Source organism: Condylostylus longicornis, unplaced genomic scaffold, assembly GCF_029603195.1.
Source record: "Condylostylus longicornis isolate FDR11 unplaced genomic scaffold, ASM2960319v2 ptg000016l, whole genome shotgun sequence".
In the NCBI taxonomy this organism is placed as follows: Eukaryota; Metazoa; Arthropoda; class Insecta; order Diptera; family Dolichopodidae; genus Condylostylus; species Condylostylus longicornis.
Window position 1 is genome coordinate 4119506 of NW_026577985.1, and position 144179 is coordinate 4263684.

At 27.7% G+C, this 144179-nt stretch overlaps 3 protein-coding genes and 1 long non-coding RNA gene across 9 annotated transcripts; 2 read left to right on the top strand and 2 right to left on the bottom strand.

Annotated features, from left to right (window-relative positions):
* Positions 1-9900: 9900 nt before the first annotated feature.
* On the bottom strand, positions 9901-12497 carry LOC129605946 (uncharacterized). The gene is made up of 3 exons (XR_008696744.1): positions 12382-12497; positions 11636-11759; positions 9901-11025 (listed from the first exon to the last, which is right to left on the bottom strand). It is a non-coding gene; the product is annotated as an uncharacterized LOC129605946 (long non-coding RNA).
* A 916-nt stretch (positions 12498-13413) lies between these two features.
* LOC129605901 (serine/threonine-protein kinase pelle) lies at positions 13414-15897 on the top strand. Of its 2 annotated transcripts, none has more exons than XM_055515906.1 (4): positions 13414-14279; positions 14337-14443; positions 14543-15211; positions 15267-15897. In XM_055515906.1, the coding sequence occupies exons 1-4, from the start codon at positions 14088-14090 to the stop codon at positions 15784-15786; spliced, it is 1488 nt and encodes a 495-aa protein (XP_055371881.1). In that variant the 5' UTR covers positions 13414-14087; the 3' UTR covers positions 15787-15897. The 2 variants fall into 2 exon arrangements, with proteins under 2 accessions (XP_055371881.1, XP_055371882.1); XM_055515907.1 differs by having other exon boundaries at positions 14079-14279; positions 14341-14443.
* Positions 15838-17162, bottom strand: LOC129605902 (structure-specific endonuclease subunit SLX1 homolog). Of its 2 annotated transcripts, XM_055515909.1 has the most exons (4): positions 17026-17160; positions 16711-16922; positions 16418-16612; positions 15838-16361 (listed from the first exon to the last, which is right to left on the bottom strand). In XM_055515909.1, exons 2-4 carry the CDS (start codon positions 16756-16758, stop codon positions 15933-15935), a joined length of 672 nt encoding a protein of 223 aa, XP_055371884.1. In that variant the 5' UTR covers positions 16759-16922; positions 17026-17160; the 3' UTR covers positions 15838-15932. The 2 variants fall into 2 exon arrangements, with proteins under 2 accessions (XP_055371884.1, XP_055371883.1); XM_055515908.1 differs by having other exon boundaries at positions 16711-17162.
* A 15404-nt stretch (positions 17163-32566) lies between these two features.
* Positions 32567-83945, top strand: LOC129605865 (cytoglobin-1). Of its 4 annotated transcripts, none has more exons than XR_008696742.1 (5): positions 79798-80088; positions 80502-80666; positions 80851-82513; positions 83300-83486; positions 83571-83945. XR_008696742.1 is itself a non-coding variant. In XM_055515859.1 (4 exons), the coding sequence occupies exons 2-4, from the start codon at positions 82346-82348 to the stop codon at positions 83691-83693; spliced, it is 456 nt and encodes a 151-aa protein (XP_055371834.1). In that variant the 5' UTR covers positions 32567-32745; positions 82325-82345; the 3' UTR covers positions 83694-83945. The 4 variants fall into 4 exon arrangements, 2 of the variants coding, with proteins under 2 accessions (XP_055371834.1, XP_055371833.1); XR_008696741.1 differs by having other exon boundaries at positions 83322-83486; XM_055515859.1 differs by lacking the exons at positions 79798-80088; positions 80502-80666 and adding an exon at positions 32567-32745 and having other exon boundaries at positions 82325-82513; positions 83322-83486.
* The last annotated feature ends 60234 nt before the right edge of the window (positions 83946-144179 follow it).

Here is a 144179-nt window from a genome sequence, read left to right on the forward strand (position 1 = left end):
ATTTGTGTTCACTATTTATTTTCACTACCTTCCGGTCAACTAAAATAAATTTTACACAATAAGAAAATTTTTTTTTTTTTTTTTTTACCGAGAGGAAGGGTGAAAAATCTCGAAAGACACTGCCAGACGAAAAGCAGTAGTGTGGAACTTTAATCCACTAAAAAACATACATATATCAAAACTTTGTTGTATATCGTCAATTTAGAACGCCTCCCCAAAAGCCATTCAAACTTTCTGTATTCCTCCTCTAGTTGAGATCTCTTTTTCTTTATGTGCTCCTTCCATCTGAGCTTCGCGTCCAACGTCATTCCCAAATACTTCGCCGTGTTTGTGGACGGAATCAATACGCCATTTATTTGAACCGAAAATGAATTGTCAATTTTCCTATTAGTGAAATTTACATGTACTGATTTCACCTCGTTAAGTTTTATATTCCACTTTCTAGTCCATTTTGAGATCTCATCACTGGCCCTTTGCAATTTTTGTGTAGAATCATTTTCATTTCGTCCAATTGCGATAACTGCTGTATCATCAGCAAATGTAGCTGTTGTCACTCCTTCCGATGCAGGAATATCACACGTGTATAGCAAGTATAATATCGGGCCCAATATACTCCCCTGTGGTACCCCCGACTTGATATCCCTAAGCGAAGAGTACTCCTCTTCCTGTTTAACTCGAAATACCCTATTAGTCAGGTAAGATTCGAGCAGGTCAACATACTGCCTTGGTAGCAATCGCCTGAGTTTTTTTATTAATCCACAATGCCAAACCTTATCGAAGGCCTGGGCTACGTCCAAAAATATGATAGAACATACTGCTTTTTCTTCCAGTGAATTTTCAATTAGGTCAGTTATTATATGAATCTGATCTATGGTTGAGTGGTTGCGGCGAAAACCAAATTGATGATTCGGGATTAACCTTTTACTTTCAATTATAGGCTGGAGTCTTCTCAATAAAAGTTTCTCTAGTAGTTTTGAAATCATTGGCAACAAAGAGATTGGTCTATAAGAAGTCGCCGTGTCTATAGGTTTGCCAGGTTTGTGCAGCATGATTATCTCTGCAACTTTCCAAATTTCAGGCACGTAATTGAACCTTATACACGCATTTATTAGGCGCGTAAGCATCGTTATACCCCTTTTGGGTAATTTTTTCAAAATATCGGCCGTTATTAGGTCAAATCCTGGGGCTTTCCTAGGTTTAAAAGCCCTAATTTATTCTATAACACCTCTTTCCCTGACAAAACAGATTCCTCATTTTCATACACGCTCCGGCTGTCATGCGGGCAGAATATATCGGCCAAATGATCCGCAAACGCATTTGCCTTGTCCTTGTCAGTTTTTGCCCACGTTCCATCTTTGTTTTTAATAGGAGCGAGATGTTTGATAGGTTGCTTCATTTTCTTTGTTGCCCTCCACAGTGAGTAATTGGTTTTCTCACACGCCGTCAAATTTTGAACATAATCAGCAACCGAATCCTCTTTGTATTTTCTAATACAGCGTCTTAGTTGCTGTGATTCCTGATTATATCTGGTTTTATCAGCAGGATCACGCGTTTGCTGCCACTTTTTTCTCGCCCGTCTGCTTCGTTTTACTTTTGCTAGTATATGTGGGGGATAATTAATGCCCCCCCTCCTAATAACGCTAATTTTGGAACTACTCCAAGCCGCATTTTGAATAATTTTAGTAAAGTTTTCGGCCTCCTCATCTATGTGCTGTGTCGTTCTTATTCTTTTCCTTAGATCTATTTGACGTTCAATCTCTAAGCGAAATCTTGACCAATCTGTAGTTCCATTTGTCAGCGCAGGTTTCGCTCTTTTCATAACTATATTTTCCTTAAGTACAAGAATAACCACCGAATGATCGGAGTCAAGATCGTAGTTATCATGTACCTCGATGAAATTTTTCGCAATCCGTTTCGTTATGAAGAAATCTATTAAATCTGGACACTTATTAACATCGGTTGGCCAATACGTTGGCTTCGCAGTAGAGTGAAAAAGGCACCCCGTGCCGCCAATTGCTGTCCTAAGTTCTCTTCCTCTAGTTTAAGTATGCCTTGAACCCCAATCAGTGTGCTTGGCGTTAAAGTCACCCCCCAATATAAATCTATCGCCCAGGTCTGTCAGAATGCATTGAAACATTTCTGCCGTAATTTTAAATCTAGGGTGACAATATAATGCAGCCACTCTAAATTTCTGCTTAGTTGAAGTGATCTGAACCGTTGTCTTTTGCATTCCCTCGGTTTGCATCTGGTGCAGATCGCAATGCACCACATTTTCTTTTATTATTATCGCCGTTCCGCCCTTTGCTATATTTCCAGGATGGTTCGAGTTGTAAATTCTATAACCTGGAAACCGAATCCTGCTTCTTAAGGTCATATGTGTTTCAGTTACGAGGCACACGTCTATATTCTGTGTATGCAGAAAAATTTGAAGCATGTCCTTTTTATTTGCAATACCATTGCAATTCCATGTCGCTATTTTAAAATTACCTCGTGCCATCATTTACCAGGTCTTTTGGTATTCGATTTTTTCCCTTCGCTCTCTAAAATACTCAATCTCTGAGAGATTTTGTCCATCATATCTTGCATGTTCTGCATCATATTTTGGATTTTATACAAAACATTCACGTCACTGGCTCTTGTTTTATTGCTCGTGCCACCGTCATCAGTTTTCGTTTGGAGAACGTCCCTGTATTGGTAAATTCTTAAACGTCAAATTATACAAAATCTGAGTTGTCTAAGTTTACGAATACTCTACTGCGTTTTTACTTTCAGTCAAAGTTTAAATTCTTAAACGTTTAAAAAAAGTCAATTAAGCGTCAAAATTGTAGATTTTTTTTTTTACATGCAGACAGTCTGACGTAGTAATTCAGTAAATAAATTTGACGTATTGAGTGACTATCATTACGTTAAAAATAATATAAAAAATATTTTTTTTGTTAGTTTTTAATATGTAAGCATAAAATTATTTTAAATCTAAAAAAATTTTTTTTTTTGTCTTGACGTTTACGGATGATCAAAATTCAAAGTCAATTACGGGTAAAAAGCTTACTACATTTCTGTCCGTAAATGTTTTATACGTCAGACAGTTTGCAGACTGAAAACAAAATTTTGACGTTAAAGAATTTGCGGTATGTTACATCTTTTGAGACTATTCTCGAGGTGAATTTCCTCGGTGGCCGTTCGGAATTCTTCAGGTTGTTGTTGCTGTTAAATTTCTGTTTTTGCAGTTCCTTAGCTACAAGGCATCCCCTATAGTTTGCTGGGTGGGCCTCCAAGCAATTGGAACACTTTGCTGCAGTACTCTTTGGCTTACTGCAATCTGATGTTAAGTGCCTGCCTGCACATTTAACACAATTCGGTTCTCTCTGGCAAAATTTTTGTGTATGCCCATACCTTTGACACCTTTTACACTGCGGAATGGTCCTGTCCTTTCGAAGTGCCTCTATCCTAACTTTCATCCTGTTTATGTAATCGACTTCATAAATTTTTTTCATCTCTTCTTCATTTGAGAATGTTAACATAAACAGCGGTAGAAGCACCATAATGCTTTTCCCATTTTCTTTTATTTTTTTAATTTTATTGGTTACATCTAAGATCTTGTAACCCCTAGAGCTTAGGTCTTCCTTTATATCTTCCGGTTTACAACTGGGGTGAAGACCTCTTACCATGACTTTTATTGGTCTGGCCTGCTTGTTTTCATAGGTATGCCATTCTAGTCCAGATCCATTCATGGCTCTGGTAAGATTCCTGTAGACCATTTCGGAATTTACAATAAGCTTAAATTGATTGTTGTTCATCATTTTAACCTTATAATTGATGTCCTTATTTTTTAATGTTGACTCTATTTTATTATAGTCAACCACATTACTTCTGACTACTGGAGGCGGCCTAAAGTTTTTCGTGACATTGCCTCGACTTTTAGAATCAGGAACATCCGCTTTCTCAGCGTTGATTGTCACCTGAACCACTTCCGGAGACGATTCCGCTTTTCTTTTTTTACTGGACCGCTTTTGTTTTAGGATCCAATCCGTTTCTCTGGCGAGTTCCTCCTCATCTGTTGAGTAGGCGTCTAAGATTGACCTCACCTGCTTTGCTCGTGGTGCAGCGTCTTTTTCTTTATGACTGCCCACATTAGACTTATTGTTTGTAATTTGCGTATGCTTCTCTTTCTTTAGCTTCTCATTTTCAGCCCTCAGTTGAAGAACCTCGCTTTTCAAAGCCACACAGAGCTGTTCCAGTTGGCTAATACTTTTGTGTATGTCAGCATTCTGATCATCACTTTCTTTGTCTTGAGCTTTACTCATGTTTATACCCTTATTGGTCTGTGGAGCTTGAATGTTCGGTAGTCCATCTTCTATATTTCTATTCTTTTCTAAAATCCGCACATCAGATGTAGGTGGTGAACGCCGGGTTTTCGCGTTCCTCCTGAACGGATCAATCAAATGCAATAAATAGCTCTCCCCAGAATCCCTAGAGCCGACCTCCGAAGAGGGTGGATTCTCCAACGTAGTTGAATTACCACCTGGGGTACTAAATCCTTTGGTTTTGTCCATTGCACAGATGATTAAATTCTGCATTTTATACCTACTGCCAGGATTCAAAAACTGCCGTCCCTCAGGGATCAGACGCAGACCAGGGAGCCGCCTATTCTAGGTCAGACGCTTCTGGATTTACCGCCCGCGCGCTTCCTAACCAACGAAACCCGGATTAAGCGCCGAGTACTCGCTTTCACCCGCTCTCGTCAGCCTTACTAAGTAAGTTGCACAGGAGACACCCGGCAGATAACTATGTTACCTACCTTCTAGGAGGTGAGAGTCGGATTTGTTGGCAGAGCTGATGTTTTCAGAGGGCATTTCCTAGCATTTTCAGCCTCACATGTTAGGAAAATGTGAGACTGACTAGGGCCCATGCCAACTTTTGTCCCCCTAATAAGAAAATGTCAATCTTTTGTATACACTGATGAGTTTTTTAATCATTATAAAAAATGCGTGATCCCAAGTTGCTCCTTACATAAAAACGAACATAACGCAAATATTATAAAGAAGCTTGTATAAGCTTTTAAAGTTCCTGATACGGTGGTTTAAATAAATCAGCGAATTAGACTTACTAACAATGTTAATAGACATATTTCCTAAAATAACTAAAGTTGCATATAGACTTTCAATATAAAGAAATACACAGATGTAATAATTTTTATGTATTGTGAGAGGCATGTTATACGTAATTAGCAAATTTGCTGATATCAAATGTACACTTCCACAAGTTTGAAAAAAGACACAAAAATCAACTTAATACTTGATCAAACTAAAAGAATTGCACATCTTTGAATTGCAAGAATTGCGAAGCATTTATTGAAATTTTAAGAAATAAACAGAGCCTGGAAGTTTTTTTTCAAATCAATATTTTAATGCTTTAATACCACAAAACTTTAAGAGTGTAAGCACTAGTAAGGTTTAAAAAGATTGAATTTTATCTTTTTCTAATTAAAAATTTGCAAATGATGTAGGCAGTATTCGATTAGAGTAGATGATATCCAGTTACATCAAAGCAGCCTCTGCCATACTAACGCCATTTCTCATGTTACCGTGGACTACCCTGTTAAACTGAGCAAGGAACTGAATGAAAGATGTGGTACTCAACCCATGTGGTGTAGTTTTGGTCATTGAGCAAGTGAATGGCGAAGTCAATTGAGGTATCTTAAAATGGTCAAGTTCACTAGGCTGAAAAATCCAGGACTCGTCTGTACCCAGAATGGGCGGCGTTTTGGTTGGTCGGTGCTGCAAGCTAGGAGCGACCAAATATAAAAAAGTAGAGGAGTTACTTCATCAAACCAATATTAAAAAAAATGCAGTGTATAAAACTAAAAAGAATAATACCTCAGATGGTAATTCTTTTATAATGAAAAATCCATCCATTATATTGCAGGTTTTTTTATCCATCAGCACAAGTGGTAGTGTTCCAGGCGCAGGTAGTAAATAAAGCTACTGGACAAAAAAATTAATTAAGCAGTTCTTTCATGGTCTTGAACAAAACAAGACAGTAACCATCTCGTAGTACATCATTAATAAATCTAAACGAACCAGATAATGATAAAACGTTGAGCGTACATCAACAAAGGATAATGCAACTCATGATGCCAGATAATAATTCTCAGTCATTGAAAATTAAAAAAGTATCACCGGAAGGAAATTTACCTAAATTACAAGAGGTTGCTAGCTATGAGAAAATAGAATACAAATCCTTGAAAAATAAGTTAAACGAGGTTAATAAAAGAATATCAGAACTACAAGATATTGTTTTGGCTCTACAATCAGAAAAGATACTGACAAAAAAAATAGAATGAATTCAAACTACCGACACAAAGCCAATAGAAACAGACTGGATGTTAACAAAATATAACAAACAAGCAATACACGTTTAAAATAATAAAAAGGATATAGGTTTTCCGTCACCGTCAATTTTAAAAAATAAAAATATAGTCACAATGCTTAGTTACAAAAATAAGGAGAACGTTAAAAACCAGAACAAATATACTTGCTTTCACCAAGTATACTATCGTATATAGACTCGAATCCGAATCAAATATCGGTACACCTGCACAGAACAATAAAAACGTAATTGAAAGCCCAGGAACAAAAAGAGATCATAAGCCATCAGTAATATTTAGTAAGGTAAAAAGTTACGCTGCTCTTAACAGGGATTTGAAAAATAAAAACATAAAGTATAAACATTGCTAAGATGAAATGCCAGAAGAGACAAGCAGAACAGACATATAAGGGTAATGATCAGGCACCTTCATCCATCATGCGATCCAGATGATATTAAAAAGGAATAGCTGAAACTATAGAGGACGTAGATTAGCAAAAGAACTGCAAAAGAGAAGAAACATGAACAAGAATATAAAAAATGGTACGAGCACACGGAAAGTTGTAAAAGAGATAAAATATGCGAAGGCATTAAAAAAATCCAAACACAAAAGAAAATGATTTCAATGAAGTTCTGAACAGTATTAACAATTCAATCAGTAAGCTAAGATCGAAAATTACCCACCTGGTACAACAAAACTGCAAAATAAAAATGATTAATAAACCATTATGAATCGCCATCTGGAACGCCAACGTTATAAAAAGCAAAATATTGAAAATAATGAAGTATTTCTTATAACGCACAACCTAGATATTTGTTTACTTTCGGAAACTCACCTGACGGATCAAATGTACCCGAAAATAAAAAAATACAATACTCACCCAAATCGACATCCATATAATGAATCAAATTCCATAATAATAAAAGATAATTTAAACTACAATGTCCAAAATAGCATACAAAAGATAAATGCCAACTAACGTCAATTGAAATAAAAACAGAAAAACGGAAACTCGTTTGTTGTTGCAATATACTTACCCCCCAAATTCAACTTAAAAAAGGATGATTATATCAAAATTCTACAGGAACTAAGAGAAACATTCATATTAGGTAGGGAGATTAATGCCAAACATGTCTCATGGGGATCTAGATTGTCTACATCAAAAGAAAAGGAATTGAAAGCAGCAGCAAATTGTGACGGTTGTCATATCCACTCGACTGGTAAGCCAAAATAATCGCTCACTGACGTAAATAGAATGCAAGATGTATTGGACATATTTATAATAAAACAAAATAGTCACAAATTGCGTAAGTTTGGAAGATAGTTGTGACCTGAACTTTGACCATTCTGCTGTCATCTTAAACCGGAATGCAAAAGCGAACGGATTGGGAGAAACAGATATTGAAAATTCAATTGAACTAAGATGTACTCGTATTATAAACATTAGACAACAACTGGAAGGAAAAAGAGAGAAAAATAAAACAAGAAGCAACATGGCAAAATACGAAAAAATATATACAAAAAACAAATAACAACACATACCCTAAGGAAATAAAAGAATTACTTAGTGCAAAGAGAAAAAGTGAAAAAAGTGGCAGTTGACGAGAGGGTCTCTCAACTGATAGCAGAGGCAGATAAAATTATATTACCTGCCTCTCAAAAGAGACAGATAAAAATATATTAAATAGAAACTTACATCAAAAAATAACACCAGATGAAAAAATTTATTATTCACTGTGGAAGATTACAGAAAAACTTAAGAAACATATGCAGATTCCAATTATAAAAACAACAAACAATATTTGGGCAAAAACAAATGAAAAAAAGCACATACATTTGTAAAGTATTTGGAAGAATTATTTAAACAACATATAGTAACAAGTAATAACATACAAAATGAAGATCTACGTGCTGAAGTAAATATTTATTTTATTTATTTATTTATTTATTTATACTTTATTTTCTATATTTTTACAAAATTTGCTTAAACTAAGAGAATAAGAAATATAGCATTATTATTTAACAATAAAATAGTGTAAATGCCACAATAGTTTAATTAACAGTGTTGTTATTTAAATCTGCAATTACTTAATGCTTTAATTACTAGAAAAATTTTTTTTTTATTTTCCACAATTATTTGTTTCAATTTACCTTTACTAAACTAAAAAATAATTAACTTAAAGAATTTTTTAAATCTTATATTTTACTTATATTATACATATTTATTCAATATACTTATATTATACTTATAATATCAAACTATATTATTTAACAAATTATCTACCTCACCATGCTCAAAATTTAAAAGCCATTTTTTTTACATTTTTCACAAAATTGTTTAAATTCCTAATAGCACGTATGTACATGTTCAGGAAGTTTATTAAACAAGCGAACAGAAGTTATGTCAAAAAAGTTTCGGTAATTTGTAGTTCTAAAAACTGGAAAATTAACTAGAAATCTCTGATTAATACGTAAACCATAACGATTTGAACATATTTTTGCAAAATCAATTTTATTTTTATAAGTACCACCCCAACAGCTTATGCCATATTGTAACTTAGAGTGAAAAATGCCATAATAAAACATCAGTAGAATTTTTTGCGAACAAATTTTATTCAAGCTATAAAAGTTACGCAAAGTAGAGCGCAAATAAGATTTTAGAGCGTTTGTGTGCGCAGACCAATTCAACATACTATCAATAAATACACCTAAATATTTGAATTGATTGACTACTTCTACTGAGAAACACTCGGAGTTACAATAGGCAGAATGTGTATTTCTATCATTATGATCAGTACAGCTATTCATAAAAACATTTTTGCAACTAGATGAATGAAAAACAAGATTGATATCAACAAGTTCCTTCTGTGTAAGATTAAAAAACATCAATTTAGTTTTATCACTTACAATCAGCCAATGTCGAAATAACCAATATCTTAATAAACTAAGATCTTTGTTGATCGCACACGTTAAATTAAGTGGACTATTGACAGAATAAGAAATAGCAAGATCATCAGCAAAAGCTGTTAAATTACCATCAAATTCCAAATCAAACAGTGAATTTATATATATAAGAAATAGTATAGGTTGCATAACTGATCCTTGTGGAACTCCCAACCTAATATACTGAATACTACTTAGTTGGCTACCAATTTTGACTCTTTGTGTTCTACATTCCAAGTAAGACTTAAGCCAATCAAACGTAAAACCACGAAAACCTAGCGCAAATAATTTATTTAAAAGATTTTTATGATTCACCATGTCAAAAGCCTTAGTAACCTCAACAAACAGACCTGCACAATTTCGCTTGTTATCTAGGCCTTCATTTATAAACGAGCAAAAATTTAATAACGCATCTTCAGTTGATACACCTTTTTTAAAGCCAAACTGTTTCGAACTAAAAAAGTTCAATTCATTTAAGTATTTTAAAATTCTTACTTTTATAGCTTTTTCAAAAATTTTAGAAATTGTAGGAAGTAAGGAAATAGCCCTGTAATTATTTGTGACAGATTTATCGCCTTTTTTGAAGAGTGGAACTGGTCAGGAAATAAGCCCGAAAGAACACTAAAATTGAAAATATAAGCTAGAACATCTATAATATTAAAAGCAATTTCCTTCAACAATTTATTGGAAATATTATCAATCCCTACAGAGTTTGAATTACTTAGAGACCGAATAATTTGGAGAAGCTCAAGAACGGAAAAGCCATCAAAAACAAAGCTATTACGCACACTATTTACTTCCATTGTACTGTAATCATAATTAGAACCCAGACCAGAAGACAATTTTACAGCAACTGAAGAAAAATGCTTATTGAACTCATTAGCAATTAGAAACTCATCTGTTATCAATAGTCCATTATTCATCAATTCCAATTTCTTATTATTACTCGAGTTCTTGTTGAGCGAGTTATTAACTAGCCTCCACTCGTTCTTTATGTTACCATTACATCTGATAAATTCATTATGATAAAATCTATCACGGCATTACGCAATATCTTTTTTATTACCTTACTAACAGCTTATTATAACGCTTTTTCAATTTCCATAAGAATGGTGCTTATATAACTTGACTCTTAATTTGTTTTTCATTTTCACTTTTCTCAACAAGACATCATTCATCCACAGTTTTAACTTTTTATTTTTCACACTTGGTCTAACGCTAAATGTACATTGGGAAATATAGCTGCTAAAAATTTCAATGAATTTATTTTATGCCGAACTAGCATTTGATTCATTGTAAACAGCATCCCAAAATTCATACAGAAGCATGTTATTTAGTCTATTATAATCTATTTTTGTAATGGAAGCAGTAATAGGTGTATTATTTGTTTTCTCAACCTTTAAAGACTTAACAAGTAGTCCAGTCATGCAGTTATCTGTAAATTAAACACACCTTTTTCATCTCCAAAGGAATAACACCAAAACGAGCATGAATATGTTCTAAACAAGACCCAGAACTAATTCTAGTACATAGGTTCATTAACAAAAGAAAACAGTCCGTTATCGACTAAAATTGAAAGATAATAATCAATATTTTCTGTATTGCTTAAAGAGTCTAAATTAAAGTCACCAACAATTATCAAATTATAAGAATTTATATTTAAAAGCAAATTATTGAATTCATTAAGAAATATATTAACTGAACAACTGTGTAGCCTGTAAACACACATAAAAGAAAGAGAAATATCATTAATTTTACAATCAATTTTTAAAATATTAGCAGATTCAAGACTATAATTTGTAATATTTGTAATATTTTTAATGTGAAAAATTATTGAATTCATTAAGAAATATATTAACTGAACAACTGTGTAGCCTGTAAACACACATAAAAGAAAGAGAAATATCATTAATTTTACAATCAATTTTTAAAATATTAGCAGATTCAAGACTATAATTTGTAATATTTGAATACGAATAAGTATTTTTTACGAATACACCCACCCCACCAGCAGCATACGATTTGCAAAAGTATTCATTAGTATTTGCAAAAAAAGAACAATTAGGAATGTTATACTCAACTAATTCATTTTCAAATATCCAAATTTCAGAAACAAAAATTAAGTCCGGCTTATTAACAAAAGTTTCTAAATGCACTAGCAATAAATCGAAATTTTGTCTTAAACTTCTTATATTTTGATGTACAATAAAAAACATGTTATCATCAGAGGAAGTTTCGGAAACACTATTACAATTTAAGACGGAATTATCACTATAACTAATATCAAAATCTAAATCTAAGTTATTTTGTTCAAAAATCATTTACCTAGAGGTTTCATATAATTGTACAACGCCAGTCTTGCTCTTTGTAGATGCTCTCTGTACTTACTAGTCATGTGGCTTCTGTATGTCTTCAAATCATTAGCTACTTCCTTTTGAGAGATACCAATCTGTTTAGCAGGCGAAAATAAATAATCATATTATTTGCAGGTGTCATATTATTTGAAGTAGAACTTGATAAAGGTTTCGTCACTTCGTTGTTTTCATTTGTTAACAAAATTTGGTAGGTTCAAAAGTTTTATATATACAAGTCTGCAGATTCCGCAAGTATTACTAAGGCAAGATAAAGATAAAATCGAAAAAGGCTTCAAAAGAAAAAAAGCTTCAGTGCCCGATTTGATCACTGCCGAAATACTGATACAGCTGCCAAGGATAGGTATATTATTTTTAAGAAGAAATAAAACAATTTGCTGTTAAGCATTATGAAAGGTTAGCAATACGCGCTAACATCGAAGCGTCAAACAACCTGATCGCGTATCTCGTTTTTTTTCTCACAAAAAGTGAGTTAATAAAAAATTCACTTTCAAATCAGAATTCTCAGTATTTTCTAATGGATATTTTACTTTTTAAATAAGATTGCTCATTTTTTCAATTCGATTTTTGCATTTTTTCTCAAATTATCGATTTAACGTTTCACTTTCAAAAACAAAGTGAAAAAATTTTGTAAGCATTTTATAAAGTAATTCTTCTCACTCAAAAATTACCTTATATTGGTAAATTATAGTTACTCACTTTCTTCTCACTTTCCTAGTAAAATAGCGAGATAGACGACGTTTGAAGTTGGCCTTAATTCCAATAAAAAAAAAAATGTTATTTTTTGCTAGCCAAAAATTGAAAAATAAGAAAAATAACCTGCCTTCATTGTGTGTTTTTACTTTATTCTGCAGAAAAAAAATGTTGATTATAGTCACGGCTGACAGAAATACAGGCCTGGACCGTAAGAGAGAGTGATAGTTCACTGCTGACGAATTTACACGTATTCTTATGGAATCTGTAGAGGCTTCTTTTTAACATCATAAATCTCCAACAAGATCAATTTTTTCAAACTTTTAATTAGAAAAAGTTAAAATTCAATCTTTTTCTACTTTACTAGTGCTTACATTCTTAAAGTTTTGTGTTATTAAAACATTAAAAATTGATTTAAAAAAAACCTTCCAAGAAAAAAAATTTTTTTTCTTTCGAAGTATTTAGCTCATTTTGGTGTATTTTTTCAAATTTGAGAAAATATACATTTGAAATTAACAAGTTTGCTAATTTTGCATGATATGTCTCCCAAATTCCATACTTCTTACATAATAAACATATATGTATATTATATAACTTTCATGTATTTACTTCATTGATTAAATTTATATGCTTCATAATTCAAAAAAATTATTGTGCTTGTGAATTCTTTTTATATTAAAAGTCCATATAATTCTTTTATATATAGGTATATATTATATTGTATGTATGTGATTTTAATTTCATTAGGAAATATTTTCACATTGTTAATAATATTGCATTAGTAGCTTTAAAACTTATACAAAATTTCTTTAATACATATTTTTATGATGTTTGTTTTTATATAGGGGACAACTTGAAACGATGCATTTTTTATAATGATTATAAAACATTAAAAGCACTATCATAATTATAAAACTTAAAATCAAATAATTACAAACTAATAAAATTTTAATAAAATCTAATAAAATTTTTATTAACTTTACTTTAAGTCATGCATTCTACACTAGAAAATATAGCACCAAATTTTTTCATTCACTGTACTAACATTTTTACTCTCAATTCTCTCAGATATGTGGTCTGACATGGCGGTGCAAAAAAAATGTGGAGAGAATTCGAAAATATATTTAATCAAAATTATAGTTAAAATTTTGAATTGAAATTTGAATTTTTGATATGTTGTTCAGAAAAATCCAAATTCCATGTAAGTATAAAAATTTTTAGGTTTTAGTCAACTTTTCGTATAGAAAACTCGAAATGAAGATAAGCAAAAATCATAATTTTTCTAAAAAAACAACAAAAAAAAAATGGTTCTTCAGAAATGTCATTTCGACAAAAATACATATACAATTTTCACAAAAAATGCAGAGTCCAGGTCTTGATCTTTTGTAATGTCAAGATTATAGCATAATTTTAAAACTTACATGTCAGTACATAAGGTATGGTAATGCTTGAGAAACCTGTTGATCAACTTTGACAACCCAACCGAAAAGATTTCAATCGCAAATAGAAAACATTAAGATTGAAGAACTAGGAAAGGAGAAGCAACTCGTTTAAGTTATTTTTGGTGTTACGTTTCATATAAAGTTATTAAAAAAAGAAAAGTGTAATTTCATATTTTATGTTCATATGTACACATATGCATAATAAAGATTGTATATTTTAATTTGTGTGATCGTTTTGTGTATAATTTCAAAATTGCAAGATCAAAAAGAATGAGCTCATCAATTCCACTGAATTCACAAAAGTCAACAGCCGAAACAGCTACTGTTGTCAGTAAAAGCGAGATATATTTGTATGATATGCCTGCTATTGAGCGACATAGATTATGTTCAATATTGGATGAGTCTGATGTATGGCAAACACTAGCTGTTCAATATATGGGCTATGGAAATGCGGACTTACTTGTTTGTTTTAAAAATTATATGTATTTCAAAATCTCCTATTATATAAAATTGTTTCAGATAGCCAAACGATTAGCTCAAGCAGGAAACTCACCATCAGATGAATTACTGAATATGTGGGGTGAACATAATCATACAATAACAGAACTATATATTTTATTGTACAGGTTGTTACATTTTGTTAATTTCGAAGCAATAAAAATTATATATCGCTTATTAAAAGTGAATTATTTTCAATTTTTGCATTAAATCTTCTATTCTTCTAGAATGAAACATCATGCGGCCATGAATTCAATACGCAATCTTGTAGAAAAAAAATATCAAGATTTAATACCATCGTCATATTTCGAACAACTAACATCTGAACAACCAGATTGGAAGCAAATACTACCAAATAGCGATGATAAAAAACAATGGCAGAACCAAGTTTCAAACTCTAATAATGAATCAGAAATAACCAGTACAACAGGTAATTCCGCAAGCATATATGGTGCAGAAAATTTCATAAAACAAAGAGACGTTAGTAGATATGCTGGTGCAATACCACAAATTAATTATTTTGAACTATCCGACGCCACAGGAGGCTGGGATGATAGATGCATATTGGGTAAAGGGGGTTTTGGTACTGTATATAAAGGTAATTGGAAATTAACACCAGTTGCTATTAAGCGTATACAGTATAATGACAGACATAGCAATCAGACAGCTATTAATAAAATACAAATTGAACAAAGTTTAAATGAAATGAAACATTTAAATTCATATAGACATGACAATATTTTAACGTTGTATGGTTACTGTATTACAAATAATGAACAATGTCTCGTATATCAGCTAATGGCAGGAGGTTCGTTAGAACAAAGACTAAACCCCTTTAGTAAATATCCGCCGTTATCTTGGAAGCAAAGACTAAATATTGCCCAAGGAACGGCAAGGTTAGTATATGTAAAAAATTTAAAGATTTGAAATATTAAAATTTCTTTTTTCCAGAGGTTTGCAATTTTTACATACTTTACATGAAAAGCCTTTGATTCATGGAGATATAAAACCAGCGAATATTCTTTTAGATCCTTGTTGCATTCCAAAGATAGGCGATTTTGGTTTAGCCAGAGAAGGTCCAAATGCACTAAATTCATCCATCGAGGTATCAAAAGTATATGGTACCAAGCCGTATTTGCCATTGGAATTTCTGACTGCACGTTCATTAAGCACTAAAATTGATGTATATAGTTTTGGAGTTGTATTACTGGAGTTATCTTCTGGGTTAAGAGCTTATGATAAAAAACGGGTGCATAAATTCTTGACGAAGCATATTTTAACAAAACTATTAGAAAATGAGCCTATTCAAGCATTCATGGACAACAACTTGCCATTTGACAGCAATGGTATCAACGTATCCAAAGCTTTCATTGGCTTGGGGCAAAATTGTATAGCCGAAAAACCTGAAAATAGGCCAGAGATGGTCACCGTGTTGGAACATCTTTTGGGAGTATGTGTTACTGAGCATTAAACTATAATAACCTTAGTGGTATTTTGATAATTTTTAATATTTTACATTCCATTATATTGAATTACGACTTTATTTTGTATGTATAAATCAAAATCACAAAAATATTTGGCACAAAAATGTCGATGCTATTTCAATGAATTTTATCACTAATATGTACTAAAGTCGCTGTCGCTATCTGTATGATCTAGATTGATGCTGTCAGATCCTTCACTGTCAGATGTAATTTGAGAATCAACATATTCCAAATCACTGCATCCATTTTTCTTCCTTATTAAATCGCCCCAAATAAAAGAAATTTCACAGATTGGGCAGATTCCTTCAATAGGTACATATTGCCCAGGTTCCAAGCACTGACTCGCAAGACAAGTTATATGACAGGTTAAAACACATTTAGGATTTATACAAGTTATTTTAGATCTACTACAGTTTTCTATTATTTTCATGCACATATGACACTCAATTAAACGGCTTTTATATGGAGTTAAGTTTTCAGATTCACTTACCCTTGATCTTTTTTTTTTTATTAATACAGATCCGTATTCAACTTTCATATGTAATGGAGGAATAATGTCGGACTGCAACAATAAGATTTTTATATACATATGTAATTTTTTAAAATATTACATTTTACAGGGAAGTTTTTGCGGTATTCATTTAGAAACCAACGTATCGTTAGCGGCAATCTATTCCAAGGACCTATTTTCAACATGTGTGACAAAATTCGAAAATGGTGCTCAAAATTTGTCTCTTTTCTAAGCTTTTTATGTAAAGCAGTATAACATTTTAAACGAGATGATTTCCCGGGCCATTGCCAAGCCCACTCAAACTGTAATATGAAAATAGTTTTAATAAGTTTGCCGCCATTTCATGTACATACATACATATGTAAAAACAATATATGTATGTTATATGTAAATACTTCACTTGCAATGCTGAAATGTTATTTGGAAATCCATGCACAATCATCACCATTACCCATGGCCCTTTGTTACTAGTTTTTCTGGCACCTCCGAAGTCGATACCCTTGTTATGTTGCTTAATTCTTCGATTTGGATTCACTGTGTAGCCTACATAGCAACGGCCTCTATACTTTGGATTTGCACTTTTACTGCATAGCAAGTAAACACCATAAAAATCTTCTATTTTAAAAGGTGACCCCATATTCCATAACATAAAACAAAATTTTAAAATTTAAAAAAAGGATGCAAACAATTTATTTTTATGTATGTACATACATACATATGTCTTTATGTGGTGGAACCACCGCACGCTGTCAAACACTTTTAACAGCGATACTTGACTTCCAAAACGCAGCACATAAAATTTTAAAATACGGTTTAAATACCGTCTAAATACAGTTTATGGCAAATTCTTAAACGCCAAATTTTACAAAATCTGAGTTGTCTGAGTTTACGAGTACTCTACTGCGTTTTTACTTTCAGTCAGTCTGACGTAGTAATTCAGTAAATAAATTTGATGTATTGAGTGACTATCATTACGTTAAAAATAATATAAAAAATACTTTTTTGTTGATTTTTAATATGTAAGTATAAAATTATTTTAAATCTAAAAAAAATTTTTTTTTTTGTTTTCACGTTTACGGATGATCAAAATTGAAAGTCAATTACGGGTAAAAAGTTTACTACATTTCTGTCCGTAAAAGTTTTATACGTCAGACAGTTTGCAGACTGAAAACAAAATTTTGACGTTAAAGAATTTGCGGTTACACACTTTTAGGAAAAAAAACTTGATAATTAGAATTATATTGCTGGAAATATATGCCAGTTTCCGTGACTTCAATAATGCTTTAAAAAAGATTTAAGTACAGTATTAATACGGTATTAGTACCGTCTCGGAGCTTTCAATAGCTTTACATTGTAAAAAAAACTACTAAAGCTTTTGATACATTTTGGAATACAATTTTTACCATATCAATACAACTTTGACATTTGTTTGAAAATTTCAATTTAAAGTTCTGTGCAAATGTTAATTTTAAAAAAATGAATGTGTTCGCAAATATTGTTGTAAATAATTCAATTGAATTGAATGGGAAACCGGTTCTACTTCAAGGATATCATTATATATTTTGTTCCATAACGTGGATTTTTTAAAACGTTTTGATACGAATTCACTTTCGTATTTCAGCCTCACTGTAATCAATAATTTTTTCCTATCCACGGTCCATTTCTTATTACTGCAAAAATTAAATGTTAAATCAATATTACATTTAATGAATTAAGGTATAACTTACTTCTCTTTTTCCATTTTTTTTTCAAATTTTAAAAATAACATATACGTGAAGGTTTAAAAAAACTTTTTTGTTTATGAATTTGAAATATGACAAATGACACTAAATTTTGTATAACTAACAAACGTTACCACACCACTGGAAAAATAGCATTCTTATGCTTTATTTTGGAAAAAACTTGATAGCTAGCACTTTATTGCTGAAAATATATGCTAGTTTATTTTATCGGTTATTTCTGGTAACATTTATATGACAAGGTATAAGAAAAGCGTGCTCGATTTTTTCGATACCCGATTTACTTTTATTTTACGTCTCCATTACGTATAAAACGCATTTTGGAAAAGTGTACAATGTCAAGAGCTTTTAGTAAACTTTATGGAATTTGATACTTTGTAAAATTTTACGTCTTAAGCGCATTATTGAAGTCACGGTTTATTTTATTGGTTATTTATGGCAACATTTATATGACAAGGTATAAGAAAAGCCTGTTCGATTTTCCGTGACTTCAATAATGCGCTTACGATGTAAATTTTACAAAGTATCAAATTTCAAAAAGTTTAGTAAAAGCTCTTGACATTGTATACTTTTCCTAAATGCGTTTTATACGTAGTCGAGACGCAAAATAAAAGTAAATCGGGTATCAAAAAAATCGATTACGGATTAAAATTAAAAAAAAATTTGTTGTTCACGTTTTCAGAAGAGATGATGACTATTAACGTGAAAAGCGAAAATAATCTGTTATATTAGTTTTCTTAAAATTTCCATTAGGTTTCCTTCACGACTGATACTATTTTTGTTATGTCAAGGTATCATTCAAAACTTGTGTGTATGTATTACGATTATTGAGTTTGTTTTTATATTATTAAACTTTGAGTCAAAAATAGATATTTTAAGTTGAAAACAGAACAAAAGCATTTTTCCACGGTGAACCGTCAGAGGTTTTATGTCATACACATATTTAAATAGGACTAAGAAGTAAGAATCAAGCGAAATTACTGCTGCGGTTTAAATACGGACGGCTAAATAGCTTAAATTACTATCTGGCAGTTCTTTTTGACTTTACCTGTCCCCATGTACATGTGAAATTATAGGTGAAAGACTGAGCAATTGACTTTCTGGGTTATCAACGAAAATAGTATAGCGTGTTGTTCTCACCTTAGGTTTCGTTTTTACTATTATATAAATAGACTGACCGTATAGTATGTCTCTCTTTCTCTTTTTAATTAAATTTCCTATTTCATTATTTTCCGTTAATCTCGTTCTTTGGCGAAGTAAATGTAGGTAGCATTTACGTTCTCGTTTTCTCGTATCCTTCGATGCAACACTTTCGGGGCATTTCGGTTTATACGAAGGTAATGAGATATACCGTGACTTCAATAATGCTTTAAAAAAGATTTAAGTACGGTATTAATACGGTATTAGTACCGTCTGAGAGCTTTCAATACCTTTACATTGTAAAAAAAACTGCTAAAGCTTTTGATACATTTTGGAATACAATTTTTACCATATCAATACAACTTTGACATTTGTTTGAAAATTTCAATTTAAAGTTCTGCGCAAATGTTAATTTTAAAAAAATGAATGTGTTCGCAAATATTGTTGTAAATAATTCAATTGATTTTAATAGTAGCAACAGTTCAAGTAGTTGCAGCAATTTTAATAAAATTAAACAAATTATAACATTAAGAAAGCAAAAGAGATACTGCCTTTTTATAAATAAAAAAATTAAGACAGAATCAAAAAGGAAAATTCCAAAAATAATTAATTTTGAAACTATCATTGATAAATATCCAGACGATGTGTTTTTTAATCATTTTCGAATGACTAGAAACACTTTTGAAGTAATTACATATGAGTATTTATAATCCAAAATAAGTGCGATCGTTTTTTTTGTACTTATTGTTTTTTAGATGTTATATAATAAGTTGAAACCAACATTTAAAAATTGCTACCTTGAGTGATCGAAAAATTACAGCTTTTCTTTTAAAAGTACACATTATGTTCAAAAATTTGTTGTATAATTCTGTTGAATTGAATGGGAAATCAGGTTCTACTTCAAGGATCTCATTACATATTTTGTTCTATAACGTGGATTTTTTAAAACGTTTTGATACGAATTCACTTTCGTATTTCAGCCTCACTGTAATCAATAATTTTTTCCTATTCACGGTCCATTTCTTATTACTGTAAAAATTAAATGTTAAATCAATATTGCATTTAATGAATTAAGGTATAGCTTACTGCTCTTTTTCCATTTTTTTTCAAATTTTAAAGATAACATATACGTGAATGTTTTCAAAAAACTTTTTTGTTTATGAATTTGAAATATGACAAAAGACACTAAATTTTGTATAGTACACTAAATAGTGTATATAATATATATATGTATATACAATATAATAAATTATATAGTTTTAATAACATACAAATTTATTTATATAAATTATATAACTATTTATTTTATTTAATAACACAAAAAATTAGTATAATTATTCACTAAATTAAAATTAAAATTAAATTTTAAACAGGAAATAAATTATTTTGCCGCTCAGCAACACAGCCTTCCCGTACGAAATTTATATATGGACTGAGGAAATGCTATAGCTTCTTTATTTGTCCTATACAAACAAATGCAAAAATGTTAACATGTTACATGTCTTGTGCATTATACTCGTAGAAGTTTAGGATTTCTTCACTGTTCATTGAACAGTGTTTTTTTTTTGCATGTACATACATATATGTATTTGATATAAAATTTTATGGAGAGGAGAATATAAAATAAAAGCGGATCTGAGAAGTAGGCAATTATTTAAAAATATATACATACATATATCTTGCATTATAGAAATATATGCATTATTTTGTTTTCTTGTTTTGTGTAATTCCAAAGGATTATACAACATTGAATATTTTTATAATCCTCTGAATGAGATTTTTATTTGAACTTTTTACTCGTATGATAATGTGTATAACTTTTATTCAAGATGGACATTATTGGTCTGTCTAGTACACCCATATGCTGTTAGTCGCATCACTAGATGTGATGGGATATTACGAAAAAGAATTTCGAATTACCGAATTATCAAGGAATTACAAGGTTTTCAAGAACAACCTACCACGTTAAGTGGTGCGATTAACAAGATATGGGTGTCAGTGTTTAAAAATTTTTAAAATCTTAAAGCTGTCAAAACATATGATTTTAATAATTATGTAAGCATGTCAGAAAGTTTCATTTTTCAAAAAAAAGTTTTTTCCTTAAGAATATTTGTTTTTCAAAACTTTTTATTTAAAAATAAAATAAACAAAATGAGTTCACACATGGTTTTTTCTAAGTTTCACTCTTTTATAATCCAAAATCAGAAATTTCCGTTTTAAGTATAACCAAATAATATTTGCTTATGTTTGATAAATATTTTTAAATTTAACGGTTATCACCTATTTATAAAGTTTTTGAAAGTTCTTTCAACTTTTCCGTTTGATTTTTTTTTTGAAATGAGATTTTTTTTCTCTTTGCCAGAAATTACTCCACTGTTTTTCCTTTTTGAAGTTTTCTCAAATTTTGTACCAGACAGGTCTATTGTTTAATTATTTTGGTTCTCGTATTTACATAAGTATTTAAATACGAGAACCAAATTATATATAGTAATTTATTGATGTAGTACAGTATAACCCTCTAATAAGAAATCTTCTTAAAAAAACCTCCGCTTTAAGTAAACATTTTATCATGTACTTGTCACTTTTCATAAACTTCAATATCTCTTTACACTCGCTTTTATAGAGCGGAATTGGACAAAAGCGGAATTAAAATAAAATGAAAATTCCGAATCAGTTTAAATTAATAGTATATTTTACAATATCAAATTCAAAATACTTTTTGTATATTATATTTTGGGAATAAGGTTTCTATTTGATTAAACATACATGTTTATTTAAAAACAAAAATTTGCATTCGAATCTCCTTTAAGAGTATACCTTTCAAAGGAAACTTTGAAAGGTATCCTCTTATAAGAAACAAAATGTTAAGCAATGGGAAGTTATGTGGGTTATACAGTATGAAAAAAAAATTAATGTTGTTTTTTTTTATCCAATCTTGCACATGTTAGCAATATATATATACATATCTGCTTTTTGATAATGCCAAATATATTTTTTAGGTCACTAAACTCAGAGAGTAAGAGCCTGATCATGTGTTGCCAAGAGAGAAGAAAGTGAGTAATTATCATATATTTGTATCACGTAATTTTCGAGTGAGAAGAATTATTTCGTATTCCGTTTCTCGTTATACCCGTACGAACGTATGTTTAAACGATATACTAAATTTGCGTTACCGTTTGTAACGCTAAGAAAAATGGAGATATACACTCAACTGTATGTCTTTGATCAGCGTCGAATTCTGAGTTTATTTAGCTTTGTCTGTCCGTCTGTCCGACACAACGATAACTCTAAAACTAATTGAGATAAGTTCACCAAATTTTCACAAATGATTCATTATAGTTAATGCCAGAATCCTTTTAAAACTGGATATGATCTGGTTCGGATAGCTGCCATACAACTTAAAAATTTATTTGACTATGTCTTAGAAACTATAAAAGCTGTGGTCTTGAAATTTCGCACAAGTAAATATATTAGCCGGACCAAAGTGTTTGATGAGAGTTGTTGAAATTGCTTGGCTTCTTCTGGTAGCTGCCATACAACTTCCAAAGTTATTTGGCTATATCTTAGAAACTATAAAAGCTGTAGTATTGAAATTGAACACAAGCGTATATATTAGTAGGGCCAATGTGATAAAATTCGTTGACATTGCTAGCCTCTTTCTGGCAGCTGCCATAAAACTTCAATAGTAGTTTGACCATATCCTAAAAAATATAGAAAACTGAAACAAAAACAGTACTGAAATTTTGCATGAATTAATATGGTAATATGGCAACTTAAAGTCAGTTATGGCATATTTATTTGCACATACGATAACAAATTCGTACGTGTATCACAGAGTTGACTCGGTCAACTCTATTTTTTTTCGCTTTTTTCTAAAATGTACATACATAAAATTTATTCACTTTGTTTTTGAAGGGATATCTCACAGCCAAAATTTGAGAAAAAATCCAAAATTCCAATTGAAAAATTAGTATTCTTACTGGGAATCTAAAATATCAATTAGAAAAATGTGGATTTCTGATTTGAAAGTGAATAAAAAGTTTGATTAAAAAGCGAAATAGAAGATTAGGTCTTAAATCAAAAATACTTTCTAAACTATATGGAGTTTAAATGAAAGGGATTTTGTAGATTTTTCAAAGGAACTGAGTGGGGCAGGAGTATGCCCCGGCCCACCGCAGCCATTCGCGACTATTGTAGCCTCCCCACGCCCCTCCTGCAATATCCCCGTTCCAAGTATGAAACCGGAGACATTCGTAAGGACAGCAGTTCCCGAACACTTAAGAAACCCTGTCCAAAACAATTGCGACACTGGACAGCCAGTACCGGGCAGAGCCCGATTTCCCCAGCCTATGCAGGAGATATCTAACCAACAGTTCCGCAGCGAACTTTCCCTAGCATTTGGAAGAAACATTTTCGCCTTTTGTGTCCCGCCAGTTAAGACCGCATTCCGTTGCAAGCAGGCAGGCGAGCCTCGCCCGCGCGGTGGAGGAAGGCAGACTACAGAGAGGCAGCGACTGCACAAAGTTAGCCCCAGATCCCCTTCGCGCCAGTCCATCGGCAACCTCGTTGCCCGCAGGTCAACTGTGGCCAGAAACTCAAATAAGTGTCATTCTGTTTACCGATGCCAATTCCACAAGTACAGTGAGTCAGCTCCAAACAAGCCTGGATGTAACCTGGGCCGACTGAAGCGCCAGCAATGCCACCCTGCTGTCTGAGAACACATAAATTGTACGGTTCCTATACTCCCTTTCCAAACTGACTCTCAGACGGATCTTTATTGCATGTATTTCGGCCTGAAACACTGTGCAATACGGGTCCAGGCTCACATATATACGTGTGTCCGGGCGGACACTGTACACACTCGAACCCACACCTGACTCCCTTTTGGAAAATGAAAGGGATACCGAACATTATTTTTGTGAAGGAAATTGGTTAGTATTCCTGTCTTGAGACAAAGAATGCTCAAAAATTTCACAAAAAAAAATTTTTGTTTTTAATTGGAATACTTCGAAAACACAAAACATTAACAATTGTTTATGAAAATGAGTGAGTTCGCAATATTTCGGAAAATAATGGTGTTTTTAATAATGCAATATATTTTCGCATTTCTAGCTTAGAACTTAAATAGCTTAGTCAAGAGAAAGATGCAGACGCAAAAACTACAATTAGTATTAAAAAAAAAATTTTTTTTAGTTGAGAAAGTTTCAAAAGTGAAACCACAAAATTAAATATTTTACGTCCAGTTCAGTGAATTTTAAATTTAAATTTTTTACTAAGGTAAAAACAAAATTTAAAAGAAACTTATTCTGATAAATTCTGTAAATCCGGTATTATTTTTTTTTAAGTTCAAATAGTTTCTGTGGCAATAAAATCAAAATTGAGTTTTTCCGCGTATATTTTAAAAATCTTAACATGCAGTTACAAAGCAATATATCAAAGTAGTCAATCAAATAAATTTTTTGACAGCTCGTGCGGTCTACTTACTACTATTAAGTTAAACTATATTATTAAAAACGCAGTAACATAAGAATTAAGCTTATTAATCTGATTGATAAATATTGGCATACATTTTACTATAAAGCAAAATCTAATATGTACATACATACACACATATGTATGTATTTAATTATCGTTTAAAAAAAATAATGTTAGAAATTGCATTTAAATAAACAAAACAATTTAGTATATTTTTCTGTTGTTTTTTTCGTTTTAACTTGGAATGCTAACGGTGTTCTTAATAACAAACAAGAAATAGAGATTTTTTCTCAAAACGAGAAGTAATAGATATTTGTTTGTTGTCGGAGGCTCATTTGACATTTAATACGAGCCTTAAAATAAAAGGTTATGATTGCTATAATGCGGTATATCCCAGCAATCAGCCGGGAGGAGGTAGTGCAAAACTAATAAAAGAAAGTATAGAACATAATGAAGAATTCAAGATAGAAACAGCTAAAATTCAGCTTATTTCGATAAAAATTAAGTCACCAAATTGCAGCATTAAGAACAATACTGTTAAAGATCTCGTGTACAAACATGGACATAGATATCTTATAGTACTATAATGCCAAACATACAGATTGGGGTTCTAGAATTACCTCAACTAGAGGAAGAGAGCCAAGAAAGGCTACTCAAGAATTACGTTATTGCTACCACTCCACTCTCAAGTAGAAATTGCGTAATAAGATCCCTGAAGTTGAAAAAATCGCCAGATTTTGATCTTATTACTGCAGAAGTACTGAGAGAGCTACCAGACGAGGCATTGAAAAATTTGATGAAAATCATGAATGCAGCTATCGATTTTGAGCTATTTATGTTCTTTGTGCTTGGAAAGTGGTAGAAGTAATTATGGTGGCCAAACCCGGGAAATCCTTGAGGGAAACAAAGTCTTACAGGCCCATTTCACTGTTGCTAAAGACGTCTAAGTTTTTTGAAAAACTGCTATTAAGGAGATTGAAGCCAATAATAGAAAGTAGGTGCATCATACCAAGTTATCAGTTTGGATTTAGAAGAACCCATTCTACAATAAACCAGGTCCATAAAATAACGAATATTATAGAAGAAAGCTTAACAAATAAAGAAATCTGCTCTTCTATATTTCTAGGCGAATTTCCCAGGCATTCAGCAAGGTATGGCACAAAGGCCTTATATTTAAATTAGGAAAAATGATACCATCACAATTTGTAGCAATTTTGGAATCTTAATTAGCGATAGATTATTTAGAATTAAACAAGACACTGAATACTCCACGCTAAGAGAAATAAGAGCAGATGTGCCTGATGGCAGTATATTGGGCTCAACATTGTACTTGCTTCACAGGAGTGATCTACCACAAATAGAAAATGCTACTGTAGCCACTGTTGCTGACGATACTGCAATATTGGCAGTAGGATCGAACATTGACGATTCGACAAAAAAATTACAGAAGGCAAGTAACGAAATAAGCCAGTGGAACAAAGATTGAAAATTTAAGTTGAATTAAGCAGAATCGGAAACTCCACCCACCATAAAATCCACCAATCGAAAAATAGTGAATCCACCGCAAATAAACTTAAATGGAACGAAAAAAGCAATCCATAACTCAGCAAAATCCCTAGGAATGACTTTAAATGTCAAGCTAAGGTGGAAAGGGCATATATATAAAAAAGAAACACAGAATCAGAAAATAAATAAAGAGAAAATTATTGGCTTCTAGGTCGTAAGTCCAGTTTGGCAATTGATAATAAAATATTGATTTATAACCGAATCGTTAAACCAATTTGGTGTTGTGCCAAGAAGACTCACATTAACAAAATTCAAACCTTCACGAATAAAGTTCTACGGGGCGTAGTAAATGCGCCATGGTATACGCTTTACAGTGATATCCACAGGGACCTAGAAATTGGTCAGCGTTTGGGCCTTTGGGCGTTGATGTGGTGGCCAGCGATGTTATGGGCTAATGACTGGTGCATTGTATATTGCACCTACTGCAAGTTTGCGTACATATCTGCAGAAGAATGTCAAAGTCATCGGGAGGACTGCAACGGCCTTATGGACGTGTAGGGGCTTTATTGCCAGGACTTGGGGCATCAGTCCCAGTATAGTACTATAGCTCTATACGGCCCTTCAGCAAGCGGATGTGCATGCCAAGCTTGTAAAGCTTCACAAGTTGACCTGCCTAAGAGTGACCAGTGCAATGCGAACGACTGCGTCGGCGGTAATGATTGGGTTGCCACACTGCACCTGTAATGAAGGAAACTCGGCAAAAGACTTACAGATTGACGAGGACGAAGCAGGATGAAAGTTCGCCAACGGAGCTCAGAGGGACTTCATTGAGGACGATCCAGTTCTGAGAATGTCGGATCTTGTCTGATACGGTACTGCATTTACAAGGTTCTGCTTCTCGATCAATGGACGTGGAATCGGGTCAGCCGGGTACTTGGGTCTATGTTTGCACAGTGTTTCAGGCCGAAGTACAAGATGTGTCTGGAAGTAAATTTAGAAAGGGGGTATAAAAACCGTACCATTTTTGTGTTCTCGGACAGCAGGGCGGCGTTGTTGGCGCTTCAAACGGCTCAGGTTATACCCAAGCTGCTCTGGAGCTGGAATAACCTGGTTTGATTAATCATTCTTATTTCCTAGAACCGAACTGGAGTTTCTCTGTATTGAACAATTATTTTTCGAAATATGTATACTTCTTGAAAAAGAGCTTGTGGAAGCTGCTTTAAAAATTTTATTGGAAACTAGTTTTATTATTCTGGGTTTACTTGTTATTCTTGATAGTTTGTTTTCCAGTTTGCTCGATAATATGCCTCGAAAAATAAATAGTTAGTTATAAATTAATGCTTGTTGTATTTCTGCTGTTGTTGTAGCTGCATTTAGCTTTGGAAGCTCCTTTAATTCCAAGCCGATACTTTTTCCAAATAAAACACAAGAATCGCTTTCTTCACTTGAACTACTTTATTGAGCGAGATTCACTATGACTTCTATAGCACTATCAAATTTGAATGCAGTACAATCATTGTTCGCTTTTTTGAAATTCAATTGTAATATTGGTCATAGTTTGAATTTGAACAACTTTTCTTGGTTACACAACTTTCATTTGCATTTAGACAAAAATTTTCAGAAACTCAATTACTTCCACGGCAGTTTTGTCTTTAAATATAGAAATTAAATACTACGATTTGAAATGTTTATGTATTAAATAAAAAACATTTGTAAAGTTACTCTTCACATATTTACATCCTGTTTTTCTCGAAACAATGACTTTATCTAAGCAGCTGAGTTCATCAAAGTAAAATAGAGTTGGTTCACAGCTATCTGCACCAGTGCCTGATTTGTTTGGTTCATTTTTTTTCTTCTCAGCTAAATACGAGTATGCTCCGCGCAAAGATTTGATTTTTTTTATTTCGTCTACAGGCAAATTAAATTAATTATATCTTCCTTTTTGAATTCACTCATCTTTTATTTACCTACAGATTTGTTTTTTTTTTTAAATATTTAACTTATTTACTGCGAAGGTATATTTTAAGTATTCAAATTTAAAATGTCCAATTCAACGTCAAATTTTTTACCCTATAAAATTTGAAATCTATCACTTTTTTGTAAGTTTTTCAAAGTTTTTACAACTTTTTTTTTTTTTGAAATCAGACTTTTTTTATTTTTTTGAGAAATTACGTCACTGCTTTCTCTTTTTCAAGTTTTTTCAAGTTTACACCAGACAGACCTATTATTTTGTTCATTGTATTTGAGAATAGTTAAAAAGTCTACAAGTTTTGAAAAAAATTAAATTAAATTAAGGTTAGTTTTTAGTTTATTTTTATGTTACTTTCGTTTTGGTTTTAAAAATGTAAAAACAAACTAAACCAAAGACTCTTGACGAACAAAAGGAAAATTCAAAAGCAACCCAAAGAAAAAAGGAAATAATTTTATTTTAATTCACAAAAAATGTAAAACAATAACTTCAAGGATAAGATTAAAAAAAATCTGATGTGCTCAGCACATAACCGACCGCAATGTGTATTATCTAGTTAAGTGAAAATGTTACAGAATATTATAAAAATGTCTGTATATATAATACTTCTTTCCAATTTTTAGACATTAGTAAGCTTATAGCTAACACAGCTAGAAAAATGTAAATTTGGCTCTTAGTAGAATTTCGCTTTGTGTTACCCAAATTCCTGAAATGCTCGCCAGTTAGTTTTGGTAACAACCAGAACTCAAATATCAAATTTCAAGAAATTCCATCAATTCTTTGCGTGGATATGGTAAGAAATGTAAAATCGTCCCGCAGATAAGTTTTCGAGCCCCGATCTTTCAAGAATTTAAATATCAAATTTCAATGAAATCGGTCGATTATTTCTCGTTATACACATAAAAATGTATATTTGGCATGTATTAAACGTCTAGTTGCTGACGCCTGATTCTTTTCAAAAGTTAGGAAATTTCGCGGACGGTCGAGCGAAGCTTTTATACGAAATGTCAAGCAAATCGGTTGAATATTTTCTTTAAAATGGTCAAAAATGTAAAACAGGCACGCTAAAAAGTGCAGTTCCCGAGGTCTCATATATCCCAAAAGTTGATCAATGGCCGAAATAGACTTACATATAAAGTTTCATCAAAAACGGTTCAGCCGAACTTAAGATACACGTGTGCACACAAACCGACAGATTGCTAAAAATATTTTACTTACACTTCCCTACTATGGAGAGGTACATTCCCACCGAAAACTCGATATGCAAAATTTGTTGCCATCACATAACCTACCTATTGTATACACAATACGGTCGGTAAAAATAAAAACATTGTTGAAAAGTAAAATATATTTTATAGTAAATTATTGCGGTGGATCACAAAATAAGATAAAGTTGGGTCAAACCAATGGTTTGTATTGTAGCATTTTTCAAACAAATGAAAATATTGCTTTAAAAAACATTCTATATATGCACACTACAGTATTAAAATTACTTTCATGCATATACGTTACGAAACTATTTCAAGAATTGCATACATTTAGTATGATCGATTTATGCAGTCTTTGAAATATAGCAAAAAAAATTTAAAGAGGCGTTAATATAACGCTATAAATAATTGCGTGATAAGAAGTAAGTTAGTTTTTTGCGTTTATATAGAAATTTTGAAAAAGCTTGCGGTTTCGGAAATATAAGGCACAAAAATTCTAATATTACAAATCTTAAGAGACGAAATGAGAGGGGGTGGAGTTGGAAAAAAATTTTCTTTTAATGAAATAAACTATTTATAAACTCCCCCTAAACTGTTTAGAGGGAGTATAACTTTTAGAGGGCGGAGATAGCTAAAAATTTTCTTGTACGGAAGTAAGTTTCTAGTAAAGATCTATGTACATACATTTGAGCTTTTTATCTTCAAGGGTGTGGAATTTTTGTACACAGATACACGGACGGACGGACGGACAGAATGAAACTAATAAGCACTTCTTTTCAAAATTTTTTTAATGATAACAATAAAAGCATAACTATATTAAACAAAAGGGATTGTTAGATACTAATAGGAATCTTATAGTCTCATATACCAAAGCAGCACATGCAATATGTATGTATGAACGTATATTATACATGTCAGGTGTGGCAAATCTTTTATTTAGTTTGTGATTTAATTAATCCTTATAGTCTATTTGATTTTTACTTAAGATTTTTGACAATTATGTAGTTTTATGTATAAACAACCAAGTTTTAAACTTCAAACGATTTTTCAATTAATCAAACGATTCAATATGTTTAAAACTTTTAGAAAGCTATTTTTGAAGGAGCAACGCGTTGAAGGACTACGTTGAACAGAGCGGCAATATGTTTTACGTCAATTATACACTAAATTATGTATTTGTCCTATTTTCTCATGTTATTCAAATTCGAGTTACACCAATGGTTTGCAAAATTTTATAAAAAAGTTTCTTAATAAAGTAAGTACAGCAATCTCTCACATAACATCTATTTTCCCACCTATTTTCTTTAAATGTAATTTTTACCTCATTTAATATAATTTTTATATATCGATCATTTGTAATTTTTCTTGTGAATCAATTTCTATTTGACATTTTAATTGCTTGCCCCCCTAAAATGTAAATTTCACTTAACTTAAAAACTTTTCGGTCCCAAAAATTACGTTAAGCGAGGAATCGCTGTCCGTTATATGGTATACTTCAACATTTCCTTCAACAGATGATTTCTTTTTTTAAACAGTTCTCTTCATAAATTTTTCTTATGAATATACCAAAATTATACAAGATGCAATAAATTTTCCATATACTTTTGGGATTACAAAGAAAATTTAATGAAGCGTTCAAATATTGTTAATTTTAAATTGTAATCAAAAATATTTATGCTGAGTAGGTATTTAATATTAATATGATTTTTTTTGAAGGGTTATTTTGTATAAATTAAATATACCAAGTTAAAATTTTAGTTGAAAGTAATTAAATCTCAATAAGTTAAATTTTTAACCAGTACGAGTATAAGTTAAAACATCAACATTTTAAACGTCTTCCACTGTTGAAATTTAACATGAATTTGTTGAGTTTTCAGCAAAAAAAGTAATTCTGAAAATAAAAATTTAATAAGGAACCGATTGTTCAAATTAGGTAATTACGAAAAGCGCTGATCTGGAAGGGGGGAGGGCAGAAAAAAAACCTGGTTGGAAATAATAAAATATTTGTTAAATTATCCAACTGTAAAAAACCAATCGCGATTTCTTTGTTTACGCAATTAAAAACTTGTTTGTGACATTTTACCAATAAACTGTTAAAAATGAACTTTTACAGCTGGCTAAAATATTTAATGGATAGGAGCAGGAAAAAAATTTCTTCTAAAGAAATAAAAAAATTGTGCATAAATTTTTATTCCATAATTGCATAATCTATTTTAGAGGGTTTAAGTGTTTTGTAAATAGAATAAGAATACCTAAATTAAAGGTTTCTTGAAATGTTAAGTTTTATTTGCGGGGAGTTATGAATGGTTACGTGATCGACAACTTTACCATTCCTGGCATGTATTTTTTATCCATATACACATATTTATGTAGCTCTATATCCAAATTCACATGTACATTTGTATGTTTATAATTACATACATATGTACATAACGATATAGGGAGATAATATTATGTGTACTTTATAATTATAATATATATGTACCTCCTTACATATAACACAGATTGAAGAAGAAATTCATCCTTGCACAAAATTTTGTGTTTTATTATTTCTTATTATTCGTTACGTCGGATGGGGCGGGTGTGTCTTTTTTTAGATTTTGTGTTTTACAAAAAAACAAATAAAATAAATTGTAAATAATACTATTATTAAAAATATACGTACGTATATATTATAAAGGAAATCAGTGTTACTGTTGTTTTTCTCATTTACTTTACGCTCACAATTTTCGTCTTTCGTTTACTTTCTTTCGCAACAGATACACACACACAAAACGCAAAAATATAAGGAATACACAAGACAAGAAATGTAAAAAGGATATTGAAGGTGTTATTTTGTATTCAACGCTTTTTATATACATATTTTTTTTAAATATTTTCTTTTTTTGTGCCATTTTATAAATAAATTGTGGATATATGTTAAGTAGTTTTTGTTGTGCTGTCTTCTAATAAGATTTTCGAATTTTAAAGCTTAGTTTTCCCGAGAAAAATAAATGCATATTACAACATTTAAATAATTAAATTAAATTTAACTAAATTTAATATAATTTTCGATTGTTATATATTTTTATATTGTTTTTTCTTTAGTTGTTAAATTTGTATTTATAAACTTAGAAATTAAAGAATAATAATTGGAAAAAGTTTTATAAAATCGTTAGAAGCGCTAAGTTGAAATGATAATATGTTTAAAAAAAAACAACTGAGAAAGTTTGAAATCATATTGAAGAATGAAAAATGATGGACTAGTGATAATATTTTTAAAAATATATTTTCAATGAATTTTCTTTAAGAAGTTGAATTGAAATATAATTTACTATTCTAATAATTAAAAAAAATTAAGGGAAAAAGTTTCTTAATAAAAAATAAATACCAATTAAAAAGGAAAATATAGCTAAAAGGTAATTTCATATCTTTTAAGTGAAATTTTAATGTTGAATTACTTATTCATTTCTTGTTTATTCATCTTAAATCACCATTATTTATTAACATCAATAAAAAAAAATAAGAAAAAAAATAACAGGCTCTTGTGTTCTGTTTAAAAATTCTCAAATTCAAAACTCAAAAGCAAATGTATCATGGTGAATTCACAATATTATTTCATATAATCAAAGAGTAAGTGAGTGAGCTTTAATATGTATTATAAAAATAATATAATAATTATATTCAAACATATGAATATAGTAGCAACAGGTAATTAAGAACATTATATCTTTTTTTTATAAATTATGAATTTTAACGATTTCTGTTAAAAACACTGATGGAAGGTAAATACGCTTTAGCACTACAAATTAGAATAACAAAAAAAAAGTTCTTCTAGCTTTACTTGCTTTACTTTTTTTCCGATGTCTAAATTTGCCACGCATTAAACTTTTTATATACACTCTAAAATATTTTTGTCGAATTTTGCTACAATGTATGTAGACAATTGGTTACCTATAATTATTGTAATAAAATTACACTGAAAGTTGAAAATTGAACCCGTGATTAATATTGCTGATTTGCTTAATAAATCATTAGAAAGATGTTCAAATTACAACACTAAAAAGTTAAATTTTGAAGATATAAATGCTAAACACTTATATTAAAATGTTCAGATTAAACTAATTAAACATAAACACTAAGTGTTAAATTTTCAACATGTAACGCTTAATTTTAAATATACAAAGTTAAAATTTTAGTTGAAAGTAATTAAATCTCAATAAGTTAAATTTTTAACCAGTAGAAGTTAAAATATTAACGTTTTAAACGTCTTCCACTGTTGAAATTTAACATGAATTTGTTGAGTTTTCAGCAAGAAAAGTAATTCTGAAAATAAAAATTTAATTAAAAGAAAAGCATTTTTAAATCGATAGGTATTTCAATATTTACGAATGAATATTCTTTCAAACATTATTGTTAAGTTAAACATAAAGTTTCTTAGAGAAATTTTATGACATTGATTAGTAGAAAAACTCATTCAAAAATTTTTTTTTTTTCAATGGTTGATAATTTTTCCGAAATATAATTTTTTTTTTTTTTTTTTTATTGGTGTGAAAAGAAAACTTCCTTTTATTCGGAATAAAATACTTTTATTTTTCGCTAATATATTTCGTGCGCTACATACGCACTTTATCAAAGCTGATTTTCTTAGAAGAAAATCAGCTTTGATAAAGTGCGTATGTAGCGCACGAAATATATTAGCGAAAAATAAAAGTATTTTATTCCGAATAAAAGGAAGTTTTCTTTTCACACCAATAAAAAAAAAAAAAAAAAGAAAAACTCATTTTAGTGAGCCTGTTTATTCTAGGATTTTCAGGAAGTAGTTCAAAAACCGTGTAAAAATCTAGCGTCTGTGAGATTTCTTTGCGTTCACTTGTTGAGCCCAATATGTTTTTTATAAAAATATATGCAGCACTAGATCAAATCCAAACTCCAGAAGACAGGATACCTTATGTTTATTATCAGATTTTTCTTCGGAGTGATTTGTTGTTTCAAAAAGAAATTGAGAAATTAAAACTTAAAAAGTTTTTCTCTTTTTGTTTCCTTAAACAATGTGAGTTAAATGTAGACAAATTGATAAATCACTTTTTGAAACTGGATATTTAATCTTTTGACCAGCCTTTAAATACCAGACGCTGACTAGTATTTGTGTCAAGAAAAACCTATTTATTTTATTTATTTTATTAAAGACTAAACTAAAACATGTGCTGTTTATTTTATAGTTTTTCATATGAATTGTCAATTTAATTCGTTAACATGTCGAACTTGTTAGAACTTCTTTTAACTTGTACTTACGAGAGCGGAATACATAATCACAATCGGAAACCGTTACTAAATATTGTTTTTCATTGGACATTCAGCAATTTACTGAATTTTCTGTATTTTTTTATCCTACTTCACTCCTGATAGGAGCACAGGGCTGGTGCAGGATATTTTAGATAACCATGAACCAGTTTCTTACGTCATTGGGATTACTAGGTAGGTGACGAGCCTATCGTAGCAATTTTCAGCATGAATGCTAAAAAATCAACGTTGATTCTTGATTATTGAGTAATTGTAGATTGTTCATTTGATTTTAATTTAAATTTCAATAATCTTTTGTTTAAAAATTCAAAAACAATTTATTATTACGCAAAATATTACTGAATAATCAATAATTGTTTATTTTTCAATAAAATTTGACAGATCGCTAAAATTATTTAATTTTTAAGAAAATAGTTTATTAACTGTATCTATTATGTAAATGAGTGTATCTATTTATTTTTTTTACATATTTTTTGCATTTACATTATATTATTAGTAAATGCTGATAATATTAAAGTTTTAAGAACATTGCTTATTAAAATTCTAATTTCCATATCAAAAAACCTACCTTAAAAAATTCACAAAAACTTGCATCAAATTTACTTACTTTTACATTTTTAGCTTCTATTAAATATTATTTTATTTAAACAAAAATATTTTAATTAATTTGAAGGTTAAAAATTTAAACTTATAACGTTTGTACAATATTTGCTATGTACGTAACTACATTAAATTTATGCTTTAACATACAATTGTACTACCAATATCAAAATATTCTCCTCTAGTATTTTCATAGTCAAAGATAACAGATTATTCGAAAATGTATTAGATGCCATTTTCTTAGAGTGCATTTTCGTTAATCTTTAAAAAATTTACATTATATCGCTGGCGTTTGATAGAATGCCCCGATTTATTAAGAAAACAAAAATGCGTCGCAATTATTGAATTAATTGCTTAATTTAATATATATACACTATAATATGTTGGTAATTAGTATAATAATATGTTGGTACTATTTATAAGTACTATTATATTAGTACTATTTGGCATAAAATGTAATTACCGTTCATTTTGAAGACTTTGAAACATATAAAACTATTTATTTTTCATAAATATATTTTTAGCACTTTTCCAAAAATTTTTTGAAAAAAAGTGCTTATTAGTTTCACTCTGCCTGTCCGTCTGTCCATCCGTGGACACTTTTTTTGTTTACAAAACTTCTGCACCCTTGAAGATAGAAAGCTGCAATTTAATACGCACATATATCTTTACTAAAAACTTATTTCCGTAGAACAAAATTTTTATCTATCTCCCCTCTTCTAGAAGTTATACCCCCCCAAAACTCTAAAAATGGCCTTTTTTAACTATTTGTTGCAGTGAAACCATAAGCATTTTTGAAATTTTGCAAACGCATAAAGGCAGCAGCTTGCTCCCTTTAGCGCGGTATACTATAGTTAAACTTTAGAAAAACAAAATGGCCGTTCAAATTTACCGTTATCTAAATTCCTTTTTTCCCAAATTTTTGATGTCGTTGTTCTTCTAGACCTCAGCCTGTAGAAGCTTGAAATTTTAGGGGATTTTAGACATTAACAAATTGTTAATTTTTTTAGAAGAAAATTTGCTCCCATATCCACCCCCTCTCAAGTTATCGCCCTCTTGAAATTTGTAAAATTTGAATTTTTGACACCTTATATTTCCGAAACCCCAAGCTTTTTCAAATTTCTATAAACGCAAAAGCTAACGGTAAATTCCATGACATTAAAAAATATAATTATTTTTCTTAACTCACACAATTAACCCTTAAAATCGAGCATTATGTTAACCCTTCTTTATATTAATTTTTGCTTTATTTCAAAGACTGCTGAAATCATTCATCCTAAATATATGCCATCCTAGAAATAGTTTTGTATATGAATGAAAATAATTTTAATAGTGTGAAAGGTATACATAGACTGTATTTAAGAAGCAGAATTTTCACTTGTTGAAGGGAAAAGTGCTACAATATAAACCATTGGCTTAACTCAACTTTATTATTCTTTCGGGAAACTTTTTTGTCCTAGTACCTACATACATATGTAAATTATAATTAGACAGAAGATGTCGACTATGGGAACTTAATAATTAAACAGAATTCGCGTTTTTATTTGTTATATTCTGAGATTATCAGTGGAAACTAAATGCTTTTTGTTCCAGTCAAATTTTTTACATAGAAACTTTGATTAAATTAAATTAAAGAATTTTATAAATCTTCTTGTACTTCACAAAAACAAAACTTCTGTAAATACCTGTAAAAATTCGATTTAATTTTCAGAACAAATACTAAGAAAAATTTTTTATTTTCCTTTTTTAAAGTTTATTAAAGTTTTCTTAATGTAGGTATGTCAAAAAGCGGAAAAAATATGAAAGTCGCTGTATAAATCTATTTGTCAGCTCGTTACGTTATAACTGTGATAAAATATTCGTACAAATTTCATAGACTTGACCTGGTTTTCCTCATTTTTTCACAAAATTTATTAAAAATTTTGATTAAATATCAAGTGTTTTTGAATTGAAAATTGAATTCAATTTGAAATATACTCTCGTCCATTGATTCTCAACAGAGGCCATATAACCCTTCTGCAGCGCATTTCGAAGAGGTCATAGAAAGAAAAAATAAAATTGGGGACCACAGCAATTTTCACTTACATAGTACTTTAAATATATTAAAAATTAAAGAAAAAAACTGAAAAAAAGGAGATTTATTTATATAGAAAAATATTTTAAGTTTTGAAGGTTTAATACCCATTGTTTCTGTGTTTCTGGGCTACGTAAATTTTAGATAAATCTTTTTTACTTTTATGTGCTAAATAAAAAATGTTTTATTAGTGGGAATTCCTTTGATTAGTGGAAGTTGAGAACCACTGCAGTCCAGCCAATACTATTGTATATTTACAAAGTATAAATTAAAGTATGACATATAGAAAACTCATAAAACGAATTGAAATAAAAAACGCATTGGTCCTTGAATTGCCGGATTAAATTAATATTTTAATTTTGTTTTTTAAATATTCTAATTCAAACTATATAATATAGGTATCTATTTTAATTCATCACATTTTGGCTTGAATATCAAGTTTAAAATGGTCAAAGTAAGTATTCTGGATGATTGTATTTGAATATCCGTTCTATCAAAATAGGACTATCCTATTCTTGTAGTATAGGATGTAAAATTTCTATAAGAAGAAGATATACAGCTATTATTTTTTATATTAAAATATAAAACAATCCTGGAATGTAAAATTGTGAGAAAAATTTTGATTTTATCCAAATAAGTTAATCTACAATGGTATGAGAATGTTCGGTATTTTATTGAATTCCCTGATTGTAGTTCATAGGTTTTTTGAGTAGTTTGAAAATTTTGTATAACATTTTTTTTGTTTTTTTTATCACATTAACAATGTTAGTTGAAGTCAATCACAGTATCGAAAAGCACAAAAGTTATATGTATGTATTTCCTTTATTTTTTACCTCGTATTTTAAATTGTTTCTTATTATTTTCCCAGCGAAAATTGAAAAACAAACAAATTCATTGATTATGGTTTTTAGATCTTAATTTTTTTGGGAAGGAATAAAGAATATGTCAATAAATATTTTGGAAAGGCATAAGGAATAGGGAATCTGGAATTGAAAAATTTTATAATAATTTTGTCCTTAGTTTTTAATACTTGAATAAAAAGTAATTTTTTAAGCGTTTGAATTTTAAGTTTAAAGAAAAACTCACAAAATAAGAATTCTAGCATATTAAGAACACTGCTGTCGTGTAATTTTGCAAATAATTTCATTGTTAAATGTTTGTCCATTTTTGCTTACTTCGGCCGGAATATCATCGGATTACACTTTCAATAATTATAATAAGAAAGTGATGTTTGAGAAAGTGTTAGTTTTTAATATGTTGAACTATACCTTTTCTTAGTTTATATAAGGAAATTAATAAAAAAAAATTATAGTTACATGAGCAAAAATACAAACATTGACATAACTAATTTGTCAATACTATCAGTCGGAATGTGTATTTCGTTTTTTCAGTCACCATTATTATTTCACTTTCAAATCAGAATTTTATTTTTTGAATTTGAAGACATTTTTCCTATAAGATTATTAAATCTTTTGATAGGTTTTGAAAATAACATTACATGAACATATAGTGCACAACTGTCATGCAAAGATGAGATACACAGTCAGGTCCAATATATTATATACATATAAAAAACTTATTCAATGCGTGCTGATTAATTATTAATAATCGGCTCTATAATTAAAATTGAAAAATAGTACAGCGAAGTACAGCAAACGAAACCTGCATATCTCCTTAAAACCCTACTAAAATTGTTAAAAAAAATAATTTGGGAACTATGAAATTATAATGGATTAAGACAATTTGGGATAAGTTACGCTGACCTTATTAAACACATTTTATTTCAAATTAAAAGGAATATAAACCTTATTAGATTTTGGGCTATTCTGAATCGAAATGGTTTTCAAAACCTTATCAACTTATTCGTCGGTTGTTAGTCTTTTGTAACAAAAATACTTTTTTTTTTTCTTATTTATAATTATGAGTTTTTGTGTATAATTCACAAATATAAAAGGAAGCTTTGATAAAAATCTGAATTTAATGTTAACAATTCTTGCCAAATTGCAAGCCATGTAAACAAAATTTTCAGTTTTTTCATTTGTGAGCATTTATTTGGTAACTTTCGTTTGTATGTATATTTGTAAATTTATACAGAATAAAATAAATGCCAATCAACCTAAATTTTTTTTCTGGTTAATTAAACTTTACAAGGTTCTTTTTTTTTCTTTTAATGTTAGGAAGAAAATTTAAAAATAACTTACAGTCTTTCTCAGCTTGTTGTTAACAGGTGAAAAAAAAAATTCAAAAGGTAGAGAACATTATTGCCTTATTTCTTATTATGTATACTAAAAATTCTACATTATTTAAAATGTTTTATTTGATTCGGTTTTCGTGTAGATACTCCTGAATCAAAATATTTGTAAGAATTAAAATTTTCTCATTAAAGGATCTTATAAAAAGTAAAAAAAAAGAAAAATAGGAAAACAAACCTAAAGAAATTTTTCTTGTTAATTCTTTTCAATATCAATTTATTTTTTTGTTTATGTGTTTTATGTAACTTTTATGGTTTGAAAGTTTGAGTTTAATGTGCAACTATGAAAGCACATAAATTTTAAAATGCTCATATAGTAAGTTCCATATCTTGTGGATGAATTAATTTAGGAAAATATTTAAAATGCAGCGCTTTATTTTTGCTCGAACTATAATTTATTAAAAAGGTCTTTTTTGGTGGTACAAATTCGTTTGACAGTTATTGTGCAACTCTTGAAATCAATCACTCGTGCACATATCACATAGTTGAACTGGTCAACTCTACCTATTCTTGTTTACGATTTGACGTTACTATTATACTTTTGATAGTAAAAATTCTAATAGTTTCATAATAATTAGAAAATATTTTATTTATTTCGAAAGAACATGCTTTTTCGCACTTTTTCAAAAATTTGTTGAAAAAAATGTGCTTATTAGTTTCACTCTGTCCATCCGTGAACATGTTTGCAAAACTTCTACACTCTTGAAGATAGAAAGCTGAAATTTTATATGTATATAAATCTTTATTAGAAACTTATTTCCGTAGAAGAGTGTTTTTACCTAACTCCCCCTCTCTACAAGTTATACCCCCTCAAAACCGTTTTTTCCCATCTCCACCCCTCTCAAGTTACCGCTTCTTGAAATTTGTAAAATTTTAATTCTTGGCACCTTATATTTCCGAAACCGCAATCTTTTTCAAATTTCTTAGAAGAAAGCTCACGGTAAATTCGATGACATTAAAAAATATAATTATTTTTCTTAACTCACATAATTAACCCTTAAAATTGAGCATTATGTTAACCCCTCTTTAAATTAATTTTTGCTTTATTTGAAAGATCGCGTAAATCTTTCATGCTAAGTATATGCAATCCTAGAAATAGTTTCGTATATGAATGAAAATAGTTTTATCTATAAATTTAAAATCTATAATTCTGAAATAGTCGCTTTTTATGATGCTCTGAATGTTTGCTCTCTCTTAGACCATGATTACATAATAATATTTACTGAAAGTTTAAGTGCGCTTAGGAATAAGGACACTGTGGCATTCCTCGTAACGAATGCGCTGACCGGGAGGCCAAGCAAGCTATAAAAAGTCCAACGTATGCCTCAAGAGTTTATTTTAGTGACATGAAAGCGAAAAGAATTGAAAGACATGTCCTTTCAATTTCGCTAGACAGGCGAAATGGAGTAGTTCTAGCAGTTTTCTTGGTTTATACTGGAATAACACTGAGTCACCCGAGTATAAATTGAATAATATCAGAAAATTTGAAAGGAGATTCTTCAGGATTCGATTGGGCCATGCATTATCTAGTACGAAGAAGTACCTGTTCGAAGGGGTTTCCCCGCCAGAATGTCAAAATGGTTTTTAAAACCTTATCAACATATTCGTCGGTTGTTAGTCTGTTGTAATAAAAATACTTTTTAGTACTTTTCTGAAAATTTTTTGACAAAACGTGCTTATTAGTTTCATTTTGCCTGTACGTCCATCTGACTGTCCATCTATCCGTTTTCCCGCACGTCCGTAGACCTATTTACGAAACTTCTATATGCTTTAAGATAGATCTTTCTAGAAACTTATTAGACAAATAGATCCTTCCTAGAAACTTATTTCTATAGTAGAAATTTTTCACTTACATTAACCTCCTCCTCTTTTAAGGGTTATAAGTCCACAAAATCCTATAAGTGCTATTTTTTTCTATTTGTTTTAACGAAAATGCAAACTATTTTTAACTTCTGCAAACACAGAAAAATATTGGCGAACTACTGCTATCTAGCATATTCGATAGCATTATCTAAAATCTGTTTTTTTTTCAGTTTGATCTAACTTTATTTAATTGAAAGATAATATTTAAGAAACAGTTTTTTAGTTAAGATATTTAGTTTCAGTTTTATGTATATTAATTTAATAACAAAATATATAAATGCAAAAAATGAAATTTAATAATATTTTTAGCACACTGTTCTTTTTTAAATTAAAAAGAACAGCGTTAAATGTGTTACTACTCCTATTCTTGGTCAATTATTTTGTTTAAATAATTAATTTTTAAAGATTTAGTTATTTGTTTTATAAAATTTATATTTCCTTTTATTGATTTCAAGGAAAAAATCTCCCACTTTATTTATTTATTATTTAAATTATATAAATTACAGCATAGAAAAGTTTCAGATATTATATGAAACCAAAATATAGTATTTTATTTATATTAAATTAACGATAAGATATTTGAAGATATCAAAACATCAGCTCCTTTAAAAAATTCGTTTATATTTATTTCTATAAATTTTGCCTATTTATTTATAATATTAAAAATGAAATTAATGAAATCTGAAATATATATTGAAATGTATAAAATAGCAATTGCAAGATGGACTTAGACTAAAATAGGAATAAAATATATTTCATAAAATTAATGTCGAAAATTGTATTCGAAACTTTCAAAGAGAATAAAATGTGAATTCTTAAACACAAATTCACATATTTTATAAATTTAGGCGGGTACCTGCAACAAAATTTTGTTTTGGAAATTAATAATTTTTAAAAAAGAAATTAATTTTTTTTCTTTTTCGCCTCAGTTCATATTTACTAAGTTTATTTTTTTAAATTTGTTTTAAGATATGAATATTGGAGATTTATTTTTTATTATAAAATTGAGCTTATTAAGCAAATAAGGTATAATTGAGAAATATCTAAATATTTACACAATTTATTTCTTCGTTTGTATTAAATGCATAGTCGTATGTTATTTGATGTTACTTTTCGATCAAAGTAAAAACATATTACATTTTATTATGATTGCAAAATAATCACCCCTGTAGATTATAATTTTAGATATTTTTATTTTTTTTTAAATATAAAAAAGCAAAAAATAAAGAACAGAATATACAGAAGTTGTAAAGGTAAAAAATAAATTCTTTTTTAAATATTTTGAAATCATTTCTAGAATTTGTCGACGTAGAAAATATTGTCCAAGAACGGGAAGAGTAGTTCGTTAAGTTAGAATAATTTTTTTTATTTATTTTACGGTTTTCTTTACATTTTATAGATTTTTTCGTTTTTGCTGAATTTGTTGGTACTAATCAGCCAAATACACTTTAACAGTCTGAATAAAAAACACAAATATTGACTAACATATATATAGATGTACCCTACCTTCATCAGAAAACATACTTGTATATTTTAGGTTATTATATAGTTAGTTATAACATATTTTGTGAAAAACGTGATATTCTTGGAAACAGTTTCAGTTTGAATCAAATTTATATGTACTCGAATTAAAACAATAACTTTTATTTTAAAAATAAGCTAAATTTTCTAACGTCTTTGTTTAATGAAATCATTAAAAATCTTATATGGTTAGTACATAACCACTTGCAATATATGTATATTGTCTAGTCAAGTTAAAGTGTTTTAAAAGATCAAGAAAATGTGTTTTAAACATTTCTTTACAATTTTAAGCAATCTCATGTAAACATTACTTCTTATTTAAATAAAAATCTCAGTATATCGTCACTGTTTTGGGGGAGATCGAAATTGTTTGATTATTGCATAATATGTATATGTATGTATAATACATGTAATGTTATACACGTAATTAAAAATTATAAACGTAATTAAGACTCAAAAACTAATTGAGTTATGTTCACCAAATTTTCAACTTCAAAATTTATCTGACTATGTATATCTCAGAAACTACAAAAGCTTTGGTATTGAAATTTCGCACAAGTCAATATGTTTGTAGGAGTAATGTGTTTGATAAAAGTCGTTGAAATTGTTTGGCTCCTTCTGGTAGGTGCCATACAACTTCAATAGTAGTTTAGAAAATGTTGAAAACACAGTACTGAAATTTTGCAAAAATTAATGTGGTAATACGACAACTTAAAGTCATAGTCTGTCCCATAGTCAGTTGTAGAATATTCATAGCTCGCACGTATGTTAGGGATTATTCATAACTCAACAACAACCCTGACCCTGTCAACTCTATTTTTTCTCGTTTTTTAGTAAAGTTCTAAAAAGTAAAATTGATAAAAAAAGGGGAAAAATTGAGCCGGGAATGATAATTCTCTGATACTCTTAAGAATGTTTTTCAAAAGTTATTTGACTTTTAAAAAAAAAGTCGACACTAATATTTTTCTGCTTCCTCGGGAAAATCGCTGTGAGAGAGCGGAGTAGGATCGTTCAGCTTGAGAGAAATGTCGGTGGATACTATGATTCGGCAGTATTTGGAAGATTCAACCTTGTTGATAAGAGAGTTTCATTTGTAGGGTCATCTTTAGTAAAGTGGGAGGACGAGTCCGACGACAATTAGTAAATTATAATATCGTTCTTATAATGATACTAATTAACAAATAAAGGTATAACAACTTTACTAATTGATTATTAATAAACTTGTTGAACCTATGTCGAACACTGTCTCGTGCAGGTATTAAAAGAAATGTGTTCGTTTTATTTTTCTCTTTTGCAACAAAAGTACTACAGTCTTTTATTTTTATGAAGAAAACAATAGAATTCCTTAAAAATAAACTTGAATGAAAAAGATGCTTTCAGGATTTTCTTATTTTTTTATCATAATCCTGTGTTTCAGTGTATTCGTATAAAAATTTTGTTTACAAAATGAAAAAATATCTCGTTTCGTTCTTGTATAAATTCCTTTACTATTCATATTTTGTTGTAAGTTGTTGTAGTTTTAAAATTTTATTTAATTTAAAATAACTCCCTTATATGCATACAAGATTTTTCATCGTAAAACAGTTCCGAAAAGATAGAGTGCAAAAATTATTCAATTTTCTATATATTGTTATAGACAGTTTATATATTTGAAAATTTAAATTAAAGCAGTGATCCCTTACGTATAGAAAAACTCTATACAACAATAAAATTTAATTTTAAATAAGTTTTTAAAACTTTATAAAGTTATATTGACATTAGATATAAAGTATTACGATGACAGCCAAAAAGGTATTTACTCATTATGGCTTTCAATTTTCCAGTTTTTCTAAAATCGGATGTTGTTCTTCTCAGTTTTATCAAGAACAAGAAAGTCAGTAATCGTTTTATAAGTTAACTTGAGCTTCCAGCTATAAATACAGTTTAAGTCTTGCTTAGGTTTTGCATTAGATTATAATTTAAAACATAGAATAATTAATAAAAACCTGAACTTATTTTATTATTAAGAAATGTTTGTTTGGGTAGTTTAATGCAGTTAGCCAGCCATGCATATTAGTTTAAACTCAATAGTCAGCCGCAAGACAAATTACGTTTCAGAATATGAGCAAATATGTCGTAAAATTAGTTGTTTATTTGATTTATGTATAATATTCTTATATTTAAATGTTCTTGTTTTATCTCATCAACGATATCGTTCTCATGTTGTTTAAAAAATAATTGAATACAATTGAAAAAAAAAAGTTATTTTGTAATTTTTGGTGCCCCAAATAAAATAAGATTTTGTATAAATTTTAAAATAACAAAACTTGAATACATGGAGTGGTTCAAAAGTAAAGGCTACCCTTTTATATTTTGTGTAAGTTAATACAATTAAATTTTATTGTATATAAAATATTTATAATATTACAAAAATTGTAAATTGAATTCCATAAGTATTTTTCAACATTTTCATAAAACTAAAACTGCAATTTCAAAGAATTTAAGCATACTGTGTATATACATATGTATATTAGACATATTTTTCATATGAAAAAAATTATTCGTTTTTATTTCTTAAATGGGAGTTTTGAATGCACTTGGGATTCTCTGACCTCATTCTTATTACTTACATACGTTCTTGTATGACACTACATCATTCTTAATGTTATTGTTTTTGTATTGTTAATAATACTTCTTTTGACTCCAAACTGTCTGAAATTGTGTAAAAATAAAAAAAATAAGAGAATTGAGATTGAAATAATAGTTCCTTTTGTACTATTGTTGCCAAGAAATTCGATGCTTGATTCTTAAAAAAATATTTAAAAAATATTTGAAAGGAAAAATTTATTTTTTATATTTTAAGTGAGTTTATTTCGGCTGTGTCACGGATTGTTCAATTTTTGAAATATATTAGACCACGGAAACTGGACATTTTTCCAGTTCGATTTTACATTTTTGCGTATATTTCTTTTTATATATCAACCAATTCCCTTGAAAGTTAATATTTAGGTTTGAGATGTTAAAAAAGATCAGGGCTCGGAAACCAAACTGGGGCTGATTTTACATTTTTTAATTCTGATATGTCTACAGAACGGATTGATAAAACTTCATGCAATTTGATATTTGACTTAGAGCTTGCTAAGTTCCTTAAAATTGAAAGGAAAGTTCAAAAGGCATTTCCATTATATTCTGTAACACTTTCACTAAATTGGGCAATATACGCTGCGGACGATTATGTTCTGACCACATCAGATTTTTACCGAACGTATTGTGTAAACAATAGGTAGGTTATGTGATGGCAACAAATTTTGCATATCGAGTTTTCGATGGGAACGTACTTCTCCATAGTAGGGAAGTGTAAATAAACTATTTTTAGCAACCTGTCGGTCTGTCGGTCTGTGTGTGCACGCGTATATCTCAAGTTCGGCTGAACCGATTTTGATGAAATTTTATATGTAAGTTTGTTTCCACCATGGCACGGATCGATCAACTTTTGGTATATATCAGGCCTCGGGAATTGCACTTTTTAGCGGGCCTGTTTTAAATTTTTGAACATTTTGAAGAAAATATTCAACCGATCTTATTTTATATATAAGCTCAGCTCGACCGTCCGCAAAAATTCGTATGTTTTGGAAGAAATCAGGTATCGGCAACTAGACGTTTACTACGGGCCAAATATACATTTTTGTGTATATAAAGAGAAATAATCAACCGATTTCATTGAAATTTAATATGTGAATTTCTCATATTAAAGCAATGAACATATAACTTTTTTGGAAAGATCAGGGCTCGAAAACTGATTTGCGGGCCGATTTTACATTTTTCACCATATCCACAGAACAAATTGATGGAATTTCTTGAAATTTGATATTTGAGTTCTGGTTGTTACCGAAACTAACTGGCAAGCATTTCAGGGAATTCGGGTAGCACAAAGCGAAACTCTACTAAGAGCCAAATTTACATTTTTCTAAGTATGTTAACTATAAGCTTACTAATGACCTAAAAATTGGAAAGAAGTATTTAACAGACATTTTTATAATATTCTGTAACACTTTGATTTAACTAGACATTTTGTCTGCATTTTATATATAGATACATATAGGAAAAAGATTAAAACTATGTTATTTACTGAAGTGGTCCCATTTCAGATTTTGGCTGGGTATGCAAAAATTGTTTAAATATGAATAAACCAAATAAAAATGAAAGGGAAAATTTACTTTGGAATTTTTAAAGAGATCAAGAAATGATTTTTAATATTCATAAAAAATAATTTTTTAGAAAACTTTAGGTTATACGTATAAAGATAATGGTATTGTTGGAGATAGAATAACTTAAGGTAATAGAGAAGTCGTTGAAAGAGAGTGGTTAACAAAACGTTAAAGTGTTTGAATACTAAATTTTTTTTCAGATATATGAAAATTTTTTAAAAATATTACTTACTACAATAAAGAATATCTTCTTATCTTATTTGGAAGAAAAATACTTGAATTTTAAGAAAAAAGTTATTTCTCAAACCAAAGCTTTTAATATACAGAAACATTAAAATTAAGATTTCTGGGCCAAAAATCGCGGAAAGATAATAGTAAAGGTGAAAGACAAAAATAAAGCAAGGAGAAAAATCTGATGTGTCCAGCAGATAACCGACTGCAATGTGTATTTTCTAGTAAAGTGAAAGTGTTACAGAAGATTATAAAAATACCTGTTAAATACTTCTTTCTAATTTTTAGGGCATTAGTAAGCTTATAATAAACATACCTAGAAAAATGTAAATTTGGCTCTTATAGTTCGGCTTTGTGTTACCTGAATTTCCTGAAACGTTCAACAGTTAGTTTCTGTAACAACCAGAACTCAAATACTAAATTTCAAGAAATTCCATCAGTTCGTCCCATAGAATTAGTAAAAAATGTAATCCGAGCCCTAATCTTTCAAAAAATTTATATATTAATTGTTTTAATACGAAGAATTTAAATATTAAATTTCAAGGAAATCTATTGATTATTTTTCTTCATATCCGCAAAAATGTATATTTCGCCCGGGGTAAACAGCCAGTTGTTGACATCCGATTTCTTCCAAACTTTAGGAGGTTCCGCGTACGATCGAATGAAGCTTATATGTAAAATACAAAAATGTGTCAAAATTTCTAATGAAATTTTCGAATTGGAAAAATGTGGTAGTATCTTTTGGAAGTACCCCGATTGTCTCTCCGGTAATAATAATGAATCAGAAAATATTACTGACGATGATTGGGGAAGTACCAGAATGGTAATCATAGCGGGACCGATTTCCTGTATAATTTGCCATCCTATGACTTAAACAACTACACTACTGACATGATGCCCCATCTTGTCAGTATTTAAGGACACTAATCATCAATATTTAAGGACACTAACATTAGTTGTGATGGATATTCATAAATCCCACAGTCATATTTGTCATCAAGTGGATGAATTCATTAAGCATAGTCAGTTAATTTAAGATGAAAATAAATTTCTCAAACGAAAATAAGAGCTTGTCGAATCAGCTAGAACGTCAATATCTTTCCAAATTTAATCTTTCAACCACTAATAATGACGAAGTTATATCGGCTATTATGGTGCTTTCAAATCTGTGGAAAGTACTCGTTATGATAGTATTTCAGCAAAAGTTTTTTGAATTATTATTAGGAATAGGCCTAATGTGTTTATGGGGGAGATTGAAATTCTGTTTGGAGAACAATTTAACTTAAAAAAAATAAAAAAATTCGAATACGACGCAACCTGCTTGATTCCTACTCATTACATTTCCACAACTATTGATAGCGGTAATCATGTCGCATTCATATTCCTCGATTTTTAGAAGGCATTAAATTGCGTTGACCAGAAAATTCTTCTCTATATGATAGACAATGCAAGCGAGACATAATGCGTTCTACACATTGTATTAGGATAAACAAAAATTATATTTTGCGTATATTCTCGTACTTATTGAATTTAAAATTACTACATTTTTTTTTTTGAAAATTTTGTTTGTTTCCACAGCTGTTTAAATTTATTTTTAACTGTTTTTCAGCTATGTGTTTACGGAACGTTTAATTTTAAAAATTTAAAAACTGACAAGGTGTGTAAAAGTTTGAATTTTTTCCTTTTTTGAGTTTTTGTCGTTTATCATTCTCTTTATTCACCTTTCATATTCCTCGTATACCTTGTTTATATGGCAGCTTGAATACTTAAAATTTTCTCAAAACAAAAATCGTTTTAAAAATGAGGTTTAAAATGACGTTATTCAATTTCAAGTCATTATTGACATTTCAAGTCAAGTAAGCAAAATTTTTTGATCGCCTTCTTCAAATCAAGTAGTATTTATGTGAACATGAAATTAACTTCAAGTATGCTTGAAATTGCCACCTAAAGAGACTAATATTTAAGCAGTGATCAATTTAATAACAATAATATGGATATATGTGGCCTGAAACACACGACTGCCAAACTTCATGAATCTAGTTTTATTATTTTCAAAATTTTCTTTTGGAGTTTTATGGCAGCTACCATGAATCCAACTATATTATTATATGTCAGCTACCCGAAACAATAATTTTTTAACTTCCGAAAAAGCAAAAGAGGTGTAAAGCACTGCACTACTTTTTTTACTACTGTTTTTTCTATTGCGACATTAGCAAATATTGCAATGATAAAGAAGGTTGAAATTAAGTTTTAATCAATTGAGTTTTCCAAGTTTTAATGTCATTTTTTTCAGACAACAGATTAGAAAAATTGAAAATTTTTTAATGTGCAGAATTACTGGTAGTGTGTAAAAATATTCTAAGAATTTTTTTTTTCAATTTATTTAAAAATCTATTCAATTTCTAATTTTTCTGTACTCGTAAAATTTTCTAAATTATTTTTCTAAATCATTATGTTAACGCCTACGAGTATTTTAATTTTGGTTCTGATTCTGAAAGTATTTTATACTATTGCATACATATGCAGTATAATTAATAAATTATATAGATATTTAAAATAAAAGATTCTATTTTCAAATATTTTTCTTTTGTTCAAGAAAAACTTGCTACCTTACGAAGAATTGATTTTATCTAAATATAATTCATTTTTCTAATTGGTGTCTTTTTTAACGATTTAATCAAAGTGTCATAAATGATTATACATTGGGGAGAAAATTATATTCTTATGTACGTATGTATTTATGAATTTGCTAACCTTTCTCAAGTTATATTTAAAAGCTTACCTGTTGCTTGTATTAACTGCTTGTATTTTCCATTTGAAAATTAGAATATAAATTATTCCATTTCAAATATTTTCATATTTTTACATATTTTGTATTTCACATTTTTAACAAGAATGATTTTTTCAGTTTTTACAGAGTTCATTGAATAATGTATTGAAATAGAAGTCGTCATAAACCATTGAAAACATCATATTTTTGCTTTGTAAGCAAAATATTTGATAGCTCTTAATAATTTGCTTAAAGCACAGTTGTATCTTTACCTAACATAAACATATTTCAATACTTCTAATAGTAAAGTGCGCTAAATTTATTTCAATTATGTGGATAAAACAAAACTAAAAGCTTATTTTAAATATTTGAAAAAATAATAAAGTCAAATTCATGAGACTTGGTAGTCATGTGTCCAATTATAGGTCAAATATATTTCTGAAGTTTTAGTTGAATTGCTTGACATGTTCGGCTACTTGCCATGCAACTCCAAAAGCTTATTCTAAATATTTGGAAAAGTAATAAGATCAGATTCATTCAACTTGGCAGTTGTATGTCCGATTATAAATCAGATATATTTCTGAAGTTATGGTGGAATTGCTTGACAGGTTCGAGTAGCTCCCATACAAGTCTAAAAGTTTTTTTAAATATTTGGAAAAATAATAAAGACAGATTCATGAAACTTGACAGTTGTGTGTCGAGTTATAGGTCAGATATATCTCTGAAGTTTTGATGGAATTGCTTGACAGGTTCGAGTAGCTCCCATACAAGTTTAAAAGCTTATTCTTAATATTTGGAAAAATAATAAAGTCAGATTCATGAAACTTGGCAGTTGTGTGTCCGATTATAGATCAGATATATTTGTGAAGTTTTGATGAAATTGCTTAACAGGTTCAGGTACGTGCCATATAACTCCAAAAGCTAATTTTAAATATTTGGAAAAATTATAGTCAGATTCATGAAACTTGGCAGTTGGATGTCCAATTATAGGTCAGACATGTCCATGAAGTTTCTATAGACTGATTTCATAGGTTCGAGTAATTGCTACACTATAACGAAAGGTGCAGGGTATAATTCAATCGGTTTATACCGACTGAAACGTTTTTACTTGTTTAAGTAAATATTGTAGCAAAACCAAAAACATGTTTTAAATTTTGCAAAAGCAGAAAAGTAGTAGCTGGCTTCTTCTACCGTGGCATACCATATTCAATTTTATAAAATAAAATGGCCGTTAAAGTTTACTTTAAGATAAAATCCGTTATTAACAAATTTTTGATATTATTTTTTTTCTAGACCGCCAGTAGCAGGAGTCTGAAATTTTAGTAGTTCTTAGATATTCATAAAAAGTACATTTCGTAAAAAGACAAATTTTATCCACCTTTCTTTCAGGTCATTCCTTTCCTCTCAAATTACGGCCTCTCGAAATTTGTGAAGTTTGAATTTTTGGCACCTTCCAACTTTTCGAAATTGCGATTTTTTCCAAATTTCTAAAAATGCAGAAAGCAAATACCATGCCATTAAAAAATATAATCATTTTTCTTCAAACGAGCAATCAAAATTTTCCTGTCTTTTAAGAAACTTATATTTGAGATACGCAAAACTGGAAAGTACTTTCAGAACGAATAGAGTTCTTACAAATTGTGGTTGTCATTTTCCTGTACATTATATTATTACCAACCGTATTGTGTAAACAATAGGTAGGTTATGTGATGGCAACAAATTTTGCATATCGAGTTTTCGATGGGAACGTACTTCTCCATAGTAGGGAAGTGTAAATAAAATTTTTTTAGCAACCTGTCGGTCTGTGTGTGCGCGCGTGTATCTCAAGTTCGGCTGAACCGATTTTGATGAAATTTTATATGTAAGTTTATTTCCACCATGGTACGGATTGATCAACTTTTGGTATATATCAGGCCTCGGGAACTGCACGTTTTAGCGGACCTGTTTTACATTTTTGAACATTTTGAAGAAAATATTCAACTTGAACAGATTTAGTTGACATTTTATATATAAGCTCATCACGACCGTCCGCGAAAATTCCTATGTTTTGGATGAAATCAGGCATCGGCAACTAGACGTTTACTACGGGCCAAATATACATTTTTGGGTATATAAAGAGAAATAATCAACCGATTTCATTTAAATTCAATATATGAGTTCCCCGTATTAAAACAATGAACATGTAAATTTTTTGGAAAGATCAGGGCTCGAAAACTGATCTGCGGGCCGATATTACATTTTTCACCTTATCTACGGAACGAATTGATGGAATTTCTTGAAATTTGATATTTGAGTTCTCGTTGTTACCGAAACAAACTGGCGAGCATTTCAGGGAATTCGGGTAGCACAAAGCGAAACTCTACTAAGAGCCAAATTTACATATTTCTAGGTATGTTAACTATAACCTCACTAATGTCCTAAAAATTGGAAAGAAGTATTTAACAGACATTTTTATAATATTCTGTAACACTTTCATTTAACTAGACAATACACAATGCGGTCGGTTATGTGCTGACCACATCAGATTTTTTTTGTTATAATATGCTTTAGCTAAATTATTACGTTGCGTTTCCTTTTTATTTGATTGTTTTATACGAATGTTTTCAATAAATTTTTGGTCATGCAATGAATAAATTGATACTTTTTATAATTCATAATGAATGTTAAAGAAAAATAAAAAAATTAACAAAAACAATAATTATTAAGCATTTTACTCACATAGTCTTATTCGTGACAAAATTTATTTGATGTTAATCGCCATAAATTAAAAGAATAAGTGCCTTATTTAGTATCAGAAAGATATTGAAATTATATTTAAAGTTATAAGTGCGTGTTCTTTTTAAATATTTGTGTTAAAATAAAAAAATATATTGTCTATTAATACTTTAAAACTTTAATAAATGGATTCCAAAGTTGCTTCCTTTTATATTAGAATTTTTTAATAGCACAATTGTGCACATGCTTTTTACGAATTAAAAAAAAAAGTTATTAAATTTTTAAAGTTGTCTTCACCACTTTTGTTTTTTATAATAAGTATGTTATAAATTTTAGTATACCGTTGAATTATTGTATACTTTTGGGTGGGTCAAATAATAATATGATTGAATATTACACATAAACCCTGGAGAACTAAATTTGAATATTTTTGTTATGTGCTGCCATATTTAAAGAGGAAAATGTAATTATTTAAAGACAGAAGACAGGCCCGAATTAGAAAATTTTGTGCCTTTGGTTAGCTTAAATTAATTTTTGAACTTTCATTAGTACTTTCATTAAGTTTTGAACAGCTTCAATTAAAATAATGTTAAAATGTTTAGAATAATGTTAAAACATTTTATTTGTAATATATTTAATTTATTTTGAAATTCTGTGTACATACACGCAACCGAACATATAATGTATATACTAATATAGTAAGATCGTACTTTTCTTTAGATTTCGCCTGCCAAAACATATTATTATCTAAATTTTAATTTACAAATATCGTAAATTATAATTTTTTTGACAATATTAATTGAAATATTGAAAACAAATGTATGAAAAATTGAAAAAAAAAAATTTATAAAAAAACATTATCTGGTTTATTTACTAACTCTGCATTTACTATTTCTAAGTATTTTTTTCTATAGCGGACCATTTTATCGTGAAAATGTATTTTTGTAGTTGGTTTTTTGTGTTGATTTGAGATCACATTCAAGTATATTCTTAATAATAACCAGCTTTTAACTGCGCCTAAAATTACTGCATATACAGTAAGGTCCTTGTATAAACGGACCAAATAGATTGACATATTTTGTTAAACGAGTGTAAATTAGTCGTGAAAAGCACGAAGTCCTTGCTCTATAAAATTTTAATAAAAGTATCAATTATATAAAATCTTTTATATAATGGATAGAAATTATACAGAAACTTTTTAAATTATTGGATTTGGTTATCAATATTGATTTAAAAAAAAAAGGTTAGGTAAGGTCACTTACGCTCGTTTTGGTAGCGCTGCATCTTTCCTTTTCTGCACCTCATTCGAACGAGCCTGAACTCCTCACAAATCGGTAAAGATCCCTAACATTAACATCCGTTAAGCCCGTAGCCCGACCGAAGAAGTAAGCCTCAAGAAATCTCTGCCTGAAGATCATCAGCGCCGGCCATGAGTAGTAGGTCACCGTTTCCTTCTACTCTTCATCGCAGCATCTTCTACAGAAATCGTTTGTTTGTCCACGACTTCCTTATAGTTAGTCTTGAAGTTTGACGAAACTCCTCTGTGTCCAGGAATCAAAAACAAATTTATCTCGAACTAGAGACGACATATATGCTAACGTCGTTATGGATGTTTCACACTACTGCCAAGCCAACGCAGTGACTTCCCAATCGCGAAGGCTCTGTAGTGATTTGCTAAACGGAAGGAGAGCTCAATATCCAATTGGCCATAATAAACTCCTCCTCTACCCTACTATCAAGTCTGAATCTGTCCGCGTAATAATAAGCTAGTCGGCCAGTGACATCCTATTCATTCAGTCAAGTTCTTCGTTCGTGAGAAAGCTCGAAAGTTCTTCGTGAATGAGAACACAGGAGGAACAGAATCACCGCGGTGTATAGCCAATACATGGCCCTTTTTAAAAATGTCATATGATGATCATGTGATATCTGTGCTAATTTTAAAAACTCTACTCTGCAAGTTAGACAAATGCCATAATTTTAATTTTGCAACTGATATGGCATCCCTTTTCAAAAAGGCAAATTTGTCAAAATTGCAGCTATAATTGTGTCATTTATGCATCTTTAAAAAAGTAATTGCAAAAACGTGCGATGAGAAGACGATCGAAATTTAAGTGAAAATAGCGAATCTGATGAAGATCAAACTGAGTAAGTGTTGATTCTTCTTCATATATATATTTCATTTACGTGATTTTTGTAGAGGTACTTTTTGAACCGCACAACGAGTACGTCTATTGCAGGAATATGATATTAAGAAAAATTTAATCAAAGGAAAAAAGCTTACAAATCTTTGTGGATAAAAATCCTGGATAAAATTAAGAAAATGGATAAAAAATTTCCATTTGTGAAGGTTGAAATTATTAAGAAGTTTACAAATTTATTAACAACGTATAAGAGAATTAAAAATGCGGAACAAAAAACTGGCAGACCAAAAATTACCTATGTTTATTACAAAAAGTTTGACCAGGCTTTTGAGACGATACGTCAACATCAATTAGAAAAATGGTGAAATTATAAATTTAGAAAAAAAAAGAAATCCAATTAGAAAAAAAAAATGATGTTATTAAGCAGTATTAAGGGAGCTTTGTGAATAAGGAAATACAAAGAGCCAAAGTCCAGTGACCTTAAGGGCAAACTAAGCATTATTGAGGAGATCAATGATATACACGACATGGAAGTGCCCTTGGACTTTAGTCAGAGCGAGAGGAACTTAGTGAGGCCTTATGTTGTCGATCTACCTGAAAGGCAGCCAAGGTCTTCTATACGGCTGGATCCAAAACTAATGAGCGCGGGCATGTACGGCGAAGTCGTAAGCATCATAAGGGATATCAGACACTGCCCATCGATATTTCATGCTGAAACACCTTTGATGCCTTGGCTAGGCAAGACAAGTTAACCTTGATGTGGGTGCCAGGACACTATGGTATGGTCGGGAATGAGAAAGCTGAGGGACTCGCCAAAGGGAGCGGCGATTTCTTTTATTGGGCTGGAGCTATGTCTTCGGGTGCCAAGGAAAACGGACTTGCATTTTCTGAGTGCCCTTTATGCCAAGAAGAGAACAAAACGATGGAACATTTATCTAGTGAGTGCGAGACAGTTACTCCCTGGCGAGTGGGATGCTTTGGCAGGGGCTTTGTGGCTCCGTGGAGGATCTCGCGGCTTTATGTGGCTGGTATTTATGAGGGACCTAGGTATAGGGCTAATGTAGATGGGGATGGAAATCAGAAAAGATCCTAGGTCATAAGGGTCTTCGTCCTGACAGAGAATAAAAAAACAAGTGTCTGAATCTACAGAAGGTGTACGATTGGCGTACTGTGAATAGCACCTATTTCGTTTGGAAAATTTTCCGCTTCGCGAAATTTATTGAAATTTTCAGCAGTGATATTAACAGTGTGTTACCATTTTATGTAATGATTTTTTAGTTAAATAATAATCCTATACACGTCGACGAGCACATTTGAAACAGTTGCAGAAGCAATTTTTTTTGCATTTTGCATCAGTTTCGATTCAAGAATAATACCCGGGAACCTAGACTCTTGTTAAAAATTAAGTATTGTGAAAATGATATAATTTTCCATTTTCATACCATGTCTTTTTACTATTATATAGATATATTTAAAACAGGGTGGACATTGATACATGGTGAATAAAAATTTACGGTAATAACAATTTTGGAAATATAATTTAGATTTAAACAAATCTAAATTATATTTCCAAAATTATATAATAAAAAAATTTAGATGGAAATATAATTTAGATTCAAATTTTTTACTGATTAAAAAGAGCTGCTATCACAAGCTCTTTTCTTAATTTGGTTATACAACTTTAAGATAATTTGGTCATACTTCAGGATGTGTAAAGCTAACACAACTATGTTGCCACTATCCCATTTCATGCAGAATTCCCATGAAGAATCATATTCACATTTTGTATAAATGAATGGAATGGTGGGTTCAGTAAAATTTGGTTGGGGCTATATAAGTTCTTCCGAAGATCATCAAGCAAATCCATAAATTTATTTTTACGATGCAGTATATCATCCTATATAACTTGTTCATACATAGTTTCATATCTTGTAAATATTTAAACAGTAAATATTTATTAAATATTTAAACGTTTTGCAAATTTCTAGTCATTTATAATTAAAATACAATCGTTTTTCAAATTTTATTTGAGTTTCTGTTTATTTAAAAAATACTTTCTTTTTAGATTATGTTTAATTACGTTTAAAACAAAAGGTTGTATGCATTGAACAATTTTTGTGCCACCCTTTTTAATTTTAATACATAAAATAATTTTTTTTATGTACTTTTGTTTGTATACATAAAATAAAAAATGTCAGTTTATTTTCATTTTTCTATTTGAATTTGTAAAATAACTTTGAAAAAGAAATAATGTAATTAATTGAAAAAGAAATAATGTAATTAATTCAATTTATTTGCAAAAAAAAGTTTCCATTTAAAATTTTACTCTCACAAAAATATCATCAATATATGTACGTATGTATGTAACGTATATAGGCAGTTGTCAATTAATATTACTTATGTATATTATGAAAGGGAAAGTATCTTCAGTTAAAATAAAATATAACTTGTAGAAGATACTTGTAGATCTTGATATTATCAAGATACCACAAAAATCTTTGTATCTGTATAAGAGTATATATTCGAAGGGTAATATGAATTCACTGTTTCGTCTGTAACGCAGAGAAATAACAGTCTGAGATATAGACATCCACATGTATTTTTGTTTAGCGTTGAATTTTGGGTCGATTTAACTATATATGTCATTTTTTCCGTGTATGCGATAACTTGAAAAATAACTAGGCTAAATTCACTCTACGGTTCATATGATAAATTCACTCTACGGTTTGTTCTTTCACATACGGCTTCTAATGATAAGTGCCAGAACCCTGTTTAATTTGGTACTTTTCATATAACTTCAAAATATCTTTGATTATATCCCAGAAGCTTCGAAATTTTGCAAAAATAAATATAGTAATAGGGTCATGATTTTCGTTGAAATAGAATATCTCAGAAGCTATAAAATACAGCGCTGAAAAGTTGCACAAATTTCTGTAGGACTTTTCTAGCAACTGTAAGAATCATTTACTCGCTTATGGGTATCACAAAGTTAATACGGTTAACTATGTATATGAATTCTTGTTTTGGACAGAATTTTTTAAAAGACGAGAATAAATTTGTACTCTCTCACATGCTATCATACTGGGGTTGTCAGATTTTCACCAAAAACAAACCGTGACAAAAAAGTTTTTTTTATTTATTGAAAGCATAAAATTTATATATTTATAAAAAATTTGCAGTTTAGCTGAAGTCTATACGTTTAACAATTTCTATTTAATAAAACAATAAAATAAATTTCTGCTTGTTCTTTAAAATAAGAAATAGAAGCAACTGTTCTTTCCTTGGTCATATTCAGAAGAGATGTTTATCGAAGTAAAGATTGGTATTGCGATTTTATAAGGGACACTATACGTTGTTTATTTTTTACAGTAATATCACAATAAGCACAATAAATTTGTCTACAAAAACTAAATTTTTTTCATATTTTTTTTCTCGAATGTAAAAAACTTTCAATTTTAATTTTTTATTTATTTTAGTCATACTAAAATAAATAATTTTAGTCATACTAATATAATTGAAAACTTTCAAAGACAAAAATCCCTTCCATTTGTGGTGTTGTCGTTTGAACTGATTAATTACAGTCAATCATCTGAAAAAAGATGAAGAAAACTATCATCTGAAAGTACAATATACGGTTTAGAACATAAAAAACATCGTTGTACTTGCTTTCCTGAATTGTTCATTATTATATTTTCTTGGATAAAAATCTTAAAAATCGGATCGTCTGGCAACCCTATACCATACATAACTAAAATTATAGATAAAATTGAAATATACATTTAAGCCTGCTTCTCAATTGTTTTGAAAATCATGTAAATTTCCAGAGGTACTTCCCGAAAAAAATTGACAATATGAAAAAAAAAAATAAAGATTTTAGGGAGCAATAAAAGTAAAAACGTCTGTATCTTTTAGTTGAAATTGTGATAAAATACAATAAATTACTTAAATAGCTCGATAAAAAAATTTGTTTTCTAGTTAAATTTAAGAATTTTGTTTTCATCGTTGAAACTTTGAAAATACTTAAATAAACTTTAATAGACTAGACCACAATAAATTCTGTTTCTGAAGCAATGTTGATGATGTAAATAGGTATGTACACTTGATTCGTTTCTTTTTTATTATAAACATATTTAAATTATGTGTATAGATTTTATTTTAAGTTAAGCATAGACTTCATAAAACCTGAAAAGTAAAATACCGGTTATTAGGCTAAGAATAAAAAAAGTTTTATTTGTTAAAATTTTACTAATATCTCAGAACTATTATTGGATCAAATTGCTTTGTTGTTTATAAAAAATACATCTTTTTATATTTTTAAAGTATATGTATGTAAATCAGTTATATCAAATGTAAAAAAATATTTGCTTATAAGTGTTTAATTCGTTAATTACTACTACTTTCCGTGCTACTACAATTATAGTATAAAAGTAATTATGTAACTATTGTTGAATATTACGTCATGTTCTAATAGAAATTTTAGAAATAGTAAAAGTTTTTTTAATTCCATTATTTGCTATATGAAAAAAATTTCTCAGAGTATAGTTTTTTTTATTACTCAACTAATAATACTTTCTATTAGCTATAATAATTTAATAACACCATTTCGTTTTTTAATTTTTTAATAATATTTAGAAATATTTCTTATTATTTACTTTTACACCATGAGTAAATTTCTTTTTTAACATTACATGGTTCAGTTAATTGAAGCTAACAAAGTTACTTAAATTTTTTTCTCTAATGTATTATAATCAAATTCATTTTAGAAAATTGTAAAGTATTCCATATGGTCAGAATTCCAAAATTTTTGATGTTGAAGTTGATTTTTAATGTGCAATTAAATTTATTTATATGTATAACTTTGACTTATGTACATTTGTTGGTCGAAATTTGAGAGTTTGTAAATTAACTGTATTTCTGCACAATCGGCAGATCAATGAATTTTATTTAAATTTGTAATTATAATTTTAATTATATCAGTAAGAGAAAGCAAAAATATAGTTAATCGTATGAACTTTGTGATACTAGTTGGAATAAATAATTTTATAAATATTGTTGAAATAAAAATAGCTTTTTCTCCTATATAAAAATTTGGTTGGATAAAATTCAGTTATGTTGATAACTTTATTATTTTTTGAATTTTGGAAATTTTAATTGACTATAATTAGAATTATTACTACACAAACAATCAGGTGTTCAAAAAGTGTATCGGTTCGCAATATAAAATTTAAGTGTACATTTTCAATCTAAGTTTGTTTATATCAGAGTTATAAACGGGATTTTAAATGTGTAATACCTTTATATATTATTCGTTCTGTAGTACAAAATTGCTGTAAGAATAAAATATATTTATGCAGTGAAAATTAGATACTTTTCGCCATACGTAGTGAATCTAATTATTTCTGCGGGCCATGTTGAAGAAGTGTAAATTAACATGACAAATGTATTATTAATAAAAGGCGGTAAAATGCAAACATTTATAAGTAGGTATACGTAATAATTAAGCTCTCACAGTTGCCGATATGTCAAAAGAGTTACATAAATGAGAATTCTGATTTTCAGTTTTATTCTCTTACGGTTAGAACTCAAATTGCAAATTTTTTTATTTGTAACAGTAATAGAAATTTGTGGCAGTAACAGATAAAGCTAAATCGAACTAAATTAAAATACTAGCTGACTTTTCTGACATAAAAGTTTTATTCAAATTATTTACATATGTATATTTATATGTCCTCATATGTAATATGTAAATTATATTAAAAATATCATGTCAAAAATTTTTCTATTTGATAAGGAAGAAATCAAAGTAATGTTTTTGAGCATACCACTCTTTAATCCGAGCCAAATAAACTTTATTCGAAACAATATATGATACGATATATGACACCATGATAATCATAAAAATGGTGTTATAAAACAAAATAATATAAATGAACAGTATACATATATAAAATAATGAACAAAACATAAAGTTAAGTCAAACCAATGGTTTGCAATGTAGCACCTTTTCCTTCAAAAAATGAAAATACTGTGCTTAAGACAATTTACATAACGTGTGTGTACCTACTACACTATTAAAATTGCTTTCATTCATACAAAAACTATTTTAAGGATTGCATACATTTTGGATGAACGATTTATGCGTCTTTGAATTAATAAAACAAAAATAAATTTAAAGAGGTTTTAACATAATGCTTTATTTTAAGAGCTGACTGCGTGACTTGAAAAAAATAATTATATCATTTAATGGCATGGGATTTGTAGAAATTTATAGAAATTTGAAAAAGTTTGCGGTTTCGGAAATATAAAGTGTCAAAAATTCAAATTTTACAAATTTCGAGAGGCGATAACTTGGTAGGGGGTGGATGTGGGATAAAATTTTCTTCTAACGAAATGAACTATTTATGAATATCTACGAGCTACTAAAATTCTAGACTCGTACCATCTGAGGTCTAGAAGAAAAACGATATCAAAAATTTGTAAAAACGAATTTAAGATAACGGTAAATGATATATTTCGATGGAAGAAATCTGCTTTTACTACAATGGCTTTTTTACGATTTCGAAGGGGCTACAATTTTTGAAAGGGGGGAGATAGGTAAAAATTTTTTTCTACGGAAATAACTTTTCGTACTTGTGAAAGTGTACAGAAAATAATTTACCTTTAAGCGCTTGGACGTTTTGTAAACATGTCCACGACGGACAGATGGAAAGGGACAAAGGGACGGACGAACAGATAAAGTAAAACTAAAAAATACATTTTTTCACATGTTTTTTTGAAAAGGGCTAAAAAATAGAAATTCGTTTAAGCATAAAAGCACTAAAAATGAAGAAATATTAAGAGTGAGAGAAACAAAATGAGAAGAACACAATTAGAAACAAAAAACAAACAAACAAAATAAAGTAAAGAGAAGAAGAATGAGAATGATGTAGTTACATATTTATGTGTAGTGTACCATCATGATAAAAGTATAAAGTACGTAGAAGATAGAGTACATGGTACATTACAATACACAGTACAATATTTGCGCGTCGTTTAATTGATTTTGATTATTATCGTGGGGTGATAATAGTGCAGCACATTGGGTAGTATCGTCAACTTAAATTTTAGAAATAAAAAAATTAAAATAACAAACAAACAAAAACAACTTACAAAAGGCATAATAAACAGAAATTTATATCTACAAATAGTAGAGTAGTACATTTTTAGAATTTTAACTATCAACATCACGTCGTAACGCAGCAGTACAAAGAGATAGACCAACTTTTTCCATGTTTTGTTTGTTTTTACAGTGTGGGGACTATTTAAACTACACACCGTAGTAGTATGACAATCAATTTCTTATTACTTGTAGCTATACATTTAAATATGGTATAGAGGGCTTAGATGTGTAATAATACACGTATACATTATGTATATAAATACATATGTGTATATATTTGGACATAATGTATACCGTATTTATATCTATTTAACAGTATATAAACAATTTTTATGTAATAATTGTACAAATAAATTTGGTTATCCAAATATTATTTTGAATATAAAATACAAAAATAATAAAATAACAATAATAAAAAGAAACAATAAATAATAAAAATAATAATTACAATATCAAAAAAAACAATATTGAGAACATAGCAAATTAGAAAACCTCTTAAGAAGTACGTTCTAGTCCATTATATTGCCAGTTGCTTCTTAACTATCAGACAGTTCAGTTTTTAGAAAAAAAATAATATAATATCGTAGTATCCAGAAATCTAAATAATAATAATACATACATACCTATATAAAAAAAATAAAAATATTGTGAAAAAAGTAAATTGAAAACTTTAGAAATTTTAAAGTGAAGTGCTTATTTCAAGATTTTTATCTTGAAATTTAATTTACATATTTTGAACCATCAACCGACGTAACAAGGAAACTTAATTGTGGTACATCCTATATATTATTTACATTCATATATACACATTTATAAAGAAATAGAATGAATTAATTTTTAATTATTTTCTTAAAATCTTTTGTTTCTACTTACATACATATATATATGTATGTAAGTACAATAAAATTTATTAAAATTTTTTTTTTAATTTTAAATTATAATTTGGTATTCATAAATTTTTTTTTAATTATTTTTAATTTTAATTTGAACTACTTAAAAGAAAAAATTTTGTGTTGTTTCATTTTGCTTTTAAATTTTTGAGAATGTGTACATAAGTACATGCGTATGTATGTATGCATAATTGTCAAAGTAGCGTACTTATACATGGTATACTTGTGTCTATATATTTCAATGTAACGTGCGTATGATTTTTGGGATTTTGGAAATTGTTATTAATTTTGATACAATTTATATCGAAATGAATATTGTAATTATTTTTTATTTATGTATGCATATTTTATATCGCAGTATTTTATATGCTATGCGGTATATACATATGTATACATGTCTATTACATATATATATACATACATACATAATTTTTTGTATATCATTTGCATCAAGTTAAATTTTTAAGTTGCTCCATATGTAAAGATCAATCGTATAGCTTGTTTTAGTGAATTGGAAACTAAATATGTATGTGCATATGTACTTAGAAAAAGAAGGTGTCAGATTTTTTATTTGTTTATTACAAATAATCTTGAATAAACGCTATTACAATTTTGTTATTGTGTCTTTATTATGAATATTTATTTCAGTGTATTTATCTTTGTAAGTGAATAAAACAATTTCTTTATGTTAATAAGAATATGCTTTTATTTCTGACACCCAAGTTTTTTTTCTATTCAATGTCCAAATTTCTGGTTAAATGATTTTAATCAATTAAAAACTTTAATAACAAACATGAAAAATTGAATTGGCTCATCCAGTTTTTTTCGCCATATACTTTTAAAACAACTTGACAGTAAATATGATGAGAGTAAAGTAATTTCTGTCATATGTTTTCAGTCAAAGTGTGATAACGAATGGTGTTTACATAAACGATTTCGATGAGACTCACATTAAATCTTGGATTTTGTTATATGTATATGTTAAGTGAAAACACATACGTGCATATATTCAATATATTGTTTCAGTTTTTGTTTCATGCAGTTTAATTATGGTCTTCGAAATTAGTGAAATCAATATTTTTGACTGCATCCGATAACTGTAAAAATACTATTATTCGCACGTTTGGTGTCTGTGAGGTGTAGCAGATTGTTTTTCCTATTGCCGTGATTTTAATGTGCATATTAAGAGTATCGCCAACATAATAGAAATATTTCTTTTACAACATAAATTAACGATAAAATAAGAAAACTTAATTTAAAGAACATGTGGTTCGTACGAGTTGTTCAGTGTATATGACTTCGGTATGGAGTTTGTAACGACTTGCGGTAAGTCGTCTGCGGTAAGGACATACATATATACATATTCTTGCTCAGCGTAAAATTCTGCGTTGATTTAGACATGTCCTTTCGTCTGTCCGATCGCACAATAACTCAAAAACGAATAACGCAATCACCACCAAACTTTCACAAGTTTTTTTTTTGTGCCAACGACGGCTGTTATTGTAATTGGACCAATTCGGACAGCGGGTTAGGGTAGCTGTCATGCAACTCAAACAGGGTTTTTTTAAATATTTCGAAAACCAATAAAGATATTAGTATCAAATTTTGTAAAAGTGTGTCCAATTATGTTCTACATATATTCTGATTTCAATGGAACGGCTGCACTGGTTCGGGTAGAAACCGTAAAGCTCCGAAAGTTAATTTTGAATATTTGGAAAAATAATAAAGGTAGATTCACGAAATTCGGCAAACGTGTGTCCAATTTCAGGTCAGGTATTTTTCTGAAGTTTGGTGAAATGACTTGACAGGTTCGGGTAGCTGCCATAATTAATAACTGCCAGTAATTGCCATTTAGCAATCAAAGTTAATTCCAAATATTTTAAAACAAATTTTTAAACTCATATTGTCAAAATGCAGGGTTATTCAGTCGGTTTATACTAACTGAAACGTTTTTACTTGTTTTGTGTTTTTGTACTAATGCAAAGTTTTTTAAATGGCTGAGAAGTAAATAATTTATTTTTTGAATTGAATAAATAATTAAGTTAATTATTTTTTTATAATATTAATTTTTAATAACGAGTTAACAGAAAAATTGGAAAATTGGACCGTATTAATATGGGTATAATCGGAGAGTAATCAAAGATGTGCATGAAGGCAGCTTTGATGCAAAAAAAAGCTGATGCTATACCGATGTGATGCAATATTATTCTGACATTTCTGACATTTTCTAAATTATGTTTTTTTGGCGTTATTTTAAATTACATGTGTTAAATATTGAAAAATTAAAATTTTAAAATTGGTTTATTCTTGTTGCTGCAATCATTTGAAGCCTAAAATTGTATATATGTATGTATGTGTGTATGTGTATTTTTCTATGGCTTATTTTATTCCATAACGTTTAATTTTGGCAATTTATGCAAAAATGGAATTTTAAGGGTGGAAGTTTAGTAGATTAGTTAAAATTTAAAAGTTATTTATGCCTTCTGTTACCTTCTACATTATCAAAAGCTTGGTAAGGAGATATATTTGATAGACGCTTTGAATATACAGTTTAACGAAAAATTTGGAAATATAATTCGACACAAGACATTTTGTGTTTCTTTTCAAATTCTTTTTAATTGGCGATTTGTAAGCATTCTGCGTTTATGGAGTTCAAAACTTTTTTATTGACGCCGCACATTAGCCTTTGACTAACATATTTATAACTTTAGAAAAAACTTGAAAATTTTCCTTCTAAGAAATAGTTCTCTAAATAAATTATTTTTTTTATGAAATTTATTTAGAACATTTGTGAACAAACGCATAGGTAGGCATAGGAAATGGAACAAATTTAGTTGATACAAATTGGAAAATTTTCCTAAATTTTTTTGGAAATGAATTAAAAATGAAAATATCTGTTGAATTCAACAAATAGAAAGTTCCAGTGATTGTGTTTTTCAAATAGCAGATTGCAGGTAGCATGAAAACAATACTTGGTTATAATGTAGATTATAGCATAAAGTAATGTTAAAATAAATTGTCGGTGATTCTTCATACCTCTGTAGCTTAGTTGGTAGAGCGTCGGTCTAGAAAGCGGTATGTCACTGGTTCACGTCCAGGGACCTTACTATATAATTATATTTAATGAAACGATTTTCGTATTCGGAAAAATGACAATCTAGTACCAATCAATTTGTAGGATTACGTTTCCATTTCTGCAAATTCAAAAATCTTTTCACGAAAATAAAATTACATAGTACGTTAAGGTCACAGTTCGAGGAGAGAAAATTTTTTAATAAAAATTTTTCTGCCTTGACTTGTTCAATGAATATAAACTACTACATACATGTTGTATTGGTAATCAGTACTACCAAAATTTTTAATTTTGAAACTTCAAATATAATTATACTCAAACATATATGTACATACAAATATATGTATGTATTTAAAAACTTACACTTCAATAAATATCTTTGAGCATAGTAAATATTTCCTTGAAAATGATAATAATATTCTCAATTTAGTGTTATGAATGAGGTAACCAAGCGCCTGACCGACATATATATGTACACATGTATTTACATACTTATATCATTTCAATTAGTTTAGTGATTTAACTAGAATGTTTTTTGTTGCCAGACTTTACCATTATTTTGTTTAGGAACAGTTTAATTTTAAATACTATGCCACCCCTTCATTTTAATTGCGTTGTAATTATTTTTATAGCCTTCTGCCTTACCCAATAAGTTGTGTGTATTATGTATGTAATGATTCACAATCAAAAGCATTTTAAATATTTTAATTTATGATATTTTAACTCCTTAATTTAAAACTATAATTAATAATTTCCCCTTCCGACAACAAAATTTTTTCGAAAAAACATGCTAAGCTCCTGTCAAGTTTATTATAATAACAATTGAAGAGCTAAGTGGACAAAGGGGTTAAATAACATTTTCAGGAAAATCGAATTCATACATTTTCAACTGTGATTACTCTTATAACTAGAAACTTAATAGAAGACGAGATTGACAGTGAATATAGGATACAAGTAACACAAAAAATTATTAGTTTTATAATTTGTTGATGAAAAAATGTGTCACAATGCAAATGTAAGTTAACCCCTTTGTTCACTTACCTCTTCAATTATTTATATAAAATAAGATTCGTATTTCTTTATTACTTACATTATTCGTATTACTTACTTTATGTAGTTATATAATATGAATATTTATTTACTAAAAATATTATGTACATACTGCAGAAATATATAAAATTTTTAACATTTATAGATGAGCATTAAAGTTGCCGTGTAGCTTCAGAAACTTTAAATATTACTTATGAATTTTTTTTGATAAGAATTTGGAAGCCGTTCTATTCTTTCCTTTGAATATAATCTTCGCATCAATTTTAAAATCAAACAAATCAATCAAAAGTTCAATATCGTGTACATTCTAAGCAAAAATTGAGTCAATACAATAAAAATTCTCTGAACATTTGTAATGAACATGTATAAATATATTAGATTTAAATATTATTATATTATTAAAGGCTTATTACATATAATATTGTTATATTATATGTATATTTTTATATTACCCGATTATACATATGATATTGTTACGACTGCTTCATAGAAAATGTTGCGATATTTTGAAATTTTGTTTACTCATTGTACGGTTATTTTGATGTTGGTAAAGAGATAAGCATTGTTTCATATTTTAAACAATACATATTATAAAATATATTGACAAATTGTTTGAGAGCAATGACTACATGCGTACTTATAAATATTTGTACTTAGGATAGGTATTAAAAAGTAATTTTAAAAAAAAATCTGGTTAATTTTTGAGCGGTTTGTGCCAGGATATAACTATTCAAGTAATTTGTACATATTATGTAATTTTCGTTATTTTAAATAAAGTATCTTGAAAATTTTTATTGAATTTGTTGAAAGTTTTATAAAATGTTCGCCAAGCCTGTTATTTGGAAGTTTTTGTTTTGCCTTTGGTTTTAAACGTTTCTAAACAGTCTTATAAATATGGTTATCACTTTCATTATATTTTATTTTTATTTTCTTTTAAATTAAGAGAATAATTTTAGGGATCATTCAAATAATAAAATCAAATAATTTCAGGGATCATTCTTTGACCAATTTTCTGAAAAAAATTGGTGGGGAGGCGTCTTTCGAGCTTACAGTCTGCTTGAAGAAAAATATACCAGATCTTTCCTGCATTTAAATAAATGCTCATAACTTCGGAAACATGCGACATAGATTAATCGTCGAGAGCTTGTTTTAGAAGTGTATGATTGTTCTTTATTTTTGGTTTTACAATCAATTTAATTTGAGTCATAGTTTTCGACTTAAATCTCGTCAAAATTTGAATTTTTGTTTTTTTTTTAAAAAACTCGAAATTTCTCGAATTTTTTGGTATGATTACTTTTTTTGGTCTTTTTCGGCGCGCTACAACGAGAGCCGAAAGGTAACTCATTTAATATTTTCCTCTATATCTCATAGTTCTGCCAGTAGAACATGTTTAAAAAACATGCGAAAAATGTATAACTATCTCATGGACGTGAAAAGTTTAATTAAATAAGCATATCATTGAAAGCAAGTTTTCCTCAAAAATTCTTGTCCTCATTTAAATTAATTTATAGTTGTACATAAATTAAAAATATTTCGAAAAAATGTAAATCTATTAATTTATTTAATGAAACTCTAAATTTTATTCCGTAATTTAAATTGTATTTTATTTGTATATATATATCAGATATTTGTATACATAACTTTAAGGAAGCACTCAAAATATTAAATTAAATTAAAGTACGGCTCGTATGTAGAAAATATTTTCTTAAAATTAACTTTGAAATTTTTATGATAGTTAAATTTTTGAATTTTGTTGGAATTTTCTTTATGTATGTGTAGCTGCATATATACGCAATAAATTACTAGAAAGGTAGATATAAAAAAAGAAATATGCATTTAAATTAAAAAGCCTTAAAATATTCCAATTTGAAATTTAATGAATTTTAAAATAAAAAAGTTGGAGTTGTAAATTCCTATGCAAACATGAGATTTATTGATGAAGTTTCAAGAGAAAAAGATTCTATGAATTAAGCAAATGCTTTGATTAAATGCTTTATGTTAGAGATAGAAACTAACATTCACTTTTCAGAAAACTTTTTATAGGGAACTTTTTATAATTACTTAATATTTTTTCTATGTATTTTATAATTTATTATTATCAGTTTATAAGTTTTTATTGTGGTATTAATAAATTTGATTGATTTTTTTCGATTAAATTTTTTTAACGGCATAAGCGTTATTTTAATCTTTGAATGTGTATGTGTCAGCTAATTCTATACCTATAAAATAAAATTCAATGAAGTATTTTCAGTTAAGTATACGTTTTAATTTCTTCTTATTTTCGTATAGGTCATAAATAAAAAATCGTCAGTTGTTAAGTTAAATAATTGTTACCCAATAGTTTTAGTATGAACCTCTTGAACTTAAATATGAAAAATGTAAGTCTTGAATTAACTTCTGAAACACGTCTAATTTTGGCTTTTTGATTTAAGTTTAAATTATTTGTTGCGGTATCTTATACGATATTTCTCCAGATTTATCAATTTCAATTGCTGGATATGGAGCGTCTTTAGATGTTATAATGAAAATAAACGTTTCAGTCGGTATAAACCGATCAAATTATACCCTGCACCTTAGCAATCTGAGTTTAAAATTTGTTTTTGAAATATCTAGAATGAGCTCTCATTGTTATAAACTAAGTATTCGAACCTGACACTACTGCCAAGTTTCATGAATCTAGCTTTCTTATTTTTTCAAATATTTAAAATTCGCTGTTGGAGTTGTATGGTAGCTAACCGAACCGCTTAGGCCATTACACCAAAAATTTAGGTATACATGTGACCCATAATTAGACACACGACTACCAAGCTTCATGAATCTAGCTTTATGCTTTTTCCAAATATTTAAAATTAGATTTTGGAGTTATATGGCAGATACATTTCATCAAAACTTTCATTCCATCGCACCCGTCATTTACAATTACAATAGCAGCTGTCATTTGCAAAAAAGAAACAATTTGTGAAAGTTTGATGGCGATTGTGTTGTTCGCTTTTGAGTTATCGTGCGATCGGATGAACGGACGAACATGGCTAGATCAACGCAGAATTTTACGCTGAGCAAGAATATATATATGTCCATACCAGAGACGACTCCTTTAAATGGTTACAAACTCCATACAAAAGTGAATATGAAGGGTACATTCATTTTTGAAGTGTATATACCCTTATCAGAAGTGAATATGAAGGGTATACGAAATTGCAGGTTATAAGAATACTTAATTTAATCTATTAGGGCATCAAGCTCAGAGAGCAAATCAAAAATTTATATGGAATTTAAATGGAAGGTGTGTCGGAGTTTATTTGTGTGAAGGAAATTGATCAATATTTTTGACTCTACCAATTCTACATATTTTTGGAAATTAAAAATTTAAATTTAAAAAAAAAATCGATTGGTAAATTCCATCTGGAAAATGCATTTAAAAAAAAAATTTCAATTTTTAGCGCAGATAACCCTTCTTGTCTTCCAAATGGAAAGATACTGGATTACAGAGTAAAATTTTTGAATAAAAAATAGAATTAAAAAATTAATTGAAGAAAAAAGCAAAAAAATAATAATTATAATCTGGATTTTTATATTTTATAATCTAGGCTTTTAAAACTTTACTAAATAAAATGAAATTTATAAAGAATATTCAAAAATTTCGCAAAAAAAATACAAAAATATTTTAATCGGCACGATTCAGATACATAAAATATTAAAAATTGTTTTTGCATTTTTTGCCGATTCAAAATTTCGGAAAATAATTTCAGCTTTGAGGCCTGATAGATATATATGCATTACCTAATTAATAGCTAAATTTGTTGTACATTTTCCATATCTAGATTGGCCTGTCATTATTCTTTTTTGTTTGGTTACTTTTAGACTTGAATTTTTCAAGTATTAAATTTGACAAACACAAAATTTTTATGTATTTTTTTTTGTCTTTAACAATGTTAATTTCAAGGATTGCATACATTGCTCATCCTAAATGTGTGTAATTTTTGGAATATTTTGGTATATGAATTTAAATAATGTAATTGATTGTTTTTAAAAGAAGTTTTCTCACTTGTTGACGGGAAAAGCACTACTTTACGAAACATTGGTTTGATTCAACTTTATTTTAATTATAATATTGATTTTGTATTTATTTTACATTATGTAGTATATGACTAGTATACTTTTTCTGAAGCTCTAGAACTTAAGTAATTACGAATTTAGAGTTAGAAATTACCTTCTTTGACTGCAATCAAAGATCATTGACCTACAAAAGATCGAAAAAGTTTGCAGGATCTCAAGCAATCAACCCTAAGAGAATAGACATGCGATTTTTTCTGATGGATAGGTCTCGAAAGAAAATTTTAAGGGGTTTGATAACTAATACCTTACCAATTGTAAAAAGATGTATTATATATATACATATATGCACACACTGAGAAAGAAATGTGCAGTGCAAAACTCTTGTTCTATAAAATTTTAAAGATTTCAGTGAAAAGTTTGATTTAGTGAGAAAATTGCGACCGCTGTAACGTAAGTCAATTACTCGAAATGTGGCTCGAAAGTGTTGTGTGCGGTAGATTTTATTTGATTAAAATTTATATTATTTAACTGTAAAGCTTATAATATGCATATTTGAAATTTGGTTTTTTTAAGATACTTACATACACCAATTTAAAATTATGTGTTTATTATATTTTTATAAAACAAGTTGATTATTCGAAACATTATATAAATGCTAAAATCAACTTTAAACCAAAATCTCTGCATTGTCATGTTTACATGTTTCTAGACATAAAAAATTTGTCATCTTAGTAAAATTTTTAATAACTGTCGTGTAAAATTAATCTATTTCTATTTGGTAGAAGACAAAACAAAAAACTTGTTTTTAAGTTTACATTTCATAAAAAGATATATGTATTAGACACTATGTCTATGCAAACTTCTCAAAAATTTGTGTAAATTTACGCAGTAACACTATAAAATACGAGTTGTATCGTTGAAAAAAAAAAAAAAAAACAAAATTTTGTGCGTTATTAATACCCCCCTTGCGTTTTTTATAATCTTGTTTTTTTTTTTTAGATATTTATAAGCAAGTTTTTAGGTCTTAAAAATGGCTTTTGTTTGCCAAATAAAAATGTTTTCTCCTTTTTTTTCACTTTAAAATTTTTAATTATATTTTTATCAAAAGTATTGCATCCAATAAATGAGTTTATGAGATTGTTAAACCTTTCGAATTCCGCGTTTTTGATCTTAATCTCAGCTGAATGCGTTTTTTATAATGCGTTCTGGCCAATGTGGCTCCTGTTGGGGAACAAGGATATTCAACATAAAGTTTTGCTATGATTGAAATCTTTTAAATTGGTTTTTACGAAGAATTTGGAAGAAAAGAGAAATCGAAATCAGACATACAAAAATAAAAGTTATCAAGCTTTTTTCATATTTCTCTAAATATTTGATTGTAAATAAAGGTTAAAAATCGGTATTTGAAATTTTGTAAAATAGTTGATATTATATGCAATTTATTAATTATGAGAAATGCAATTACATTAATTAAGAGCAAATGTCCTAATTCTCATTAACTCAATTAAGTTATTAATGAGAATTAGGATATTTGGTCCTACATTCTTAAATTGGAATTTCTCTATTTTAATACTGAGTGCTAACTTAAGCATTCCAAGTGTTGTAGATTTAAACATCTTTTAAGTTGTGATAAATTGTTAATTATTATTATTTTGAAAAGTTCACGAAATTAATAAATTAAAACTCAACACGACTTGTTTTTTAATTTAGGTAAGACTTAAAAATAGTTTTTGTTAGTTTCTTAATTGCTCGTAATTACCCACTTTTCGTAAAAACTTTATCACTATCATCAAAATATTTTAAATTTCTTGCATTTTTTTGCCGTATGTTACTTCCACCTTTTTCGAAGTTAGTAATTTTTTGCACTTATTTTATCATATTATTTGCAAAAATTGGGATTTCCAATTATAATTTCAAGCAATTGCAACATGTACTTTTAATTCAGAAAATTATTTTATAAATTCATTTTTTCAAATCTCTTGGCATGCATGCACATAAATTTCACCTTTAAAAATAGAAGCAGTTTAAATTTTAATTAATATTCTTATTTTATTTATAAAACAAAGCACCAAATTATATGTATTAATACTTATGAATGTTCATATACATTCCTGAAAATAAAATTAATTTATAAAGAAATGAAAGAATTCAAAATCAATTGAAATGAAAATTTATGTCTGAGCTTTCTTCAGTAGAATCATAAGACCTTACTTCATCGGATCAATTTTTGACTTGTATGTGAACAATATAAGAGCGGTGTTGATAATGCTGCATTTGGGGAACACAACAATCATATTGAATTGAAAAAACACTCGTAAAATTGATCTAAAAGTTTGTATATTTGATTTGCGACTCGTTTTTGTGCTTAACGCTTTAACGCCAATTCAGTTTACTTAATTTATCGCATGTGGTTTAGCTTTTAATAAGGTTTTTGCAATTTATGATTGGAGGCTAATGAAAATGCTTTCACTATTTGCTGTTATGGTCTTAGCAGTGAACAAGCATCCTTTTTTTTGTTTTATATCCTGCTCCAACATTTTTCAGTTATATCCAAAAAATTCATCCAATAATCGAAAACATAAATGAAGACTTAAAACAAATGTGCACATGTGACTTAAGAAAAACCAATGAAAAGATTATAATTGTATATACATACGAGTATTATGTACGTACACATACTTTATTATCTATTATTATTTCAATGTATTCAAAATAAAATACAAATTTAAATGTAAAACAACCTAAGACATCAAATGAAGCGATGTAACATCAAATGTCGTGGTTTTGTTTTTTGAAAACGCTTCAAAGTTTCGTTAAACTACTCGTAAGCAAGAATAGGATTCACCTATTTAAAACAAAGAAAATTTATTTTTTTTATAATTTTAATGACAGAAAACGGTTTAGTTTTTAATTTTATTTATAAATGAAGAATATTTTTATTTCGTTAAAGAAATATGAAATGCGATGTTTGTATTAAACCATTTGTTATTATTATGCCATTTCTGTTTATGACTGTAAAAACCTTCAAAAACAAGAAGTTTCAAAAGTCGTATATGTACATATATAGAATCGACTTCAAATCTAATGGGCGAAAAATGGTATCCAAAAACTAACTATGAAAAATTATCACTCGCCATAACTCGAAATAATCACGCATTTTCTGGTAATCATATCGTACGCAAATATCGAATGAAATCATACTATCCTGTATGTGTTATTCTAGTTATAGTGATAATTAAAATTGGTACCACTTTTGACGTGTTCGCAGATTTCAAAATCATCACGTGCATTCCTTCTGTAAAACTTTTCATAGTAATTTTTTATCAAAATGTAAAAAAAAAAATAGAAAAATCGACAAAGTTAGCAATTACAAAAATTATTTAATTAAATTTAAACTAAAAATTTTACTCCATCGATTTTTAGTATTTTTCCAAAAAATTTTTGAAAAAAGGTGCTTGTTAGTTTCACTCTGTCCGTGTGTCTGCTTACAAAACTTCTACACGCTTGAAGATAGAAAGCTGAAATTTTATACGTATATAGATCTTTACTAGAAACTAATTTTCTTAGTACATAATTTTTACCTATCTCCTCCTTCTAAAAGTTATACCCCCTCCCCAAACCCTAAAAATGCCATTTTACAACTGTTTACTGTAGTAGAACTATATGCATTTTCCAAATTTTACAAACGCAGAAAACCAGTGCGATGTGGCCGTTATGATTTAAAATGGCTGTTAAAATTTACCGTTACATAAAATTTTTGATGTTGTTTTTCTTCTAGACCCCAGGTTGTGGGAGCCTGAAATTATAGTAGCTTTTAGGCACTAACAAATATTTCATTTCGTTAGAAGATCTTTCCTTTCTTTAGAGATAACTTGAGAGGGGGTGGAGATAAAAAATTTCTTTACATCTCCACACCCCTTTCAAGCTATCGCCTCTTGAAATTTGTAAAATTTGAATTAAAAACGCAGAAAGGTAACTGTACTAACACTTAAAATCGAGCATTATGTTAACCCCTCTTTAAATTAATTTTTGCTTTATTCCAAAAACTGCATAAACATCTTAAATATATGCAATCCTAGAAATAGTTTCGTATATGAATGAAAATACTTTTAATATTGTGGTAGGTATACATCGATTGTTTTAAAAAGCTGTATTTTCACTTTTTGAAGGGAAAAGTGCTACAATACAAACCATTGGTTTGACCAACTTTATTATATTGATGATTGGAGTTTTTTTTGATATTTTAAAAACAAAAAGAATAACAAACATCAGAAATTTAAACTTGTTATAAGATCAATGGTCTGAGAGATAAAAAAAATTAAGTTCTATTTTAATATTTAAATATATATAAAATTCCTTTAACTTGCTGTGGGAAGCTGCAAGCGTTTAAAAAAGTCGCTAAATATGGCTATAAAACTTTCTTTGTTTTTGTTTATATGCAAAAACCAAAATATTTTTCACATCGTTAAATCTTCAATTTTTTTGTATCACGTCAGCTGTTAATGACAACCCAAAAATCTTTGTTACGGCTCCTACAGACACAACTAACAGAAATGCATATTTTGAGATAACGTCTTGAGTAACAGAATATGGGTGAATTTAAGAAATTGTACAAGAATTTAAAGAATTTTTAACCGACGTAGGCTTTTTCAGATTTCGCATTTTGACATTAAAACACAATTAAAAAAATCTTGCTAAAATTCTTAAAAATAAAAAAAACAAACTACTTATTGATTTACATAACTTACGAATTGGTTCAAGGTTATTCAAATAAATTTACTTTAATTTGATTAATTGTGATAAATGGGAACGATAATAATGGCATTTTATAATGAATGTTAAATTAAATTATAGCCTTTTTAATAAATTAAATTATTTACTTATTGTTGTAGAGTGGCGTGCTGCCAACAAAATTATTTAATGATATTTGTCAATAATAATTTTGCAAAAATAATAATTTAAATAAAATTTTACTGAATTCTTTAATATTTTTACTGAAGCGATGTATAATGTTACAAATTCTGATAGACAACATTTTATATTAATTTATATAAGTATAGGAATGATTGATATTAAGGTGTTTTTTTATATTTTTGGAGTAGATTTGTAATAAGCAGTTTAGGTTTTTTATCAACAGAAGTAAAAAACGAGACTGACAATTAAACAGTAAAGGAAGTAAAGCATTTTAATGAAGTTCGTCTGCTAATAATTTTGATTTTCAGAAATAAATTTTTTGATTTGTTTAAATCCTAATCATTTTAATTTTTTTAAATATCTTATTTTTTAAGCACAGATATTGAACGAAGCTATTGAACGGATATTGAACCCAAAATGAAAACCGGCGTTAACTGTTATTTTTTGGCTGAACTTTAATAGAGACCAGTCTATAAGAACTACAACGAACTACAACGAGTAGTTTGTTGCAGTTCGTTGTAGTCTATGCGCGAACTACAACGAGCCACACTCAGCTAGTTACCGTGGATGTTTGGTGGCTCAGAAGTTACAAAAAGAAGAATGAAAAGAATCGATCTAATCGGCTCTTGGATAAACATGAAAGGACCTCAAGAATGATTAGTGCTTTTACATTAACTAAGATAAAAAATGGTGTTACAAACTCACAAGTAGCTTCCAAAATTGCAGAAGATTATATAGATAAAATAGCTAAAAAAGCATCAAAACTAAAGAAATTGACAATAATATAATACAAAAACTTAAAGAAATTGACAGTAGCATAATGCCAATGGGGTAAGACATGCTACTAAGAATTGACGAAATGTCAAGGAACTACTATAGAGGAAAGAACTACTAGAGAGGATATACTAATCCGGAAATGATTTCTGAAAAAATGGCAGTAAATAAAACAAGATTTTGTATGTAGAACGCTAATGATGTTTTAAGTAAAAAACACCAGTTCGCGATTTTTCTTAGAGCCTACACCAAAAGAAAGGATATTTTTAAGGATCTCTTATGTGCGGGTGGAAGTGGATTCTAACTAGGAGGTAACTATAATGCCAAACATGTGAATTGGGATATTGCTATCATTGTACTGGCAGTCCGATTTATTGGCCTATTAATGCCAAAAATCCGGATATTATTGAATTTTTTATAACTAAAAGGAGATCGGAAAATTTTTTGAATTTGGAAAGTGACTTAAATTTGAATTTCGATCACTCTGTTGTCATATTAATCCTTAGTGAAAAAGTAGCTAAAAAACGGAGCGGACCCAGTTTAGTAAATAGGACCATATATTGGGTAGGCTCCAAACATAATATTGGAAATATAAATCTTAATGCTGAACTGCTATAGATCAACAAGATTCTGAGGGAGGGAGTGGATTATATTAAATTGGTACAGAAAGCCGACTGAAAAAAAACAATAATTTCTGGATTCCAACCTGTACCAAGTAATTATCCTAAAAGAATAACTGATTAAATAGTATAAAAAGGAAGGTCTAGACGTAAAAAGCAAGAGTCGCTTCAACTACCCAGATGAGCAAACGATTTTAAATAGAATTTCTAACACATTTAAAAGAAAGATCAAATTTTTACATCAGTATTATGCGAGAATTATATAAAGGGTTTATCGGATTAGATAATAATTAAAGGAACGAATTATTTGTTGTGGAAAGCAACGAAGAGTACTAAGAAACCGATAAAGCGAATCCCCGCACTGAAAAAAACTAATACATCATGGGCAAAAAATAATAGCAATAGAGCTAAACTACATGCTGATATTTTGAATGGAATTTTACCACCAAATGAACTTTTCTAGGATTCTAGCGCTTGTTTAGTAGAAGATGTTTTAATTTCAACCATTACTGCTAATACTGCTGAGATAATAAGAAAATTGTCGAAAAAGACGGACCTGAGGTTTGTTTCTAGTACCAGGAAAGTAGAGGAAGTTATTATAAAAGGAAAACAGGTGAAACCATTGGATGAAACAAAGTCATCTAGACCGATGTCGCTGACACCAAAGATATCAAAACTTTTGAAAAATTGTTATCAATAAGGCTGATGCCGACAACAGAAAATAAGAAATTGATTCTAAACCATCAGTTTGGTTTAAGAATAAAGCATCCAATAACTAACACAATAACAAATATTGTGGAAGAGACGTTAGGAGAAAGACAAATATATTCGACAATATTTTTGGCCGTGGCCCAGGTGTTCGATAAGGCTTTGCAAGTCAGTTTGTCATTTAAACTTGATACCTTGCCGTGGAGTTACTTAAACCATATTTACATCAAACAAGGTAAACAATAAAACAGGACGAGGAGTACTCCACTCTTATTGCCTCAAGTCAGTATTCTGGGTCCTACATTTGCAGACGATACAGCTATATTGGCAGTAGGATCTAATGTTGAAGAATCGATAAATAATTATCGGAACCAAGTAACAATATAAGTAAATTGACAAATAAATGGAAAATAAAGCTAAATTAAAGTAAAAATATACATATAAATTTCACAAGCGAAAATTTAATAAATATGCCACTATTGAATTTGACTTTAGATGTCAAGCTTAAATGGAAAGAACATGTAAAGAAGAAAAGAACAGAGTTAGGAAAAAATATAGAAAAAACTACTGGCTTCCAGGTCGTAGTCGACCAACATACAACAAGGTGTTAATATATAACAAAATGATAAAGCCTATATGGGTATAAGATTTGCAGTTATGGGGTTGTGCCAAGCAAATACACATCAAACAAATACAAATCTTCTAGAACAAGGTCGTTCGTAGTATGGTGGGTCCTCCCTGGTATGTGTGCAATGGCGACGTTCATAGGATCTGGGTGATCGATTTAAGTGACGTCATTTTTCACGGAATCTAGACACAAAAACACCATAGAGCAAAACTAATTGTTAGTCAGTTTGACTAGTTTTAAGATTTTAGTTTTGTTAAAGTTCCCGACAATTTATAGCTTGTCACTATTAACATGTGCCAGCAGTTTGGGTTCACCTATATTTGTTTTTCTATGATTTTTAACACCTACATTAAAAGAAAAAACCTTTTTTTTAGATAACCTTAGAACCTTATAACGGATAGAAACATGAAAGGGAAAGAATTTACTCTAATGCACTAACATTAGAGTAGATTCTTTGAAATATTAGGGATCTTTTAAGACCAAAATAAAAAGTAATCGTAAATAAAGAGCGTTTTTTAAAAATTCAATTAGTATTTTACTAGTATTAGTTTGACTTTAAAAAAAGTATGAATACTCGAATTTTAAAAAATGAAAATTGATTTTGAATCTTGTGATTGTGTATACGTTAATGTAGCACACGTATGTAACCATAAGTGTATCTTATTTATAAGTAAATATTTATAACTTGTTCACCAGAAATTTTTAATAATTTGAAATTCAAAGATCTGGAATTGTTATATTATTATCTTCACTTAAATTAATTAATTATTTGTGTTTTAAAGTCTGTTGATCTTTTTTATTTTTTAATTTAAATTTGTAGTTGGAATTTTATGTCCTTTTTCAATGTTTTTTTTTCATTTTTTTACATAATTCACACATTAAAAATATCTTTCTTTTATTTTGTAAGCTGAAATTTAAAATTTAATATTTGATTTTTTCTTATTTTCAGATTTTATTGTTTTTTTATACATACATATATAATTTTTTACTGTAATTTTAAATTTACAAGTAGTTATACATATTACAATAAACACGTATATTTACAAACATAAAGAACGAATAAAAATGGATTTAAGTGATGTTGAATTAGCAGTTATAATGAATACATGGAAAGTACCAATGGGTGATCCGGAAGGTTCTGGACAAGTTATATTATATAGATTCTTTGAAAAATATCCTCATAACATGGAATATTTTGAAGCATTTAAAGGAAAACCATTGAAAGAAGCTAAGGTTTTATTTTATTTATGGAAATTTTTCATATTTTCATATATTCATTTTCGTATTTCATGTCATAAAATTTTGGAATAAATTTATAAAAAAAAAATGTAATTTAAAAAATTTTAACAACTAAAAGTGTTTGTTCTCATTTACTTTTTGAACATATCGTCTGTGTTTCTCATTCTAAATAAATGTGTATATGTATATTTGAAATGTTAAAAAACACTAAGTTTTTAACGTCATATTGATTTTTAATAAATTCATTTTAAGTGTCAATTTTGAATTTTTTACATTTTTACTTATACATTTTATGTCATGACTTCTAAAATATCATAAAAACCTCACATTACTATTGCGTTATTTAGATTTTAATAATTCTTTCCATAAAATATGTATAATACATATGTATGTACATATAAATATAGGAGGATGCAAAATTTAAGGCACATGCTGGTAGAATTGTTCGAGCCTTTGATAATGCAATTAAAGCAGCTGAGGAACGTGGCAAAGATGCTGTATTAAGTAAAGCTCAATGGGATAGATTAGCTAGTAGCCATTTAAAACGACACATTCCCAAAGACTCATTTATGGTATATACTATTTTACTTTAAATTACTTTCAACACTCATACACGCATATTACACGCATATATGCATATAAATGTAAAATATATGTACTTATATATGTATATGTATACATAAAAAAAACTTAATTTAGTTAATTATTTTTAATTTTACTTATGTTTCTTTTTTTTGATTTCTTTTCATGTTATAGGAATTAAAAGGAATCGTTTTAGAAGTTCTCGCCGAAGTTTGTCATTTAAATGATTTTCAAAGTACAGCTTGGGAAAAGTTACTAAATTATCTGTTTGGTGTTATGCTCGATCAAATGACTAAACTTGAATGAGTAATATTTCATTTTTGTCCAAGAACCAATATATATGTATTTACAAAAATTATGGGAAACAATAATGAGAGAATAAAAATCGCATATCAAAAAGAAAATCTATCAATTTTAAATATGTAGTCAGACAAATTTGGAAGCCTTGGAAAATTCCCTCTGGCCTTTAATATGTTTTTATTAAATTCAACCAAAATGTTTACTTTGTGTTTTATGTTGTTCACTAAAAAAGTTTTTGTCTTTATTTTTTTTTTATTAAAGCGATTGCATTTTTTTCAAATATAAAAATATCAAATTTGTTGCTCCTTTGCAAATTTAGTTGGAAAATTGTAATTTTGTAATACATGTATGTATATATTATGTAAATGTCTAGGTCTGCGTTTGTGTTAAGAAAATTAAAAAAAGGATGTTCACAAAATCAAGAAACCATATTGTGAAAAAATAAACGAAATAAAAGAATATAATAGTTTAAGATAAATATTTTATGTGAAAACGATTAACGGGTTAAAAAATTTTTGAAATTAATTGAAATAAATGCACATATTTCTTAAATGTAAATAAGACAAAGGTTTTTTAATTTAATCATATTTAGTTATCTAAAAGTAGGCATTGGAGCTTTTAAAATCGCTCGTATTACAAAATTGAATTTAAGTGTAAGTGAACTAGTTCGTTTGTTGTATTATTGAATTCTAAAATCTAATTAAAATGTTAGAATTTTAGTATTAAAATTTACAGTGCAGTTAAAGATTTTCTTTTGTTTCTCGTCCTAAGGCGTTTCACCAAGCCTTAAATTATCACCATTAAATTTAGAAAAAATGTTGCTAAATAAACTGATAATTAAATTTTAATTTCATAGATTACATCAAAGTTACCAATCATAGAGCACATTTGAATTTGAAGAGAATGCACCTTCGACAGCTAATTAAATAACAATATGAAATAAAGTAATTAAACCGAATATTAAATTCTCATTAAATACTTACTTAAATTTTCGCTATATTCTAGTAAATTTTTCGAATTAAATTTTGATTAATAATTTCGTAACATATGTACATCAATATTTTTCACAATCTTCTGCACTCTAGATTCACGCATTTTTAGATTGCCGGTTGAACTCCGTAATTTTTGATTATTTAATTAATCATTCCCGTAATTTCATTCCTTGGTAACTATTAAATGACCAAAACCAAATTGGGTGATATATTAATATAATTGATGGATTTATTGGAAGTAAAAGTCAATTTTACTTTCGGTAGTTACCACTAAAATTATTTAGCCATTAAATTTATTTTATATATAATATGTAAATCAATTGATATTTTTTCCATTTGTATTTTTCATTCAACAGGTGAAAAAAATTGGTTTGAAAATGGATATGAGCGATTGCGAAATGGGTGTTGTGATGGCGAGTTGGAAAGTTCTTATGGAGAATCCAGAAGAAACTGGGAAAGCAGTGTTGGGGAAATTTTTTGAAGAGCATCCACAGTATGTAGAATATTTTAATGCTTTCCGGGGAAAAACATTAGCGGAAATAAAAGTAAATTTTCGATTTTTGTGTTTTCATACTTTAATTTTATATATTTTTAGTACATTAACAAAATTTGTTACTTATTAGTTCCACTATGTCCGTCCGTATACCGACTGAAATGATATACATATCAACTTAATCTCATTTTATTTTACTCATTTTTATTACAAAATTGATTTTTTTTGGTTTCGTTATTATATTTTGTTGTTTTTTTTATCTTTTCTTAAAAAACAGGTGAATTATATTATAAAATAGTTTGTCTAATTCACTTTTTGTTTCCATACATTTTTATCCTCCTCAAACGACAATTCGACTTGCGACATAAATTTCTGAAATTAAAAATGTCATATCTGGAGGACTTTATGTAAAATGATACTAGAGAATGGTGTAATGAACTTTTTCTTAACGATTTAAATTGTGTAAAGAAAAATTGTGCTGCTTTGTAAGCTATTGATTTGGTTTGAGTTATTTTCAAAAATTTTAGTTACATGTGTTAAGCTTTTAGTTACTTTTCAAATATTTTCAATAAATTTTCGAAACGAAAAGAAAAGTATAACATTTGTTCTGAGCAAATATTTAACATAGTTAAAATGTTTAACATTAAAAAGGTTTAAGTTGAATAAAAACTTAGTTCGCAGTACAGTTGATCTTTAAAGCCTTGTTTAATAATAATTTACCATATTAAAGTAATTATACAACATCATTTTTATTCACAATGCTTCTAATTTCATTTAGTTTAGAAACATCCTTATAGTACTTTTATTATATATGCATACAGTTTTTAATTAAAAATAGAATATTACATTTTTGTATTCAGCAAGAACCGAAATTTGCCTTTCATGCGGGTAAAATTGTTTATGCATTTGATAATGCAATAAAAGCAGCAGAGGAACGAGGACGTGATGCCATACTTGGTAAAGCATCTTGGGATAAATTAGCAAAGGATCATTTGGAAAGAAAAATTCCGAAACAAGCTTTTAAAGTATGTAACTCTTATGTTTTAATATATTAATTATAAAAACACAAGTATTGTTTTATTAACAAAAGAAAGTATTTCCATTTATAGGATTTACAAACAGTAATGTTGAATGTTATAGCAGATGTCTGCAATTTGAATCAATTCCAAAGAAATGCATGGGAGAAATTATTAAAATATTTATTTGGTATCATAACATCAATTTTAAATTAATTTACTATAATTACGTATATGGTTTTTATGTTTATTTTAAAAAGTGTTCGAGAAAAACCGCACGATGAAATTTAAGGAATTCCAAGGAGTTCATCAACTAAAAAATCATAATTTATAACATAAAACTATACTTTAATGATAGTTGAAAGTAAATGTATCTCTATCAGCTTAATGTAATGATCTAAAAATTTCCTAATTGGTGTTCTGATTTGTGTACAAATTATTATTATAAAAAAATATAAGTGAGTTGATCCAAACAATAAATATACTGGTTTCTCATTAAAAGCGTTTAATTGAAATATTATGAGAGATTGAAAGAAAAAAAATCATTTAGTTTACAAACCTTTTTATGGTTTTGGTTACATTTATTATATGTGCATACAATTTTTAATTAATAGAATATTCAATTTTGTATTCAGAAACGACCAAAATTTACCTTGACAATAACTTCAATAAAGGTGGGTCAAACCACTGGTTTGTATTGTAGCACTTTTCCCTTCAACAAGTGATAATTCTGCTTTTAAATACAGTCTATGTATATTTATCACACTATTAAAATTATATTCGTTCATATACAAAGCTATTTCTAGGATTGCATATGTTTACGATAATGCATACATGCAGTATTTGAAATAAAGCAAAAATTAATATAAAGAGGGGTTAACATAATGCTTGATTTTAAGGGTTAATTGTGTGAGTTACGAAAAATAATTATATTTTTTAATTTCATGGAATTTACCGTTAGCTTCTTGTGTTTATAGAAATTTGAAAAAGGTTGCGGTTTCGGAAATATAAGGTGTCAAAAATTCAAATTTGACGAATTTCAAGAGGTAATAACTTGAGAGGGGGTGGAGATGGAAAAAAATTTTCTTCTAACAAAATAAACTATTTGTTAATGTCTAAAAGCTCCTAAAATTTCAAGCTTCTACAGGCTGGGGTCTAGAAGAAAAATGACATCTAAAATTTGGAAAAAAAGGACTTTAGATAACGGTAAATTTGAACGGCCATTTTGTTTTTCTAAAGTTTAACTATAGTACACCGCGCTAGGGGAAGCCAGTCGCTGCCTTTCTGCATTTGCAAAATTTCAAAAACGCTAATGGTTTCTAATTGCAACAAATAGTTAAAAAAGGCCATTTTTAGATTTTGCAGGGGTATAACTTCTAGAGGGGGGGAGATAGCTAAAAATTTTGTTCTACGGAAATAAGTTTCTAGTAAAGATTTATGTGCACACAATTCAGCTTTCCATCTTCAAGGGTGTAGAAGTTTTGTAAACAGACACACGAACAGACGGACGGACGGACGGACGGACGGACTTTTTTTTCAAAATTTTTTTGGAAAAGTGCTAAAAACAAAATTCCTCACAATAGCTTCCAAAAACAAATTTTCTTCGGAAGCGCTGCTCTTTTATCTAATTCACTTTTCAAATTCCCTAACATAAGATTAAATTAATTTTAGATTAGTGTGGTTGTGATAGATTCTTGGTTATATCGATTTCTAAAATTTATATTTTTAATTACTAATCAAAACAGTAAATATGTGAAAGATTTATAATAATAAATACGAAAAATTAGAACCTGGGCTTAATTAACAATTCCTATACCTAAAAATTTTCATATTAGTATACATAAATAAAACTTATACAGTCAGATTTTAGATTAGATAATGATGTGAAAGGTATTCTGCTTTACTGTTGGCTATCTCGTGGAAGATTATTTAGGATTATTAATTTTGATATAATTAATGCCATGGTTAAACAACTCTAGAAATTACATAAAATTATAATTAAATAAGCAGGTTAGGCAAAATAGTGCTTTAACGTAAAAAATTTAAAATATCCAAAAAAATATTTGTTGGTTCTTATATTATACAAGTTCATCTTTATAAAATATAGAATCATAATATTTATACATCATCCATTTTTGTTTCATTCATTTATCATCAGATTAATTTTGTAATTTATTTCGTTTCAATAAATCTATTTACTCGTATTCATTATAATTTTTCTATATGTAAATATCATCACAATAAGTTATCAAGGGCCTTTTAGAAACTGAACAATTCAGTTATCGAGTGCATTCTACATTATATATATATTATTGTCCAAAAATAGAAATCCAGTTATAGATATTTAATTTATTCATGCCATTTTATTAATTTTATGAATAAATTAATTAAATATGCTATTTTAATTTAATGAAATATATAAATCTGTATATAACATAATGTGTACAAATATTAATAAATTCATTATTTTTGTGTCTGAGCATGGGGTATAATTATAGTGTTATGTATGCATGTCATGAATAATAAATCTTCAATATCGTTATTAACTTGTTGGCTAAAACTTGTTCTTGTTTCCTGTTTAGTTGTATACAAAAATGTATACAAAACAAAACACATTCTTAAATAAAGAGCCAATCTAAGTAATAAATATAAAATGTAGTAGTGTAAATAAGAAAAAACAAAATACAGTGAAATATTTTTCTTTTAATTTTATACAATATAAAAGAAAAAAATTCTATGTTTACCATATTTGCGTCAAACGGTCAAACTATCGTCATGATCATTAGCCTCACAGCCCGAGGTGAGCCTTTGCTTGGTTAACTACTCGTCTCCAATGCTTTTTTTTGCAATGATTCGCGACAGTATTTTGTAAGCAACGTTTAATAGGATAATGCCTCTATAGTTGTCACAATGCGCCTTTCTACCTTTTTTATGTAATGATATAATTATACCCCTCCGCCACCGGCATTTGTTCAGTGTTCCATAATTTAAAGATAAGACGATTTTTCATTTTTGTATGGCTGCCATTATTTCCTCATATGTAGGTACATCAGCCGACGAAAAATTTACTATTTTTTGTCAAGAATCTCACGAATGTTGTTTTCTTCGTGGTCATCATTTAAATTGTACAAATCGTAGAAATGCTCTCTTTAATTGTTGACTATAGCTCTTCCGTCTATAAGTACAGTTCCATTTTTACTTTTTATATTTATTAGTCATGGTTGAAATCCTTTTATCTTTTTTAAACATCTTTTATTTTATTTTGATCAAGCTTTTTTACTATACATTCTGCATTTCCCTTTTTAGCACTTTTCCAAAAAATTTTTGCCATAAGCATTTTTCAAATTTTGCAAACGCAAATAAATAGTGTTGGCTTCTTCTACCGCGGCATACTATAATTAAACTTTAAAAAAACAAAATGGCCGTTCAAATTTATCGTTATTTAAAATACTTTTTTTTTCAAATATTTGATGTGTTTCTTCTAGACTCTAGGTTGTAAAAGTCTGAAATTTTAAAAGCTTTTAGACACTAATAAATGGTTCATTTCTTTAGAAGAAATTTTTTTCCACCCCCACTGCCTTTCAAGTTATCACCTCTCGAAATTTGTAAAATTTGAATTTTTGGCGCCTTAGATTTCCGAAACCGCAAGCTTTTTGTAATTTGTGTAAACTCAGAAAACTAACGGCAATTCCATTAAAATCGAGCATTATGTAAACACTTCTTTAAATTTATTTTTGCTTTATTTCAAAAGACTCTATTATCCTAAATCTTTCATCCTAAATATATGCAATATATAATGAAATAGTTTCGTATATGGATAAAAGTAATTTTAATAGTGTAAAAGGCACATGTCCGAAACTTAGAGATCTTTTGTTTCATTTTCATCATGGTCCCGTAATTATCACTGCCGCAATTGGCTTATCTATACACCTTAGCGTCGAGTATAGAAGACATTTATCTTTTGATCACCAATACATGATCAATCTGATTTATGGTATTTCTGCCTACTATTTTCCAGGTACCTTTGTGAATTATCTTGTGATGGAAATTGGCGCTCATAGTGGGCAAATTCACGCTTTCAGCTAGCTGACACAGTCGAAATCGGTTGAGCGATGTTTCATTATACTGAGAAGTCCTCCCTGCCAATTTTCGCATTAGGATACCCAATAGCGACTATTGTATCATATTTTTTATACCAGCGCAACTGTTTTCTAATTTATTATAAAAGTCATTCTTTGTTATCTCATCAGCATCTTCCGTTGGGGCATATGCTCTTATTATGGTTATATAATAAGAGCATAACTTAACTGTTAATTTACAAATTTTATTACTTATTGGTAGGTAACCCAAATGTATGTCTTTACACTTTTTGTTGACCAAAATCCTATAACAGCATCGATTCTTGTCACTTAAATAATAAAGATCGAAATTTGTTTTTACAATTTTTCCTTGTTTCTCCTATCTAATTTTCTGGAGTCCTACAATGTCGAAACCAAATTTTTTCAGCTCGATAGAGATTTCTAACATCTTCCTTGGTTGAAGAAAAGTTCAAATATTCCATATTCCAAATTTTATATAGTATTTTCTTATATAGTAATTCTTATATAGTATTTATATTATTATTGCCCATATTTAATGCTTGCGTTCTGCTTCCATATGTTTCGTCACAGTTTATCTGGGGCGAGTTCTAATTTTCCGTGACATTTGTAATTTCACTAGGTAAGTTGTTAGCATGATTAGCTAGACTGTAAATTTATATCTCCCACAGTCAGGGTAATCTAGTTATACCCATAATTGTCTATTCGCCAGAGACATTTCTTCAATATATGTATGACGCATCACATCTCTTTACACCCTGCGTCAAACTATGAGAAATCAAAATAACAAAGAAAACTAGAAAAAGTTGGATGTAATTGAAAGAAAAATGAGAAGTCTTTTGCAAAATATTCATACTTTACATAATTTTTTTCTTCGGGTCGAACACAAAATTTTGAAATGAATATAACAATTAAAATTTTTAATTTTTGTTCTCACCCTAAAAGTATGTAAATATTATAGTATACTTTATTCTCTTAATTAAAATAGTTCAATTAAGAGACAATGGTTTTTTTGTTAAAGTTTTCACTATTTCCAGGAAAATGTGCTTATAGTTTGATCCAAATATATTCAAATTATATATCAAAAAGTTGACCGGAAATTAAAATGGAAAAATTTTAATTATTTAACTGTTATATTGAGTAAACAAGAATAAATGTATTAAAATTATTACTTTGTAATTAACACAATTTAATATTTTTTTATTACGCATTTGTCTATACATTAACATTACTTGTATATATAATACATAAATGTTTGTATATATGAGATATGTATTTATGTAAATTATGAGATATACGTTACGTGTAGATTATGATTGTGGTAAGCACAATATTTTCTATACAAATCTTTATACTGTATCACATACTTACATATATAGTATCTCATGTATCACATACATATATAGTTATATATGTATACAAAATGTGAACATATTATTTAAATTGAATTTTTTTAGTCCTCACAGTATAATGCAAATGATAATGATAATGATGATTAAAATGATAACAATGATGACAATGTTTAAATATATTATATCATGTTGATGATTGTGTTGATAAGATAAATCTTTTTTTTTCCAGAAAATATGTAAAATTCTATACAATATGTAATAATATTTTAATTTAGCCACATGTTAAGCATTAAAATTTTTTGAACATTTGTGTAGATAATAATAATTATATTATCTATACATACAGGACGTGTATGTACTTATATATAAAAACATATACGAATACATGGCTGCAATATGTATCAAAATTTTTGTGTAATATTTTTAAATTATATGGGGAATATATAGATTTAAATTGATTTCATATATATGTACATGAATAAGTATAGATATCCTTGGTTCATGCAGGCATTAAATGACGTATGGAATATGAAATTAAAATTGTAAAAAAGGAAAAAGAGAGAAAAAAAATGTAACAATGTAAAAAAAATATAAATTTAAATTAAATTTTATCGTCTTTCTTTGTAATGAATTTTTATTCGATTATACATAAATTTTTTTAAATTGCATACTTCTATTATAGGGAATGAAAGACTTTTAATGCATATTTGACTAAAATTTTTAATGGATTATAATCAAATAGTTAGTTTGTGTAAATGTACTCTTAACTTTGTGTAAATGTACTTGTAAATGTACAAAATAGATGTGAAATAATGTAAAAGAATATTTGAACATTGTTGTATGTGTATAGCTAGATTTACGAATATTTAGGTTGCATACTTCTTGGGGAGCTTCCCATTTATTTATTTAACTATTATTACACTCTACTTATTTTAGTTTTAAATTAATTATTTTAATTATAAATAAATCCCTGTGAATGATAATTTTGCTGCATTTTTACTATTGTAATAAAATTAAACTATTTATTTAAATGCGTTTCTTTCAATTATTTTCTGATAAAAAATTGAAATTTGTACGGATATCGAGTGAGAAATTTAAGGAGAAAAATCTAAATGATTATTTAGCAATACATAAAAAATTGAAACTTAGATTTTGTTTTGTGATAATAAAAGAAAGCATTAACAAGAAAAAGAAGCAAATTATTTCCATTTTTTATTGAACTTTTCCAGAAAACTGATAAATGTGATGAGCTTGTATGTTTTAGTTTTCGAATGCGATAAAATACGATAACAAGCTTCATAACAAAAAAATTATAGAATATTTTGTCGTACAAGAAATCTGTGAATAATTCGTTTTACTGTATAGATAATCTTTCGGTTAGGAATCAAATTAAGGTTTGTCGGGCTACCTGCGCCTCTTTACTACTAAATCATTTTCATGGTAAGTAATATTCAATTAAATGTGCGTTAATAGAATTAAAGGCAATCATTGGAAATTTTATTAAAAATACATGGATCATGATGTTTATAATGTTAACTGCTCCAATAAAAAAAAAAAATCAAATCACCACAAAAATCATAAGATAAATTAACAGGGTCTACACGCATTGCTTTAACTACCATTTAATATTAACATTACCATTTTAATATTAACGTATGTCTATGTAATAGTAATTTCAGCGCCACTCAACGGTAGCATATTCAAAATTTTGATTACATCGATACTCAATAGTATTTACTAAGTAAGTATACGATTTATTTGTATGGAATTAATATTTATAATAAAGCTCGGCATTGACCTAAAAGATTTTATTCTAAAGCATTAATGACAAAGGGATTAATGAAGTAGTCGAGTTCAGCTTTTTCGTTCGCATTTTTCTTGTAGAGTATTTTTACATATATTTAAGTTATTCGCATTCGAAAAGTTCTATAAATAAAAGTTTCCGGATTAACACAGAATTTGTACCATACACAGTCTCACAATTTTGTACTTCTTTAAAACCATATTTAAATGAAATTACAATAATTAAAACGAATTTCCTTGTATCTCTTTACACTTAGCAGTTTATTAAACTTTGCTTGAGAAAAAAAAAGTGTATATATGTATGTATTTGAGTATTTACTTAAGCACACATGTACGATTTGTTTATACAAAAATCGATTTTCGATCATGTAAAAAAAAAAAACGAAAAAATTCACATGTTTATTTTTTTTCATTGTAACGTAAACACATTCTTTTGTAAAGTTGACATCTTCATACTAAAATTTACATTTTTCCACATTTAAAAAGTTTTTTAACAATATTTTCTTGTGCTTTGCAGAAAATTGCAATAAAGCAAAATAATGTTATAATAATTACGATAATGTTATTGATATTGATTATGATAATGATGATGTCAATGATTGTTATAATAATGTTGTTTTAAATAAACATACATAACATATGATATGTTAGTATGTATATTTATCCCACATACGAGTATGTATATATGTATGTTTATAGTATACGATTAATAATATTTTAATATATTTACATGTAGAGAGAAAAAAAAATCTGATGTGATCAGCACATAACCGACCGCAATGTGGATTGTCTAGTTAAGTGAAAGTGTTACAGAATATTATAAAAATGCCTGTTAAATACTTCTTCCAATTTTAAGGACTTTAGGGCAATTTTAGTTAACTTACCTAGAAAAATGTAAATTTGGTTCTTAGTAGAGTTTCGCTTTGTGCTACCCAAATTTTCTGAAATGCTCGCCAGTCAGATTCAGCACCAACCAGAACTTAAATATCAAATTTCAAAAAATTCCATCAATTCGTTTCGTAGATATGGGAAAAAATGTTAAATCGGCTCGCAGACCAGTTTTCCAGCCGTAATCTTTCCAAAAAATTTATATGTTCATTGTTTTAATACGAAAAATTTAAATATTAATTTTCAATGAAATCGGTTAATTATTTCTCTTTATATACACAAAAATGTATATTTGGACGTAATAAACGTCCATTTGCTGACACCTGATTTTTCCAAAAGTTACTTGAAATTTCATCCCAAAAGTTAGGATGAAATTTCAAGTAAATCGGTTGAATATTTTCTTTAAAATGGTCGAAAATGTAAAACAGGCCCCCTTAAAAGTGCAGTTCTCGAGGCCTTTTATATCCCAAAAGATCAATTCGAGCCACAGTCGAAATAAACTTACATATAAAAATTTATCAAAATCGGTTCAGCCGAACTTGAAATACACGAGTGCACACACAGACCGACAAACCGGCATGTTGCTAAAAATAGTTTATTTAGACTTCTCTACTGTGGAGAAGTACATTCTCACCGAAAACTCGATATGCAAAATTTGTTGCCATCACATAACCCACCTATTTTATACACAATTCGGTCGGTAAAAATCTTTTAAATCATGAAGGTAAGTCAATGACGCGTCGTAATCACGTTACATAATTTTTTTTGCTTGTGCAGATTGGTTATGGTAAAGTGGTTTCACAACTCAATCATTTTATGTAAATTAAAAATCTAACAGTAATGATGACAATAATTTTTATGGTGTTTGTTTAAGATATAAACGTTAAACCATTAAAAGGAAATTCTATGGTAAAACAAGTAAAAATTAATGAAGTTGGTGTACAAAAACTGCAGCAGTACATGAATGCCAAAAATTTATTAGGTGAAGAACAATCAGGATATAGAGAAGGTTTTTCTACTGAGAAGTCACTTAACTGGATTATAAATGAGTGGAAAAAAGAAACAGGCTCAAATAAATTATTGTTATTTTTGTTTTTCTTGATTTTAAAAGAGCGTTCGGAACGGTTGGCAGATGAATTTTACTAAAGAAGTTAATAAAATATGCAATTAGAGGGAAGAAACTAAAGTGGTTTAAAAATTTTTTGACTAATAGAAAACAAGTGACAAAGATAAATTTAAAGACTTCAAATGAAAAAATAAGCAATTTAGCAGTTTCTCAAGGTTCCATTCTGGATCTGTTCTACTGAATATAAATGACATGAAGAATTGCATAAACAATTGTTACATTTCGCAGTTTTGTTGACCCCATCCTATTGTATGGTGTTTGTGATAGTTTGACTACACTTCAGAAGTTTTTAAATGCTGAACTTGAAAATTTATATAAATGGCTTTGTAAAAATAAATTAAAATTAAATATTGACAAAACAAAGTATGTAGTCATTTATAGAGGTGGCATAGAAGACGACAATACTAGCGTAAGAATAAGTAACGAAACAATAGAAAATGTGATAACTATTAAATATTCAGGAGTGAGTTTAGATAATAATCTCCATGCTGATTGTATTTTAAGATAAATGTCAAAACGAATTGGTTTCCTCACCAGAATAAGAAGGACTTTTATAAAAACAAGAGTTAAAATATTAATACACATATCGATCATAGTACCACTTGTTGACTATTGCTCATCGATTCTATTTGTATGTAACATCGACAAAATAAATATGATTCAAAGACTGGAGAATAGGGCTTTAAGAAAAGGTGAAAGGATAAATGATATGTTGAAAAAATTAGGATGGATTAATATAGAAAAAAGATTACAGTACAATGCTTTGCCTTTTATTTATAAGTTAAAAAACCATATGCTGCCAGGATAACTTTTGAGGAATATAAATCATGTTGGTGGATATTACCATTTAAGAAATGACGGTGATTTCAGCCTACCTTAATATAGTTTAATGTATAAATGCGTTTACATATGTAACAGTTGTTTTCCTGATGACATCAAATTATCAAGAACCTTAACGAATTTTAAATCTATATTGATGAAACATTATTTAAACTTTTACATTTTGAATTGTTATTTCTTTATTACAAAAACTGTATTTTAATTTCCAAATTTCTTTTTGAGTCAAGGTCTTACAGTTTTCGTATAAACTTTTCTTTTTATTTCCCTTAAATAATCTGTATTAGTTTTATTTAGCAATAGAAGTTGCATGTGAGTACGTATACCAATAATAGTGAATTTTTCATGCATTTATTTTCTGAATTACATTCAAATATAAAAGGTATATATTTCCAACAATTGCTCTACTATTTGAATTGCATTAATATTTAAAGGGTTATACAAAGTTTCGTATAGAAAGTTTTCGAAATATATTTTAAAAACTAAAAAAAAGCAATTGCGTCATCTCAGTAGTTACAGGTTTTATAGATGTTCTAGATTATAAGATGTAAAAAAGCACATTTCCCTTTAGCAGATTGAATCAAAAACTCATATCTAGTGTGTAAGTATTTAAAAACGCTTCCGTAAACATTTTTAAACAAAATAAGAAAGTAATAAATTATTTTTATACTACATGTATGAAATTTATTTCAGAAGATTATACATGAGCCATGCACAACAACTTTCTCAGAGGCTAGTGTGCATATCTCCGAATGTAATGTGCAATATGTGCCACGAAATTCAGAATAAGAGACACGCATCTAAACAGTGCGAAGACTATGTATGTCATTAATCCCTTGACAATACAATTTGTATACACATAAAAGAAGAAATCTTCAAGTAACAACATTAAAAAATAGAATATTGTAGAAAGGTTAATCCTAACGTGTAATTTTTATAAGTTAGAAGGAGCAGTTGTTATAGCTTGGAAATAGCTCCAACAACTTCTTTCTGTGTAAAAATCTTTAGGTAAAAAACTGCTTTTAATTAAAATCTAACTTAATTGGCCAACAAACAGAAAACGGATTCAAACTAAAAATTATATTTTCTCAAAAATTTTCTAGAAATGTGCTGAAAATAACGGTACCTGTAAATGTGGTGGTGCATATAATGTAAGAAATAATTCAGTATGGAAAAAATGAAAAGTTCTATTTTTAAAAAAGTCTTTGAAAACTTTCTTGAAATTTCAAATACAAAAAGTTTTCCCGAACTAGTTGTGGAAAACAAAAACAAATTTTTATTTTAAGGTAAAATAAAAATTATAAAATTTTTATTTATTGTTTGACAACTTTATTTCTAATTCACTACATTAAATTTTAAGCGTTTAAGTTTGTAAAGAGTCTGCTGACTATTTGTTTATTTTTTTTTTTTTGTTTTTTTTTTTTATTAAATAACGGATATTTACATTTTTTTGTTATATTTAATACCTTAACAACAAAAGTATTTTATTGTATAGATAAACTTAGATCGTTTGCTTTTTAATTAAAAGAAAAAAAATAAATTATCATCTGAGAAGAAGACAAGAACGTGAAAGGAATGAGCAACTGCATCGGTTGATATATGGGGCTTTCAAACTGAATAATGTTTTTAAAATTCCTTCTGAAATCCTTTAATTTTTCTTTAAGGAACAGCAAAAAAAAATATTACGTACAACTTATCTTGAATGTTCTTTCTCTTCAAATGTTTATCCATTATCATGGTAATGTGTTTGGTGTTGGTGTGTGTTTAAAGAAAACTCTTAATAACTTTTGTTCAATTTGTATGTTAAATTTTTTAGCGAAAACAGGAATCTCAAGGTTTTTTTTTATATTAAAAAAAGAAAAGGAAAATATTAAGAAAATTAGATTTTCTAAAGGAATCCTTTAGGTTGAAAAAAAATTTTTACTTTGTATTCACTTTTAAATTTCATGAAAGTAAATTGGCTTTTAAAAAGTTTATCTCAGTTTTTGTAGGTAATTAATTTCTACTGAAAAAAGGAACACTTACATTGTGTAATAAATACAAAACATCTAGATACATACATATACAATGTATATATAATACATAGGGACACTCATTTGTGTAAAAGATACTTTGTAATTTTTTATGAAAAATATTAAGAACATTTTTGGTTTAAGTAAAAATTAATGTGCTCTTTTTAGATATGGCATTGTTAATTGGCTAGTAAAAGAAGTAAGAATTAAACTAAGGAATTAACCGGTTACTCTTGGTTGAAAAATTGACCAACAACATTCGTTGATGCTATTAATTTGTTAAGTCGATTATAAAGTGTTTGTTTAACGTTAACAAATTCCTACATTCAATTTAACTTTATAAGTTAATTGTGTTGCCTAATATTTCAAATATATATATGTATGTAAGTATGTGTAAATAATGACGAATTTCATTCTTTTGTGATATTAATATTTGTCGTTTGTTGCTAAGTCAATTTTGTTATTGACTTAGCAACAAACATATCATCATAATTTGTGTAAAATATTGGTATTTTTTTTAGAGGAAAACAAAATTTTCAATTTATAAGTGTTAAAACTTTTAAAAAATAAGAGTTTCGTGTCGAATAGGAATAAAATTAAATGTCTTTATCTAGCGACGTCTTATGTTTTATCTAGTACCTAACCATTGATGCAATGGTTATGGCACCGGTCCTTTAACTGAAGTCTCGGGTCCAAACCCCGCTCAGGTCACTATAAAAATTATATTCAATATTATAACTTAATATACAATACTTATAAATATAATATACAAGAAATTTTCGTATATTCATAATATTCGATATTAAAAAGTAAGAAAAATAAACAATAAATGTTAATAATCTTAAATAATATTAGCATAAAAAGAAAAAAATACGGCAGTCCCCTACCTAGTTTTAACTCTACAACGCAGTTAAGAATGAAAAACAAAAGATATCCAGCGTCGGCTAAATGTCGTTTAGTAAAAGGTTGCTTCATGGCGCTGTGAATGAAGTGACTTCTCAGGAAGAGAGGTATCGGGTCTCTAGGCGTAACTGTAGATGATGCCTGGTGCCCAGGCGAGAGTGACTATGGAAATTCGTTGGCCGAAACAACATAGAATAAATTGAATTTTAGTAGTTTTTGACAAAAATGGATAAATGGACATAGTAAGAGATTAGGATATTTCTACTTATATGCACGAAAAAACCTGTTTCAGTTTTTCTAACAGCTGTTTTTACAATAACAGCATTATCTACCTTATTTTAAAACCACCGTATAAAAGATTTAAGAATTCTTTTTAAAATTCTTTCTTAAATTATTATACAAAATTGAAGACGAGACTTAATAAAATATTTTTCTTATAATTGAAAATTATCTGAAAATATGTGAAAACTTTATCAAAATTCTTTCAAAAAATTCCTTTAAATTTTACAATCATTTATATGTGTATAAAAAATCTATAAAAGATAGAATGAATATAAAGCATTTAATACTTGTAAATAGAGAGTCGAAAAATGTCATCAGAAATTCATGTTTATTTTTCTTTTTGCTTAAATACAACGTTTGTTGTAAAGGGAAAGTAGAAACTTTTCTATATAAGATACAACAATATAGTTAATAATAAAGTTGTATTGACAACGTTGAAGTTGCAAAAAGAAGGGCAAAGACAAGTAGAGTATTCCTTTTCTAAAATATTTGGGTAGAGTAGTGATTAAAGCCGTTGCAAAAACTTTTTTAATTTGAAAGAATCAGTTCTTAAGAGAGGTTTAAGAATGTAAAGTTTTATGGTTTAATATTAAGATTAATTTGGCATTGTTTTTTTTTGAAATTTAGTTCTTTAAACTCAATTTCTAGAACATGCACGGAAAATTTATAAAACTGCATAAATTAAAACTTCCTACATAAATGTCAGGTCAATATAACGGATAACGATCGCTGCAGGAATGGAATGGAATATCCGAGTGAGAGAGAAATTTTAGAACACTTACTGTATCATTGCCGGCACATTTTAGAAGTAGAAAGCAAATTATTCGCAAATACACATTAAAGAAACCAAGAGAAGTTTCAGACTTCATAGACTTAGGTATTTCTGGGGTTTTATCTTGAGAAGTGGGGTACTTATTGATCCAACTGTGGTCCAGTTACGGCATTGTTATAATCTTTTTTCGTTGTATTGTTACATTCATTTATTTAATAGAATAACTCCATTTCACAATACTCAGTATATTTACTTATACGTTGGTGTGTTAAAGTTACAATATCTTTTTTAATTTTATTGATCGTTTTTCTTTTAGAATATTTTCCATCCAATTTAAATTTTTTCGCTTCGTCGTATCGTTATTTCATTTTGTAATCATTGTTGTTGCTGATGTTGTTGTTCTTTCAATTTTAAATACGGTTTAAAGTTTACTGATTTGGCAAAAATATTTTCCTAAAAGGAATCAAAAATAAGAGAAAAATTGTGTAAAAAAAAGATAAAGAAAAGGGTGTTCCCGATTTCTAAAACTGGCAATTCCAGTGTCTTTCAAATATTTTTATTGGAATATTTGGGGTGTCTTTGAGGCTTGTTTTATTTATTTTTACCAACGACCAAATATTTCTGCAAGAATGAAAGCTAAAACCGTCTGTTACAATTTAAAGTATGTATATGTGTATATTACTTAATAATGGCAAAAAACTTTAAATTTTTGTAAATCCTTCTACAATATTATATAAAGTACTGTCTAGGAGGATGTCCAATGAAATTATATAACTGTAGTTCCAAAAAATTTTTTCATAAACATAATATATCGCAATATCCTTCAATTCCATATTGCAGTCAGGCGATTCACCACAGCTATCTTTTGAATTCATTCAACATAGCTATGAATTTGCCACAGCTATCATTTAAAAACTATACACTGTTTAAATTTTTTATTCTTACTTCTAATAAAATAGTTAAACTTTTATAATTAATGCGGTTAAATAATTCGGCTATATTGCCTTTATGAAAGCTTGTTCAATGTTGAATAAAGCAACGAGTTTGTTTAACATTCTCTTTTTAATTTGTGTTATCTTACAATACAAGTTTTTATTATGAAATGGATCTGTGACTAATTGCTTTCAATGTTAGGTGCAATGAAAATCACTGTTTAAATTGGCCTAGTGAAACAAATTAAGTGTACAATTAATTGAAATTTACTATAAGATGTTTTTTGCCTCTGTTTGTAAAATAATTAGTTTTATTCAGAAGAAAAGTTTTATTTTTAGTTTTAAAAATGTATAGAACAGTTTTGTCTTCATTCTTCTTTAATTTATTGAATTTCACATTTAAAGTTCATTTATTTGTGTTCTTATCTATAACGTTATAGAATATTGGTGTATCTTAAGTTTTGTTTCAAGAATGTAGTGAAACGGAAGGTTCCAAAAATATGAATTTCGGTAAATTATGGAATATAAATTTCTGTGTTTTAAAGATTTATTTGTTGAGCTTTAACGCTACGGATGTTAATAAAAATTATGATAAAAAAGTTTCTCTTTTTTTCCTGATTTGATAATTATTACTTCATTAGAAACTCGTTCGGAAAAATGAAGTAAAGTTGCAATACATGTTCATACATGAAAGTTAAATTTTATCCTTGAAAGGAATTTTAAAATTAGTAATCGCTCTTTTAGGATTTTTAAAGAATATCTTTTTTGGAATATTATGAAGAACTTCAATTTTAAAATAATTAAACTATAAATGTATGCCAAAGACTAAATCTAATTTAAACTACTGAACTTTTATAGAGGGTTTATTATAGTTTTTGCAGTTCCAATTTAAACAGCGGTTTAAAAATAGTTGCAACATAATTTGATAAGCATTCACAATATCAATTAGTAAACAATAATATTGCGGCTACTATACTGAAATTTTCCACAAGCAAATATCGAACTGGGGTAATTATTTTGTGCAGAAAATTCGACATGAGTGCAGAGCAACTTTGAAGTTTTATTCTTTCTTTGACACTATATCAAGTTTATACAAAAATAAAGTTGGGTCAAAACTTTTTTTGTATTGTACCACTTTCCCTTCAGCAAGTGAAAATATTGCTTTTAGAAAAAATTTATGTATACCTACCACCCTATTAAAATAAATTAATAAATTAATTAAAATTTTCATTCATGTACGAAACTATTTCTAGGATTGCATATTTTTAGGACTAACAATTGATGCAGTTTTTTAAATAAAGAAAAAATGAATTTAAAGAGGGGTTAACATAATGCTTGGTTTTAAGGGTTAATTCCGTGAGCTAAGAAAAATAATTATGTTTTTTAATGCTATGGAGTTCACCGTTAGCTTTTTGCGTTTATAGAAATTTGAAAAAGCTTGTGGTTTCGGTCAAAAATTAAAATTTTACAAATTTCAGGTGCCGATAACGGGGTGGAAGAGGGGGTGGAGATGTAAAAAAATTTCTTTTAACGGAATGAACTATTTGTTAGTGCATAAAAGCTACTAAAATTTCAGGCTCCCACAACCTAGGGTCTAGAAGAAAAACAACAATTTGAAAAAAATGGATTTTGTGTAACGGTAAATTTTAACGACCATTGTTTTTTTAAAGATCAATTATAGCAGAAGCATCCCGCTGGTTTTCTGAGTTTAAAATGTAATTTCTGCAAAATGGCAGTTGAAAAATGGCATTTTTAGTGAAGTATTGGGGAGTATAACTTCTAGAGGGGGGGAGATAGGTAAAATATTTTTCTACGGAAATAAGTTTCTATTAAAGATCTACGTACATATAATATATCTATATTTCAGCTTTCTATCTTCAAGGGTGTGGAAGTTTTGTAAACATGTCCGCGGACGAACGGACGGACAGAGTGAAACTAATAAGCACTTTTATTGAAAAAATTTTTGGAAAAGTGCTAAATATGTATAAATTATGCATTATCAAAATTTTTATCAAAATATTTTGTACTTAAAAATATTTTGAATATCTTGAAATATTGGTTGACGTTCATGGCAAAACCTGCGACCACAATCGTTTCAAATAAAACATCTTTTATTTTTCAAAAAGGTTCCATTTGACATGAATTTTCTACAAAAATTTTTAAATCAAATACCGCGTAAACTTCTCAAGTTAAATTTCATTTTAACGGCCAATCTTTAATTTAAACTACACTTTGTATGTATGAAAAGTTTATGACTACTAAAAATTTTAAAAATAATCCCAAAAATTCCATTTATTTTCATCAATCTTGATTAATAGCTTTGGTTAAAACATTAAAATTTTTGAAACGTGCAAAATCTTTTGATTGAATACCATTTTCTTATGTGTGAAGGCGAATATGAATCGCTATTGCTTAAGTAATTTTTTTACGATATTTTCAATAATAAACTTCTTTTGACCTATGAAATCCAATTCAATTTATTTAATGCGAATTTTAGAATGATTAATTTTTGTTGTATGTCACTGGAAAAGTAATGAATTTTTGATGTTATTAGCCGGATTAAAGTGTGAAAGTTGTTCTGCCCATCTGTATAAGGATAATATTAAAGTATGCCTTAAATCGTATATAATTTGTAAAATGCATTTGGAGTATAGAAGCCGACTATACGGAGATAGCCGGAGTTAAATCTCAAATAATACCAAGTTTCAATTATAATTCTTTTGTTAATATTTGTATAAAATAATAAAAAAAGTTCTCAGTAGTAAAAAAAGCAAATATTTTAATTCCTTATGAAATGCTCCCTTAACAATTTTTACACTAAGAGGTCAAAAATTTCATATATCGTATAGTAAAAAAATATAAAATTCTTTATTATTAAGGATTCTTAAAGCCATAGGCATCTATTCCTATTATTAAAATATCAATTATGTGAACTTTCTTTTTCAAATATTTTTTTGTGTTTAACCTTTTACAATACAATTAAACATTTTTTCGTTTTCGGGTTTTTTGTCCTTCTTTTATTTAGACTTTTAAAGCAAAACAATAAAGATGGGTCGAAGCAATGGTTTGTAATGTAGCAGTTTTCCGTTCAACACAACGTTTAAAAACAATCTATGTAGCTACTACATTAGTAAAATTACTTTCATTTATATACGAAATTATTTCAAAAATTGCATAAGTTTACGATGAGCATTGTATGCAATTTTTGAAATAAAACAAAAAAAAAAAATTGAAAGAGGCATTAACGTGATGCTCGAATTTAAGGCTTGTTTGCGTGAGTTAAGAAAAATAATTATATTTTTCGATGGCATGACATTTACAGAAATTTGCAAAAGCTTGCAGCTTCGGAAATAAACGGTGCCAAAAATTCAAATTTTACAGATTTTGAGTGTTGATAACTTGACAGCTAATTATTTATGTTTTATGTAATTTTATAAATCAGCTTTGCATACACTACATAAGAAAGATATTAGTTTATATAAAATTGAGTATAATTTTTATAGTATAGACCTGAACAAGTTTTGAATATGAGACCGTTCAGTTAAAGGATCAGTGCAATAACCTCTGTCATTGGCCGCTGCAATAAATACAAAATAGCATTTTCATATAACTTTTAGCGTTTAGGACGGAGTGTAACTAATAAGCACATTTTTTCAAAATTATTTTTATAAAAATGCTAAAAATTAAAGTAAGAGAATTAAGTGGAGAAATCAGTTAAAGAGACTGTAACGAAAATCTTCTCAAATACATATTGAGTATTGTTTGATAACAGTATTTTACCGCAATAGTTTTCAAAAAGGAAATAAAAGTTTTTTCTAGATTGTAAAAGGAAAATTTCGTACTATTTGATATAAGGAAATTTACAAAGATAGACAGAAATTCAATTTTTGACCTGATAATTTTTTCCTCATTCTTCTAAGTTATACCTTGGACTTAAGTTATGTTTATTGACTGAATGGAATGGTTTCAAATAATTCTTGTTAAATTTAATAATTTTTGTTTTGCAGGGAAAATAAAGCTTCGGCAATTTAACAAAAAAAAATTTTAAATTTGATGTGCGCAATAGGACTGTGATACTAAAATAATTCGTTAAGCAAGGAAATAATTTAATTCACTTAATCACTTTTCTCATGCTTAAGAATCATAACCCGTTCTTTTGCAAAAGAAATGATACTATTTTTAATCGATTCTAGCAAAACTTTGCAAAATAAAAAGAATTTAATTTTGCTGAGAATTTATTCATTAAACTCTCAACCAAAATTTCTTAAATAATTACATCTTTCATATTATAAAAGCCAGTCGAAAATTATTAATGATAACGGGTTTCGATTTTATGAACATGACAAAGTTTATAAAGAGGAAATAGATTTAAAGTTTATCTATGATCTAATAATCCAATGTACAAATCAAAAGTTGCTGATGTAAATTGAAAAATTTCATCCTTGATCAATCCAAGGTGAGGCAAACTCATTTTTTTATCGATCTTAACTGATTTCACACTTATTCTATATTAATATATAAATCATTGACTTTAAGGTCTAACTGGGTAGCAACATGATAAAAGTTCAGAAGAGCAATTGTAAAATGAAAAGAAAACTTTTTAATGTACTGATTTCTTTAAGGACTCTTTCATATTTGTTTTTGTGTCTTTTAGATTTTTTTCGATTTTTAACTATAAGCTACTCTAAATCTAGTTGTGATTATTGAACTTTGCTGGACATAAAAACTTAAGGGTTTTAACCATTTTTTGTTTTTTATTTTTTATTTTTGATATTTGGGAACTAGAAAGTGGAAAGGAGAATTACATATATTTTGTCACATACTTACAAGGTTTTGTAGTTTTACAAAAGTACTGATATGCGTTTTAACAGAAAAGTGTTGAACAATGTTAGTATCGGTCTTCTGAATTGATTGCAAAATTCCAACGATTTTCGGGAAACAGGGATTTTAAGAAAATTTCACAAATGAAAACTAACACTTTTTGAAAGAGCTAACCGTCTTTCTGTCTGTCCGTCCTCCGTCCGTCCTTCCGTTCGTCCGTCCATTCGTGGACATGTTTACAAAAACTTTTACAACCTTAAAGATAGAAAGCTGAAATCTTTATTAGAAACATATTTCCGTAAAAGAAAATTTTTACCTATCTCCTCTCCTCTAAAAGTTCAGCCCTAAAATCCTAAAAATGGCATTTTTTAACTATTTATTGCAGTGAAACCATAAGCATTTCTCAAATTTTGCAAACGCAAAAGTAAGGGCTGGCTTCTTCTAACGTGGCATACGAGTACCATATTTGAACTTTAAAAAACAAAATGGCCGCTAAAATTTACCGTTATCTAAAATTCGTTTTTTACAAATTTTGCATATCGTTTTTGTTCCTTCCAAAAAAGCTTGTGGTTTCGCAAATTCAAATTTTACAAATTTCGAGAGGCGATAACTTGAAAGGGGGTGGAGATGAAAAAAAAATTTCTTTCAACGAAATGAACTATTTATTAGTGTCTAAAAGTTTGAAATTTTAACAGCTTTTAAAGTTTTCTTACAGACAATTAACGAATCAAAATATAAATCATTAGAAAAAAAATGAACAAAAACTTAAATACGAAAACTCTTTTTATCAAAATTTCGAAGGTTTTTTTCGGGTTTCCGAATGAATTTTGTTAAGAGTTGATTGAAGTTTTGGTAGAAGATTATAACTTAATATTGAAATTTTGGTCAATAATGATTTTGAATGCGTATAATTTATTCTGGTCACTGCTTGAAGTATATTTACGTAATCGTATTAAATAATTTGAAAAAATCTGTAAAAAATCGATTTTTTATTTAACCTCAGTTTTTCTTTTTTTTTGAAATTGTCATATTATAATCACATTATCCTGGAAAAAATGTAAATTAAACCTTAAAAATTTTTATAATACATACATATGCATTTATGTACGTACATACATATGTTTATTTTGGTGACATAACAAAATAAAAAATTTTATCCTTGGCATTTCAAGTTAATTTTTTAAAATTTAGAGCGAGGATCGCGATGTTTCCAAGCCTAAGACCAAAAAAAAAATCTGATGTGGTCAGCACATCATCGACCGCAATGTGTATTGTCTAGTAAAGTGAAAGTGTTACAGAAGATTATAAAAATGCCTTTTAAACACTCTTTTCCAATTTTTGTGGCGTTAGTAAGCTTTTAGTCAACTTACCTAGAAATATGTAAATTTTTGCTCTTACTATAGTTTCGCTTTGTGCCACTCAAATTCCTTGAAAAGCTCGCTCGTTAGTTTTGGTAACAACCAGAACTCAAATATCAAATTTCAAAAAATTCTATCAATCCGTTCCGTAGATATGGAAAGAAATGTAAAATCGGCCCCTGCAATTCGATTTTCCAGCCCCACTTATTCAATTATTAAATTTCAAGGAAATCGGTTAATTATTTCTCTTTATATGGGCAAAAATCTAAAATGGGCCAGCAAAAAAGTTCATTTCCAAGGCCTGGTATATCCCAAAAGTTGATCAATTCGTCACATATAAAATTTCAAGAAAATCGGTTCAGCCGAACTTGAGTTACAAGCGTACATACACGGACAGACAGGCAGACAGATCAAAAGCTGTCTAAAAATAGTTTATTTACGCTTCAATACTATGGAGATGTGTGTTCCCACCGAAAAGACGATATTTAAAATTTGTTGCTAACACATAACCTCCCTTATTGTATGCAATGAGGTCGGTAAAAATTGAAACGGAACTGAACACGAATTGGAGAGAGAATGATTTAAATGTTAAGGATATCAAAATTAATAATACATAATTATTATGCAAATGAAATGACTAAAAGAAAATTCACAAAATAAAAGTTTTCCATAGGATAATTTTGGAGCCATGAAATTTTTGTTTTTACTTTAAAGATCATCTAATTTCGGATGAATTAATTTAGTTAAAGAGGGTATTGAAGGTACATATCCTTTTTTAAATTTTCCAGTTTATGTAGATTATAAGAATTTTTTTTTTCAAATAATTTATTTTACGCAATACGTACAAACATGTGTATGTGTGTGAACCTACAAGAAAATTTAATTTGAAAAATATTAAGATAATACTAAAATTATTAAGTTAGTTTTAACGTAATATACAAGGATTTAAAAAAGGGTGCAGTAAGACCTTGTATCGAATACATATTATATAGAAAATTACCTTTACTGTAAAAGAACAGCTTTGTTGACATTTTTAAGTAGAATTTCAAATTGGTTTGCATAACTGTAATTTTTTTGTGTTATTCGTTTCTAAAGTTTATAAGTATCAAAATGCCTGAAAATCTGTGCACATATTCAAAACAAAAAAAACAATATTTCAGTTTTAATGCAGTTGAAATTTGAAATTTCATCGGTTTGTAAATATTGAGAACTGTTCTTGTGTACTAGATCAACATTTTTTTATAATCCCTTTCGAGTTTAGAATCTACTTTTACAACTAAATCCTCTCAACAAGTTAATTTTATTGCTTAAGTTCTCGTAACAAAAAGTGTTTTTAATAATAATTTCCAAATAATCAAAAAATTTGACGCGGTAACCACATAACCGACCGCAATGTATATTGTCTCGTTAAGTAAAAATGTTATAGAATATTATAAAAATGTCTGTTAAATACTTCTTTCCAATTTTTAGGACATTAGTAAGCTTATAGTTAACATACCTAGAAAAATGTAAATTTGGCTCTTAGTAGAATTTGGCTTTGTGCTACTCGAATTCCCTGAAATACTCGCCAGTTAGTTTCAGTAACAACCAGAACTCTATTATCAAATTTCAAAAAATTCCTTTTCAAAAAATTTATATGTAAATTGTTTTAGTACGAAGAATTTAAATATTAGTAATTTATATTTGGCGCGTAGTAAACGTCTAGTTGCTGACACCTGAGGCCTGATAAAAAGTGTAGTTCGGGAGGCCTGATATCCGTGCCATGGTCGAAATAAACTTACATATAAAATTTAATCAAAATCGGTTAAGCCGAACTTGAGATACATGCGTGCACACACAGACCGATAGGTTGCTAAAAATAGTTTACAAACACTTCCCTACTATGGAGAAGTGCATTCCCACTGAAAACTCGATATGCAAAATTTGCTGTCATCAAATGACCTCCCTTATTGTATGCGATGCAGCCGATAAAGTAATTTGAATGGCATTTTGAGGATGGCGGTAAAAAGATTAAATAAAAGTTCGTTCTGTGTTTCTATAATATTAAATATGGACGAAATTAAACATGACTTTGATGATTTCTTAAATTCTTTTCCAGCTTTAGAGTCTATTGCTTATTAATCGGATTTCTAATAACTTTTCTGGTTGAATAAATTATACCAAAAATTTAATAATTATAACAGTATAATTTCTTGAATATTTTAAAGTGAAATTAATTTTTTTCTCCTAATTATTGTTCAAGAATTCAATGTCATTAAAATACAATCTAAAACTTATACTTATTTTTATATTTTTAAATATTTGAGATCCTTTCAAAAGCTTTTACATTCGTTTGTACAAAAGTAATTTATGTGTCTTTTAAAATAGATTTTGTACCATATACGCAGTTGGTTTTTTGTTTTCTGAAATAATAAAACAAAAACACACAAGGATAAATGAAAATTATTATATGCCGTCATATTGTTATGTAAAACGATAATGGTGGGTGGGTGGGTGGATATATCCTTCAAATAAATTCCATTTATTTTTGTTTAAATGATAAACTTTTAGTCTGTTGAGAAAAAATAAGAGCACTCATTTATGAATTTTTAGGAAATACTCATTAAAATAGTAAAAAATTCTTATTTGGTTCCCAAGACATATGTGGTGAAAATTTCACTACAGTTTTCTATGATTCATCATAAGATTTTCAAAGTGATGTCAATGAAAATGGTTATCTATTGCCTTTTACAATATTTTTATTCTATGTTGTTCTTCTTAATGAGCTTCGTGAGATCTTTTATTAACAAATATGACTTGGTAGGTATATGTAAATTTTACTTAAACCAATGGTTTGTAATAGAGAACAGTACATTTGAACTGTTTCAGCTGTGACAAATTATTAGCAATTTGAGAATTATAATTTAAGCAATAATAATATTTTTCACAGTTAATCAAACCAGTTAAAACATGCAATTTTAAACAACGAAAATTTCTTTAAATAATTGCAGAAATAAAAAAAAAAAAAAAAATAATTGCAGAACGGATGGATAACATAATAAATGAAGGAGCTCAAGACAGAAATATTAAAAAATTTGTCTCCTCGAATTATTCAGGCAATTATAGGCAATTTATCCTGTACATAGATATTCACGTGGTTGCGTTTCAATAATACGATCGAAATATTACAAATTACCGAGAATTTTGACGTAAATAGGTCACCTGTAATCGTACGCTTAATGAAGGTCTGATGATAACTGCTGTGATGAACTTGCGGCACCGGCAACGTCAACCATCCAAGCAGCTATCATAAGTGTAATGTTAATTTGAGAATAAAATAACAAAGAGTTTTCAAATATACTGCAGTATTGAACTTTATTGATATTTTCCGACTTTTTAATTTTAATAAGTTTGAGGCCGGAATAAAACCAGTTTTGAATGTGTAAATTGGTATGTTAGTCAAAATAACGAACATTCTAACTTTTGAACGTTACTTTAAAACATGAAAAAAAATTTAAAATTTAAATGATTACTGCATAAGTAAACTTATTCTCACTGTGCGGCTAATTCTTAATTCATTATTGACTAACCAAAGACTACCATTAAACTTTAATATTTTACAACAAAAATATTAAAATTATAAGAAAACTTTTGCTTAAAAATCATAAATTTCATCTCATCTTGTGGTTTATTTCAGATAATCCTTTTCCTAATAAAAAGTTTTTTTTAGAAAAAATTTTAACTAGGAATCGTTCAACAAATTGTATGATTATTTAAAAAATAAATGAGCAAATTAAATACTTTGAATAAAATAATTTTTTGAGAAATTTAAAAAAAGGATAATCAATTACATTTCAACATATTTATCTTAAATAAATTAATTGAATAAAAAAAGTTTAGGTATCCTTTTGTGTTTCTCATAAAAAATAAATTGATTTTTGAATTTTCTAATAATAAAAATCTTATTGAGAATGAAAAGTTAAAGATTCAATAAGAATTTATGGAAGATAAAAATATATTTTTTACCATAGATCAAACCTCAAAAAAGGGTATACAAATTTATAGATCATTCAATAAAGAGATAAAATTGGGTTCAACTTTTTTTTTATTTTTGAAAGAAAACCCAAAATTTTAAATATGTTCAAGTATTTGAAATTTTATTTTATGAAAATAGATGCTGTAAAATTAAAGGAGATTTTTTCCTTTAGAAATTACAATGCTACGTTTCCATAATTTTTCCATCGTTTTAATGTTTACGTTAGTTGTTTACGTTGCTAATGGGAGTATGTGCTCCAAAGAAATTTCTAAATCTTTAATTTTTTTTATATTATTTTAACAGAAGTATGAGTTTTAAAAATTTCATTTGCTCGTGTTTTTAAATATTTAAAAGGAAAGAACAACTAAAAATGAAGCTGGTTTAATTTGGTGAATGAACTATCTCTGTAAAGTACACCTCCATTGATAAATCAATACCAGCTCGTTTTCTCCTAAACCTTAATTCTTTTAAAAACAGATAATAATTAGTATATATTTAGTAAAATAGTTATCGGAGGAATCTTCATTCCAAATTTTCAAAGGTTAATAAATCCATACCTTTCTAATCAAGATAAAATTTCTTTTGAGGCCAATTAAAATATAAATTTATCTATTTCTTTAAAAAAAATAACAATCTTATTTAGTTATTCTCAAATGGATCATAATTATTGCGTAAGATGATATCAAAGATTATGAAAAGCCTCAACAGAATGGTGGGATTGGAAGACTAATTAGGCCAGGTACGATAAATATTTATATTTTTTTTCGTGAAGACCTTTTACTGGTAGATTTATTGCATTTGGTTGAGTAATTTAAGGGGTCCGATTTGTCACACGAGAGAGCTAGAAAAAAATTTTGCGCAAACGAGAAATTTTTTTAATTTCTACAATAAAAACCGTTTGTCTATTCCGCTTTGATCTATAAGAAAAAGTAAGCTGCTACTTTTCCATGCTCAATTAAAAAAATCCTGTTATTTCGGTAAAATAAATTTTCAAAAAGACCTATTAAGTATTTACGTATAAAAGTAGAGACTTTAAAGAATCATAACTTTTATTTTCTTTTTCTTTTCAAATTTTTGCATGGAAATGTGCTCAAAACAAAAAACCTACCGTAATTTGAGATAAGGCTACTTATGAGTATGACAAAAGTTGTTACTTCTTAGAAAAGTTTTAGTTTTCATAAATTGTTTCAACCAATGTATTCGATTTTTTGTTCGTAGGGTAAACAAATTTCATCAGCTTCTTCTTCGAACAACCAGTATTATACTTATCCAACATTTCGCTTAAAATCTGAAGTATTATTAACAAAAAAATTTACTATACTGAAACGGAAGACAGAAATTGTGGAATAAATTCTACATAATTTAACAAATTGTCAAAGAATCCAAACATATTATTGGAAAATAGTTTACAGGACTGAACATTAAAAACCTCAAAACCTGATTTTAAAAACATTGTTAATTTTTCTTAATTAAAACTGAATATGCTATTCAAAAAAACACTAGATATTAGATGAAATTATTTAATAAGGTTATTAATTTTAATAATTTTGTAATAGAATTGAATAGTTTTGTTATTAAATTGAAATTGCGTATTTAACTGCGGTTATTAAATATACTCATAATATGGAATATACTTTGTTCAACTAATATTAATAAAATCTACTTGCTTAAATACATTCATTTATGTTTATAGCGCAAAATTACAATCAGCAATCAGTATTATTGTAGTGTATTAATACAAAAAATCATATACGTTAACATTTTTCAAAGAATATTACAAATTTGCAAGTACGTTCGTAACACTAAGATTTAATTGTTCAAAATATTTAACATATATTATTTTCCAGTATCGAACTACTTGTCGAATTAGTTACCTTTGTATGTCTTTTCAACCGAACTTTTAGGTCATGACTTGAAAAGTAATTCAAAATTTAACACTTTTAACAAAAGTGTTCAAAATTGTCAGTGTTTTTATGGTAACCGCCATGTCTATTCGATATTAATTTCATAATCATACTGTTGCAAACAATAATCAAGCTGAAGGCAAGCTATATCAACTTATGTAAAATCCATAATACGGCTATCAGATAATTGACATGGTCAACTCAAACTTAATCTATCGTATTTACGTTGGAATGCTTGGATCATCAAAGTATACGTAAATAAAGGAAAGCATATAAAATAGGAATTACTATTAAAATCATAAAAAAATAAAAATTTAATAATTTATTTATTGTCTTGCAATTTCTGTATTATCATCCTGAAAAAAAGAAATAAAAAGCATATACAGTGGATTATTTATTACAAAGGATAGTTTATAACAGTTATTAAATAAATATTTTAAGATTATTTGTATCCTACTGAATCATAATACTTTATTGTTAAACAGTTGTATATAAGAATGTATTGATATTTAAATGCGTGTGTATAGTTACATTATTCTTAAATTATTTTGTGTATCTGTTATCCGTATATTACATTCCCTATTATCGTTTTTTTTATATATTATTTTATGCTTTATATTTATCATTAGTCATTTATTTCCATTTTATTTAATACTTATGCATATAACACACATTTGTACTTGCTTACTTATATATATATATGCATATTCGCATGTTCAATATATTGTTAGACGTTTACTTACATATATACAAATGTAAAAACAATTTTACGATATTTATACATAATCAAAGGATATTTTATATAAATGTTTAATTTTATATCCATATTTTACCATATTATTTTCGAAAAAGCTTTTATAATAGCGGTAAAAAATCATACCCCTATACCTTTAAGTTAATTTTGTCTATGAAGATTTTAATATAAAAAAAAAGCTTTAATTGAAATAACAGAGACTCTACATAACAAGTTCTTCTCTTCATTCATAATGTCTAGTTATGATCCAGGTTGAAAAGATTTATCTGGTGCATGTAAGATACCAGATGGTAGATGAAAAAAGAAAGAAAAAAAATTCATAAATTTTATATATTTTAAGGGCATTATTTAAAATTTTTGAAACAATTACAACAAAATTTTTAAAAAAGTGCCTGCATTACTTTTACATTGTTTGTTCTGTATATTTCCAATACTAACATAATAGATAAATATGTTTGTTTGCCTAGTTACCGAATTTTTACATCCATGAAGTTGCGAAGCCGAGATATTGTAAAAAAGAAAAATGTTTTTATTAAAAATATTATTTCTCTGCAACAAAAATTTTGAATAACCCTGCTAACCTTCAATTCTCATCTCGGCAAAGTTATAACTTTGTCGAGATGAGAATTGAAGGTTAGCAGGGTTATTCAAAATGCAAATTTTTTGAATCACTTCGTCCAATCTAAATATAATTCGTAAATTCGCGATAAATTTGGCGAGTTTTTAACAATTTATAGATATCGAATATTAAATTCTATTATCGAAACAAAATTCTATCTACCTCCTTTTCATCCCGGCTGTTTCATTTTATTTCAAAGTTTTCTTATTTTCTTCAAAGTTGTTCTTAAAAATATGCAAAATTACGTACTTTTTATATCAAAATCTAATAAATCAAGTTATTTCAATAAATTTTAATAAATTATAATTTAAATTATATAATATTGTAAAAATTCAAGCTTTAAAAATTCTGAAAGTCAGCCTTTAAAAACAATCTTTGTATTCTTTAGTATTGTTTTTTTCTTTCAAAATCTTTTCTAAAACTAAATATTTTTGTCCTATTGTAATCCTGTGTTATTAAAATCGCAAAATGGCTTCTATTATAATATTAAAAATTTATTTAAGATTATTTTTAATCATTATTCTTTTGCAATTTATCTACGATTTTGCCTATATCCTGGGTATTAACGTATATTTAAATTATGGTCTGTCTACATCCTACTTTCTATTGAATTCCGAGAGAAAAAATATCTTATTTAAATTACGTTGAATAGATGAAAAAAGAAACATTCACCTGCTCTTTTTGAAAGTATTTTGAAATTCCCCACACACTTGATAATTTTCCTCTTTTTTATTGTTGTTATATTTTTTTTTTTCAAATTTCCAACATAAAATTCATTCATATTTGTTTGTTCAGTACATATTTTTTACTTATATACATATTATGTACATATGTATATAAATAATTTATAATTTGCAATCATTACTGTAATTTTAGTATATTAATTTTACGATATTATTACGATCATAAAATATTCAAAAAAATCCGTGTCAGAATATCGTTTATGAAATACGAGTATATGTTCTTTCTTTGTTCAGCTACTTCAAGTAATGAATAAAATTTTAAAAAAACCCAAAAAGTGTGGTGAAATTTTGCATTTTAGTGGCGTTATTTTTTCTTCACATTTTCTTTTCGTTTTGAATTAAAATTTTCTTGCTTATTTGAGAATGTGCCTTTTGTCAATTAAATACTAAAATTTTCTGTTTTAGTATGAGTTTTAGTTTTTCACCACAATATTTTGTGTTGAGATAGGTTTTCTATTTTTTTTTCTTTCTTCCCATTATATACTTCTAAATTTTACTTTTTAGTTTCAATGTGTTTGTAAAGTCGGAAGCATGATATTCTATGTACCGTTATATCGAAGTTAAATTCATTTTATACCGTTGTTTGTTAATAATATTCTAGATAAAAAAAGTTCAAGTGTTGGAAAATGAAAATTCAATGTGAATAGAAGAATTTTTTTCAATAGCTTCAACAGTTTTCCCCGGGATTTAGACGCGTTGACAAGCGTTTTTGTGGAAAATAAATAGAAAAAAAATAAAAGTGAAAGTCTTTTTTGTAAATGTTATGTTATTGCGAGTAAAATTTAAAAAAAGAAAAAATAAAAATAAAAAAAAAAAATTAAGAAGCCAAAAACTTGAAAAGAATTAAGAAAATCTTTTGTTAAGACTTTTTTATTGAAGAATTTTTTTAAGAATTTTTATTTTTAATTTTTTTTTTGATTTTATTTTAATTTAAAAAAAACTTATGGAAAATTTTTGTATTCGAATTAAAAGTTGATTATTTTATTCAGTGTGAAATAAAATTTCTAGATTTGATCTTTTTTAATTTATTTTGTGTACTTCAAAGTAAAAGCAAATCTGATAACATTTTCATTCTACCAAAACATTACCAAAGAGGATTTCATTTTTTAGATTTAGAAAAGCAAACAACAAAAGTTATTCTTTATATAAGTTTAAGATGGTGTGAAAAACAACGGCAGATTACAATAAGAAAAAAAGAGATTAAGGAATTTTTAAAACTGAAAACTTTTGTGAAATTAAAAGTGAAATAGGTAAATTGGAATGAAAATTATTAAATCTTTTTGAAATAAATTAATATTATTAATTATTGAAATAAAATAACAATGATGATCGCAATTTTTGCTTACAGCAATTAGTTGTGAATTAGTTTCAAGAAAATGCAAATTTAAAATTTAATTTTTTCAATCCGAAATAAAATAATTTCATTTTTTTTTTAAATATCTACTTATTATACTTTTTAAATGTCTACTAATATACTTTTTTTTCAAAATAATTTTAATATGGAAATTAATTATTAAAAATGTAATTTTTATAAATTAATAACTTTAAGAATATAAAGAAAACTTACTGTAGAGACTATAATAACAGTAAAGCTTAGTTACTGCTACAAGAATAAGGAAAACTAAAACTACATGCATAAGTAGGTTCGTAAATTAAAAAAAAAAATTATAAGGAATTCTACGCTTCTGTGTTGTTGTTCTTGTTTTTAGCGTGAATAATTTTTCTACTTGTTTTTAATATTCTAGTTAAACGTACGCCTCAAAAGTTCAAGAGGAAAAAAAAAGTCAAAATTATTTTTTTTAACACAAAATAAAAAATTTAAAAATTCTTATTAGTCCTATAGTGCAGAATGACTTGAAAAAGAAAAATAATGTTTGTATGTGTAGTAGGTGAGGTATACACATTTAGAGGATACTTGTTGTATATACGAGCAAAAAGGTGTAATCATCAGGTGTTGTATATCCGAAGAGGAACTGTTCTAGTAAAATATTAATGAAAATATTTAATTTTATTGTCTTCTCTTTGCCTTGCTTCTGAATTTTACATATTTTTTACTAAATTATTCACACAAAACAAAGAAGGTTGTAACGAATTACAAATTCTTACACATTTCTTGAAATTCAAGAATTTAAATAACACAGTTTAGTAAATATGTGTCTAGTTATAGAACTTGAAGAATATTAAAGATTCCATACATATTTAACTTATGTATGTTATACTTTTCCATAAAAGAGTGAGCACATTCAAGTAGTTGATGAAATACAATTACTTTTTCTTACGAATTTTAATTTGCATATTTTGTATGTATGCGTGTATTTACATTACTATTTTACCTTTTATACATATTTATTTACAATTAAAATTTATTTACGCAATGTTTACCTGTTATTTATGTATTTAATATGCTTTCTAACAATAAAATTTAACAACAATTTTGCAAAAACTACCTGATGCTTCAATAAAAAGTACAATGAGTGACTAATTTTTATCTTGAATTTTGCATCAATCTGGAAACTTTGGATAATATACGTTATATGTACGAGTATATATATCGTGTTAAAAATTACAAATTATATATATGTACTATAAATTGACTTTATAAATTTTTATTTTAGCATTTTTTTCTTCAATTTTCGCAAAAATTCCGTTTAAAATGGAAAATTGTTAAAATCAAAGTAACTATATGTAACAGTATAACAGTGTAACTCAAAATTGAATTCAAAAAATTTTGTTGTTCTCCATACAAGTATAGAAGCGTAAATCGAACAAAAAATAAATGAAAGAAAGAAAATGAAAAATTTTAGGGAAAATAAAGAGAAACGGATAAGAAAGAAAACAAAAAAAAAGAGAGTATAAAAGAGAAAGAGAAAATTAAAATGCAAATAAAAAACATAATCAATATGAGTAAATGGTGGAGTTTTATAACAGTAAACATTTACGGTGTGCAACAGGCATTTATTTAATACATATAATATACACAGATTTGTACTTTTTAGTGAATAGTGATATATTCTAGAAACGTGTGGAAATATATACATATGTGAATATATATACATACATTATGTTTTATTCACATACTTGTATACATATATAGCATATGCGACCACATAAATACATTGAAATTATTTGTTAAATATAATTTACATTGTAGATAATATTTTGTTGAATTTTATATGAACTGATAAGAGTATACATATGCATCCATACAAATATATAGGGTATGAAAAGTTATTCAAATTTTATATGTGTGTTTTCTTGTTTCAGCATATAATAGAATATTAAATAAAATTTTTGTTATCAATGTAATAAAGTATTTATGTTATATATTAAATATGCCATGAATGCTTTAACTTATTCAAATTAAATTAATGCGCTTGTAAAATAATAACATTGTAGACAATGACACATAATCGGAAAGAATAGTATATAAGTACATATAGAATTGCATTAAAAGATACAGACAACCATAATTAATTAGGGACTATTTCGGTCTATATAAGTATAGGTATCTGCGTGTGTACGATGAATAGTAGGTGTCTATAATTATAAAATTTGCTATTTAATTTTTAAAAAACACACAGTTTTAAATTTTTTATTAGAAATTAATTTGAATTTCGAGGATACTTAAAACAATTTCTGAATTTTCGGATTAACTTCTTAGTATTGAAACTTCATTTAGAACTTTATAGTGATTTTTGTGTATGGAAAATTTATTAAAAATTGGGAAATTTCGGAGCTATTCTTCTTTATTGTTTATATTGCTTAATTTATTGCTAATATTTCGATATAAAATTAAACTAAAATAAACAATAAAGTGAGATAAGTGAATTACAATACGATCCTAGATTATGATGAATTATTTAAGGTAAGTGTAGCTAATACTGACAGTGGCGGTAATACTGACATATATGAGGTTTTTTATAATTATTAAGAGATTTTCTCTATACAACATTATATATTTTTTTATTTCTAGATTAATTCAAATTATCGCAATACTTCCTTTTATTTAGTTTTGAAATAACTCCAAAATATTGAACATAAATCAGTTTTGTTTCCATAGACATAGCAATGGTGGGTTGAATTGGAGAATTTCTTATACTTTTTGCTTAATTTTTCCGATTTTGTTTTTATTGCTTTTTGACTTATTTGAGGGTTAAAAATATATGTATTTATATTAAATTAAATATTTTGATTATTTTTTATCTTATTTTATAAGTAATTCGGAGTAAAAACATTAAATAAATAAGAATTTTAACAAATAATTTCTGTCAGTATTAGAAACATCTAAAATTCGACCATGCTTCTATTACTGACATATGTGTCAGTAATACGTCAAAAATCCGTATTTTTATAAATGTCGTCATTTTTAAAATATTTAAATTTTTATTTTCGTATTTATTTAATTAAAATCGAATTTGAATTTTCTTTCTAATGTCCGAATTCTGACACTATGAATTTACTACAGGTTCGGAGTATTTTACCTTTAAAAACTGGTGTCAGTAATACGATCTAAAGATGGTCAATATTATGTACAAAATTATGTCAGTATAAAGTTTTAATTTTGATATTCATTTTAATTAATTAAAATAATTTCTTTATACTTTAAAATTGTTTAAACTATTTCAGTCAAATGAAAATCGATTACATTTGTGAAAACCTATATCTGACTACGACCTTTTTGCCTTTTTAATAGTGATATTCGTCTAATAAATTGTGTGTCAATATTGTATACAATACTGTCAATAAAACAGTACAATTCGGTTTCTAAAAAAATGCTTTAAAATTACTGTAAACGTTAACGTCATAACAAATATCACAACGGAAATGGTTCTCTTTAAATAAGAAAAGTAGACCTTTTTAATAACCCAAAATGTTGTTCTAAAAATTGAGAATGGGTTGCTTTCGTTACGTACTTAATACATAAATAGTCTTGTTAAAGCAAAAAGCAGCTTTAGAATAGGCTTATTAGCAGCTTTAGAATATATTGATCTGATTTCTTATCATATTTTAGGTATTATTTAGGACATCATATTTTAAGTATTATTTATAAGAATACATTTGTAGCAAATATTACTTATAATACTTTATAAAACATTATGTAATTTCGAATTAGATTTTCATAAATATCTTTTAAAAATTTTTATTTATTCATTGTTGCATATTAAGACTACTAGCAAAAGTACATTCTACAGTAATAATAAATTCAAATCAGCTGAATTTCACATATTTTTACCTTTAATTCAATAAAAAATATGTTTTTTATTTTGGTTTGAATTATATTTTTATTCATTTTTAATTTTTTTTTAAATAAGATGAAATATCCGTAGAAATCTAAATTATTATTCCATTTTTATTGAATATTATCATTTTAACCATTTTAACCATTATTCATATATAGAATATAGATTACAGCATATGAAATTACATTGTCAGTATTAGGAACACAAACTGTCAGTAATAGACACAAACATTTGCGGTTATGTCAATATTAGGAACATTTTTGCTTTTCATTTTTAATCGAAAAATTATGAATTAAAAAATATTTTGATTAAAAAATTTTATAAAAAACATTATTCTCAATTATCCAAATTATTCAAAAAATCGGAAACACGATCATTTATTGTGTCCCACATATAAAATATCTCACGCCAAAGTTGAATTTGTTGCGAAATATGTCAGTAATAGGGACACTTACCTTAAATGGTTTCCGATAATGGTAATCGAATGGATGGACGGACAGACGGACGGACGAACGGACGGTCAGAGTAAAATTAATAAGCACTTGTTTTGTTTAATAAATTGGAACATGAGTTCAAAATATCAAATTAAAATAATATTCCTCAGCTATCAAGTTTTTCTTTTATATAAAGTCTGACGCTAAAAAACCACAAAAACAGCGTTCAGTAAAAAGTTATCGCATTGGTATAATATTATATTGTTACATATTTTACGGAAGAATTATATTTTGGAAGCATTATATTCTATTTAATCATAGTGAATGAATTCAAAACACATTAAAGCAGATTTTTTGGTGAAAAGAAAATTATACAAATTTGCTTTCTAAAAACTTGGAAAAACCTAGGGTTTCGAAAAAATGTCTCAGTGAAAAATACAAATTCATACATAGATTTCAAATTCTTGAAGAAAGAAAAGCATACAAAAAAGCTTAAAAAATCATTCCTACTTTATATCAATAGAGTAGGAATTGGCAAAAAAGGACTTACGGTCCAATCAAAGAAACAAATTTTCTCTAATTTCGTTCTACTCGTGCTAAATGAAAGTAGCTTAGTAGAATTGAAATTTCAGTTCAGAGTTATTTGTTTCGTATGCCACTAATACCTAATAGACATTAGTAGTAATTTTACGTTTCTATTTTACAGTTTTGATCATGTACCAATTTTTTAAGAAAATCTTAAATATTTCATTTGAACGGGAACTGTCAAAAAATTTTATAAAAAACCGAAAATTAATATTTTATTTAATTTTAATTTACAGATAATTATTTTAGGTAAAAGCTTACAAAGTTTTGTAAAAATTCGGATATTTTATAAATGTCACTGCTACAAGAATCATGTACTACATAGCGGTTTGAATGTCATAAAAACATATTGAGTTAATACAATTTTTTACCGTTATCACAATTTTTTAAAATAAAACAAACAATGCTGTATAAAATTTGCCTCAATCTTGTCCAAAGCCATATTAAAAGAATAATATAAGCAAAATATGACAAAAAGTTTTCATGCGAACTAGCTATGAGATTTATTTTGCAATAGAAATTATTTTTATTGGACAAATAATGAAAAAAGATAATCCTCGCATTTTTAATTAATGTGCCATTATCAGAGTTGATAGCAAATTTTTTTTTTTAGTTTTTTAATAGTTTAAATTAATTATCTAAATTCATTTAAAATTTTATTATTACAATAACAAAGAAAAAATAAATTTATTATTTTCTTCTTTTAACATATAAAAAAATTAATATGGGTAAAGTTGATGTGTGGTCAAGTCCTAACGGAGCGCATTTTACTCATTTGCGAGATTCTATAACAAATTCTTGATAGAAGGCAGAGGTTACGGAAAATTTGGATCAACTTTTATTGATTGGGCATCGAAAAGAAGTTTACTTAAATAAAACAAAATTATTTGGTATAGTTATAAAGATTTTCCAATTTTCAATTTTAAACGAAAATAGTTTGTTCCTTTGAAAATTGGTCCAAACATTTAAGGTCCAATTAAAACACTTATTTTGTTCCTGTAAGCAGTTTATTTTATTTGGAAAAAAGGAACTCTACTGTTAGGGATTAAAAATACATAAAAGTTGGAAATTTTACAAAATCAACTAAGAACGAGTGTAAAAAATCATTTTTTATTTAATAGAATTAATTTCATACTGGCAATGTTCTCGGAAATACATTTCTTTAAACTTAATAAGCATTGAGATTTATTTATATTCCTAGGGGAAAAATTCGTACTTATATAAGTATCTCTAATAATTAGTCAATAATTTGGTGTCTCAGCTTAAAACTTAAAGTGAGTTCCCATGCAGTGTTTGTTTCCACTCTCGTGTACCACTTGGAAAAGAGCTACACAGGTGTATAAGAACAACAACATATATGTACTGCTATTGCCCATCGGTTATGTGTTGGCCATATCAAACTTTTTATATTCAAATTTCTGATTAATTTTATTTTATATTTAATTAATAATTTTTATATACGAAAGTTTTTGGAGCGTGTTAAGTGTAATTTATAGGAAATTGATTTTGCACATAAAAAAAATCATTATACAAAAAGTGCACATTCCTTTTTTCAGTTTTGCTTTTTAAAATATTACTCGTAAGTTGTTTTTGCATATAACTTTCGTAAATATGGACAACCGTGTGTAACGTTAAGTTTTTGGTTTCTTTTTGTTTTAAAATACTAGATATTTGTGATTTGTGTTCATACTCAACAACGTGCACTCAAAATTGAAATTTTCAATTTAATTCAAAAGGAAAAAAAAATGTCATGTTAACTTGGCTGCAGCACAAACTCAAAGCGGCCGAGCTGAATGTGATTTTCTTAATACTTAAAAAGTCTTGTACAAAGCATTTGCGCTTCCTATGGGAGCTATAACATTAGAGTACTATAGGTTGCCGAAATGAAAAAATTATCATTTTAGCAAATTGTGATTTTCACGCAACTTGTTTATAATATTGCCCCAAGTACATGGTGAATGGTTTTTATATAAATGAACCAACATTTTTTTTCAACAAATTAATTTTGTTGTGAATAATGAAATGAAACATTTGTGTGGACTGGGGATTTTACTCTAAGCAAATGCACATTGTTGCCTAAATTTATTTATAAAAGATTTATGAGTTTCTTTTTTATGGAATTTATTTTTTAAAGATAAAATTTATTACCTTTATAAATTAATTACAGCAACCTTTGCCTTTTTCTAAAGTTATGAACAGTTTTCAAGCATTGAAAATAAAGTTTTTTTGAAATGTAAATTGTTTTGAAATTTTCGAAAAAAATTTCGCTTCAAATAGCTTCCGATTAATTTTTAAAGTGACAATTCAAATTTTATCAAAAGACCAACTGATTAAAATAGTAAAAATATGCATTTCAGTTCGATAAAAACAAATGTAAAAACATCCGTACAGGTGCTATCTTGACTCTCTTTATTCCTAAGTCTTAATCTTTTCAAAAATTGTACATAATAAAAACAATAAGAGAGAGCCAGTTTTTTTTAATTCTTATTCCAGCAATTTATACTTTCATATACACTATCAACATCTAGGTAAGTGCGTAAAATAAAAATCCCATATTCTCGCCGAGAAATGAAAGTTTAATGATTTTGCTTAACAAAAAATTTTATTCGTAAAAACTAGAACACGACATTGAAATCTAAATTAGTGACATCTAGAAGTTGACAGTTAAAACAATGACAAATTTAAATTATTACTAAAACTAAATTATATTTTAAGTGACTTTAATTTTGACCTGGTTACATAAAAGTATAATTGTATCGCATTTTTTTCGCATTTCTATCATAAGCCATTTTTATTTTTTCATCTATAAGCAAGTATTTTCTTTATTTAAAATATCTGAATATAATCTACTCAAAATGCAACTTATTTTATTGAAAAAAAATTTTTTGTCATGTCACAGCGACTTCTTTTTTGCACTCGAAAATTTGTGTTTGACAATTTTTTGCTGGAAATTGATTAAAGAATCATTGCTTAAATTATTTGCCACCATATGCAAAACCCCCTGTATAATATGTCATAGACTTATATTTACGTCATAGAGTATTTAGATACGCGACGTTCATTGGACTTAGATTAAGTATAAGATTATGTCCTATATGTAAGCATTACTTGAAATTTACTTTACTACCAAAAATTGTAATTCTACCTATACTAAGAAAACAATATAAAATATTTTTGAAAATCTCATTAGTAGGGAAAAGTTATTTTCCTCATTTCAAATAAATGAGCACCACAATTTTGTATATGTATAAACAACAATTTCAAATGCTATAAATTACAAAACACTTCTTTTATATCCTTTCACGCTTAAAACTCACATTTTATCTCAATTTTTATAAAGACCATTGATGTATGTGTGCATTAAAAAATTCAAAGATTTTTCCAAGAATTCTTTCCTTTAAGTGTTAATGGAATGAGACTAATACCATGAGATCGTTTATATTAAATATGCTTGTATTTACAATATATCATAAATTTTCAAAAAAGGGTAAAAAAGCGTTATATGTATGAAATGAATTTTTTTGAATAAAATCGTTGAATATGAAATGATTAAAACAATGCACATATAAAATTATAAAAATCTTAATAAATCTTACATACAAATTGCTGTCAAATGAAATGAAGATATGCGATGATGCTATACATGAGACGAAGCAGTCCGAAAATGATGAAAAACAATTTTTTAATATCCTTTTCTTGTTACTTATATCACGCATAGGGAATACAAAATTCAAATGAAGTTGACATAAATAAATGGTTTGTGTCACTTTTCCCTTGAATAACTAAAAATGCTGCTTTTTAAAACTCTCTATCTATATATCTGCTACACTTTTGAATTATTTTCATTCACATACTAAAATATATCAATATATTGCATACATCTAAGACGAAACAGAATAAAAATTGAAAGAAGTATTAACAAAATGGTCGATTCCGACGGTTATTGACTTGGCATTTTCCATTAGGTTTTTTGGTTTATAGAAATTTGGAAAAATTGCTTGCAGTATTGGAAACAGAAAGCTAGGTGGAAAAAATTTTCTTACCATTAAATAAATAATTTTTAGTGCTAAATTTTAGACTCCCCGCAACCTGTTAGCTAGAAGAAAGACGATATGAAAAAATTGAAAAATTTCAAATAACAGTTGAACGATTGAAAAAAAATAAATAATTTCAAATAACAGTTAAGGTCAATGGCAATTGTGTCATTTTAATGTTTAACCATAGTGCATCGCGATAGAACAAGCCAGCAGATACTTTTAAACGTTTGCAGAATTAAAAAGATGTTTGTGGTGTCGATAGAATAAAGGGCTTTAACATTAAAATTTCGTTTAGAGAAATAAATTTCTAGTAAAGATCAATTTGCATACAACATATCAGCTATTTATCTTAAAACTTACAAAAGCTTTCTAAAGCAAACAGACGAAAAGATGTACAGAGAGAAATTAATAAGCACCTTTTTTCTATTTTGTTTCGAAAAGTTTTAAAAATTCAAAAGATTATGCAATAGATTCCAATTAGTTTAAACCAAATTTAAAATCAAGACCATTTAATCTCATATTCAATAAAAGCATTCGTTAGTTTTTATTGTTATAGTCTTCATGGTTGTAGTGCTATAGTGTTCATGGTCTAAAGTTTTAATTCAAAAATGGGAAAGTACAATCGATTCTGTTCAATAATCAAAACAATTTCAGTCTTTTTTGTGCTTCATCAGATTGCAAATAACTTATTTGTTATTTTGATTTAAAAGAACCTCTTTTGTGCTTTTTGAATAATAACTGAAATAACCGTTACCTTTAAAGAAAGATTATTTATTTCAAATTTCTAAAAAGATATTTCTGAAACAATATTTTCAAAAACCATGAAACAATTTCCCAAGATTTATTTTTGTTTTAATTAAAAAACGAATTTCACCTTGTGTGGATCAATAAGTCTTTTGTACTACTACTGCTTCAATGTGAATGTTTTTTTATAATTAAAAATTTAAATTAGAGTGTAAAAAAATGTAGAATGAATTAATAATTGACAGCATTTCAAGACTTTTGATTGAATTAAATATTTTTCTAAAAAGCAAAAACAAAACGAGAACGAAACATAAAATAATTTTCATTTCATCTTTAATAAAGAGTTTTAATAAGAAAGTTAAAAAAAAATAAAATGGAAAAATGTTTTGTTTGATTTTTTGAAAATTTTTGAAAAAAAAAACAGCTTGCTGAAATTTTAATTAAAAATTAATATTGTTTCAGTTTAGATTTGAAAGCACAACAAATTACAGAGAAACCTTTTTCAAGTAAAAAATGTGCACATCCTAAAAAATTTTTATTTAAATCAAATTGAAATAATTGAATTTTTTATACAGGCGTATTGAATTAAACCACGATTTCGTTTGAGAAATAAAATTTTGATATCAAGAAGCTGAAGGATTTTGAATTGACTTTATCCCGAATGTGTTATAAAATTTTAATCAATAAAAATAATTGGTAAATCAACTAAAATTTTGAAATTCTAATAAGATTCTTTTGAATAAATAAAAATGAAAAAATTTCGAACGAATTTTAAGTGAAGCCCTTTACGACTGTACAACATTCATTTCCCATTATATAAAGCAAATTTAAAGTGCTGTAATTGCTAAATCAGTTATGTAAGTGAATTATTAGTATTAGGGCTGATTATTACTATGTAATTTTCCCAAGTATAAATTAATTAAAATAAATAAGTCTAAGGAACGGTTTCAAGACATAAAATTCATGGGAATTGGAGTCCGAGCAAAATAATTTTCCTTTAGAGAAATTCATGAAATTTAAATTACAAATCAAATAAAACTAGCAGAAACTAAAAAAGCGATATTTAAAATTAACTAAGAATGTTACAAAAAAATTGTAATTCATAATTATATAGTTGAATCAATCCAGTGCTTTGTAAATAAGCAATTTTCCATTAAACAACTGCTTTTAAAATCAAATTAATTAATTTCATGTTCCAATATATTTTAAAAGATTGCGTACTTTTAGGAGGAATTCAAGTTAAGTGAGTTAAAATAAATAATTATATTTATTTAATTTGTATAATAATTATATTTATTTATAAATTAATTTTTTTGCATGACATGTCGCCGTTTACTTTCTGCTCTTATAGAAATTTGTATAAGGGTTTCGGAAATATTAAGTGCTAAAAATTCAAACTTTACTAATTTCGAATGGCGATCGTGATTGAAAGAAATTTTCTCTAATTAAATAAACAATTTATTTATTTATTTATTTATGTTTAGCTCAAACATTTTACATAACTTAAAATTAAAGAATATATATACAGATACCTATTTTTTAGACAGAAGAAATTTTTGACTTAAAAATTAAATTTAAATATTATACAAAATAAAACTTATTAGTATTAATACTCCATTTAATATGAATATAAACAATGAAAAGCTAAAACAAGAATTTTTTAAAATAAAGAAAAGGGTTATATTTAACTATAACAAATAGAAGCTTTTTCATCGTGTCTTTTTTCAGTGAAAAGTCAAGTCTGTGTTTGTGTTTGTTTCATAAACGCAGCATTCTACTGACAGTACGAGACCTTAAGTTAGAGTTAATCACAATTTTATTTAAAATGTCGGGAGAAATTAAGTCAGTTTTCATAAGCTTAAAAATGAATAACAAATCCGTAAAGTTACGTCTTTTGTCCAGTGTGAGTAGGTCAATTAATTTGAGCCTTTGTTCGTAAGGTGGAAGAATTATGGATTCTTCCCAAGGAAGAAGGCGCAGTACGAACCTCAAAAAATTTTTTTGAATAAACTCAATCCTATTAATATGTTTATCGTAATAGGGTGACCATACTTGTGAAGCATATTCAAGAAGAGAACGGACCAGGCATGTGTAGAGCGATTTTAAGACATAAGGATCATTAAACTCCTTTTTGTTTAATGAAACCTAACATCAAGCTTGATCTGCATATGATATGATTGTAGTGGCTTATGAAGGATAACTTGCTATCGAAGCAAACACCCAGGTCCTTTATTGAATTAACTCGACTAAGAGCTTGACCATTCGAAGTTTGTAAAAAGCGGCCGTTTTTATCTAAAGTAGCACATTTGCGTACATTTACTTACATTGATTTTTAGGTTTTTACTTGAACACCACCCGTAGAAGCGGTTAAGATCATTCTGAAGATACATCGCATCATTTGCAGAGCTTATTTTTTTGAAAATTTTCATGTCATCAGCATATATTAATACCACACTGTGCGTTAGCATGGAAACAACATCATTAATTGAATTTATGAACAGCAGTGGACCTAAGTGACTACTCTGGGATACACCAGAATTAGACGAAAGAGGCGAAGAAATTGCTGAATGAAAGAGGACTCTGTAAGTTCTACCAAAGAGATATGACTTTATTCAGGCTAAGAAGTTGTCGGGGAATCCCAAGATTTTCAATTTTAAAATAATAATTTCATGTGGTAGTATGTCAAAGGCTTTGCTTAAGTCTGTGTTAATTACGTTTGTTAGCATTTAAGAGCTGCTACTTGTTTCCGAACAATTAGTATTTCAGGCATGTACATCTTACAGTTTAAAAGAAAAACGATATCAAAAATTAAAAAAAACCCAAAATAATATCAACGTGTATTTTGTTTTTTTAAAGTTCAACTGTACAATGCTGTTTAAGAAGAAACCAACTACTACTTTTCTGCGTTTACAGAATTGAAAAAAGAAATGGGTTTCGTAAAAAGAAAAAAAAGTAGTTTCGTTGCAATAAATAGTTATAAAATGCCATTTTTTGAACTTTTGAAGGGGTTATAACTTTTGGAGGAGGAGATACTTAAAAATTTTCTTATACGGAAATAGGTATTTAATAAAGATCTATGATATAGTTTTGTAAACATCTATGATAACGGACAGATCTATGATAACGGACAACAGAACGGAAAGAGGGAAACAAAATTTTATTTGAAAAAGTGCTTAACAATTTATTCAAATGAAAACATAATTATTTCTTCCATATCTTATCCTACTTTGCCTTACTTAAGTCATTCTAATATGCCATAGAAAACATAAACATGAGAAAATCACAGAAAACACAAGACAAAAAAATAATTTCCGGACAAATGACAACTATTTGAACCGGTAAAAAAGAAAATTAAAAAATTTATTGAGAACAAGGATGACGACACCATTTTTTTAATTTTGTTTTGTGTCATTGCGTAAAATTTTAGCATGTATGTAAATTTAATAATCATTACCGTGGCCAAAAAATTAGACATAAAAATTACATTAGTAAAAGTAATTGGACACAAATTCGTAGGGCAAAATAAATTAAAGTAACAATTCACATGCAGTGCATCAGTCGATCAAATTGTCATAGAAAGGTTGAAAATTTAGCTAAAACCAACAAAATACCAACAAAATATGATTAAAAACTAAGAAATTTTCGAATTTCATACTCAAACTTAACAAGTTTTTGTATTATTCTTTTTTATTTCGGTAGAAAAGGTAATTTTTAGCTGTAAGAGCTGAAATTTTAAATTTTTTCCATATTAAATTTACCCTTATTTATTGTGTTCTTAATATGAGTATTGAGTTAATTTAAAATTGAGTTAATAAGATTTATGGTTTCGGTGGTATGTCACCGAATAATTCATAGCAGTTGTCTCGTTTTCGTCAGCTTTACCATTTTATCCTCTATGTGCGAAATAAATTTTCGATTGCTCACACATTCTAGGTCTTATGATAATTTATTAACCTCCCGTTGACTGCAAAAATGTTTGGAATAAATTTAAATAAAGTCATAAGGAAAACAAATTTTTTTTATTTGTTTAATTACGAATAAAAATTAGTGGAAAATTGGAAAATTATTCATAGTCACGTTTTATGCGATATTACAATGTTATGATAAATCACAATGAATAAAATATACAAGATGTTTCGTTAGAAGTTTCAGTATTCCTCTGATATTTAATTCTTGTCGTTGTTGCGTATATTAAATTTCAAATCAATTTTGAGTAGATTATTTTATAATAGCATCAAAGTTTTTTTTTATCTTGCGGTTGTACATTCCGACACTTTAGATTATAATTAAATTTTCTATACAAATTCTTTTTTAGTTTTTATTTTAACACGTCGAAATTTCTCTTTAGTCCAGAACCGCACAACAATAGGTGCAAACACCCTATATTTTACAAGCAAATATAGCGTATCATGCAATGAATATAATATTAATATAAATTAATTTGCAAATAACCCGTTATGCAAACAACCCATAAAAACACTCTTTAGTGGTTTGCTTCATAAATAATCATCTTAACATCAATAAGGTAAACCACATATTTTATACAGAACAGAGTTAAATATAGATGTTCTTTTCAAACGATTTACTTAACCTTCCACATAATTTTAAATTGAAATTACGGTGAATGTCACCTCATACTTTTTTGTTTCAATTCTGGATTTATTATATTTTTGATTAACACATAACTTTTTATTCTTAGCACAGGAAAATCTCGAAATTTTATCCTTAAAATAATTCCATGTATGGGAAGCAGGGAATTCAATAAAGCAAACCCAAGATAAGTTCTCTTTGCATATACATTCTATACGTTTAGCAAATAATTATTTATAAGAGTGTACGCTTTAATATATACATTATATATATATATATATATATATATATATGTACCTATATTTTTATATCTTTATAACAATCATTGAGATTAAAACCGAGCATTTGTTGATGAAACTTCTGATATGCTTGAATAAAGATGAAAGTATATAATAAAAAAAAAAGCATAAAAGAACGGAACCACAAACTTTAATTGTAATTTTTTTAATTTTTGACTTTTATTAGATGATGATCACACACAATTCTATATAAAATTCATTTTAGAACAATACGAAATTCAACAACAACTTAACTACACATAAGGAGCAATAAATGAAAACTGAAAAGCAAAACTTTTCCTTTCTTTTCCTCTTTGAAAGAAAAAATCTTTTCTTAGTTTTTAAATTTCCTTTTCACTTAATTTTTTTGCTTTTTTTCCGCTTACTTCTTCCGTGATCCCATATTTAGCCTTAAAAACTTTGTTCCATTTCCTATACATGGTAATAAAGATGTTCAACATACACTCTTATACATAAGAATTTTTATTACATAAAACATATATTGTAAGGGTTTATATAAGTATATCAATTTTTTACATAAAAGTTCAAAAGTTATAGTTTAAGTATTTTTCAAATCCATTTCGCCTTGTGCATTGTCATATTGAATAAAGTTCGAATACATAATCCAGAAAGGATAAAATATGTGTTGAATGAAATAAGCAACTAGTTGGAAACTATAAATTAAAATTAATATTTTTAAAAATTTTGTATTTTGAAATTCTTAATTTTTTCATGCGTATTGGAAAACAAAATTAAAATTTGTGAAATTGGAAAATGTGTTATATAGCGAAAGTCAGCAGGTTAGAAACAAAAAATTGGACTATATGATTGTGTAGAACTTAAAGTTCAGTAATTGAAATTTGTTTATTCGATTTATCATGCGACACGTTATATTGAATCGTCAGATCATGATTTAAATTTATGAAACGAAATGCAATCCACTTTCCGAAGAGTTTCTCTATTACTTACATCTGTACCTCAAATATTTTCTCAAGTTAACTTTTTGTCATATAAAAATTAAATTATATAAAATTTTTAAATAAAAATGAAAAACAAATTTTTTTACTAAATTAAGCCTAAGAATAGCGGTAACAACTACATTTTCTATTTTTCATTTTATTGAGAAAATAAAATAAAATGGAGCAAAAAAAAAAGTTTTGTTTGAAGTTTTGATGGCTTGTGTGGTTACAGGAATTAGGGATGACAGATGATTTGAATTAACAATGTGTTTGAATACTTTTTTCTCTTTCCAATTTGTCTATACATTGTTACATGTTTGTAATTTTGTATTTATTTCTGAAATATAAATTTATTTTCAACATCATAGGGTTAAAGTTTTTATTACTTTTACAAGTTGTGTGTAACAAAGTATTAATTCTGAATTGTATTGTCAGTGGTAAGTTGTTGCATAAAATATAGTTTTATGGATTTGAAGGGTAGCCTTGTAATAAAACTATTTTTGCTACAGTATTGTATTTAATTCGCAAGTCTAAGATAAAATGCGTAAAACAATTGAAAGTGTTTGAGTATTCGATTGTTAAATCAAAAATGAATTTTAAAAGTAGACAAAAAAAAATTTAACCTCAAAATGTGAAGTTGCATAACATTGACGTATAGCATAAAATGTTCCTTAATTTTATTTTGTTTTATTTTTACTGGCTATAGCTATTGAAATTAGATTGTAATTTATGTCCTTTTTAAACATCAAATCTTGTATGATATGAAAAAAAGAATGAAAATTATGAGAAAAAACTCAAAATTTAAATTAATGAGATCCTAAGAAACGTTTCAACTCAAATGATGTCAAGTTAGATATATTTTGCATTATTTATATGATATTTAACTTCAAAAGGAAAAATACTAGAGGGCATTGTGTTCGATTACATTTTAAATGAAATAAAATAGAGAGTTTGTAAAGAGAATATTTATAGGAAGAGGTTTTTAAGCTCAAGTTTTCTCTAAACATTTGAACAATAATGTAAATAAAAATTTGTAAAATACGGTATATTAAATTACGTAAATTCAGCTGAAAAAATTTAAAAACATGAGCACTGCAACACTTTTTATAAATGTAATACTAAAATAATTGTGAATATGGAGCAAGTAAATAAATAAATAAATTGATAAAGAGAATAGAGAGAAATTCGCAGAAAAACATGTCATAATAAATTTCAAAATTTCATTCAGCCATATCATTTTTATATAAACAAAAATCCAATTTCGCTCATTGTTATGAAAGTACTACTTGCATTACTAAAATAATTTTACTTACATGCTTATAATCAGAACAAAGTTATATTTTAAAACTTACATTTATTGCAACATGCTATTATTTAAAAACCACGTAGTTTTGTCAATACTGTTGTCATCAAATTACACGGGGCTCGTTAAGTGAAGCATTTCAAGAGCAATTAAAACTTTATTGGAAAAATAAAAAACTGAGCAATTCATTCTTCACTTCGATCCGCAAGAATTCAAGAGGATAAATTGTAAAATTTCTAAATTGGGAAAATGTACAAGTTTTTAATATCAACATATACTTTTTCCAAACTGGTTGAAACTTTTTTCATGCATAAATTTTATGCATTAACCCATTTTTTCGAAATGAACCACCAGCATGCTATAATGCAAATTATTTCTATTTTCTTATTCATAATATTAATAACTTAAATAATTTTTAATCTACCATAGGTGTATGAAGAAGATTATTTCAAAAACTATTTCGAATGACTGTAGGATGCAATTTTTATACTTAGATATTTCCACAAAAATAACATAAAATTTGAATTTCAAACAATTAAGTCACAAGAAATGTTAAGAAAGCATTTCAAAATATAAATTTAATTTACAAGGGATGGAAAGGAAAACCCATAGTTTCACAGGAAAATTATAGAAACCATTTGAGAAGAGCTACACATCGTATTTATTTCTTGTAATGAATTAATTTTTTTTGCATATATTCAGGCGTTTTTTTTTATTGTTATTCAGATAATTTTACTTTAAATGTTATTGTTAACATTTACATATTATTTTTTTAGAAAATTGGTAACTCATTTTTTTATTAAAAAAAATAATAAACTCAAATAATTTTATGTTTGTATTCTGCCAATGGCAGTCACCAGAAAAAGCAATTTTAGAGTGGTTTATGGCTGTTTTGTTCTTGTTTTGTTTATGATTTTATTTGAATATCACTTTTATTAGTTTGCAAATTTATAAAAAGAAATAAAATATTTCAATTCATTTTATATAATAATATTCCATTCGCAACAGCACAGTAAATCACCAGGACGGTAAGAAATTATACTTTCTGTATAACTTAATGTTATGTAAAAAGTAAAAATATCCTAGATATAATCCATTCAACTAAGATAGAAGAATATTCTTTGTTCAAACTGTAGAGGATAAACTCTAAAAACAAAATGAAAAATAAAACAAATAGTTTTAAATGAAAAGTGAATTTAAGAAGATCTAAATAAAATAACGTTTCAATAAAATTGAAAAATAAGTACTTATAAATAAAATAATGTAAGCCATGACATACTGGGTGCTTCAAGTTCTAATATTTATTGGAAATAAATAATAATTAAACGACAAATTAGTTAAAAATTTTTATAATTTTGTTTAAATTTTTTATAAAAGCAAACATTTACAAAAGAGAAAATGCAACATCGTTTTTCTAGTAGTCGAAAAAGGGTTTTCATTTCATAAATTTTCACACTTAATTCTAATTTCTTGTTAAATTGAACATTGATCTATTTTGAAGTTTAGAAAATTTTACTTAAAAAGAAAATTGCGACTTAAAAAATTTCAGAAAATTGTGAAAACACTCAACCCCACATTAGAATCAACATATAGATGTTGTCTCTATTAAAATTGGCTTTGAGAATACATTTCAATTGTAAATAATTTGCGCATTCTAACAACGCAGAAAGAAAAGTTCTTTTAATTGATGTTAAAATTTTTTTTTTTTTCCTTCTTCACTCCTAGAGAGAGGATAGGGCTAGTGCATGATTTCTCATGCACTAGTTTCATAGCGTCATAGAATTTAACTAGGTAGGTGACTAGCCTGCCGTAGTTTTATTTATATTAATTATTTCAGGTTATTAATATTTACTGTTTATTTTTCTTAGTCTTTAGTATATTATGAATATTATGAATATTTGAAAATTACTTGTATAATATTTATTATAGTATTGCATATTAAGTTATATAATATTGAATATAATTTTTATAGTGACCTGACCGGGGTTTGAACCCGAGACCCTTCGGTTAAAGGGCCGGTGCCATAACCACTGCACCAATGGTCAGATGGCACCAATGGTCATATTATTTCAATTGTTGGTTAAAATACCAACAATTTAATCAATCGAATGGACATATTTCACCATTAGTAAAAGATGCCAAAATAATAAACCAAAATAATAATAAGATGATATTAAAAATTAGAAAATTTTCTTCAGATATTTGCCCTAATTCAAATTTTTAAAATACACTACTACATTATAATTTTGAAAATTGACTTGAAACTTTTAACCAGGATTTAGTCAAAGTGCTTAATTTTAAATAAGGACAAATTTTGCCCATTCGCTATAGATTTGAGTTGAAAACTCAAAATGATATTATTTTTTCCGTTTAAAACTCACCCTGTACATCTAGAGAAGAGTAATTTCCAAAAGAATATGAAAAATATTCTAGCTAGAGAATATGAATAAATAAAATAAAAAGATTCAAAGTACTTTAAACAAGAATAAGTTTTTTGATTAGTTTAAAAAATAAATTTTTTGTCTCATTCTCCTTTCACTAATAGTAGCTTTCATCTCATTATATAACATTATAGGTACGTATATATGCATTAGTTTATTCATTTAAATGTATATAAAATGAAATTTATATGTGTACATCCGTAAACTTAAATAAAACAACCTACTACCTACTCTGATTGTTCTTGTATTGCAAAATTGAGTTTTTATTAAATTGAAAACATGTTTTTACCACAAAAGCAAAAAAAAAAAAAAAACAAAAACAACAGAACAATAATAAATAAATATTTAATTTTTTAATAACAATTGAAAAAACATCTGAGATGAAATGAGAGTTAATTGAATTTCAATAAAAATGTCTACAAAATAATAATAATGAAATTTATAAACAAAAATTGTTTTTATTGGATTACCATTGGAATACACAGAAAATATTTTTGTGTCAATAAATTTTAAATTTCAGGTATAGTATAGAGGTTCAATCAAATAAAAAAATATGCAACTCGTGGGTCAAAAATCACAATTTGAGGGAATCAATTTGAGGGAATTTTGAAAGAATTTGAACAGAAGCGTTGGAAATGTGTAATTTCTGAAATTCCGTATAATTTATTCTCATTTGTTTTACGAAAGGGTATTTCGGATTTTAAGTAAACTAATATCCTTTTAGTTAAAGTGCTCCAAGAATGAAAATTTAATTCTGAATTGAATCTCGCATTATGGAGTCCAAATTTCCTGATCGTCAAACGGAAATCATATGTCTATATAAAATGTTCAAAAAAACCATTTAATATTTTCCCACTAATGCCAAAATTGGGTCCTAGAGAATTATCAAACACTGATTTTTATAAAAAATCGCTTCGTTCATTGTTTAAGCAATTAGGGTTGAGATATCAAATTTCGAGCAACTTCCTAGATTCTTGTATGTCAAAAAATATGAAATTGGTCCGTAATAATCCAGTTGTCGACGCTTGATAATTGAAAAAGCTGCGCGGCTCATGATATTTAGAGAAAGGGCTTTAAAGTTTCAATAACTTAAAAAATATAAACGAGAACAAAGAAAAATCGAAAGCCGTTTTGTATCTGGAAATAAAATTGATTTATTTATTAAATTTTTAATTTGCTCTTATTATCGATAAATAATAAACCACCTTATTTAAAATTCCGAATATCTTTCTTTATGTCCTTGTGAAAAGTTATCGCCCTGTTTATAATACCTATAAAGTTAACTGCGTGAGTTTAGAAAAGTAACTATATTTTCTAATTGCATGGCATTTACCGTAAGCTTTCTGTATTTATACGAGTAGAAATTTGGAAAAGCTTACAGGTTCGAAGATGTAGGCATCTTCATTTTCTAGGGTTTTGAAGGACTATAAATTTGAAGGATTGAAATAGGTTGAAAACGAATTTCTTGCAAAGATCTGATAACACATTTAAATTTCAGGTTTTTATCTTCAAGGTTGCAAAAGCTTTGTAAATACGTCCGCGGACGTTTAGAGTGAAAATAATATTTTCAAACTTATTTAGTAAAGGTGCAAAAAGCTATCTGACATAAAGGAATCATAATATATCATTTTGTCAGCGTCGTATTTTGAGTTCTATTAGCTAGGGTTATGCGTCTTTTTGTATTAGAGATAATCTAAAAATGGATTGAGCTAGAGTTATAACCATTTTACTTAGAGTAGTAAGGGCATGTTCATTATTAAATTTGCATTTGATTAAAAAAGTGGTACCTTAAAATTTAAAAAGCATAACTTGGATATATCCTGAGAACTAAAAAGCACACAGAATATCTAAATTTTTTATAAAAACATATTTCGACATTTGACCATAATTCCAATAAAATATGACGTCATCGACTGAACCGATTTGATGAAATTTTATGTGTAAGTTTATTTTGACTATGACATGGATTGATCAACTTTTGGGATATATCAGGCCTCGGGAATGGGACCTTTTAGCGAGCCTGTTTTACATTTTTGATAATTTTGAAGAAAATATTCAACAGATTTACTTTTAATTTCATATATAAGCTTCCTTCGACCGTCAGGGGTCTGGACGCTTACTACGGGCCAAATATACATTTTTACGTATATAAAGAGAAATTTGAATTCGAGGTGTTAAAACTCGAGATTCAGTGCTCGGAAACTGATCTGAGGCCGATTTTAAATTTTTTAGCGTATCTGCGGAATGAATTGATGGAATTCCTTGAAATTTAATATTTTCCTTAAAATTGCAAAAAAATTTTTAAAACGAATTTGAATAATCTTTTGGAATGCTTTTACTAATCTAGACAATATAAATTGCGGTTGTTTATGTGCTGACCACATTAAATTTGTTTTGCATATATTTTAAATCTTACTCTATTTTGACCACATATCATGAAAATTTAATTTAAAAAGTGTCATACTTCATAGATATTACTCTAAATATGGCAACATTTATTTGGTTACCTGATATTTTAAAATATTCGCGGATTAAGGACACCAAATATTTAAATAGCAAAAAATTTCAGTCGAAAACCAAATAAATTTTTTCAGGTAACACAATCAGGTTTTTTTCGGTTTTATTTTTCAGTAAAAATTATTTTCTGATATTCTCAAATTTCTTCTTTGTTTTCTGAAAAAATTCATTAAACTTTTAATCTTAAAGTACTTTTATCCTTCAAAAGTATAACATAAATTTTTTTCTCTATAAAATAAAACCTGATCTTGGTTTATTTATTTAATTTTTTTTGTGTATTTTATGGTACGAAAATTAAATTTTAGCAAACCATTTTTCCATAGGCCTCAAACGTTTCAAGGATGCATTTTCAAGAATATTGTTCATACATTCACACACGTACGTTATACTAGCACAATATTTTGTGTACATTTAACTCTAAATAAAGGGAAAAACTTTTTTATTGTACTTGTGCCAGAAAACATTAAAATTTTGAACAAAGTGTGTAGCCAATATTTTTTCATTCCGCAGTTTTTACATAACGTTTTCAATGAAAAATATTAAAGATTGCTATGTAATTTCAGGTGTTTGTTTTAATATTCAGAAAATTAAAATATGATATTTATATTTTTGTTTTTATACACTTTTAAAGATGCCAATTTTAATTTCCCGGTCGTTAAATTAAATTTTTTTCATTAAAGATTCCTTACAAGTTTGATATTTTTATGCCTTTGTTATAAAAGATTTTGGATTTTGGGTTTGAAACCACGGTATAGGTGGGATGTTTTATACATTTGACATTTTAAGAACGAGTAAATTAACAATTTTTAAGGCTTTTTAATGTCAAATTGAAATATTTTTGATATTATTTCAATAGATATTTACACCTGTCTGACAAATTTTATAAGCTTCTAATGTGCTATTTTGCGGAATATATTTTGTGGGACAGAGGGCACGCAATACTATCTAGGCGAGATTCTTACCTTTAGAATAAGAAATTATTGAATTTAGTCTTCTTGCTGTTTTTTTTTTCCTTTTGTTTTGAAGCTCATAATTGATATTTAAAAGTGAAACAGAAGAGAATGTGCGTATGTATACGTAAGTATGTATGTATGTACGTGCATATATTGTATTTATACTAAATAAACAATAAGAACAATTTTAAGGAAACAACAACAAAACAAAAAGTAAACAAAGAAATTATTAACAAAATCATATTTAAATTCCAAATTTAAAAATGCTCCAGTGGACTAAATGCTAAAAAAATAACATCGAAAGTAATATGAAGAAAATAATATTCAAATTAACCCCTATTTTGGGGTTTATTTTTGAAATAAAATTTTTAACCGGTTTCAATGCACAATTCAATGCGTTGGTATACAATGAAAATGTTTTTTAAGATAAGTTCAAGACATTGCAAGATCGAACTAGTCATCTAGTGAACAACTATTTCTTTGCACTCTTATAATTTGCGTTTTGAGAATAAGATGTGCCTAAAAGCTTAAATAAATTCACTTCACGCACAAAAAGAATTCAAATACTTTTTGTACGTGAAGTGAAACATACATTCAAAAATAAAAAAATCTGATGTGATCAGTACATAACCGACCGCAATGTGCGTTATCTACTTAAGTAAAAGTGTTACGGAATATTATAAAAATAACTGTTCAATACTTCTTTCCAATTTTTAGGGCATTAGTAAGTGTATAGTTAACATTACTAGAAAAATGCAAATTTGGATATTGTAGATATGCAAAAAAATGTAAAATCGGCCAGGAGATTTAGGAGGAGGCATTGTTTAATACGAAAAATTTAAATATTAAATTTTAATGAAATCGATTGATTGTTTTCTTCAAAATGGTCAAAAATGTAAAGTTGATCAATCCGTGCCACAGTCGAAATATACTTACACATAAAATTTCATCAACATCGGTTTAGCTTGCACACACAGACTGGCAGACCGACAGACCGACGGACCGACAGACCCACAGACCCACAGGTTGCTAAAAGTGGTTTATTTACACTTCACTACTATGGTGAAGTGTATTCCCATCGAAAACTCGATATGCAAAATTTGTTGCCATCACATAACCTACCTATTGTATACACAATAAGGTCGGTAAAAATCACACACATAAGGACACATGAATTATAGTTCAAATAATTATACTTCAAAGTTTGAAAGAGTACAGAGGAGCTTAGTTCTTTGTTCTCGAAATCTAAGTTCTCATATTTTTTCAGTTCTCAGCTCTCCTTTACAATATTTCATTGCGTCAGAATTATATTTTCAGATCCTTAAGTTTCAAAATATTTTCAGATCCCATAATTTTTTGTTTTAAATATATCTACACATACATATATACATGGTTTTTGTAAATTGTTCTTAAATTCACTACTTTAAGAAAAGCATTCATCGTAACAGGGGAAAAAATGTACTGCTTACAAAAAACACAAGAAAAAAAAAATATAGTACAGTTTATGGCAAACTAGCCATTTAAAACCAAGTACATTTCTTGTTAACCGCACTAGTAGAGTAGTGCATTCACAAATCACCACCCTCACTTACAGTAGACTAGCACTATAACAATAATTAAATAAGTTTTAAAATTAAATATTGAAAGACATAAGATGAGAGTTTAAATTGCATGAAATTGAAAAAATCATGATGAAATTATTTAATATACTCGTATGCTATAGAACTTAAAATTTATTTATAGTTTGATTTTTAATATTCCTGCAACATCAATTTTTTTTATTTGAATTTCATTGTTCCGTTGACTTTGACGTACTGGAAATTTTGAGATTTCCAGTAGGTCCATTGAGCTAATGCTTAGATTATGACGGTTATATTTCGTGCTAGTGTTCGCAGGTTTAGACATACGGCTGAGAGTTCCATTCGTTTTGCTGCACGTAATGCAAAGTTTAATATAATAAAATTAGTTTAATTTTTCTGTTTTCAACTGTTCATATTTTGTGTTCAAGGTTATGACGTATTTAATTCTTTCACATACGTACGGATGTAGAAAAATCTCTTGCATTTATTATCTGTGTAAATGCTTTCAGAATTATGAAAAATTTTCTGAGATTCTCATAATTGTGGTAATAATAATCTACACTTCATATCCTTTCATTGAAAGAAAACTCACGATACTGAATAAAGGGAAATGGAAAAAATTTAACTTTCGAATTTAATATCGTATGATAGTTTTTATAAAGCATGGAAGGTATATAAAGTGGCAGTGGCATTAAACACACATAATTATGTACAAAAATTCTTCCATATAAATTTGTATATAAATATGCAATGCACTCGCCTTTTAACTTGTGGAATTACTTGAAAATATTGCAATTAAAATTTTTATTATTAAATTAGTGAAAAAAATAATCTTTTCTTTTTAATTTATTACATTTTACAGTTTTATATATACACAATTCTATAATAAATAAAACAAATTTTTTTTAGAGGCAAGATTGTCCTTGTTTTTGTTTCTTAAGTATGCTCAAGTACATAATTAATTATGTGATAATTACTATATAAATAACCCCAGTTAAAAAGGATAATTAATGTATGTGTGTGTCACTTTATGGTTACAATATAAGTAGAATATATGCTGAGGTTTTTTTTTCAAAAAATGAAATTAGGTTAATTTGAAAAATCAATATTGCGACCATTATTTTTGGATTGAATGAAGTTGTGAGTGTATTAAAAATATGTATGTATAAAAGATGGAATGATTTTTATGAATTTTTATATTTTTTATATGTTATAGGACAACATTGAGTTGTAAATAGTCAAATGTTTATTATCTGGTATTATTTGTACTTTGGAGGAGCTCAAAATAGAATAAAACATTTTTCACAATCTTTTTGTAACAATGGTTGTATTGGTGATGCTTTTTTTCGTAGTATATTTTGAACAAGTGAAGTCTAAATTTTCAAAACAGCGTTATCATAATGCTTGACTTCGATAGTTACTAAATACAAATCACTATATTTTTTACTGACAATGTAGTTACTATGAGGTTTTTAAGATTTATTATTTTAAAAATTCCTTTATTGAAGAAGAAAATTTTAAGTTCTAAAAAGAAGTTACCGAAAATTCCAATTTCACTGAATTTACGAAAAGAAAATGAACTATTTATTAATGTATTCATCGGACTCCTTCAACTCATACCGCCTATTTGCCGTTGGCTATTTTGTTATTGAAACGTTTTCACCACACGAAACATAAAATGAGAATCATATGCACATTCTGCTTAATTGTTTTTTTGAAAGTTTTGCGACACTAAGCTGTATCAGATTTTAATAAAAGTGCGTTAATATAATAGCCCTTTTATTCATAATTGCTTCTTATGTTTCAACTAAACTAATGAATTTTCAAATTCAACCTTTATGCTGGTAAACATTTGAAAACTACTATTTTAACATTTCTTCTCAATTTATGAAAAATTAGTTTTGGCTGTAAGAAAACTTTTACAGTAGATCGTTTTCATTTCTGAGACGTAAAGCTATATGTATATAAACAAAGGCTCTAAACTTAAATTGCTAGGCCATGAATATTTTAGAAAAATTAAAAAAATAAAGATTTTAATTGAACATCGAATAATGAAGTAAACCAAAATATTGAGCTGAGGAAAACTTTTTGATGAAGATTAATGAATTTTTAAAAATGATTATCATTTGACGAATTAAAAAAGAAACAAAAATCAGGCAGCATGCTCCCTTTGAAATAAAAATTGAATTAATTAGAAGTCATTAAATTTACGGCAATATCATTTTGAATGAACGGTACGGAATTCTGCTTCAAAAATATTTCATCACGAATTTCCTTTTAATGCTTGCAACAAATTTCCCCTGAAATTCTTGCTTTATTGATGAAAAAGAAAAAACAAAAAACATTTTAAGGTTTGAAATAAATTTTTATTAATATCGTCTTGCTTTTCTGTTTCCTCAACCTTCAGAAAAAAGAAATTTCAACCTTCACAAATCACAATTATCATTATATTGTTATTATTATTATTTTTTTTAATAAAACAAAAAAAAATTTCCTTCAATCGAAACTCATTCCACCAAAAGAAATGCTTTTTTTGTATTCCGAACGCCACCCCAAAGACTTGTGAAGTCACAAAATACAGAATTTTTTCAGTTTTCATTCTTTCAGAAATCTCATTAATATTTTAACACATCGCTGTCTTTACTTTCGAGAATTTTTTCTCGTTTGATTTCCTTCAAGTCTAATGTGTTTCTTTTTGAAATCAATCGAATTTCAGTTAATAAGAAAAAGACTAAATCTGTTTTTTATAACTTATTAGGCAATAAATCAATGATTCAATAAGATTTTTATTTCCAGAAAAAAATTAAGCAAAAGGTAAAAGACAAAATGTCAAAAATTAAATAAAAGCTTATTGCATCAATTGGTATTTGGGCGCAATGAAATTTAAGAATTGTGGGTATTTCAATAAAATGGAATAAAATCTTAGAATTAATTGAAAGTAACTGAAAATAGCTACGATTATACAATTGATGTGGATTGGAAGTTCATAATAACTGCTTTTGCAACAAAACTTTCAATGATATTGAAAATGGCAATGTAAATTTATCCAATAGAATTGTTCGAAAGAAACCTGTACAAATGAAAGAAATAGTAAGTTAAAAACTTAAGTTTGTAGAGATCCTTTCCAAACGTTCTACGTTCTTCAAGACAAACAACTGAAATAGACCCTAGTAAAAAACCGTGAAATAATATTTATTGAAATTTCAGAAAAATTTTGCCAGCACAATTCAAAAAGTTTATAAATGGAAAGTTTTTGCAACATATTCTTTTCGAATGCAAATTATATTCCAGAACTTAAAGAAAAAAATCGTGTGATAAAAGAATTTCAACGAGTCAAAATTGAATTTTTTCTCAAATTGGTTCCAATTCTAACGAAAATTTCATAAATTTATATTCAATTTAAACTTAATAAAAAAAGCAAAAGGAAAATTTATAAATTTTTGGTTTTCAAAAAAATATTTTGGAAAATTAAATTTTTCTTTTGGTTTTTGATTTGCAATCACGGAATATGCAAAGATTCATCATTTCGTTTGAAACGTTTTTTTTTTTCAATTTGGCTAAAGTGGAAAGAAACGGTGCTCAAATTTGTACTTTAAGTGTATGGGAGCCGTGAGTTTTTGAATTTTTATGACTTAAAAAGTTAAGGCATCTGTATTTTTAAAATTGTTTATAAGCTCATTAATAATAAGGTAGAATTACAATTATCGTTAATTGGAATTTCGATTTTTCATATTTTTCTTCTTTATCAACTATACAGCGAATAAATTTTGATGTTTAAGTTGATACAGCAAGGGTGTCAGATTGACTAATAATGAATTCAAAAAACTTACTTGTTAAAATTTACTGATTTTGGGACTTGATGACAAAAATATATGTAAGTATTTTGATGTTAAACCAAATATTTAAACTCGTACGCCTTTACAAAAATTTCACTACAAAATCTCCTGTTATTAAATGTGAATTTCTCAATCTTTAAAATAAAATTGTTAGAAGAATTTGGCTCGAAATGTCCTTGAAGAAATTAAATTTATTTGAACGTACCAGAACATGAGTCATATACGTTTCATATACACATAATGAACTGTACAAAAACGAATATGTATGTATAAGTTGGTATGTAAAATTTTGTGCGTCTATTTTGTAATAAATTAAAACTTAAAATTTATGTAGTACAAATATGGAAGGAAAAATATATACAAAACTTCTAAGTTAGAATAAAACTGAATTACTTCTAAAGAAACACATTTAAAACGACGACATTTTTGCAATAATGGCATGAAAGTAGATTTGGTTTAGGTCTACAAACAAGTTCCAGAAGCTAAAGGTAGTCACTGTGAACGGTAGAAGGCTTTTATAAAAAATGTGTAGGGAAATTTACGAAGACAAATTGAAGAGCATATAGAAAATAGTAAGCTATTTATAAAACTCATTGCAAGATTCGATCACATTCGAAATGTCAAAATTGTATTTTATAAACATTTAATTGTCAAATTTATAAATTATGCTATATATTATGAATGTATGTAGACTTCAATATTTAAGTGCAAATTTTATATGCATGTGTTACATTTAAAAAGCTTAATTACAATTTTTTGTCACAACATCTGTCAAAATCGTTCCTTTTTATTTTAGGAGCAAGGAATTTTGTTGAAAATTTTACGAAACTTTCGTGGACAATTTAAAATACCTTTATTAATATATTTTTATTTGTTTCGAATTACCATTAATAATTAATGTAGGGCTTTGTGATTGAATAACATTAAAATTTTACAAAATTAGTTTAAGAATAAACAAACAAACAAAATGGCAATTAGAATTTTTAAAATTTTATTTTAATAAATTTCGATTTAACCTAGAGTTTGTAAAGTAGCACGTTTCCCTTAAATAAGTTACATATTCTTTCAGATAACAATCTTCTGGCTTCTTAAATTACTTCTTAAATTATCATAAATAAAATCATTGCATACTTTTAGGGAAAACACAAATTAGTATGTGCATTAACAGAATGGTCGAGTTTGGCAAATGATGTTTTGCTTTTATAGAAAGTTGGAATGAGAAGTTTTGTTTTGATGTTAATACCACGAGTTTAAGATTTATATTTCAACGGTAATTTTGCATTTCAATGTTTTGCTATACAATTTTGCGATAAAAGGAGGAAGCCTTTATTTTTGCGCGTTTATGAAAATTAAAAAATGTTTTTGGATTTGATAGAATAAAATATCGAGATATTGTACTTTCAAAATTTTTGGGAGTCGTAACTTCCAAAGGGGCGGATCAAAGTACTCAAATATAGGTTTATTGACAAAATATAATTTCAGTATCCTATCTGAAAAGGTTTAGGTTCAGATAAACGGTCAAACTGAAAATATAAGAGTTTTTTTTTAAAATTTTGTCAAAGGTCATTGGAATTGAAGAAGACGAACTTTCTTTTTTTGATAATCAAATAAAAAGGACCCCAAAGAAAGTAAAAACAAAAACACAAAATCAAAAAGCATAAAAGTAATAAAATAATAATTTTTTAAATCCGTTTCCGTTTATTCAGTTGATGACATAAGAAGAGAAACAAGAAAAATACCAAAAAGTTGTGATTCAAATTCCTTTACCAACTTCCATAAGAAACTCAACAACAAAACAAAAAATTTTTTGCGTTATTTTTCTTCCTTTTTTGCTTTAACATAATTTAGCATCATTGGTACGTTTCTAGAATACAATCAAAATAATCATAAAGAAATTTATAAACCTTTATAGAGGAATAAATAAGGACTCTTCGAAGAAAAATATGAAAATAAAATAAGAAAAATATCAGAATGTTAACAATCAAAA

Bases quoted from the DNA above. Each gene is read 5' to 3' on its own strand.
- LOC129605901 (XM_055515906.1), top strand. From the start codon at position 14,088: ATGAGCTCATCAATTCCACTGAATTCACAAAAGTCAACAGCCGAAACA. The intron at 14,280-14,336 runs GTTTGTTTTAAA...AAATTGTTTCAG, and splicing joins ATGGAAATGCGGACTTACTT to ATAGCCAAACGATTAGCTCA. The intron at 15,212-15,266 runs GTTAGTATATGT...TCTTTTTTCCAG, and splicing joins ATTGCCCAAGGAACGGCAAG to AGGTTTGCAATTTTTACATA.
- LOC129605902 (XM_055515908.1), bottom strand. From the start codon at position 16,959: ATGTTATGGAATATGGGGTCACCTTTTAAAATAGAAGATTTTTATGGT. The intron at 16,613-16,710 runs GTGAAGTATTTA...TTCATATTACAG, and splicing joins ATAACATTTCAGCATTGCAA to TTTGAGTGGGCTTGGCAATG. The intron at 16,362-16,417 runs GTAAAATGTAAT...TTATTGTTGCAG, and splicing joins AATACCGCAAAAACTTCCCT to TCCGACATTATTCCTCCATT.
- LOC129605865 (XM_055515858.1), top strand. From the start codon at position 79,921: ATGGATTTAAGTGATGTTGAATTAGCAGTTATAATGAATACATGGAAA. The intron at 80,089-80,501 runs GTTTTATTTTAT...ATATAAATATAG, and splicing joins AACCATTGAAAGAAGCTAAG to GAGGATGCAAAATTTAAGGC. The intron at 80,667-80,850 runs GTATATACTATT...TTCATGTTATAG, and splicing joins TTCCCAAAGACTCATTTATG to GAATTAAAAGGAATCGTTTT.